This window comes from Globicephala melas, chromosome 13, assembly GCF_963455315.2.
Source record: "Globicephala melas chromosome 13, mGloMel1.2, whole genome shotgun sequence".
NCBI lineage: Eukaryota > Metazoa > Chordata > Mammalia > Artiodactyla > Delphinidae > Globicephala > Globicephala melas.
Genome location: NC_083326.1, coordinates 34,785,442 through 34,929,620, shown reverse-complemented (window position 1 = coordinate 34,929,620; position 144,179 = coordinate 34,785,442).

Genomic DNA, 144,179 nt, shown 5'->3' with positions numbered 1-144,179 from the left:
TTTCAAGAAGATATAATAGAATGAGAAAGAAGCTAAAGTGGAAGTAAGAATGGCTGAAAATATGAAAATATACATGATATTTGTTGAAAGACAGAAATCTTTTGATCAAGGAATCCCAAGCAATATAAATGTTCAGGTGGTGTCTGGGGCTCAGACCAACATCCTCACATTCACACATTTTAAATGGCATTCTCACAAACTCAGAATTCCAAAATATCCAGGTTTTCTCCTAGCTAAAATATATCCTTTGCATTTAATTTGTTCTTGCAGTGGTAATAGAGTGATCCATTAAATTATTGATAAAGGGAGTTTAAACCTTCAGAATCCAGAAGGCCAGAAGTTAGATAACATGTCAGGTCCATGAGAGTTCTAAAATATTTTAAAAGAGGAAAATGGAACTACTTGAACAGATTTCCTCCCCTCCTTGATAAGAGCACATTTTCTGTTGCCAATGGCCTGCTGTTTCTTTCCTTCCTACTTTGCTTCGCTGGCCAAACCGGAAGTGATAAGATGTTGTCCTAAGCGAGTTTACAACATTGATCAGGCAGGATTCATATAAACCTTGATCCCTAATCATTCATCAGTACATAAAATTGAAGGAAGAAAAGAGAAAATTTGATGTACATTTTCTCTGGGTCCCAAGAAAACAAGGACTTGATGATGAAGGCAGAGGTACATTTCATTTTCTTGCTGAGGCTGGATCACTCTTCAAAAGCAAAACCTGATATTGGTGATCTTTTTGTTACTCCAGAAAAATCTTAGTTTTCTTAAGTTGATTAGATATTTGTTACAGAGAAAAAGTTGTGTCATTTTTTTTTTTTTTTAAATTTTGGAGATGAAGAGGAAGGTAGAAATAGAACAATTGATTGGAATTCTTGGTGTATTATTTTTATAAAGCGATTTTTTAAATGTATATATTGGAGGATGCCCAAGACAAATAAGGTAAAATCCACATCCTAATTATTCAACTTCATTCAGCACCTTTGATTATGAAACATGCCTGTATTTTTAGCAGAGTGCAAGTTAAACCAAAAGATGTGTTCATATATATTTATCTTCCTTTACCCTCTATCTTGAGTTTTACACCAGCAGTCCCACCACACTCTTCTTGACTTTTCCAGCCCACATTGTTTTATTGCTCTGAACTTCTGCCATACATATTTTTATACTATTCACTTTTTTTAATAAATATATTTATTTATTTACTTATTTATTTTTGGCTGCATTGGATCTTTGTTGCTGCGTGTGGACTTTCTCTAGTTGCAGTGAGTGGGGGCTACTCTTTGTTGTGGTGTGTGGGCTTCTCATTGTGGTGGCTTCTCTTGGTGCAGAACACAGGCTCTAGGCACACGGGCTTCAGTAGTTGTGGCACACGGACTTAGTTGCTCCGTGGCAGGTGAGATCTTCCCAGACAAGGGATCGAACCCGTGTCCCCTGTACTGGCAGGCAGATTCTTAACTACTATGCCACCAGGGAAGTCCCTATGCTATTCACTTTGTTGTCTACATTATACCTTATTTTTATGCCCCGTTTATTTTGAGTACATTTCACATGTGACATGTTTCAATTCCTGAAGGCCAGAAACCATGAATACTACTTGAGACATCCCAAGTGCCAAGGAAAAAGTTGTACTTCAGGAAGTACTCCACACATCCCTGTCTCAGATTATACCACAATGATTTACTGAATAAGTTTTATTTGTAGAATGAATGCATGTTATAAATAACAGATCCAATTTTAATAAATGCATCATATTCCCTAAGCTGGGAATTACTACTATTTAATAGTCACACACCCAAATGTTTTTCTTAGGAGAATTGTGACTTTCCATGTAAAAAGTTATATATATAAAAAAAAACAGTCTCTGCCTTCAAGAAATAGACAATTTAATTAAGCAATATTATCAGTAACATACCTGTAGACGATAAGGACAGTCTACTGTAGCATCGATAGATAGTTCAAAAGGAGTCTTTAAAAATTAAAATGGGTTTTAAAAGTTTTATTATTTGTTTTTAGTTTCACATTTGACAAATATGAACTAGTGTTACCCAATGTTGCCCATAATTAAAGTAAATGAGAGAGGAAAAGCAATTATTTGGTTCATCAAATGATTGATTGCACCAGTTTGAAGCCACCAAGTACAGGATTAAATATTCTCGGAAATTATCAGAATTGTATAATGAGGGAGTGGGGAAGTTAAGGATGGATGAACCAAATCCTCTTTCAAGTTTAATAAACATGTATTAAAACCCAAGTTTCATCAAATACTATTTACTTGATTTGGGATAAATTTCTTAAATGATATTTGAGTTTCAGTTTCCTTATGTCTAAAATGGGAACAATGACTAATTTGTAGAATTGTTTTGGAGAGCATGTACCCTAGTGAAAACCAAGGTGTCATCATGATCTGAAGCACAGTAGACAATAAAGTCATTGCCACATAAATGAGCAATCTCTTTTGAAATAGATTACAAAATAAACATGGCCCTTGCCTTTTCTATTAGATGTATCAATCACTGTGACTTCCATTACCACAGCCTATTCAAAGAAATCTGCTCTGTCCATAGGTCTATTTGAGGCAGGAGTCCCAGCCAGTCTTGTTTTGTGCCACTCCCTGGATATGCTTTTTTTTAATCTTTAGTTTATTTTGGGCTATAATTGATTTACAATGTTGTGTTAGTTTTAGGTGTACAGCAAAGTGATTCAGTTATATATATACATATATCTATTCCTTTCATATTATTTTCCCGCTTAAGTTATTACAAAATATTGAGCAGAGTTCCCTGTGCTCTGCAGTAGGTCCTTGTTTGTTATCTATTTTAAATAGAATAGTGTGTATATGTCAATTCCAAACTCCCAACTTATCTCTCCCCCCCACCCACATTTCCCCTTTGGTAACCATGTGTTTGTTTTCTAAGTCTGTGAGTCTGTTTCTCTTTTGTAGGTAAGTTCATTTTTATCTTTTTTTTTACGATTCCTCATATAAGCAATATCATGTGATATTTGTCTTTCTCTGTCTGACTTACTTCACTTAGTATGATAATCTCCAGGTCCATCTGTGTTGCTGCAAATAGCATTATTTCATTATTTTTAATGGCTGAGTAATATTCCATTGTATATATGTATCACATCTTCTTTATATATTCAACTGTCAGTGGACTTGTATAGACACAAAAGACCCCGAATAGCCAAAGCAATCTTGAGAAAGAAAAATGGAGCTGGAGGAATCAGGCTTCCTGACTTCAGACTATACTACAATTCTACAGTCATCAAAACAGTATGGTACTGGCACAAAAACAGCAATATAGATCAATGGAACAGGATAGAAAGGCCAGAAATAAACCCATGAACCTATGGTCAATTAATCTACAACAAAGGAGGCAAGTCTATACAATGGAGAAAAGATAGTCTCTTCAATAAATGGTGCTGGGAAAACTGGACAACTACATATAAAAGAATAAAATTAGAACATTCTCTAACACTATACACAAAAATAAACTCAAAATGGATTAAAGACCTAAATGTAAGATTGGATGCTGTAAAACTTTTAGAGGAAAACATAGGCAGAACCCTCTTTAACATAAATCACAGCAATATCTTTTTTGATTCATCTCCTAGAACAATGAAAACAAAAATAAACAAATGGAACTTAATTAAACTCGAAAGCTTCTGCACAGCAAAGGAAACCATAAACTAAATGACAGACAATCCACAGAATGCAAGAAAATATTTGCAAGTGATGTGACTGGCAAGGGATTAACCTCTGAAATTTACAAACAGCTCATGCAGCTCAATATCAACAAAACAAAACAAAACAAAAACAAAGCAAACAAACAAACCCAATCAAAAAATGGGCAGAAGTCCTAAGTAGACATTTCTCCAAAGAAGACATACAGATGGCCAGGAGACACATGAAAAGATGCTCAACATTTCTAATTATTAGAGAAATGCAAATCAACACTACAGTGAGATATCACCTCACAACAGTCAGAATGGCCATCATCAAAAAGTCTACAAACAATAAATGCTGGAGGGGGTGTGCAGAAAAGTGTACCCTCTTACATTGTTGGTGGGAATGTAAATTGGTACAGCCACTTTGGGGAAGAGTATGGAGGTTCCTTAAAAAACTAAAAATAGAGCTACCATATTATCCAGAAATCTCACTCCTGGACATATATCCAGAGAAAACCATGGTTTGAAAGGATACATGCACCCCAAAGTTCATTGAAGCCCTCTTTACAATAGCCAAGACATGGATATACCTTTCTGGATGAGCATTCCTCTAGACACAAAAGCAGTCATTCTTTAGACTAACAAAAATTGCTGAGTAGTTAGATATGAACCATTTGTCCAATGGGAAACAAGTTGGCACAACTGGATTCTTGCTTTCAGGAAACTGAATAGAGAAATAGAGGGTGTTAAAATCAGTCCGTTATGAGAAGATTACCATGAATGCAGTTCATTAGTTAGAGTAGGGAGTGAGGAGTTGTGAACAAGTCTATATGAAGAGAAAGCTGGAGATGGAGTAGAAAACATATGTAAAGAGACACAGAAAAATAGAGAGTGAAAGCTAAGAGGACTAGGTAAATATGCAAGGAATAGAGAGAGAAGTAGGAAGACCAGACATAAAAAAGAAGCAAAGATTGAGGGAGGAGCCAAATTGAAAACTGGGAAGAAAACCTACTGCAGATTTTGGCCACTGCAATTCATAAAAGTGCTATGACTGGAGTTCCTCCACATGAGAAGTTCAGCTACAATTCCTCCTTTCTCTTGGAGTTCCAGGAATGGAGATTATATTAAACTCCTCTCTCCCACCTTCCCCACCCTGAACTAGCGTAAATGAGTTTCTTGTAACAAAGTGATACTTTCTGTCTAACTAAAATGCCTTTGAAATCTTTTAGGACATAGAAGATCTATGTAGCAAATAAATGAATTAAACTGACACAGGAATGTCATCATTGAGTTAATTCCCTACCACTCCCATGTGTCACAGCATCACCACCTCCCTGCATTTGCTCATGTCATCCCTACATATGATAAATGTTTTTTCACTTCTCTCCAGCTATTTAAATCCTACCTATTTATAAAATGCCCAGTTGAAGATTTCCCATCTTCCTGAACGCTCTGCTTATATAAATATCACTTAAATAAATTCCGTAAACAGTTTTTATACTTAATATTACCATATATTATCTCTTACACCTAATATTCCATTTCTAGTTAATGCATTGTTTTTATTTGTTTCTTTATTGAATCTATGTGTATATATCTAATCCATCACCAAAAAGTATGTTTTCTGAGTGTGGGAACTGAGGCAGTTGAATTTTTTTGAAATCCCTTTATCTTTATCACATGATGTCACTGAAGGGCAGTACAGAAAAAAAAAAGCATGAGAGAATAAATAAAAATCAAATGAAAGAAAGAGTGAATAAATTTAGTATGGTCAAAATACCAATATAAGATTGCTTATAGGAACTGTACAGGAAAGTTTCTTTTTTTTTTTAAATGAGAAAAGGAGTAGGTAGCATTTGTGCAATCATTCTTTTGAGACTGGGTTCTTTGATTAATCCTATAGAGGCTGTTATAATTATGATTATTACCATCAAAACAATATTTGATGCAAAAATCTATTTTAGGCACTATATTGTAATAATTTCAACCTATCATACCAATGCAAGATTCTTTAAAAACTTCCAATGTTGGGATTTCCTGGTGGTCCAGTGGTTAAGAATCTGCCTGCCAATGCAGGGGACAAGGGTTCGATCCCTGGTCCGGGAAGATCCCACTTGCCGCGGAGCAATTAAGCTCGCGAGCCACAACTACTGAGCCGGTGCACCACAACTACCGAGCCCATGGGCTTAGAGCCTGTGCTCCATAATGAGAGAAGCCAGCACAATGAGGAGCCTGTGCACAACAACGAAGAGTACCCCCACTCACTGCAACTAGAGAAAGTCCATGCACAGCAACGAAGACCCAACTCAGCCAAATATATATATATATATATAAAATAAATAGTATTAATAATAAAAACTTCCAATGTATCTGATCATGTTAAAGAGGATATCACAAAAGACTGACTTCCTTTAGCAGGTCAGTTGATGAGATGGGGCAGAGGAGGTCTTAGCACAAACTGAGGTATTCAGTTGGAATAGTTTGTTTTCAGTTATTTCTAATTTCAGGGGAAAAATAATTTTTCATCTCTTCTCCACACTTGAACAGTAGGTGGGCAGACACTGAAATTTTTCAGGAGAGTGAGTGTGTGGGTAAGTCACTTGGAAGAAATTCAAACATCATGTATATTACTGATGTTGACAACTCTAACTGCAAGATATGAGGGGAAGCAATCCTAGCTGGCATTTTCAGGGTATTTTGTAAAATATAAATGCTCTGACACTGATCTAAAACCCTAGTTCCTGAGGGCTTTGGTGTGTAACCATGATGTGTGAGACCAGGCATGTACAAAGGCTTGGATGGAAGATTTTGCTTGAATAAAATTGGAAGCAGCTTATGTGTCCTGCCACTTCTCAAATCAACTGCAGCTTCTTGAGTTGGAAAACACAAGATTTGCTGTTCATTGTTTTTTTCTTTTCCTTTTTTTTTGTTTGGATGGCTGCCTTTGATTTTCCAGGGTCTAGACAAAGTAAAATGTGTTTCAGAAGCATAATGAGTAGTTTGCTTTTTTTTGAATTTTTTCCCAATTCTTTTTTTATTGAATTATATTTGATTTACAATGTTGTATTAATTTCTGCTGTACAGAAAAGTTATTCAGTTATACATTCTTTTTTTAAATATTCTTTTTCATTATGGTTTATCATAGGAGGATATTGAATATAATTCCCTGTGCTATACAGTAGGACCTTGTTGTTTATCCATTCTGTATATAATAGTTTACATCTGCTAACCCCAACCTCCCACTCCATCCCTCCCCCAGTCCTCTCCACCTTGGTAAATACTGATTTTAAATTAAAAGAATAGATAATATATCACTTTTTCAAATGTATATTTTTCTTTATAATCATTATTTGAGAGGGGAAAGTAGTATCAATGATAACACACACAGACACATGCAGCTTTGAATGAGAAGGAATTAAAATAAAAGCTAAAGAACAAACTAGTAATGATTTAGATTGAGAACTTTAACATCTCCCAAATGAGGTCAGGAGCTTAGACTCTGGAAACCCAGGCAGAGTCTGAGCAATTGGAGTTTCTTTCTTTAATTTTCTTTCTTTCTTCTTCTTTTTTTTTTTTTAACATCATTATTGGAGTATAATTGATTTATAATGTTGTCTTGGTTTCTGCCGTGCATCAAACTGAGTCAGCTATATGTATACATATATCCCCATAACACCTCCCTCTTAAGCCTCCCTCCCACCCTCCCTATCCCAACCCTCTAGGTTGTAACAAAGCACTGAGCTGATCTCCCCGTTCAATGTGGCTGCTTCACACTAGCTATCTATTTTACATTTGGTAATGTATATATGTCAGTGTTACTCTTTCACTTTGTCCCAGTTTCCTGTGACCTCAAGTCCATTCTCTATGTCTGCATCTTTATTCCTGCCCTGCCACTAGGTTCATCAGTACCATTTTTTAAGATTCCATATATATGCATTAACATACAGTATTTAATTTTCTCTTTCTGACTTACCTCACTCTGTATGACAGACTCCAGGTCCATCCAACTCACTAAAAATAACTCAATTTTGTTCCTTTTTATGGCTGAGTAATATTCCATTGTATATATGTGCTACATCTTCTTTATCCATTCATCTGTCGATGGATATTTATATTGCTTCAAAACTACTAATGAGTAGCTTTGAGAAACATTCATTTGAGTTTAATGTTGCTGTCCTAAGTTTCTTGTAACATGTGTCCATGAGGCTTGTGTGTGAGTGTGTGTAGGTATGTGTGAATCCAACTCATTTGCAGATCACTGCATTCATTTTTTAAATAATTTTTTTAAATATCATCATTATACATTATACATTTTTTCATTATACATCATTATACATTTATATTTATACATTATTATTATACATTATACATTATTCATTATATATTTATACATCAATCATTATACATTTTTAAAATCATCATTTTTTAAATATCATCCTAGTCTAACAGTAATTGTTAAAATCATTCAGTACATACATAAGAGTTAAACTTCTAGAAAAAGGGCACTGAAGGTGTGAAGTTAACTGAATGTGTTGTAAGGGCTTTGGGGTGTATAGAAAAGAGTACCTGACTGCATCTTTGAAAGAACAGTTGTCTTTTTTTCTAACTTGTTCATCCATATTTATTTTAACATCTTAGTTTCCTTACAAATGTCTTTAAATCTTTAGAGAAGACATTTTATATATATATTTTCTAGTACTAATATAAAGAGATTAAAAAAATTATGAAGATGTGGACATATCCAAATTGTCTTTCCAAGCAAAAGGACATAAATTTCTCACTCTGCAAGGTTTTGATGGCCATGATTAAATGTCTCAATAATTCTGACTAAAGATGGAGCCTGACGGCCTCTGCAGTTTAAAAACAAAGATACCAACTAGGGTAAAATTGCAGAATTTCTCAAAGCTGGTTCAAGTCATGGTCATTGTAAATTTTCCTAAATTTTTCTTTCTTTCTTCCACCCACCCCCAAATTATGACAATTTGTCTTACTGTATTCCACTTCAGAGCTCACCTTTCATATTTGTGGTCCTATTTTTATTTACACCTCAGATTAACTTTGTAGGTGTTTTTGTAAAAAAGAAGAACCCCAGCATATTTGAATTCTCTTTCAAAATTATTACCATAAGTCTGTGGACAGTGATGCTTAACTCTTCTCTGCTGTAGAGGTGTAAGTTGTCTGGAAATAAAGAGTTCTGTGTGAAAAAACTGAAGAGGTAATGGTTCACGAGAAAACAAGAAATGTAGGAAATGAAACTATGTAGATTTTAGCCCTGGTTGCAGAGTTAAAGTCACTGTTTGGGGGAAAAAAATGTATTAGATATTCAATGGCTGACTCCTTAGATGATCTTATTTGTTATGGATGGGACAATAAACTGGAATGTGACATGATGACGTAGAGAAAAATTAATTATGGGGAAAGAAAGGTACACTTGTGCTTTTTCTCTCCTGATAAAACTACATCTCTATTTTTGGAACTGACTTTCCTAACAGTCACTTTCCCAGATGCTCTCCTCCATCTTTTCCTTTCCTTGCAGCTAGTTTCCTCAGAACCTGCACCCTTCATTCCAGCCATGCTTTGCATGTAAACAGCTCAACGAAGTGAATTTACTGTTCTGCCACAGGGGTAAACACAACTTCAGCTTCTGTTGTGGCCCTGATAGGCCAGATTTACTCCTGGGAACTCTGGGGTCAGTGCCCAGACACTCACAGGTTGCCGTTGTTCTAGAAAAAGAAGGCTGAAAGAGGCCTGATGCTCTACTCAATCTCAATTCAGTTTCAAGACCGATTAGCATTCAGACTGTGAATCCGCCAGTCTCCCAAAGAGACACAGATATGCATAATTTATTTCATGAACTGGAAATTGTGAGGTTAAGAGAGGAGTTTGGATCCAATTCTTCCCTTTCTTAAGAGTATGACCTCAGGCAAGTGTAGATGTTTCTTTTATTCATTCAACAATCTATATGAATGTCAGGTACTGCTCTTGTTCCTGGGCATGTTAGAGGTGAGCAATGCTGACAACACCCATGTTCTCATGGAGTTTCTATTTAGTGGAGGAGTATAGCTCATACAAATATATACTGATAGACAAGAAAAAATCAGGAAATGTAAGTGTTTTAAAGAAGAGCAAAGGAGAGGAATGCACTAGGTTAGTGCATCTCAGACTTTAATAACGTGCACACAGAAAAGCCTCTTATATAGGCGCATCCACCAAGGGCAGACAGCAGAAACAAGAAGAACTACAATCCTGCAGCCTGTGGAACAAAAACCACATTCACAGAAAGATAGACAAGATGAAAATGCAGAGCACTATGTACCAGATGAAGGAACAAGATAAAATCTCAGAAAAACAACTAAATGAAGTAGAGATTAGGCAACTTTCCAGAAAAATAATTCAGAATAATGATAATGAAGATGATCCAGGACCTCAGAAAAAGAATGGAGGCAAAGATCTAGAAGATGCAAGAAATATTTAACAAAGATCTAGAAAAATTAAACAAACAAACAAACAAACAGAGATGAACAACAAAATAACTGAAATGAAAACTCCACTAGAAGGAATCAATAGCAGAATAACTGAGGCAGAGGAATGGATAAGTGACCTGAAAGACAGATGGTGGCATTCACTGCTGTGGAACAAAATAAAGAAAAAATAATGAAAATAAATGAAGACAGCATAAGAGACATCTGCGACAACATTAAACACAACAACATTCACATTATAGGGGTCCCAGAAGGAGAAGAGAGAGAGAAAAGACCCGAGAAAATATTTAAAGAGATTATAGTCGATAACTTCCCTAACATGGGAAAGGAACTAGCGACGTAAGTCCAGAAAGCACAGAGAGTCCCAGGCAGGGTAAAACCAAGGAGAAAAATGCTGAGACACATAGTAATCAAACTGACAAAATTAAAGACAAAGAAAAATTATTAAAGGCAAGAAGGGAAAAATGACAAATAACATACAAGGGAATTCCCATAAGGTTAACAGTTTATTTCTCAGCAGAAACACCACAAGCCAGAAAGGAGTGGCATGATATATTTAAAGTGATGAAAGGGAAGAACCTACAAGCAAGAATCTCTTTCAGAATCAATGGAGAAATCAAAATATGGATAAGCAAAAGCTAAGAGAATACAGCACCACCAAACCAGCTCTACAACAAATGCTAAAGGAAATTCTCTAACTGGGAAACACAAGGGAAGAAAAGGACTTACAAAAACAAACCCATAACAGTTAAGAAAATGGTAATAGGAACATATTGATAATTACCTTAAACGTGAATGGATTAAATGTTCCAACCAAAAGACACAGGCTTGCTGAATGGATACCAAAGCAAGACACATATATATGCTGTCTACAAGAGACACACTTCAGACCTAGAGACACATACAAACTGAAAGTGAGGGGATGGGAAAAGATATTCTATGCAAATGGAAATCAAAAGAAAGCTGGAGTAGCAATACTCATATCAAATAAAATAGATTTTAAAATAAAGAACATTACAAGAGACAAGGAAGGACACTACATAATGATCAAGGGATCAATCTTAGCAGAAGATATAAAAATTATAAATATATATGCACTCAACATAGGAACACACCAATACATAAGGCAACTGCTAACAGCTATAAAAGAGGAAATTGACAGTAATACAGTAATAATGGGGTACTTTAACACCTCAGTTAAACCAATGGACAGATCACCTAAACAGAAAATTAATAAGGAAACATAAGCTTTAAATGACACAACAGACCAGGTAGATTTAATTGATATTTATAGGACATTCCATCCAAAAACAACAGAATACACTTCCTTCTCAAGTTCACATGGAACGTTCTCCAGGATAGATCACATCTCTGGCCACAAATCAAGGCTTAGTAAATTTAAGAAAATTGAAATCATATCAAGCACCTTTTCTGCCCACAAAGCTTTGAGATTAGAAATCAATTGCAGGGGAAAAAAAGGTAAAAAACACAAACACATGGAAGCTAAACAATACATTACTAAATAACCAAGAGATCACTGAAGAAATCAAAGAGGAAATCAAAAAAACCTAGAGAAAATTACAGTGAAAACACGTTGATCCAAAACCTATGAGATGCAGCAAAATCAGATCTAAGAGGGAAGTTTATAGCAATACAAGCCTACCTCAAGAAACAAAACAAAAAAAATCTCAAAATAAACAATCTAACTTTACACCTAAAGGAACTAGAGAAAGAAGAGCAAACAAAACCCAAAGTTAGTAGAAGGAAAGAAATCATAAAGATCAAAGAAGAAATAATTGCAATAGAAACAAAGAAAACAATAGCAAAGATCAAGAAAACTAAAAGCTGGTTCTTTGAGCAGATAAACAAAATTCATAAACCATTAGCCAGACTCATCAAGAAAAATGGGGAGAGGACTCAAATCAATAAAATTAGAAATGAAAAAGGAGAAGTTACAATAGACACCACAGAAATACAAAGCATGCTAAGAGACTACTACAAGTAACTCTATGTCAATAAAATGGACAACCTGGAATAAATGGACAAATTCTTAGAAAGGTATAACTTTCCAAGACTGAACCAGAAAGAAATAAAAAATATGAACAGACCTATCACAGGTAATGAAATTGAAACTGTAATTAAAAATCTTCCAACAAATAAAAGTTCAGGACCAGATGGCTTTACAAGTGAATTCTATCAAACATTTAGAGAAGAGCTAACACCCATCCTTCTCAAACCCTTCAAAAAAATTTCAGAGGAAGGAACACTCCCAAACTCCTTCTATGAAGCCACCATCACCCTGATACCAAAACCAGACAAAGCTACTAGAAGAAAAGAAAATTACAGACCAATATCACTGATGAACATAGATGCAAAAATCCTCAACAAAATACTAGCAAACAGAATCCAACAACACAGTAAAAGGATCATACACCATGATCAAGTGGGATTTATCAAAGGGATGGATCAAAGGGATGGAAGGATTCTCAATATTCACAAATCAATGTGATACATCATATTAACAAATTGAAGGAAAAAAACCAAAACATATGATCATCTCAATAGATGCAGAAAAAGATTCTGACAAATTTCAACACTGATTTATGATAGAAACTCTCCAGAAAGGGGGCATAGATGGAACCTACCACAACATAATAAAGGCCATATACAACAAACACACAGCAAACATCATTCTTAATGGTGAAAAACTGAAAACATTTCCTGTAAGATCAGGACCAAAACAAGGATGTCCACTCTCACCACTATTATTCAACATAGTTTTGGCAGTCCTAGCCACAGTGATCAGAGAAGAAAAAGAAATAAAAGGCATAGAAATTGGAAAAGAAGAAGTAAAACTGTCACTGTTTGCAGATGACATGATAATAAACATAGAGAATCCTAAAGATGCCACCAGAAAACTACTAGAGCTAATCAATGAAGTTGGTAAAGTTGCAGGATACAAAAGTAACGCACAGAAAACCCTTGCATTCCTAATGATGAAAAATCTGAAAGAGAAATTAAGGAAACACTCCCATATACCACTGTAACAAAAAGAATAATATACCTAGGAGTTAACCTACATAGGGAGACAAAAGACCTGTATGAAGAAAACTATAAGAGACTGATGAAATAAATTAAAGAGGATACAAAGAGATGGAGAAATATACCATGTTCTTGGAATGGAAGAATCAATATTGTGAAAATGACTATACTACCCAAATCAATCTACAGATTCAACAAAATCCCTATCAAATTAGGAATGACAGTTATTACGGAACTAGAAGAAAAAATTCTTAAAATTTGTATGGAGACACAAAAGACCCCAAATAGCCAAAGCAGTCTTGAGAAAGAAAAATGGAGCTGGAGGAATCAGGCTTGCTGACTTCAGACTATACTACAAAGCTACAGTAATCAAGACAGTATGGTACCGCCACAAAACCCACAATATAGATCAATGGAACAGGATAGAAAACCCAGAGATAAACCCACACACCCATGGTCAGCTAATCTATGACAAAGGGGGCAAGAATATACAATGGAGAAAAGGCAGTATATTTAATAAGTGGTGCTGGGAAAACTGGACAGCTACCTGTAAAAGAATGAAATTAGAACACTCCTTAACACCATAAACAAAAATAAACTCAAAATGGATTAGAGACCTAAATGTAAGACTGGACACTGTAAAACTCTTAGAGGAAAACATAGGAAGAACACTCTTTGACATAAACCACAGCAAGATGTTTTTTGATCCACCTCCTAGAGTAATGTAAATAAAAATAAACAAATGGGACCTAATGAAACTTCAAAGCTTTTTCAAAGGAAGCTACAAACAAGATGAAAACACAACCCTCAGAATGGGAGAAAATATTTGCATATGAATCAACGGACAAAGGATTAATCTCCAAAATATATAAACAGCTCATGCAGCTCAATATTAAAAAAAAACAAACAACCCAATCCAAAAATGGGCAGAAGACCTAAATAAACATTTCTCCAGAGAAGACATACAGATGGCCAAGAAACACATGAAAGCTGCTCAATATCTCTAATTGTTAGAGAAATGCAAATCAAAACTACAATAAGGTATCACCTCACACCAGTTAGAATGGGCATTATCAGAAAATCTACAAACAACAAATTCTGGAGAGGGTGTGGAGAAAAGGGAACCCTCTTGCACTGTTGGTGGGAATGTAAATTGATACAGCCACGATGGAGAACAGTGTGGAGATTCCTTAAAAAACTAAAAATAAAATTACCATATGACCCAGCAATCCCACTCCCGGGCATACACCCAGAGAAAACCATAATTCAAAAAGACACATGCACCCCAATGTTCATTGCAGCACTATTAACAATAACCAGGTCATGGAAGCAACCTAAATGCCCATCAACAGACGAATGGATAAAGAAGATGTGATACATATATACAATGGAATATTACTCAGCCATAAAATGGAACAAAATTGAGTCATTTGTAGAGACATGGATGGATCTAGAGACTGTCATACAGAGTGAAGTAAATCAGAAAGAGGAAAACAAATGTCATGTATTAACGCATATATATGGAACCTAGAAAAATGGTACAGATGAACCTGTTTGCAGGGCAGAAATAGGAACACAGATGTAGAGAATAAACGTATGGACACCAAAGGGGGAAAGTGGTGGGGGGCAGGTGGTGGTGTGATGAATTAGGAGATTGGGATTGACATATATACACTAATATGTATAAAATGGATAATTAATAAGAACCTGCTGTATAAAAAATAAATAAAATTAAATTTAAAAAATAATAATGTGCACACAAATTAACTTGGTTTCTTGTTACAAAGCAGATTCTGATTTAGCAGTCCTGGGGAGGGTTTAATACTCTGCATTGCTAACAAGTTACCAGGTGATGCCAGGGCTCCTTGGACTATGCTATATATAGCAAGCCATTAGTTATATATATGCAGCGATTTTAGATGGTACAGTCATATTGGGCCTTTCTGATGAGGCTATGATTAAGTGGAGAAACCAGTCATTGAAGATCCATTAGGAGGACTTCTAGGCAGAAGAAAGGGTTATTTCAAAAGCCTTAAGAGAGAGGAGAGATAGATATGCAGGTGAAAGAAAAGGAAAGAAGACCTATGTGACTTAAGCATAGTGAGCAGAGGGGAATGAGGGAGTCAGGGTCAAGTCATGAAATCCAGGGTAAAGAACTGTATTTTATTCTTAGCATTAAGTGAAAGCACTGCAGAATTTAAGCAACAATCCTTGCATTCTCTGAGATCATTCTGGATATCTGGCGAAATAAATAAAATTTATTTTGCTTTGGTTTCTACTTGTTGGTGGATTGGCCTTAATAGATAAGGAAGTAAATACTTCTCTCAGTTTGTTTGCTGAAGTTGCTGGGTAGATGGTTGTCCCATCGACTGACTCTTTAAGAAAGCAGATTTTAGAGGGTCAGTCAAGAGTTTCACTTAAGCCATGTCCAAGGGGCACCTTAAGCCATGAGTAAAGATGAGAGGTAGAAATGTGTATTTGGAAATTATCAACATATATGAGGAACTGGGTAAAAATACTTAGGGAGAAATTATAGATAACAAAAAAGAGACCCTGGGCCTTAACTTTCATACCCTCTACCATATAATCTTTTAAATTAGAATGGTAAAATACAGCTAAGTAGGTTTAGCTTGTACAGCCATGGAGTTAAGATAAAAGCCAGGAGTTTTCCATGATGAAACGACAAAAAAAAAAAAAATAGGTTTTAAAAAGGAATGTAGTCAATACAGTTGAATAGTTCTGTGTGACCATGGCACTTGGAAATGTGAAGTTGGATTGTTGATCATTGTGCATATATACATACATATACTGTGCAGGGTTGACAATGAGGATTAGAGATAATGGGTATAAAAGATAAGAAATACAAAGGTACAGAACTATTCAGTGTGCTGTACAAAGTCACAACAAAACAGGAATAAAGGCAGGACTTCTGACCAAGTCTTTCTGACTCTAAAATGTCTGCTCTTGACACTGTACCACTCTGCTTCTTGATCACATCAGCAGCCTTTCCCTTTGGATGAGGGATTGAGTTTCAGCCAACATACCCTGCAAGAAAATGGACAGTTTTCTTTTAGCTACATCTTGAAAAGTAAAAGAAGGAGGGAAGGAAAGGAGGGAGGAAGGGAAGGGAGGGAGGGAGAGAAAGAATGATAATGAATTTCTAGACTCCTGGGTCCAGGTTGCACTAATATCTTAATTCTACACATTCAGTGAATTAATACTAAATTCTTTCAAATCCACCCTTTTTCAGATCAAATTCAAGTGCTCATTTCCTCTGTCAAGCAGAGGAGCCTCATTTACCTCTGATGGATCCAGGTTACTTGAAGAATACTGCATCACTCCCTTTCCTTTCTTTAAACCTTCAGTATATATGCTCAAAAACCTTGAACAACTACTCTGTATTTTAGAGAAAATCAAAATAAATTTGTCTGGAACTCAGTTATATTTAGAGATGGTGTCTCATCACCAGCATGCCCCTAACTTTAGATGACACTTTTCACTTTTCACCTCACTTTCTTGTGTATTCTTATGTTCAGAATGTTTTTCCTTGATGGTTTCCTATCCAGAAATCTCATCCTATCCCTAAGTAAATATTCCAATTACACATTTATTAAAGTGTCCACTTGAATGCCCCTTTCACAGAAAGCCTTACTTGATCAAACAAGACCAAAGTATTGTTTTATTTCTTGGAATTCTCATAACACACAATCCCTCTGTCATTTTGCAAGCTAACAACCCCATTTTTTCTGTTGATTCCACCAAAAGAGATATTCAACAAGCATCATGTGGCACCCATTTAAAACCCAGTGCCATGGGGGACCACAGTGGTAATACAGACTCCCTTGTAACCTCTGAAATACTATGGAATTTCTGCCACTGATCCATTGTAGACAGTGATAGTGATAAAGTAGTATGCATTCTAAATGTGTAAGGACTGATGTGTTAAACTAAATATCATCAACTCTGTCAATGTACAGGATAGAGAGGAAATATGTGGGTCAGAAAGGGAGGGTGAAATCAGAAACCTTCTTTTCCAGGGCTTCGCTGGGTGTCTGGCATTGTTTTCCTGCTGATTAGTGAGGAGTCTCTAGGTACATTAATGTGGAAGGTTGGGTATGTTTGACAATAAGTCAATGATACTTTTTGACACAACTTTAATAGTACTGAATAAGTGATTGTAAGATGATGCCTTTTAATGGGATATAGATATAAGTGACCTGCTTTTTATGCAAAAGTCAATGGTGTTGATGGGTAGTGTAGAGAAGATAATTTCCTTAGCGTGGTAGGAGAAAACTTGCATGATTCATGAAGGTATCTGTCTTTCTCTTTCCTTTTTTTTTTTTTTTCTTTTTTTGAATCTCTCCTACAGGGAAGAAAGAAGAATGGCCCTGCCAATTCCCTCCAGCTGCCACTTTATTTGAAATAAGAAAAAGGTGATATCCCACAATGAAATGAGTCACGGCTCAACAATTGATGGTAACCTCTAGCTGGCTGAGGCCTTCAGAATTTGACAATCATATATGGAATGAGTTTTATTTTATTATGAAGGAAGTGGCTATGTGCCATTCCAATGAGATATACAAGCAGTCAAGGAGCAAAGGCTGAGTGGCAGAGACTGGAGGAGGGCAGATGGCACAGATAAACACGAGAGCACATCCGTATGTGTCTTCATGTTACTTGCAGGTTGAGCAATAAAGGACAAGGATCAGCTCTGTGGAATTACACTTTGTTGAAAGGTCATGGGCAAGCAGAATGAAGGGTGTGTTGTGAGCAAAGGGCTGCTTCTGGAAGCAGAGCCAGCTGCCTTTGGGCTGGATTGGAATTGCTGGATAATCATGGGTCAGGCAGAGAAGACTATGGATCCTTCTAGACGGTGCCAGGGCAAAGAAAATCTCAACAGACATTCCTCAGCTACAGCTTTAGATCTTTGCACTTTACTGATTTTTTTTTTTTTTTTTTTTTTTTTTTTACAGTTGGGGGAAAAGATAGTAAATAGAGAGAAAAGAGTATGGAGAAGAGAGAACTAAGAGAGAAAAGGGAGGGCAGGGTGAGAACAAAGAGAGAAGAAGGAGGGGTGGTAGAGGGAAAGGAATGAGATAAAAGGAAGAGAGAACAGAATTTACACATGCTAAATGTACTAGAAACTACATAACCCCACTGCCTGCCTGTCCTATCAGAGTGGGACTTTGTCCCAAGCCACAATAAGGTAGTTTCAACAATGACCTTTTCTAGAGGGGATGTGTGTCCCACTCTGCTCTTGGCTCTCTCTCCATTCACTGTGACATTGCAGGGAGTGTTTATTTTGGAAAGATTTGACCAGTGAATCTTACCAACCATGCTTCCCAGTCCCAAATTTAAGTGTCTCCAGTCATCTGTACTCTCCTGGATTTGTATTTCCAACTGGGCTATATATTCTCAGACGATCTAACATGCCTGCTCTCCAAACGTTTCTCAGTGTGCTGTGGATCCTGTCCCACAGTAATCAGTGCAAGGACATGAACTAACAGTGGTAGCTGACAGTGAAAATAGTGCTGCCATGTAGGATGGTGAGATGTTATGAGCCTTCACACACAAGGGATTTGGCCAGTTGTCTAAGTTCATTGTGAGAACTTGGGGAAGGATAGAGCTTTGCCATTATCTTCCAACTCAGTCATTCTTCAGTTCCTTAATATTTTCATCTCAGTGAATAACTGTGTTCATTTCAGCTGCCCATCCCCAAGGCCAGAATTTAGGCTTTCTATAAAACCAAACCAAACCAATTGACCTGCTTTACTTCTGAAATATGAAACTCTATCATATCCCAATATGTTGTTTTTCAGCTCTCTTACTTGGTTATTATCACAAATACATTTAAACTCCAATCTCTCTGATACTCTAGTGTTAAGCTGTTTAGTTAGTTGTTGTTGTTTTTTTTTTTTTTTTCCATCTATCATCCTTTTCTTTCTCCGTGTTTCTTACCACTCAGTCTGGTCTCTTTTGTCAAATATATCAACAGTGTTGTCCACCCAAGAGTCCTCTTTCTCCTGTAGCTGGAAAAATCACTCAGTAGCATTTTAGTATAAATTCAGCATATCCAGACACAATTAAGCCCATTTCACTGCTATATAATGGTGCTATTTCCAGCATTGTTTCAAAACATCTCTTCTTAAAACATCCTATGACCTGCACCACAGCCATGTGTCCATACACTAGATTTCAGAGAAAATAGAAGACATCAGATAGGGACACCATCAAATTCATTACGTACTGACAAGACAGGCATCTAATACTTCAATTTTTCTATATAAAGAAGTCCCCTTTCCCCATCTAAAGCTAACCCCTCATTGTATACATTATATCCTATAATATCAACCTTCTTTTGGTCCAACATGCCTTCTCTTGAATTGCTATCTACTTAACATTTGATCCCAATTCTTTCCAATTTATATTTAAACATGCTCAGGCACTATATCATTAACACACACACACACACACACACACACACACACACACACTCACACACAACCAAAAAAGAAAACTTGCACAAACCCTTCCCTCATTCCATGTGTTTTCCCTCCAGCCATGTGTTTTCTCTGTATAACTACACTTTAAAAAATATCTGTCACCTTTCCACACCTCAAAGCCACTCTTTAGCCCATTGTCTTTAGGACTCTATTCCTATCATTTAATTAACTAACCCTTGCCAAGGAGACTAATGGTATTTTTGTTAAATCCACCATCTGCTTTCTGATCATTTTCTTCTTTAACCTCTCTGTAGCTTCAACTTTGACAACCATTCTGTTGTAGAAATGCTCTATGCCCTTGGCTTCCATAAAATTGTGCTGCATGCATCTTCCATCACCCCTCTGGATGCTTCTGCTCAGGCTTCTTTGCATTTCCCTTTCCCCACATAGCCTGTAAATGCTGATACTCCTCAGAATCCTAACCTTCTCTTTCCAACTCCACCTTCTTCCATAGATCTAACTTGGAAATCACTCCCTTGGGGACCTTCCAAAACCTACAAATTGGGTTGTATCCCCTCCAAAGCACCTTTGCAAAGTACTTCAAGCTTGTCTCCTATTTGCATGTATTACAAAGCTTGTCATAGCTAATTTAGAGTGGCATCCTCATGGTACAATGAACTCCTCGGGAAGGAGGTTTGGCTTACCTTTGCTCTTGTAACTTCAATATTTAATTCTATACCTGGCCAAACTAAGTCACATTACACATATTTGTTGAATTAATGAGATTGATTATTTTTACCCTAACTGAAGAGGCAAATTTTCTGAAAATTTCTAGGCTATCTGGAATAAAATTTGAATATTTGAAAACAAGTGTACTAGTGGTTTCAATAGGACTGGTAGGTCTAAACGGCAGTGTCATTGTATAGCTCGAAACTACCAAATTTTATTCTCATCACATCACTGGGCTTGCCATGTGATTCTGAACAAATAACTCAGATCCCATGAGTTTCTTCTTTTTTTCATTTAAATGCTCAAGTAATTAAACTACTTGACTCAAATTTTCTTAAGAATTTAGGAAAAGGGCCTTAAGATAAAATTACATATCTAGACATTTTGAATTTTTACAGTAATTACAGGTCTGGTAACACAAACAAAGTGTGTGTCTCGATGTATGTGTCTATATCTATATCTAATTAGGTATTTGTTGATTGACATTTTGATTGTTGGAAAGGTAGAAATGACTGATGGCGATGAGGTATAAACAGGACACATGAAGTTTTATTGTGGAACACAGACACGAGCAAATTGATAAATTATTTTCTTGTTTTCATATAAATACTCCCAAAGTTAAATCTTATTGGCCTAGTTTTTACATGGATTAAAAAAAAAATAATGACTAATATCTACTAGAATTTTCACCATTATATTTTTACTAAAATATCTTGTCTTCATTTCAGGAAACTAGTTTCAACTAACATTTTAATTTGCTAAGAAAATTTAAGCACAAATTGAAAGATCTCACATTTTCTTTAAGAATGGAATTGTAGGGCTTCCCTGGTGGTGCAGTGATTGAGAGTCCGCCTGCCAATGCAGGGGACACGGGTTCATGCCGCGGTCCAGGAAGATCCCACATGCCGCGGAGCAGCTGGCTCCGTGAGCCATGGCTGCTGAGCCTGTGCTTCCGGAGCCTGTGCTCCGCAATGGGAGAGGCCACAACAGTGAGAGGTCCACGTATCGCAAAAAAAAAAAAAAGCTTAAGAATGGAATTGTAAATAACCTTAAATATTTGTAATTATCTATTTTTCTCCTTATACCAACAATAGATACCATTGTCATAGTTAAATAATGTGATTGTGTGTGAAATACATCTAATACCAGACCAATTTTCCAAATATCAATCTTGGATAATGGAATTGTTTTCCTGCAGGAGAGAATGTTGATTCATGTGTTCACGAATACTTTCATGTTTTTTTGCAAGGTACCAAAAATTCAGAGAATCACAGAATCCTAAAGCTGGAAAGGGATTTGGTGATTGTAGAGTCCAACTACCTCATTTAACACGTGAGAAAACTGAAAACTGATTTCCCTGTCTCCACAAAGACAACTAAGAAAGTGTTTTCCAGTCTATTCTGCCACAGATAAATCTGTTCTATCCATCAAGGCCAGCATCTTTCACCTTCTCTAACATTCCATTTTCTGCCTAACCCCCATGCCAATGCTGAGCTCCAGGCAGTCCCAACGAAGTGCAATTCCCTGGTATGGTCTCTCCTTCTTCGCTGTGACTTTCAATACACTCTTTCTTCTGTTTGAACCTTCCCTCTTCATTTGAATAATTCTTACTTTAAGATATGCAGCTTAAAGTTTGCCTTCTCCAGGAAGATATCCCTAATCTGAAAGGCTGAAACAAGTGTTTTTTCATTGTGTTTCTGATATGCTCTATTCTCTTTTTTGCCACAGTATGTATATTATTGCATTGTAAACATGGACTTTCTTCTCTGCCTGCCTGTTCTCCAGGGCCCAGCATAGTGCTGGCTCATAGATGGATCACAAGGAATATTCACTACATAAATGATCACATTTATGAACAGAAGCAAAATACTTTTACATGCTGAAACTAAAGTCCAAACAGAAAGGGCATTATACAGGGCAAGAAATAAGAAATGGATTCAACTGTTCATTTCTCCAGATAGTATTGAAAATGAATTCATTGTTAAACTTTATTTCATTTAACCACACACAGAAACACACATGTGTGTGCGCGCACACACACACACACACACATACACACACACACAAACACACACATGAGAAGGCCTGAAAGAAAAAGAAACACTTTCAACTAAAAACTGTGTAATCATTCCTATTGGGGTCCTCAGGGCAAAGGCAGTAAAAGAGGGACTCGATTCACCACGTACCCTTTAGAGGATGCTGCAGCTGAGCAGACCAAACACCAAATATCTGTCAAGGCAGGTGCAGTGAGAATCACTGCTTCTCTGGATTGCCTTTTCTGAAAGATGTTCAGCTTGGGAGATTCTTAAGCCCTGGCCTTGCCTGGGTCTTTGAAAAGCACTTACTGTTTCTTGCCAGCTATCAAGCCAACACCTCTGTCAATTTCTCTGAGGAAAAAGCTACATGATCCAGCTGACAAAATCATGTAAATTATGAATAATAAATTTCTCAAGGGCTTCAGTCCAAGTTATTTACTAGACAAGTATAATTTGTAATGTTTACTTAAACACTGGCTCTTAACAAAATACTTAGAAGCACTTAGGAACTTGTCCCCGAGCAGTCTGCATCTAAAATTTGGACTGTTTAATTGTATTGGGTGGAAAGAATTTTAGTGTCTGCTACACCATCCACCACCAAGACGACCAACTTCAGCCAGATCTGCAGTCATAACTGGACAGTGAGTTCTGGAGAAACACATTAGTGAAGCAGCAATGCCACTGCTATTGGAGCAAAGAAACATTTGTCAGCAACCACAGCCTGGTGGAAGACGAGTCCTTACCATGACTCCAAGAGAAAACACAACACATTTTATATATAACCAAAGAAGTCCCTGCTGGAATACTTTCCTTAACCTCTAGAGTCTTATTTTTTTCATCATCTGATACACTTTACTGGTCGCTTTAGCATTTAAAATGAATTAAGTGCTATTAAACCCCATTTTTAGGTAGTCTCATCAGTACAGCCTAAGGGGATATAAAGCAAGGAGTTTTCTCTGGCAGAAATCCAGATACTAATGGTGTTAAAATGCTTTCTTCTTGCATTTAAGTCAGTAGTTAGGTCAAGTAGACAAACATTTTAGAATATGTTTAAATAAGCACTTCATTTAGTGTTTCTTTTCAACTTGCACATTTTCTCTTCCTTATTCTCTTTACTGGCTAATACAGAAAGTGACATAGTCACAGGCTTTTGTGCTTGGACAAATTGAATTTCTCAGTTAAACTCAGAAGATCTGAGTCTAATGACAATGATGATGATTATCATGAGGATGTCAGGGGAGCCAGTAGAACACTGCAGAGGACAAAAGGAATGAGAAGGGCAGTAAATCCTCACTGTGTAGACAGGCATCAAGGGGGTGTGTCTCCAGACACTTGACTGCATCTTGTTTGCAGAAGTAAGAAAATCACCACCAATTGTGCACATAAATTTAGGTTTTTGTTTGGTCTGTAAAGAAAATGAGTCTCAAATCTCATTTACAGCTACCATGGTTTTGGCAGAGAATGATATCACTAAAGCAATTTAACAAGGACAATGGCATTTTAAATGTAAGCATCTAACTGTAAAAGAACTGGGAATATATATTTCTCCAGAGAGTGGAAAGAATAAAAAAAAAAAAAAAAGAAACCAAAAAGGCAAAGGCAGGAATTGAAGGCCGTAGGGAGAGATTTTTGTTGTTAAAAGGATGTGTGCAAAGTGGTACTTCTAGACAAAAATGAGAGATTAGGCAATCCTAATTTATGATGTAAGTAAGCAAGGTGACAAGTGGATGGAATGAAAACAAAGAAACTTTTAGAGCAAGCAAATTATACCCAGAAAAATTAATCATCATCATGTGGTTGAAAATATAATGAAAAAAAAAAGAAAATGAGAGTTGATTGTGATTTTTTTATAAAATGATGATTTTTATAAAGTGAAGGGCAATTTTGAATACTTCTTTATATGTTTTTATGAACTTAACATGGTGTTGGGCAAAGAGTAGGTGCTCAATAAAAGATTGTACAGGATAGATAATGGATGGATGAATGGACGGTTGGATGGATGGATGGATGGATGGATAAATAGATGAGAAGAACACAGTCTAAGCAATAGCCAGTGCAAAATCAGGGATGAACCCTAGGATTTGGGAATCAGTAGAGGTTAACATCCTAAGGTAGGAAGTTCTTAATGCCATACTGTGTCTCAGACAAATGCTTGAATTAACATATTCTGCATCAAGGGGAAAATGTTTTATGGATGCTGCCCATTGACAGGTCTTGGGTGGCATTAGCTAGTATGTCTTTTGAACAGTCACTAATAATCCAGCCATTTATGATGGAAATGCTTTGAGGGCCAAATAGAGGATGCAGTTCAGAAATAACTCTCTCTCTTTTTTTTTTTTTTAACATCTTTATTGGAGTATAATTGCTTTACATTGTTATGTTAGTTTCTGCTGTATAACAAAGTGTATAAGCTATACGTATACATATATCCCCATATCCCCTCCCTCTCGCATCTCCCTCCCATCCTCCCTATCCCACCCCTCTAAGTGGTCACAAAGCACTGAGCTGATCTCCCTGTGCTATGCAGCTGCTTCCCACTAGCTATCTATTTTACATTTGGCAGTGTATACATGTCAATGCCACTCTCTCACTTCTTCCGAACTTACCCTTCCCACTGCCTGTGTCCTCAAGTCCATTCTCTACATCTGCATCCCTATTCTTGTCCAGCCCCTAGGTTCATCAGAACCTTTTTTTTTTTTCTAGATTCCATGTATATGTGTTAGCATACGGTATTTGTCTTTCTCTTTCTGACTTACTTCACTCTGTATGACAGTCTCTAGTTCCAACCATCTCACTACAAATAAGTCAATTTTGTTTCTTTTTATGTTTGAGTAATATTCCATTGTATATATGTGCCACATCTTTTTTATCCATTCATCTGTTGATGTACACTTAGGTTGCTTCCATGTCCTGGCTACTGTAAATAGTGCTGCAATGAACACTGTGGTACATGACTCTTTTTGAATTATAGTTTTCTCAGGGTATATGCCCAGTAGTGGGGTTGCTGCATCATATGGTAGTTCTATTTTTAGTTTTTAAGGAACCTCCATACTGTTCTCCATAGTGGCTGTATCAATTTACATTCCCACCAACAGTGCAAGAGGGTTCCCTTTTCTCTACATCGTCTCCATCATTTATTGTTTGTAGATTGTTTTTTAACATGTTTATTGGAGTATAATTGCTTTACAATGTTGCGTTAGTTACTGCTGTATAAAAAAATGAATCAGCTATATGTATATAGCTGATTCACTTTGTTTGTAGATATTTTGATAATGGCCATTCTGACCGGTGTGAGGTGATATCTCATTGTAGTTTTGATTTGCATTTCTCTAATGATTAGAGATGAGGAGTAACCACTTCTTTTAGAAACATGTATGTTTGGGTGAACTTTGTTTGCTGGATTACATAACTATTTAAGATGCCAATTTTGAATGGGTATCTGGAATCTTTTTTCTCTCTCTTTATGAAAATATGCAAAATAACTCTGTGACTCTGAGAAAACTAATGGAATTTGATCTTAGATTAAATATTATTGTCTGTAATTTGTTCTGTTCCCCCTTTATTAGATCTTCCCTTAAAATTTTAAGTTCTGAGGAGACCTTAAAGATGGTGGAGGAATAAGAAGTGGAGATCACCTTCCTCCCCACAAATACATCAGAAATACATCTACATGTGGAACAACTCCTACAGAACACCTACTGAATGCTGGCAGAAGACCTCAGACTTCCCAAAAGGCAAGAAACTCCCCATGTTCCTGGGTAGAGCAAAAGAAAAAAGGAAAAACAGAGGCAAAAGAATAGGGATGGGGCCTGCAACTCTTGGAGGGAGCTGTGAAGGAGGAAAAGATTCCACACAATGGGAAACCCCTTCATTGGTGGAGACAGGGGTGGGTAGGGCTTAGCTTCAGAGCCACGGAGGAGAGCATAGCAACAGGGGTGCATAGGGCAAAGTGGAGAGATTCCTGCACAGAGGATAGGTGCTGACCAGCACTCACCAGCCTGAGAGGCTTTTCTGCTCACCCACTGGGGTGGGTGGTGTCTGAAAGCTGAGGCTCAGGCTTCAGAGGTCAGATTCCAGGGAGAGGACTGTGGTGGGCTGCATGAAGACAGCCTGAAGAGGGCTAGTGTGCCACAGCTAGCTGGAATGGAGTCCAAGAAAAAGTCTGGACCTGCCTAGGAGACAAAAGACCACTGTTTCAGGGTGCACAATGAGAGGAGATTCAGAGCACCACCTAAATGATCTCCAGAGATGGGAGCAAGCCATGGCTATTAGTGCAGACACCAGAGATGGCATGAAACACTAAGGCAGCTGCTGCTGCAGCCACCAAGAAGCCTGTGTGCAAGCGCACCCACCCCCCTCCTGAGAGTCTGTGCAGTTCACCACTGCCAGGGTCCCATGATCCAACTTCCGCAGGAGAACACACGGCATGCCTCAGGCTGTTGGAACATGATGCCAGCCTCTGCCACCACAGGCTCGCCCTGCATTCTGTACCCCTCCCTCCCCCCAACCTGAGTGAGACAGAGACCCCTAATCAGGTGCTACTTTAACCCCATCCTCTCTGAGTGAAGAACAGATGCCCTCAGGTGACCTACATGCATAGGCAGGTCCAAATCCAAAGCTGAACCCCAGGAGCTGTGCGAACAAAGAAGAGAAAGGGAAATTTCTCCCAGCAACCTCAGGAGCAGTGGATTAAATCTCCACAATCAATTTGATGTACCCTGCATCTCTGGAATACCTGAATAGACAATGAATCATCCCAAAATTGAGGTGGTGGACATTGGGAGCAAATGTAGACTTGGGGGTTGCTTTCTGCATCTAATTTGTTTCTGGTTTTAGGTTTATGTTAGTTTAGTATTTAGAGTTTATTATCATTGGTAGATTGGTTTATTGATTTGGTTGCTCTCTTCCTTTGTTTTTATATATAGATATAGATATAGATATTTTTTTCCTTTTTCTCTTTCTATGATTATGTATGTGTATGATTCTTTGGGTGACTTTGTCTATACAGCTTTGCTTTTACCATTTGTCCTAAAGTTCTGTCAGTCCATTTTTGTTTTCTTTTTTCAGTATAGATTTTAGTGCTTTTTTATCATTGGTGGATTTGTTTCTTGGTATGGTTGCTCTCTTCTTTCTTTCTTTATTTTTGATTACTATGTAATTTTTAAAATTTTTAATATTTTTAATATTTTTAATTTAATAACCTTATTTTATTTTATTTATTTTTTTCTTTCTTTCTTTTTTTCTCGCTGTTCTTCTGAGCTGTGTGGCTGACAGGGTCTTCATGATCTAGCCAGGTGTCAAGCCTGTGCCTCTGAGGTGGGAGAGCCCGTTTCAGGACATTGGTCCACCAGAGACCTCCCAGTTCCATGTAATATCAAATGGTGAAATCTCTCCCAGAGATCTCCATCTGAACGATAAGACCCAGCTCCACTCAATGAACAGCAAGCTACAGTGCTGGACACCCTATGTCAAACAACTACCAAGACAGGAATACAAAACCACCATTAACAGAGAGCCTGCCTAAAATCATAATAAAGTCACAGATGTCCCAGAACACACCATCAGAAGTTGTCCTTCCCACCAGAAAGACAATATCCAGGCTCATCCACCAGTACACTGGCACCAGTCCACTACACCAGGAAGTCTACAGAACCCACTGAACCAACCTTAGCCACTGGGGGCAGACACCAAAAACAATGGAAATTATGAACCTGCAGCCTGCAAAAAGGAAACCCCAAACACGGTAAATTAAGCAAAATGAGAAGACAGAGAAACATACAGCAGATGAGGAAGCAAGGTAAAAATCCACCAGACTGAACAAATGAAGAAGAAATAGGCAGTCTACCTGAAAATGTACTCAGAGTAATGAGAGTAAAGATAATCCAAAACCTTGGAAATAGAATGGAGAAAATACAAGAAATGTTGAGCAAGGAACTAGAAGAACTAAAGAAGAAAACAAACAATGAGGAACAAACAATAAATGAAATTAAAAATTCTCTAGAAGGAATCAATAGCAAAATAACTGAGGCAAAAGAATGCATAAGTGACCTGGAAGATAAAGGAGTGGAAATAAATACCACATAGCAGAATAAAGAAAAAAAGAATGAAAAGATGAGGACAGTCTCAGAGACCTCTGGGAAAACACTAAAGTCACCAACACTGGAATTATAGGGGTCCCAGAGGAAGAAGAAAAAGGAAAGGGATTGAGAAATATTTGAAGAGATTAAGGTTGAAACTTCCCTAATATGGTTAAGGAAATAGTCAAGTCCAAGAAGTGCAGACAGTTTCATACAGGATAAATCCAAGGAGAAACACACCAAGACACATATTAATCAAACTATCAAAAATTAAATACAAATTAAAAATATTAAAAGCAGCAAGGGAAAAACAACAAATAACATACAAGGGAATCCCCATAAGGTTAATAGCTGAACTTTCAGCAGAAAATCTGCAATCCAGAAGGGAGTGACAGGACATATTTGAAGTCATGAAAGGGAAAAACCTAAAACCAAGATTATTCTACCCAGCAAGGATCTCATTCAGATCCAATGGAGAAATCAACAACTTTACAGACAAGCAAAATCTAAGAGAATTCAGCACCACCAAAGCAACTTTATAACAAATGCTAAAGGAACTTCTCTAGGCAGGAAACACAAGAGAAAGAAAAGACTTACAATAACAAAATCAAAACAATTAAGAAAATGTTAATAGGAACATACATATCTATAACTACCTTAAATATAAATGGATTAAATGCTGCAACCAAAAGAAATAGACTGGCTGAATGGATATAAGAAGAAAACTGGCATAAATGCTGTCTACAAAGGACCAACTTCAGACCTAGGGACACATACAGACTGAAAGTGAAAGGATGAAAAAGATATTCCATGCAAACGGAAAATAAAAGAAAGCTGAAATAGCAATTCTTATATCAGAAAAAGTAGACTTTAAAATAATGAGTATTATAGAGACAAAGTAGGACACTAAATAATGATTAAGGGATCAATCCAAGAAGAAGATATAACAATTGTAAATATTTATGCACCCAACATAGGAGCACCTCAAAACATAAGGCAAATGCTAGAAGCCATAAAAGGGGAAATCAACAGTAACAGAATCATAGTAGGGGACTTTAACATCCCACTTTCACCAATGGACAGATCATCCAAAATGAAAATAAATACGGAAACACAAGCTTTATATGATACATTAAACAAGAGAGACTTAATTGGTATTTATAGGACATTCCATAAAAAACAACAGAATACACTTTCTTCTCAAGTGTTAATGGAACATTCTCCAGAATAGATCGTATCTTGGGTCACAAGTCAAGCCTTGGTGAGTTTAAGAAATTTGAAATCGTATCAAGTATCTTTTCCAACCACAATGCTATGAGACCAGATATCAATTACAAGAAAATATCTGTAAAAACATAAAACACATGGAGGCTAAACAGTACACTATGAAATAACCAAGAGATCAATGAAGAAATTAAAGAGGAAATTAAAAAATACCTAGAAGAAAATGACAATGAAAACACGATGACCCAAAACTGATGGGATGCAGAAAAAGCAGTTCTAAGAGGGAAGTTAATAGCAATACCATCCTACCTCAAGAAACAAGAAACATCTCAAATAATCAACCAAACCTTACACCTAGGACAATTAGAGAAAGAAGAAGAAGAAGAACAACAAAAAAACAAAGTTAGCAGAAGGAAAATAATGATAAATATCAGATCAGAAAAAATGAAAAGAAAATGAAGGAAACAATAACAAAGAACAATAAAACTAAAAGCTGGTTCTTTGAGAAGATAAGCAAAATTGATAAAACATCAGCCAGACACACCAGGAAAAAAAGGGAGAGGTCTCAAATCAATAGAATTAGAAATGAAAAAGGAGAAGTAAAAACTGACACTGCAGAAATACAAAGGATCATGAGAGATTACTAAAACAGTGATATGCCAATAAAATGGACAACCTGGAAGAAATGGACAAATTCTTAGAAAAGCACAACCTGCCAAGACTGAACCATGAAGAAAGAGAAAATAAAAACAGACTAATCACAAGCACTGAATTTGAGACTGTGATTAAAAATCTTCCAAAAAACAAAAGCCAAGGACCAGATGACTTCACAAGCAAATTCTATCAAACATTTAGAGGAGAGCAAGTACCTATATTCCTCAAACTCTTCCAAAATATAGCAGAGGGAGGAACACTCCCAAAGTCATTCTACAAGGCCAGCATCACCCTGATACCAAAAGCAGACAAACATGTCACAAAGAAAGAAAACTACAGGTCAATATCACTGATGAATATAGATGCAAAAATCCCCACCACAATACTAGCAAACCGAATCCAACAGCACATTATAAGGATCATACACCATGATCAAGTGGGGTTTATCCCAGGAATGCAAGGATTCTTCAATATATACAAATCAATCAATGTGATAAACCATATTAACAAATTGAAGGAGAAAATCCATATGATCATCTCAATAGATGGAGAAAATGCTTTTGACAAAATTCAACACCCATGTATAATAAAAACCCTCCAGAAAGTTGACATAGAGGGAACTTACTTCAACATAATAAAGGCCATATATGACAAACCCATAGCCAAAATCTTTCTCAATGGTGAAAAACAGAAACCATTTCCTCTAAGATCAGTAACAAGACAAGGTTGTCCACTCTCACCACTATAAATAAACATAGTTTTGGAAGTTTTAACCTCAACAACCAGAGAAGAAAAAGAAATGAAAAGAATCCAAATCAGAAAAGAAGAAATAAAGCTGTCACCGTTTGCAGATGACATGACACTATACACAGAGAATCCTAAAGATGCTACCAGAAAACTACTAGAGCTAATCAATGAATTTGGTAAAGTAGCAGGATACAAAATTAATGCACAAAAATCTCTTGTATTCCTATACATTAATGATGAAAAATCTGAAAGAGAAATTAAGGAAACACTTCCATTTATGATTGCAACAAAAAGAATAAAATACCTAGTAATAAACCTACCTAAGGAAATAAAAGACCTGTATGCAGAAAACTATAAGAACTGATGAAATAATTAAAGATGATACAAATAGATGGAGAGATATACCATATTCTTGGATTGGAAGAATCAACATTGTGAAAATGACTATACTACTCAAAGGAATCTACAAATTCAATGCAATCCCTATCAAAATACCAATGAAATTTTTCCCGGTAGTAGACAAAAAGTTTCACAATTTGTACAGAAACACAAAAAAACATGAACAGCCAAAGCAATCTTGAGAAAGAATAATAGAGCTGGTGGAATTAGGCTCCCAGACTTCAGAGTATACTACAAAGCTTCAGTAATCAAGACAGTATGGCACAAAAATGGAAATATAGATTAATGGAACAGTATAGAAAGTCCAGAGATAAACCCATGCACATATGGTCACCTTATTTTTGATAAAGGAGGCAAGAATATGCAATGGAGAAAAGACAGACCCTTCAATAAATGGTGCTGGGAAAACTGGACAGCTACATGTAAAAGAATGAAATTAGAACACTCCTTAACACCATACAAAAATATAAACTCAAAATGGATTAAAGACCTAAATGTAAGGCCAGACACTATCAAACTCTTAGAGGTAAACATAGGCAGATCACTCCATGACATAAATCACAGCAATAACCTTTTTGACCCACCTCCTAGAGAATTGGAAATAAAAACAAAAATAAACAAATGGGACCTAATGAAACTTAAAAGCTTTTGCACAGCAAAGGAAACCATAAACAAGACAAAAAGACAACTCTTAGAATGAGAGACAATATTTTCAAGTGAAGCAAATGACAAAGGATTAATCTCCAAAATATACAAGCAGCTCATGCAGTTCAATATCAAAAAAAAAAAAAAAGAAAAAGAAAAGAAAGAAAAAAAAAACACAATGCAAAAATGGGCAGAAGACCTAAATAGACATTTCTCCAAAGAAGATATATAGATTGCAAACAAACATGTGAAAGACTGTTCAACATCACTAATCATTAGAGAAATGCAAATCAAATCTAGAATGAGGTATCAACTCATGCCAGTCAGAATGGCCATCATGAAAAGATCTACAAACAATAAATTCTGGAGAGAGTGTGGAGAAAAGGGAACCCTCTTGCACTGTTGGTGGGAATGTAAATTGACACAGCCACTATGGAGGACATCATTGAGGTTCCTTAAAACACTCAAAATAGAACTACTATATGACCCAGGAATCCTATTTCTGGGCATATACCTTGAGAAAACCATAATTCAAAAAGAGTCATTTACCACAATGTTCATGGTAGCTCTATTTAGAAAAGGCAGGACATGGAAGCAACCTAAGTGTCCATTGACAGATGAATGGATAAAGAAGATGTGGCACATATATACAATGAAATATTACTCATCTATAAAAAGAAACAAAATTGAGTTATTTGTAGTGAGGTGGATGGACCTAGAGTCTGTCATACAGAGTGAAGTAAGTCAGAAAGAGAAAAACAAATACCATATTGTAACACATTTATATGGAATCTAAAAAAAAAAAAATTGTTCTGAAGAACCTAGGGGCAGGACAGGAGTACAGATGCAGACATAGAGAATGGATTTGAGGATTCGCGGAGCAGGAAGGATAAGATGGGATGAAGTGAGAGAGTGGCATGTACATATATATACTACCAAATGTAAAATAGATAGCTAGTCGGAAGCAGCCGCATAGCACAGGGCGATCAGTTCGGTGCTTTATGACCACCTAGAGGGGTGGGATAAGTAGCATGAGAGGGAGATGCAAGAGGGAGGAGATATGGGGATATATGTATATGTATAGCTTATTCACTTTGTTATAAAGCAGAAACTAACACACCACTGTAAAGCAATTACACTCGAATAAAGATGTTAAGATAATTAATTAATAAAAATGTTCAATTCTGTTATTCTTCTGGTCTTATCTCAAGGCTTACCCGCCCTCCTCCCTGCCTTCCCACACTTGTTTCTCCCTATCACGTGGATATGAAATTTTCCTTGTTTTTTAATCTATTTTCTGTGGCCTGAACTTTCTGGTATTATAGTTGATGGTGACCATGTTTAAGTTTTCTCTTATTTTTTGTGCTACCGCAGGATAGACACATTTCTGTGCTTGCAGCTTCTTGTCTAGTGCCTTGGAGAGTAGGAAATGATGTGTATTTGTTTACTTGACCGTAAGATAAACATTCAATAGATTTTTCCCACATCTTTTCTACATGCATGTTCTGGAACTAAGATATTTCCATAAAATTATAAAGCTCAGCATTCACTGCACAGAAGGAAATTTAACAAATATTTACATAGATTCTCATTGGATTTGGAAGTTAACGTTGCATGGACCTTGGCTGCGTGTTAGTCAAATGGAAAATTCCATAGCATCCTTGGAACCATAAAGCTAAGTGAAGAAAATAATTTTATGTATTGTAATATAGTCCATTTGTAAAATTATGCTAGTTCTTCAAAACTATACAGATAACACAAGCTTTTAAGAAAAGGAGAGAAATGGGTGATCCAGTTTGTAGATCTATTCCGGAAGGACTTGACCTTCAAATTCACACAGAAGGCTAAGGTGTATTTGAGATACTTTCAGTGGGGAACATGGGTATTCAGCAGTTTAATTCTCCTGCAGAAACAGAAATTTCAATGTGAACAGAATTCATTTTTCCTCCATTACCGTAATATTCAATTGGACTAAATTATCCTGTAACAGCATTTGATCGAGCAGCCGCTGGATCTGGCTTTATTTTCTTTAAGGTTAGTAAAGTCACAGCTTAAATTGTTTAAGAGTTAACAGCATCAAAGTTCCCTCTTCTTCCTTTGTTAGCTTCTTTACTTGTAAAGAGTTGAAAACTGGCACAGGAAGTCAAGCGTCAATATGGAAAAAACACCAGAGGCTGCCACTATACTTTGGGAAGTTGAATGAGACAAGGATGTAAAAAGAAAAAAATGAGATGCATAAGATATTTCTTGTTTTAAGCCAGTAAATCCTCAAAGGAAAACTTAAATCATATTTTAAAATATGAAAATGGTAAGAATAGTAAAATGAAAACCATCCATTTAGATAATTATTTTACTAAATGTAATAGAGAATCAGGCATGGCATTAACGTTTGTACTTTAGAGAAATATTATCATGGACCTTCTCATTTTCATTCAAAGTGAATTGAGGTGAATGTTCCAAAGGACATAAAAAATAATTATTCTCCTTTCTGTAGGACTATGACTTTCTGGAGCCAGATGTAAAACTATGTTTACCTTCAAGAGATAGGAGAACCATGAAACTAAGTTAAGTCAGAAAATCCAGGGATAATAAGGAAGCTAAAGATGAAGGGAGCAGATGTCACAGAGGAAAGGCTTTCAGGGAGATTCAAGACCAGGGGAGCCAGGTGATAGCAAAAATGTCCTCAGATAGTAGAAGTCAGACCTCAAAGCAGGTTGGGAATAGAGGCAGAAAAGATAAGGAGGTCATGCAAGTATTAGAAGTCAGAATAGGAAGCCAATCTGGAAGGGAGTTCTGAGGGGGCTGGAAAGTTTCTTCCATTTACCCGGAACCAGATTTATAATCCAGGAAGGAGATTTTAGTAATTCCTGTTAAAGTCAGAATGAGGTCTTGTGTTTTAACAGTAGAAAAGGCAAAAGTAAGACAAGTGTATGGGTTTGTGAAAAGTCACAAAAGGGAATGAGGTGAGGGATGGGAGGATGAGAAGTATGGCGAGGGCCACAAATCTGGCTAGAAATCTATAGAGGTCAGTTTTTCACTCTCTGTCTCCTGTGCAATCATGGAAATGTTATATTTTATGCAGTGCTTTTAGATATTTAAAAATTATCAACCAATCCTTTTACCACCAATCATAAAACACATCTGTGATTCAACCACTTTATATACCACAGCACATAAAACAGACCTGCCCCTTCATGAAAGAAGTAGTCCCTTCTCCCTGAAAAGGTGATAAGTGATCATGAATCCTGACATATACAGACAGGGAGAAACTGAAAAGATGTTGTACAAGAACCTCAGGCCGAAAGCCTGCTCATGAAAAGTTCTCTAGGACTTTTACTTCCCACACAGAACACTGAGGATGGTAATTCTGAAGACCCCTTACTGAGCCATACTGCATTGGTCTATTTTAGGACAATAGGGGGTTGAAATCTCTTTCTGGGGATTTAAAAGTTGAGTTTCATGGAGTGCAGCTGTTTCAGACCTGCAGCAGACAGGCCTTGGAATTGAAACAGTATAATAACACTGTGCTTCAGAACTGGAAGTTACTCAGGATGGAAATGGCACCATCATACTCTTCAATGAGAAGCTTAAAGAAGATTTTAGTAATACTGAGTTGCAATTGCTCAGTGACAAAGGTACTCCCTAACTGTACTTTTGACAGGGTTTAATCTCATGAGGGTACAGTTCATAGAACATAATGTCTCCTTTTGAGTTTGGAACGATATAATAACATGCACAATCACAATCTATTATCAGCAAAGGCTGAATGACAGGTGATGTCCAAAGATAGATAGAAATGATATAGAGTACAAAGCAACAATCAAACAAATTGTGTAACAGTGTGTATTTTTATATTCCTTTATTAAACTTACTTATACCTTATATATATGGCCTTTGGGGGCATGGGGATTAGAGAAGATTTCAAGGAAAAAATTAATGATTGCTTTGCTTTGGTTTAACTACCCTTAAATAGAAAACTTCTGAAATTAAATCTACTAGTTAAATAGAAAAACATTTATTTAAGAAAAAATACTACTCTCAAAATTTTGAAGTGCCCTAGGACTCATTCCTGGGATCTTTATCTCTTCTCCATAGGTAATCTCTTCTACTCCCATGGCCTCAAATTCATCTATATGATAATGACTCCCAAACTGTATTTCTAGCCTTGACCTCTTCCTCAATCACCAGGAGAATCTCTCTAAGGGATTTCAAATATGCATCTCAAATTTACCATATTCAAAGCAGAACTCTTCAGTATCTTCCCCATCACTTGCCTTCCTTCTTCTCTTTCTTCTATTTGTCCCATCTCCACTAGCTAACACTCCAACAACCAGGCAACCCTACTATTGTTAAATCAAAAAAAAAAAAAAGCATCTTTGATTCTTCTTCCCTTTCCTTCTCTTTTGGCATAAAATTCTCAAGCAGGACCTGCTGACTCTGCTAGCAAATCCTACCTGGGATCTGTCCAGTTCTCTTCATCCCTATTTCTGCCTTTCTCACCTACTGATCCTCTGTCATCCATCCTCTGCATGCCAGAGAGCCTCCAGAATAGCATTCCTGCTCACATTTTGTCCATTCTCTTACACAGTAGCCCAAGTAGGCTGTATATATTGTAAACAGGATCATGTCTTCTCCATTTTAAAACCTTTAAAGTGCCTTACTGAATTTAGAATAAAATGTAAATGTATGACTCTGGCCTATGAAGACCTACATAATCTGGCTTTAGTCCACCTCTACTCCTCTAGACCAAAACACTAAAGCCACAGAACATTCTTTCTTTGTTTTTTTTTTTTTTTTTTTGTAATTAGTTAATTTATTTATTTGGCTGCATCAAGTCTTAGTTGTGGCACACAGGATCTTTGTCGTAGCATACAGGATCTTTCATTGCAGCGTGCGGGCTCTTCGTTGCTGCGAGTGAGCTTCTCTCTAGTTGTGTCACGTGGACTTAGTTGTCCTGCAGCATGTGGGATCTTAGTTCCCCAACCAGGGATCGAACCCATGTCCCTTCATTGGAAGGCAGATTCTTAACCACTGGACCACCAGGGAAGTCCCACAGAACATTTCTTCTGTTCCTGGGACATGCCAATATTGTTCCCACCTTAAGGCTCATTATATTGTACTTGAGGTTTTATCTGCCAGGAATGCTTTTTCCCCTAACTCTTATCCGGCATTTCCCTTTTTATACTTTAGGACTCCTCCATGACAATTCCCTGCACTTAGTAAACTATAATTTCTAGTTGAACAGGGTCATTGTCTTTATTATTCACCTAGAAAAGTGTCTGTCACATGGTTGGTTCTCAATAAATATTTGACGAATATATGTTTTTTGGAGTTCTCGTGTTGATTCTATAATGGCAAGTGTCACTGTGTTCAAAGCAATTAGCTTCTTTGAGTGTCACCTTCTTAATTTGTAAATTCATGAGTTTGGACTACAACTTGATTATTTAGATACATTTCAGATTTAATGCTATAAGGTTTGTATGCTATAATAATGCCATAACCTGCCTCTGATACAAATAACCAGATAGGGCGGTGGGGAGTGAAAATAAACCAAAAATATGAATTTGCTCAATTTTTTTTTCTATCTTGTACTTTGATTAACAGTTAGATCATTCTGCTACTAGTCTATAGGCAATGCTTTGGTAGTGGTTTTATAGTCCAAACCACTAATTTTTTTAAATTTCCTGTTTAATTCAGAAACAAAATCTGATTGACTATTTTTGTGAGAATTGAAGTTTATGTTAAAACAACTGTGCATAATTGTTAAAAAGTATTAAAATAATATTATATTTGTATAACATGTGGGAAGAGCGGCATGAGCAGGTCTTTGTTTAAATTCTACCTCTGCTCCTCAGTAGTGGCATGATTGGGACAAATTTTAACATCTCTGAACTTCAGTTTCCTCTTATAAATGATGGGGTGATACTTAAGTCATAGGAATGTTCTGAAGATAAAGTTCCTATGCAGTTTCTCACACAAAATAGAAACTCAACTGTAATCAATGATCTTCCCCCATTTCTTTCTTCTTGCATACAGTTCTATTCAAATATCAAAGCATTTTTTTCCCTGTGATCAATGACTTATTCTAATAGTGGTTCTGTAACCAGCCTGGAGGAGAATCACAGTGAGAAGAGCTGTGAATTAAACATTTTTGGCACTTTGTTAACGCTTCTCAGGAATATTCTTGTACCAGAACCTCCCCTCCGTGCCCCTGCACAACCACCACCTATGTCCCAGCAAGAAAATTTTAAACTAGCTCAAAAACTAAGGGAGGAAAGGACTCCTATGTTCATATTTAGTTTCTGCCAGGACAAGAGAATAGATACAAATTACACATAACCACAGATCTCTTTATCTGTAAGAAATCCTATTGTCTCTTGCCCAATGAGAAAGAGATTTTTCTCAAGATTGATTGCTTCCTTTGTTTTATAATTTCTGTTCTTAAGGCACTAGACTCTCTCCAATCTAATCTATGTATTGCATTTGCATAAATTTGTCCGCATACCAATCCCCCAGCCCTAGGATTCATTTGCTGGCTCCTTAGATTCCCATTTAAAATGACTTTAAAGTTTAAAACATTCAGTTCTATCAGAGAGTCATCTTATATGGAGAAAAACAGAATAGTGAACTTAAAATAGATAATAGAAATAAAATAGACAGAAATAAACTTTTAGTTCCCATCTACACAACAACCCATGAGATTAGGTGTCATAATTAGAATGACAAATTGGTAAATAGAGTCAAGTTCTAAGAACTCCTGTTTAATTTTTTAATCACCACTCCATGGGCCAATGACTATCTGTGAAACTCACAATTCCTACATGTGCAAGTGTGAGTAACCAGGAGGGTTTTATAGGAAATTTCTCAGTGCTTTCTTAGACTCAGCATGCTGCTCAGTGATGGAGGACTGCAGTGCCTGGTCCCTTGACTGAGTGAGCACAATTGGAAAAAGAGAAAGTCAGAATGAATCTTCCGGGATCTATAGGATATGATTGTCATTCAATTAAGAACATCTATTTCCTTTAATAGGAAACATTAATATCAACAACAATATTTAATGCATTCAGTTCAACAGATAACTCTTTATGGAGCAAAATATGATTAGTAAGCACAGTGCTAAGTCCTAATAAGTGCTTAATAAATGTCAGTTACCATTGTTGCTGTTACTTCTCTGTATCCCTTATAATATACAACAGTACTTTATAAGACACTTTTTCTCATTCAATCCTCTCAGCAATTCATAGAATTTTTATTATTATTACTGTAATTGTTATTATTATCATCATGCCTATTTTACAAGTGAGAAAATAGAGAAAGTCAAAAATATAACCTCTGCCATTCTGAACAAATAAGGGTTTGATAAGAGGTTAGTGGCCACCCGTTTGTACCTTTCACACAGTTCAATGTTCCCCTCTATTACTTTTAGGCAGAAGGTCACACAGTCCCCATATGAATCCTTCCAGACTCAGGGATCCCAATATATAACAACAGAACAGCTGTTTTTGTGTTTTACTCACTTTAATCTTCAGAGGAGTCTTCACATATCAAGCCCAATTCTGTCTCCCAATAATTTCTACCCATTGGTCTTATGTTAAACTCTCTCGGGCTTAAGAATAATTTTAACCCCCTCCTATATGGGTAAAATCATGGAAAACTGTCATCATATGTCTCCTCCTCTTCTTCAGGCTAAGCATCTAGTTACTTCAGCAATGTCATGTGTGATATTTCTTACACTTTACTATCTGGTTGCTTTTCTTTCTGTGGACTACTATTTATCAATATCTGTTTTTGAAAGTGGCAGTCAGAACTTTATAAAATGCTTAAATCATCAGTTAGATAGTATGGATCATAGTAGGACTATTAGTTCCCTCAATAGTTAGCTTATAAAAATCCTATGAAACTTTCAAGTTTCAGCGCAATGTCACCACTTTGATACAAACATCATCTACACTCAGATGGGGAGTAGACATTATCATTTTTATAAATTCACTTATATAGCAAATATGTCACCTACCAATGATCTGGCTGCATTATTGGTCATGATGTGAAGAACAAAACAAGTTTATTTTCTGCCTTCTTTGATCATACAGAAGTCATAAATTAAACAAATATATAAAATGCATGGGTAAAAAAATCATGCATAATGACAAATTCTATGAAGACAAAGGTCAGGGTATTAAGATGGTAAATAATAGAGGTACATGGCCTGTGATATTTTATGTAAGCTCTGGAAAATATCTAGAATAGGTCTAAAGCATGTGTGTGGATGTTTGAGTGTGTTTGGGGTGGTGGGGGAGCTGGGGTATGTGACAGGAAGTAGAGGGCTTGGAGGATTGGAATGAGTACTTTGTGGAAAGGAAACATATGGTCCAAAACTCTTGAGACAGGGAAGCGCTTCACATTTTTAAAGAAAGTAGTGGAATCTAACATCCTTGGTGTGGTGAGGAAGAGAAAATGGCAGTTGTGGAGACAAGGAAAAGAACACCTCATGACATAGCACATTTTGCCTTACATATGTTTCTTTTATCCTCTATAGAAATGCATTATCGTCCAAGTTAGTCATTATGCTTCACCTTTGGAGTCTTCACAATATCTTACAAGGGAGCCAACAAAGATGTGTTGAATTGAAATAGATATTTCTTCATAACTATATACTACCTGCAGTTTCTATAAGCAATTCTTGGTTAGTTAGCATAGTGATACAAATATTGAATAGAAGTGACCAAGAGCAAAACTTCATATCCCAACAAAATGACCTCTCTCCAGATTGATAGTGATTAATTGATGAACACATTTTGGATATGGTTGTTCAATCATCTTCACTCAAGCCCCAATTTCTTCATCTTACACATTAAAAAAAATCCCAAAGAATTTTTTTATTTGCATTGTTGAAAAAGCCACTGAGGATTTTCTCAAGTTGATAAAGAATATCTTTAAAAAACCTACAGCTAACATCATATTTAATGGTGAGGAACTCAAAGTTTTCCCACTAAGATCAGATACAGGACAAGGGTGTCCCCTCTTACAACTCCTTTTCAACATCATACTGGAAATTCTGGCTTAGTGAAATAAGACAAGAAAAAGAAATAAAAATATACAGATTGAAAAGGAAAAAAATAAACTTCTTTTTGTACACAGATGACATTCTATAGAAAATCTGAAAGAACTGACAAACAATCTGCAGGAACTATATAATAATAGATTATAGCAAGGTTGTAGAATACAAGGTTAGTATACAAAAATCACTCTCTTTCCTATATGCTAGTTATGAACAAGTAGAATGTGAAGTCAAATACATAATACCAGTTATAATAGCATCTCCCCCAAAATACTTAGTTTTACATCCAATAAAATATGTACAAGATCTATATGAGGAAAACTATAAAACCCTAATAAACAAAATCAAAGAAGAACTAAACAAATGGAGAAATATTCCATGTTTATAGATAGGAAGAGTAGATATTTTCAATATGTCAGTTCTTCCCAACTTGATCTATGGATTCAAAACAATTCCAATCGAAGTTGCAGCAAGTTATCTTGTGGATATTGAAAAAACAATTTTAAAGTTTACGTGGAGAGGCAAAAGACCCAGAAGAGCAAATATAATATTAAAGGAGAAGAATAAAGTTGGAAGAATGATTCTACCAGACTTCAAGACTTACTGTAAAGCTACAGTACTCAAGGTGTGTGCTATTGATGAATGAATAGACAAATAGACCAATGGAACAGAACAGAGAGCCCAGAAATAAACCTACGTAAATACAGTCAAGTGATCTTTGACAAAGGAGCAAAGGCAATACAATGGAGCAAAGACAGTGTTTTCAACAACTGATTGTTGTAACACTGAACATCTGCATGCAAAAAACAAAGGAATCAGGGGCTTCCCTTGTGGTGCAGTGGTTGAGAGTCCGCCTGCCAATGCAGGGGACACGGGTTCGTGCCCTGGTCTGGGAAGATCCCACATGCCGCAGAGCAGCTGGGCCTGTGAGCCATGGCTGCTGAGCCTGCGTGTCTGGAGTCTGTGCTCCGCAACGGGAGAGGCCACAACAGTGAGAGGCCCGTGTACAGCAAAAAAAAAAAAAAAAGAATCAAAACACAGAATTTACATTATTCACAAAAATTAACTAAAAGTGGATCACAGACCTAAATGTAAAACACAAAACCATAAAACTCCTATAAGATAACATGACAGAAAACCTAGATGACTTGGGGTATGGCAATGCCTTTGTAGATATAATACCAAAAGCATGATAATAAGCTGAACTTCATTAAAATTAAAAATTTTTGCTCTCTGAAAATCAATGTCAAGAGAATGAGAGGACAAGTCACAGACTCAGAGAAAACATTTGCAAAATACATACCTGATAAAGAACTATTATCCAAAATATACAAAGAACTCTTAAAACTCAGCAATAAGAAAATAACTCAATTAAAAAGTGGGCCAAAGGCCTTAACAGATACCTCACCAAAAAACATATTCAAATGCCAAGTAGGTATGTGAAAAGTTGCTCTAAGTCATATAATATCAGGAAAATGTAAATTAAACAGCAGCAAGATATCACTACACACTTATTAGAATGGCTAAAATCTGGAAATTGACAGTACCAAATGCTGGAGAGGATGTGGACCAACAGGAATTCTCATTCATTGTTAGTGGGAATGCAAAATGGTGTAGCCACTTTGGAAAACAGTTTGTTAGTTTTGTACAAAACTAAACATACTCTTACCATACAATCTAGCAATCTCGCTCCTTAGTATTGTCCACACAAAAGCCTGCACAGGGACGTTTAGAGTAGCTTTATTCATAATTGCCAAAACGTGGAAGACACCAAGATAGCCTTCATAAATAAATTATGGTACATCCACACAATGGAATAGTATTCAGTGCTAAAAGCAAATAAGCTATTGGAAGCCACGAAGATACATGGATTAGCTTAAATGCACATTACTAAGTAAAAGAATCCAATCTGAAAAGGCTACAAACTGTGTGCCAAATATATGACTTTCTGGAAAAGGCAAAGCTGTGAAGACAGTAAAAAGATCAGTGGTTGTCAGGGGCTTATGGTGATGGTGAGGAAGAATAAATAGGCAAAGAGAGAGGATTTCTAGTTAATAATCCTTAATTTAGTGAAAATACTCTATGTTGCCATAATGATGGATGCATGTCATTATACATTACCCAAATTCATAGAAAGTACAAAACCAAGAGTGAATCTAATGTAAACTACGGACTTTGGTTGATAATGATGTGTCAATGAGGCTCATCAGTTGTAACCAATGTACTACCCTTGTGGGAGATGTTGGTAATGGGGAGGCTGTGCATATGTGGTGACAGAGTATATATGTAAAATCTCTGCACTTTTCCCTCAATTTTGTTATGAATCTAAAACTACACTTAAAGAGAAAAGTCTTAATAAAAAATAATTTTAAGCCAGAAAAATATTTCGACAAGATTTCTTTTCCTTTTTTAGTTAGTGGTTATTAAAAATTTTGTTTCCATCGGAAAAAATGTTAAGATTTTGAATTTATAAGTCCAATGGAGATAATAACCAATTTTCTAATATATATTTTGTCAAAATCTTTAAAAAGGCATACGTCCTTACCTTTTTCCCATAGAACGACCTAAGTTCCCTATAGAATTATACTGATCTTTTAAACAAAATTTGACAAACACTGCACTAGGTAGACTTCCTAAAGAGCTTTACATTGTCTTGAGAATGTAAGATTCTCTAGGTATGCTATCAAACAATGGGGTAAAACAATATATAAAAAAGTAATAAGATGAATGACTATTACAGATAACACATGTTAAAGAATTCAGAGGAAGAAAATGATCCAAGAGTGATAAAATGTTAACTTTGGTGTAAGTTTCATGGAGGAAGAATGTTTTAAGACCATTTTATTATAAAACATGAAGCTTACCTGTGGGTCCAACAGAAGAGTCTGGGTCAGATATAATCAGCACCATTTGTGGGTCAGGAACTGTGGCTGCTGAAACTAAAAACACTTTTCTCAGCCTATGTAAATTTAACTTTTCCAACTAGAAAAACAAATGGTTTTCAAAATGACCATGAAAATAAACACTGAGAAATACTTAAAGCTGTTGATGACAAGTATGTTGTTTAAAGGCACTAATTAACATAGGCTTTGGAAATGAGCAGTGGATTGGACCCCTGTAATGGAATTTGAGATACTCTGTGCACAGGTCCTTTCCCTAACAACTCCTTTTCCTCATCCATTTGGATATAAGGATGTTTGGGTCATCAAGAGATCCCCATAATTTCAATACATGATCAAAATGCCCTATTCTACAAATTCAGAGCAAGTATACTCTTTAATATTTTATTATTTTCACTTACTCAACTACCCTCCCCAATCCCCTTAAAGACAAGTATTTTTTGGCAATCACTTGTTCTCCGGAATTTCTTAAGGATGTGATAATTTATCCAGCGAAGCATTTCAGCTCTCTTCCAAATGCCCAAGGGGGAACAGATGAGGTTTTTTTTTTTTCCTTTTTTGGTCTCAAGACATCAGTCTGTAATAACCAGGTCTCTTGTCCTGGGGTTCAAGCCACCCACCTAGGCTCTCTTTCTTCCCAGTAATTTTATGTTGGAGAACAGCTTGACTTTCTGTGTCACTAGGTGGAGGAAAGGGTGAGCCTGCTCTTCATTTCCAGAAACTGCTAGCTCATTATTCAAATTAATCCACCAATAGAAAGGCAGATTTGCTAAGCTTCTCAGAAAATCAGAGATTGTTGCTTAGTAACATTCTCTTAAACAATCAGTGAGTGCTGCCTTATATTTACTACACTGGGAAAGGACATTCCAGGGATTCTTCTCTGACCACTGTAGGTAGGCTTTGGGATTCCCTGGCATCTTCACTCCTACAAACAGGAAGGAGCAGCATAATTTTAATCTCTTCTCAAGAAGCCCTTTTAAATTTCAGGTGTAAGAGGTAACATGCAAAAATATTACTAAAGGAATAATAGCTTTATTGTCTAGGTAAAAAATTTAGACAGACAACTTTGCGAAGTTTAAGAAGAAAGAATGAGAAGTTATAGCTTAAGGAGTTACAGGAGGATTCTAAAGGCAAAATACCCTCTTTGAAGTGATGCTAAAGACCCACATTACACTGGGAGCTACAGGATTATTCTCTGATTATTTTTTAAATTTATGATTACTCTCCTAAGGAAGACTTAAAGCATTTACATGGGAACAAAAACAATCCTATACAAAGATAATTAACCACTCACACTCAGTAACATCCTACTCATTCCTCAGTGTTCAGCTTGAAAGACAGAGGCATTATACAGTTTGGAGTATAAGAGCAGACATGGATTTGATATCAGCCAGAACAGGGTCTTACTAGTTGCTAGCACAAAACATTAAGCAACTGATCCCTCATGTTCCTCATTTAAAAAATTAGAAATTACTAATAACTTTTTAAAATTGCTGTGGAAATTAAATGAGATAATAATAACACATGTGACTAATGTATCTTCAGTGGGCTTCTTGGCTGTGTGATTTAATCAATTTACTTAACCTCTGTGCCTCCACGACCTCAAGGAACTGTTAGGAAGGTTATAAGTACCTAATACATGTAAAGCCCTTTGAATCATGCCTGGTAAATGTACATGATGATGATGATGATGATGACACTGTGACTGATCATTCATTTACATCCTCAGTGAATGACTCTTTAACTTAAAATCCACTTTTGGTCATTTGCAGTTCACAGACTAGAAAGCACATTGGTCTTAATATAAAGAGAACTGGGTTCTAATCCACACTTTGACACTTTTTATAAGAACTTGGAATAAATTATTATTTTAAATCTGATCAAGTATCTGCTTATCCCTTCTGCTTTCAAAACTCAGCTTATTGAGGGACCATTATAGCTCTTCTTATCTTCTAGCATCTAACTATCTCCTGACCTTAAAGTTTCTGCTTCTGTTACCACTTCTTCCTTCTCTCTACAGCAACTACTTCAAATCTGAAATGGCTCATGGATCACATCATGATTGTTTTGGAAGAACTTTCTCTACCAGATAACCTCACAGACCCCTCACCAGTTAGAGTGGCTGACTTTTGCACTAACTCTCATCACAGTACAAACAGCTGAAATGAGGAGAGGGGACAGAGGATACAAAATAGAATTTAGAGGGTTCTCTGTTCTGTAGCAATAATGTAAGCAAACATTTTTCTTAAAATAAAACAGATACAGAAGACAATATGACTGATGTGTCTAAAGCAAAGTTTAATTCTATGTCCCTAGGCCCATATTTGGCACTAAAAAATTAAAGATGAATAAGGCACATTTTTTTTTGCCCTTGAGGAGTTTACATTCCAGTGTGTTAAACAGAAATTTCATAAACAATAAGAAAAAATCAGTTTGTAACTTCTATGATAAATGTACATGCTTTCTGCTAGGGCAAAATAAAGGAAGAAGACTTAGATTATTCTGATGTTAAGCAAAGTTTACTTCATAAGATAAGATCCCAGAGCCTGAATCTTGAACAATAAGAAAGAGAAAGAGAAAAAAAAGTGTAAGAAAGCTATTCTATAGCACAGAAAGGTGCATGAACAAAGGCAAAGAGGCTTGGCCAAGCACTGGGGAGTATGTGTGTCTGTGTGTGTGTGCCCTTACAAGCAGTTCAGCAATACCAGTCACCTAGAGAGTATGGCAGTATAATGCATGTATGACAAGGGAGTGTGAAGAGAAAAAAAAAAAGAAAATTGTGGGAATTAGTGGGTGTGGTAAGAGACTCAGAAGGGAGACACAGAGAGAGAGAGAGAGAGAGAGAGAGAGAGTGGGGCCTGTGGATCTAGGAAATGAGCACAAATCAGATTAAGAGAATCCCTGTGTGGGGTCCTTACTGCAGATAAAGGGCCTCTCTCTGTTGAGACCAGATGTAAAGAGAGATCACAGGTAGGTAAACATCTAGTTGGGGAGCAGGGTTTTGAGGTCCATCCTGCCTAATGGCTCTACTCCATCTGTGAAGCTTTTGAAGGGCTCACCTGACATAAGGGAGGTTAGGGTACTTAGGGATGAAAACCTTGAGTAGAAGGCCAAAGTTCTGGCATACTCACTAAAGACACCAGGAAAGAATTAAGGACAAATAAACAAAACAACCAGCAATTAAAAATAACCAGGTGTACCTATAAGGGAACATAATCTAAAAACAAACAAACAAACAAACAAACAAACTATATATATATATATATATATATATATTTATGTATGACTGAATCACTTTGTTGTACACCTGAAAGTAATACAACATTGTAAATCAACTATACTTTGATTAAAAAAAAGAAGCAAAAATAAATAAATAAACAAATAAATAACCAGGAGCAAATAAACTATCAGGCAACATAAAGAGTTTATGTGAGATTAGATGCTATGACTTTAGTGACAACAGTAAGAAATGCTGGATCCTTTTCATCAACAATGTCTCATTCTCTGGCTGGGAGGAGAGAATGCCCATTGCAGTATTGATCTGTTTTCCCATCTCTCCAGGAGAAGTCCTCAGTTAGTGTCAGGCTATTTCCAGAAGAGAAGGTGGAGGGTATTAATAAGAATGACTCAGGGATTAATCTTGTCTTTCAAATTTGCAATTTTTATGGGAAAATCTGAGTGGGAGGTATAGCAATGGGAAGCTGATTTCTAAAATAGACTAGGAAATCTTTGAAGTGGAGGATTTTATGAGCTTGGAGAACTGGCCCAACAAGAGTGACTCTTAGGAAGGTATAAGGATGAATTTACGTGGCAAGTGCATATTGTAACATGAGGTTGATGGAATTACTGATCTGACAATCTGACAGGAGTCTAGTAATAACACTAAATAGGCCTAATATTCAAACAGAACAGGACAGAACTCAACATAAATCCTTTGATTCTGCCTCCTCTCCTGTAATCTGGCAGGATCTTAGACTTTTGTTTAATATATTTTTGTTGTCCCCCACCTTCCTGCCACTCCAACATCACTTTGAAACAGCTTTGCTTTGCATCTCATAAAGCCCTCAGTAAGCAAAATTGTAGACTGTGAAGCTACACTCTATTCGGTATAAATAATCAAGATTAGTGAAGATTTTACACATATTACCTAATTCCTGGAGGGAGGTCAGGAGAGACTGTTTCTTGCCATGGTATATTTGCAGAAATTGTGGATTAGGGGGCAGTAAAGGAAACAAGACCCAAGACAAGATAAAGAGCTAAGCATCAGAAGCCACTATCCTACTGCTACTTTTGTTACAAAGGTTGCCATGGTACTAGAAAAGGACAGAACTTGTGGCAAACAGGAGAATGTACTGTATTATGAGAGATTTTTTTTAAAAAATCTTTGCATATATATATATATATATATTTTTCTCTCTGAGTCAGATTTGGTGAGAAAATTTCCTGACTCACATAATGTGTTGTATGCCATGCTAACAGTAACATCTTCCAAAATAACACACAGCAGGGTAGTCTCTGCCTTTCCTATTGAATCTTGGGACCCATCAGGGACACAGCTATTGGGCTTCTGTGTGTAGTTTCTGGTGATAAAGATTTCTGATGTATAGGATTTCCAGGTGATGACAAGGTCAACGATGGGGCCAGGGTATAGATAGTCAAAGTGGTTTAGAGATAAAGGTCCCTGGGTTTTAAGTTGCACAACTACCTCTGCCCTTCGTTTCCAAATAAGTAATTTCTAGCTAATCACAATAAATACTGTAGCACCATTTGGATGTATCCTCTGAAGGAAAATTTCTGTTCTGGGCCAAATGCTGCAGCAATGAGGCTGTTCCTGCCAAAGTGAATTTTTCCTTTCTTTGTTCCTGTTGATAATCCTGACAATCTTTCGTATGTACACAGAGCTGAAAGCTTTAATAACCTCAATTTTATAGATTAGGTAACAGGCTCAGGAACAGAAAGAGCTTCCCCCAAAGTGTACAGTGACCCCAGCCAGGCTGGAGCTGAAGTCTCCATCTTCATATCCTGCTGCCTTCCTGCCTAGCCAGCTTGGTCCCTGGAATGAAGGCAAGTGTTTTCCAATAAGCTTATACGTGTGTGTGTCCTCTGTGTACTCAGGCCTCGAGGACTTTTGTCATGGTCCAGAATCACCGGTCTTTAACAAGACACAGTCTCCAAGAGGCTAAACTCCCCCCCCCCTTTTTTTTTAAACACACTAGCACATCTGTGTGCCGAGAGGATGTGGTGTCCGGAGCTGCAGCATCCGACCCCAGAGGCCCTGCCAGATGCGTCTGTTTGGCTTGCTCTTCTGCTTGACCTGCACTCCCGGGGAGGCGCCGGGCTGTTTAGACGCCTTATCCTCTGGCAATCTGTTCCGGAACACAGACCAGAAGGGCTGCTGAGGGCTGCGCCAGCTTCAGAATCCTGCTGCCATCTAGGGATGAGATGCAAGTCTTGGCGCGTGCGGGCGCCCACCGAGAGCGCGGCCTGGGGCGGGGTGCACCCGGTGCCGCCGGGGACCCTTTGCCACCCGCCCAGTTTGCCGGACAGAAGCCGGGGGTGGGGGTCAGGTGGAAATACAGACAAAAGCAGCTAGAGGGAAGAAGGAGAGCGAGAGAAAACAGCTGGGAGCGAGGGGCAGACACCTGCAAGGACAGCACCCAAGAGGGGAAGGAAAAGAATGGAAGGGTCCGTCAGCGAAAGCACTGCGCCTTAATAAAGATCAGAGCGTGTGTTTAGGCAGCTTGTCCGCTGTCTGCACGCGGCTGTCCAAGGAGGCCACAGCGTCCAGCTACTTTATTCCCATGTGTAATTGTCAAGGTTTGCGCTTGCAAAGGGGAGGGGGGCGGCCTTCTGTGAAGATTTTAAGGAAATCCGGAGAGAGAAGATTTACGGAGTTAACTGTATGCATCATATCATGGTGTAAGCGCCTCTTTCTTCTACAAACAGAACAATGGGTCTTTCAAAGCAGCGAAGGGGACTAGAGGGGAAAGCAGGAGGGGCGCATGGGTTGGGGAAGGGAGGCTGTTGACTGGGAGGCCCTGCTGGGAGACTTCAAATCAAATTCTTTCTGAAAGGAAATGTTATTAAAAGTAACTTTAATCCTTCCAGCCAGACGGTCCATAAAAGCATACAATTAAGTCAAACAAATAACGAGAGCATTTTCTCCACTACCTGTTTCCCCTTCTGAGAGTAATTACTACAGGCTAGCCCTCTTTCATTCTGTGCAAACAGGAGTGCTTCGCTTCGCAGGTGCCAGGTTCTCTTTCACTCCCCTGCCTCTTCCTTCTCCACTGCCCCACCCCAAACCCGTTCAGCTTTTGGTGCCAACCAGCCTGTCTTCAGATCCAGCCAAGAACAAAGGGGTGAATTTCAATATTTCCTCTTTGTGCAAGGTTAATTGAAAATCAAAAAGTCACTTTTCAAATGTCATATTAAATCCGCCACTGCATCAATTTCCTCTTGGTTCCCATCTCCATAGGCAAGAGAAAAGTGTTTGGGGGGATGGCAGGGAGGCGGGGAAAGTAGGGACACAGTGAAGAAAAAGAGGAAGAAAGAAGTGAAAGGATTAAAAAGAAATCACAGATACACACAGACTTTGATTGCAGATACGCTAACGTGCACTGGAAAATTGTTTTCCAGTGTGTCCTCAGTCAAAGGCAGCCTTTCCATTCAATAGTGTTACTTGATATTCTAGAGACAAAATTGCATCCTAAACCTGGGGAGATTAGGCCTCCATGTTTTTATGTTTTAATAGATGGATCACAATATGATTGTCATAAATGCCACATTTTAAAATCTTAAAGGGTAAGGTAATAACCTGACAATCTTCATTCCCCCTTCCCACTTTTATTCCCCTTTCAGACAGGTGCACATACACACACACACACACACACACACACACACACACACTCTCTGTGCAAAAAAACACATCTTCATAGACCGTTCAGTTTTGTGTCACAGGGTATTTTGGAAGTTTGGTCTTTGAGCTGGAATTTAGTGACCCAGCATCATTAGCTTTGCTGCTGATCCAGTAACTGTTGTCCTTATTTCTAACTTTCCAGAGACTCAGTTTCCTCTCTACAAAATGGGGCATCAAATCTGCCTCCTAAAATCACTTGTGCAGACTACATGAGATGCCACATGAACAGAAACAGCTCATATGAATTCTTTAACCAATTCTCAGGTTTCTGAGACCTGATCTTGCTCTTACTTGTTCCTGAGGTCTGCAGAATGGCCTCTGATTTCAGGCTTCATCATACTCAGTCTGTGTCTCCTATATGCCCTGCTACTCTGCTCCATTCACCTACCAGTCCTCCCTGAAGGTATAATTCCTGTCACTGTTTTTTTCTGGAAAATACTCAGTATTTCCCTCTTGTGATGCACAAATAGTCTCCCTAAGGATCATACTAATCACAGAAGGCTTGCCTAGTGAGAATCATTTGATTTGCCCCAGACTGAACTTTCTAATATACCTACAAATAAATTCTTAGCTACACAGGCAGGGTAAAGAGGCAGAATTGTGGACTAAATTCCTTCTAAGATAAGGCAACTGCATAAGGTCCATAAATCTTCTTTCCTTTTCAATAATATTCCATTATTGTGGTGATATCAGATGTGTCCACCAACTCAAAATGAAGGGAAGGTGAGAAGATGGCAACTGTCTAAACTCACTAGAATATATGTACAGAGGGAAGCACTCTACAACATTGACCATCTAGCTTGTGTCAAAATTCTAGTAGCATTTTCTTCATTAGAAAGATTAAATAGACAAATACTTTTTTACCTCTTGGATTTCTACCAACTCATACCTGTATGAATGCACTCTGTGTCCTGTTGGACCCTTTCTTATTTAAAGGTCTTAATTAAAATATTCCATCTACTATGTAACTTTTCTTAGCTTGTTCACATACAATGAACTACTTATTTGGGCAGCACTTGTTCCCATATAAACTTTTATGAGTGTAGGTAACAATTTTTTGCACATATTTGTTAAAATAGGTGTCCTCTCCCCACTCTCTAAACTTCTTGAAACAACAATCATATCCCTCTTCTTTCTAACCCAGGAACTTAGGAGTAGATGTATAATAAATAATTGTTGGAATTTGAAGAATTATGAAAAAGAAAATGAATCTTGGGCTGTATCAGCTTTGTATCTAGACAATTTTCAAAGCAATTTTGTTATAGAAACCAACTTAATGGTTGTGTTGGGTCAGCAGAAAAGCACTCAGATGACTGGATGAATTAATAACTTTGAGAATTTGTAGATAGAGTCTAAGTTGACAAAACATGCATGTGCATCCCAAGATGTTCTTTTATCTGGTGAGGCTGTTTATTTAACACAAGGTTACATTAAAAGTGTGTTGGCATGACCTACTCTTTTCTTAATCCACTTGGGTTTCTTAATCTTATCCAAAGCTCCCCTCCCCTAACACCACTCCCCAAAAGAGAGGGAGCAAGAGTGAGAGTGAGAGAGGGAGGGAGGATGGAAGGAAACAAGGAAAATAAAGAAATCAGCTATATTTAACTGATAAATCTACTCTGGAGTTGGAGTGGAATTCTGGCAAACTAGTTGGACAGCTCTTAAGGGCATCTTTTAAATCCCTACCTTCAGATCATTGCCATGCTTAGGATAATATATTATTGTTTCTTAGTGCTAGTGTGTTATATTTTCAGAAACAAATTCTCTAGAATATTTATAAGGGTCTTAAGAATGAAAATTGAAAAATAAATTCATGGGAAGAATTTATTCCCAGTGGTAGTAGTGGTATTGGAATCTATAATTACGTATAATGAGGGAAAATATGAGAACTTGGTTTTAGTAAAACTGGAATCTTGCCCTGACATTTCCTATTATCTTCTATATAACCATGGGCAGAGAACTAAATCCCTCAGATATTCGTTTTTCTTTTCTTTTTCCCCTCTGGACAATGTCATGATAATCCTGATCTAATATATGGATTATGGTGAGAACCAAATGAGATGATAGCTGTGAAATTGTTGTGAAAAGGTTATATGCACAATAGAACTAGAGGGTAGCATTTATACATACTACATTTTAGTAACTTATGTGAATATACTGAATGTTTACTGTATGATGACTTTTTTTGGTATTCTGTGGCCACGAGCTGACCTGCAATTGGCTTTAACCTCTTAAACAATAAAAAATGCTAGATTAGAGTTTGCCATTATTACAAACAATTTTTATTGTGTTCCAGTGGTGTACCCATAGGCTAAAATCTCAAAGAACCATTCTTGTGGAAAAGATGGATATAAACGCTGCAGCATCTGAAGGAAAGGGAGCCACAGCGTAGATAGGATTTGCAGGACCCATCTCTCTGTTAATTTGCATTACACGTTTTTTATTTCCTTCCCTTGCTCTCTTTTTTAAAAATCTCTGGGTCATCCTTACTGCTAGAATTTTGTGAGATATTCAAAATGTGTGTTTAATCCATCCAAGTTTGTAGTCTCTAGTGTTAAAGCTTCTGCTTAATGCTGAGTTAATGCTCAGTCGTGCCAAAGCTTGAAGCTTTCAACGCAGCTCGAAAACCAGCTGCGACACATCACTGATGCAGAGGCTTTGACTCCAGAGACTGCTGCCTGCATGGAGTAAATGCATCATTTTTTAAAGCTTTGTCAGTGCAATCTAAGAACTGTGTGGAGTTTAATTGAAGATCTTTGAAAAAAATGTATATTTGAAACCATTTTATAAGAATTATCTGGGAGACTTCCTTGAAACTTTGTCTTCTAAACATCTCACTGTCCCAGAACCAGGTCTGTCATTTTGGCCAGGTTCTGCTTTTGATTGGGTTGTGTTTCTTTCCTTCCCTCAGCCATCTTTCCCTCTTCAGTGAGCTGAGGAAAATAAATTTGATGACGCAGACATTTTTCTCTGTCTGTGTCTTAGAATTATTGATCTTAGAAGGAAGAAGACCCTGAGTTATCCATTGCTACTTCAAGTATGGTCCATGGACCAATAACATCTGCATGTACTAGAAGCTTATTAGAAATAGAAATTATACGCTCAATCAGAGTCTCTGGGTGTATGCTCAGGAATCTGTGTTTCAACTAGGCCTCTGGGTACTTTTTCTCAATACAAACATTAGAGAACCATCATTCTAGGCTACCTGGATCTAAAAATTCCTGATGTTGTACCCTTGGGAGATGGTCATACAGTCTCACTCAGAACATTTTAAGGTTGGGATACTCACTACATTGAAAACAATCTGTTCAGCTAATAAAAACAGTTAAAAGTCCTTTTCAGAATGTATTAAGCAGATATCTGCTTCTTTAGCATTTATTTGTTTTATTCTTCAATGCTTGGCATATTGTAGGCAGTCAATATACTTGCATTAAAAGGAAGAAAATATTGGGCTTCCCTGGTGGCGCAGTGGTGGAGAGTCCGCCTGCCGATGCAGGGGACACGGGTTCGTGCCCCGGTCTGGGAAGATCCCACATGCCGCGGAGCGGCTGGGCCCGTGAGCCATGGCCGCTGAGCCTGCGCTTCCGGAGCCTGTGCTCCGCAATGGGAGAGACCACAACAGTGAGAGGCCCGCATACCGCAAAAAAAAAAAAAAAAAAAAAAAAGGAAGAAAATATTGATCTTAGTTTTACCTTCTAGATATACCCATCTAATCCAATTAATCCATATATCCTTGTTCCCATCCTCTGCAGCCCATAACATATGTGAAAACTCTAAGATGTCCTAGTCCTCTCTTCTTTAGGTTAACCATGGCTGGAGTTTTCACTTCCTCCTAAGAAGACACTGCACTAGGCTCATGAATTTCCTGCTGACTCACCTCTGGGTCTGGGCTTTTTCTATGCTCAGAACAATGAAAATCTCAGGACCTTTATATATCATCTGAAAATAAAACAGATTTCCCTGTCTTGTACAAGTGCAAATAATTTTTTAAAAACTTAAATTTTTAATTTAAATCTGTTAAAATTAATATTATTAATTCTGTTATGTTGAACTTTTGTTATTTTATTATTTCTTTGTTGACAGTATTTCCCTTGTATTTTAGAGATATAAAAATAATTGGTGAAAAATAATAAATGCTCCTTAAAGAAAGACTTTAAGAATGCATAAAAGAGAATTCTAAATACCAGTGATTACACAACCCAGAAGAAATAGCAGCTAGTAGTTCCCTCTCTCCACCCCGCCTGCTCTATATATACAGAAAAGAGTTGTTAGGTTTATGTGAGCAGATGAAGCAAGAATTAGGTTAATTTAAAATATATAATATTTTAATATATATTTTTAAATATGTATAATTTATAAATTTAAGATTATATTCTAAATAATTTTATTATCCATTTTTAAAATTAACTCTTTACAATGAACATTTTCTTACACCCATAAATATTCACAAAACATTGTAACTCGTAGTGACTGAAGAATATAAGGTACATGTACCATAATGATTTTAATGCCTTTTCTATTATGTGACTGTTATGGGCTGAATTGTTTCCCCTCTAAATTCATATGTTGAAGTTCTAACCAATAGCTCAGAACATGACTATATTTGGATATAGGATCATTAAAGAGGTAGTTAAGTTATAATTACCTTTTTAAAGGTCATTAGGGTGATTGGGTCATTAAGGTGGGACTTAGTGCAATATGACTGGCATCCTTAAAAGAGATTAGGACACAGAGGCACACAGAAGGAAGGCCATATGAAGACACAGGGAGAAGATGGCCATCTACTAACTTACATACTTATAAGTTAGTACTTAAGAACTTAAGTTAAGTACTTAAGTTACCAGGCTGCTTCCCCCCACCTCCCAGGGGCTTTATGACTCCATAAAGTCAATCTTAGGTCCTTTTTGAGTCTATGTAACCAATATTTTCAACTGTGCTCTGTTACGAGGAGAACAGATTCTTAGTTAACTTCTGTAAATAATTATTGAATATATTGCCATAAAAATAATAATTGACACTAAGAGTTTCTAAATTCTGGAGGGATCAGGTAGGGAGAAAAAGATAAATGTTTTATTTTGCTTTCAAAGGTATAATTTACCAAATTGCCATAAGTCATAATTGGCTTAAGAGAAAAGAGAAAAAAATTCCCCTAAGTCTTGGGAAAACAAAGATTAAAAAGATTAAAAAATATTTCAGACAAGAAGTCATACAAATTATAATCATATTCATCAGTTCATTCAGTACTATGTAATTAATTATTGTTGATCTTTTGTAAGCAATTTTACAAAGTCATCAGTTTTTCCATTAGTGTTCTATAATTTCTTACCCAGTTCAGTAGTCTGGTCTGAAAGTTAACAGCAACCTGTATTTGGCAAAAAGTACTTCTCCGAATCTTCTTGAAGATAAAGCATTTCTGTAAAAGCATGAGAGTAAAACAAAAACTGTCTATAAATGACAAAAGACTGAAAATGGCATGTTTAAAGATCTGATTACAATGCAATTGACAAAGATATTTGGTTATTTCTGTAATACAGCATTTGAGGATAACTAGAATTATGACATAACATTTTATCAGGATATATCAGATTTTTAGGAATTTCATATAATTTTAGAACACATATTAATAACATTCATCCACATAATATAACCTAAGAAAGTTTATTATCAACTATTTGACAATGGTTCCCATGAAATTTAACATACCAAATAAGACTAATTAGTTTAATATCTCTCTTTGAGATTTTTCAGTGGCCTTCTGAAAGTTGCAAAGTGAGCTAGAGATCAAAAGAATTTATTTAGCATTAGATTTGGGAAAGTTTGTCAAAGATATCAAAAGGCTTTAAAATACTTGGTCAGAGGAGGTGCCTTCAAGATGGTGGAGGAGTAAGAGGTAGAGATCACCTTCTTTCCCACAAATACATGAAAATGACATCTACATGTGGAACAACTCCTACAGAACACCTACTGAATGCTGGCAGAAGACCTCACACTTCCCAAAAGGCAAGAAATTCCCCATGTACCTAGACACCCTCAGGTGACCTACAAGCAGAGGTGGGGCCAAATCCAAAGCTGAACACCAGAAGGTGTGCAAAAAAGAAAAGAAAGGGAAATTTCTCTCACCAGCCTCAGGAGCAGTGGATTAAATCTCCACAATCAACTTGATATACCTTGCATTTCTGGAATACCTGAATAGATAATGAATCATCCCAAAATTGAGGTGGTGGATTTTGGGAGTAACTGTAGATTTGGGGTTTGCTTTATGCATCTAATTTGTTTCTGGTTTTATGTTTATCTTAGTTTAGTATTTAGAGCTTATTATCATTGGTAGATTTGTTTACTGATTTGGTTGCTCTCTTCCTTTCATATATATATATATATATCTTTTTTCTCCTTTTTTTCTTTTTGTGAGTGTGTATGTACATGCTTCTTTGTGTGACTTTATCTGTAGAGCTTTGCTTTTCCCATTTGTCCCAGGGTTCTCTCTGTCTGTTTTTTTGTTTGTTTGTTTGTTTTGTAGTTTTAGTGCTTGTTATCACTGGTGGATTTCTTTTTAGTTTGCTTGCTCCATTTCTTTCTTTCTTTCTTACTTTCTTTCTTTCTTTCTTATTACTTTTTTATCTTTAATAATATTATTTTTTAATTTTATTTTTTCTTTCTTTCTTTTATTTTCTCCCTTTTCTACTGAGCTCTATGCCTGACAGGGCCTTGGTGCCCTGGCCAGGTGTCAGCCCTGAGCCTCTGAGGTGGGAGAGCCAAGTTCAGGACACTGGTCCACCAGAGACCTCCCAGCCCCATGTATATCAATTGGTGAGAGTACTCCCAGCGATCTCCATCTCAAAGTTAAGACCCAGTTCCACTCAATGACCAACAAGCTACAATGCTGGACACCCTATGCCAAACAACTAGCAAGACAGGAACATAACCCCACCCATTAGCAGAAAGGCTACCTAAAAGCAAAATAAGTTCACAGAAACTGCAAAACACACCACTGGATTTCGTCCTGCTCACCATAAAGACAAGATCCAATCTCATCCATCAGAACACAGGCAACAGTCCCCTCCACCAAGAAGCCTACAGAACCCACTGAACCAACATTACCCACAGGGAGAAGACACCACCAACAACAGGAAATACGAACCTGCAGCCTTTGAAAAGGAGACTGCAAACACAGTAAGTTAAGAAAAATGAGAAGACAGAGAAACACACAGCAGATGAAAGAACCATGTAAAAACCCACCAGACAAAACAAATGAAGAGGAAATAAGCAGTCTATCTGGAAAAAAAAAAATCAAACTAATGATAGTAAAGATGATCCAAAATCTTGGAAATAGAATGGGGAAAATATAAGAAATGTTTAACAAGGATCTAGAAGAACTAAAGAGCAAATAAACAAAGATGAACACCACAAAAAATGAAATTAAAAATTCTCCAGAAGGAATCAATAGCAGAAAAACTGAGACAGAAGAACGGTTAATTGACCTGGAAGATAAAATAGTGGAAATAACTACCACAGAGCAGAATAAAGGAAAAAAAAATGAAAAGAATTGAGGACAGTCTCAGAGACTTCTGGTACAACATTAAACACACCAACATTTGACTTATAGGGGTCCCAGAAGAAGAGAAAAGTAAAGGGACTGAGAAAATATTTGAAGATATTATAGTTGAAAACTTCCCTAATATGGGAAAGGAAATAGTCAATCAATTCCAGGAAGCACAGAGAGTTCCATACATGATAAATCCAAGGAGAAACACGGCAAGACACATATGAATAAAACTATCAAAAATTAAATACAAAGAAAAAATATTAAAAGCAGGAAAGGAAAAACAGCAAATAACATACAAGGGAATCCCCATAAGGTTAACAGCTGATCTTTCAGCAGAAACTCTGCTGTGCAAAAGGGAGTGGCAGGACATATTTAAAGTGATGAAAGGGAAAAACCTACAACCAAGATTACTCTACCCAGCAAGGATCTCATTCAGATTTGATGGAGAAATTAAAACCTTTACAGACTAGCAAAAGCTAAGAGAATTCAGCACCATCAAACGAACTTTACAACAAATGCTAAAGGAACTTCTCTAGGCAGAAAACACAAGAGAGGAAAAGATTTACAAAAACAAACCCAAAACAAAAAACAAACGGTAATAGGAACATACATATACATATATATCTATAACTGCTTTATATGTAAATGGATTAAGTGCTCCAACCAAAAGATATAGACTGGCTGAATGGATACATAAACAAGACCCATATATATGCAGTCTACAAGAGACCCACTTCAGACCTAGAGACATACAGACTGAAAATAAGGGGATAGAAAAATATATTCCATGCAAATAGAAATCAAAAGAAAGATGGAATAACAATTCTCATATAGGAAAAAAAATAGACTTTAAAATAAATACTATTACAAGAGACAAAGAAGGACACTACATAATCATCAAGGAATAAATCTAAGAGGAAGACATAACAATTGTAAATATTTAGGCACCCAACATAGGAGCACCTCAATACATAAAGCAAATGCTAACAGCCATAAAGGGGAAATTGACAGTAATGCAACCATAGTAGGAGACTTCAAAACTCCACTTTCACCAATGGACAGATCATCCAAAATGAAAATAAATAAGGAAACACAAGCTGTAGATGATATATTAAACAAGATGGACTTAATTGATATTTATAGGACATTCCATCCACAAACAAAAGAATACACTTTCTTCTCAAGTGCTCATGGAACAATCTCCAGGATAGATCATATCTTGGGTCACAAATCAAGTCTTGGTAAATTTAAGAATATTGAAATCGTATGAAGTATCTTTTCTGACAACAATGCTATGAGACTAGATATCAATTACAGAGGAAAATCTGTTAAAATACAAACAATGGAGGCTTGACAATACACTAGTAAATAACCAAGAGATCACTGAAGAAATCAAACGGGGAACCAAAAAGTTCCTAAAAACAAATGACAATGAAAGCACAACAACCCAAAACCTATGGGATGCACCAAAGAAGTTCTAAGAGGGAAGTGTATAGCAATACAATCCTGCCTCAAGAAACAAGAAAAATCTCAAATAAACCACCTCACCTTACACCTAAAGCAATTAGAGGAAAAAGAACAAAGCACCCCCAAAGTTAGCAGAGGGAAAAAAATCATAAAGATCAGATCAGAAATAAAAGAAAAATAAATGAAGGAAACAAGAGCAAAGATGAATAAAACTAAAGGCTGATTCTTTGATAAGATAAAAAAATATTGATAAACCATTAGCCATATTCATCAAGAAAAAAGGGAGAAGACTCAAATCAACAGAATTAGAAATGAAAAAGGAGAAGTAACAACTGGCACTGCAGAAATACAAAGGATCATGAGAGATTACTACAAGCAATTATATGTGAATAAAATGGACAACCTGGAAGAAATGGACAAATTCTGAGAAAAGCACAACCTTCCGACACTGAACCAGGAAGAAATAGAAAATATAAACAGACTAATCGAAGCACTAAATTTGAGACTGTCATTAAAAATCTTCCAACAAACAAAAGCCCAGGACTAGCTGGCTTCATAGGCAAATTCTATCAAACATTTAGAGAAGAGCTAACACTTACCCTGCTCAAACTGTTCCAAATATAGCAGAGTGAAGAACACTCCCAAACTCATTCTACAAGGCCACCATCACCCTGATACGAAGACCAGACAAAGATGTCAGAAAGAAAGAAAACTACAGGCAAATATCACTGATGACCATAGATGAAAATATCTCAACAAAATACTAGCAAACAGAATTCAACAGCACACTAAAAGGATCATACACCATGATCAAGTGGGGTTTATCCAAGGAATGCAAGGATTCTTCACTATATGCAAATAAATCAATGTGATACACCATATTAACAAATTGAAGGAGAAAAAGCTTATGGTCATATCAATAGATGGAGAAAATGCTTTTGACAAAATTCAACACCCGTTTTTTGCTAAAAACCTTCTAGAACATTGACAGAGAGGAAATTTACCTCAACATAATAAAGGCCATATATGACCAACCCATATCCAACATCGTTCTCAATGGTGAAAAATGGAAACCATTTCCTCTACGATCAGGAAGAAGACAAAGTTGTCCACTCTCACCGCTACTATTCAGAATAGTTTTGGAAGTTTTAGTCACAGCAATCAGAGAAGAAAAAGAAATAAAAGTAATCCAAATTGGAAAAGAAGAAATAAAGCTGTCACTGTTTGCAGATGACATGATAGTATATACAGAGAAACCTAAAGATGTTACCAGAAAAGTACTAGAGCTCATTAATGAATTTGGTAAAGTAGCAGGATACAAAATTAATGCACAGAAATCTCTTGCATTCCCATACACTAATTATGAAAAATCTTAAAGAGAAATTAAGGAAACACTCCCATTTACCATTGCAACAAAGAGAATAAAATACCTAGGAATAAACCTAACTAAGGAGATAAAAGACCTTTATGTATAAAACTATGACACTGATGAAAGAAATTAAAGATGATACAAAGAGATAGAGAGGTATACCATGTTCCTGGATTGGAAGAATCAACATTGTGAAAATGACTATACTACCCAAAGCAATCTACAGATTCAATGCAATCTCTATCAAACTGCCAGTGGCATTTTTCACAAAACTAGAACAAATAATTTCACAATTTGTATGGAAACACAAAGACCCCAAATAGCCAAAGCAATCTTGAGAACGAAAAACGGAGCTGGAAGAATCAGGCTCCCTGATTTCATACTATATTACAAAGCTACAGTAATCAAGACAGTATGGTACTGGCACAAAAACTGAAATATAGATCAAGGGAACAGAATAGAAAGCCCAGAGATTAAACCCATGCAAAGATCAGCTTGTCTTTGATAAAGGAGGCACGACTATACAATGGAGAAAGGACAGCCTCTTCAATAAGTGGTGCTGGGAAAACTGGACCGCTACATGTAAAAGAATGAAATTGGAACACTCCCTAATACCATACACAAAAATAAACTCAAAATGGATTAAAGACCTAAATTTAAGGCCAGACACTATCAAACTCTTAGAGGAAAACATAGGCAGAACACTCTATGTCATAAATCACAGCAAGATCCTTTTTGACCCACCTCCTAGAGAAATGGAAATAAAAACAAAAATAAAAAAATGGGACCTAATGAAACTTAAAATCTTTTGCACAACAAAGGAAACCATAAACAAGATGAGTAGACAACCCTCAGAATGGGAGAATATATTTGCAATCTGACAATATATTTGCATCTGACAAAGCATTAATCTCTAAAATATACAAGCAGCTCATGTAGCTCAGTATCAAGAAAACAAATAACCCAATCCAAAAATGGGCATAAGACCTAAATAGACATTTCTCCAAAGAAGATATACAGATTGCCAACAAACACATGAAAGGATGTTCAACAGCACTAATCATTAGAGAAATGCAAATCAAAACTACAATGAGATATCACCTCACACTGGTCAGGATACCCACCATGAAAAAATCTACAAACAATAAATGCTGGAGAGGATGCAGAGAAAAGGGAAGCCTCTTGCACTGTTTGTGGGAATCTAAATTGATACAGCCACTATAGAGAACAGTATGGAGGTTCCTTAAAAAACTAAAAATAGAGTTACCATATGACCCAGCAATCCCACTACTGGGCATATACCCTGAGCAAAACATAATTGAAACAGAGTCATGTACTACAATGTTCATTGTGGCTCTATTTACAATAGCCAGGACATGGAAGCAACCTAAGTGTGCATCGACAGATGAATGGATAAAGATGTGGCACATATTTACAATGGAATATTACTCAGGCACATAAAGAAGCAAAACTGAGTTATTTTTAGTGAGGTGGATGGACCTGGAGACTGTCATACAGTGAGGTAAGTCACAAAGAGAAAAACAGATTCCATATGGTAATATATATATATATATATATATATGTATTTATATGGAATCCAAAAACAAAAATGTTTCTGAAGAACCTAGAGGCAGGACAGGAATAGGGATGTAGAGGTAGAGAATGGACTTGAGGACATGGTGAGGGGGAAGTGTTAACTGGGACGCAGTGAGAGATTGGCATGGACATATATACACTACTAAATGTAAAATAGCTAGTGGGAAGCAGCTGCATAGCACAGGGAGATCTGCTCGGTGCTTCCTGTCCACCTAGAGGCGTGGGATGGCGGGGTGAGAGGGAGATGCAAGAGGGAGGAGATATAGGTTTATATGTATATGTATATCTGATTCACTTTGTTATACAGCCTAAACTAACACACCATTGTAAAGCAATTATACTTCAATAAAGAAGTTAAAAAAAAAAAAAAAAACACTTTTCCCTGAAAGCTATCAGGGAGTTCATGTCTTTTGAACATGAAAAATAAATAAATAAATAAAAATAAAATAAGTAAATAAAATCCTTGCTCAAATAAGATCATAGGTTACTGTGAAACAATACTTATTCACTTAAACAAATTGACAATATAAGATTTCAAAGGCAAATGCAAAAAATTACAACAGAGTACTTAAAAGGTAAAGAAACATTCACAATTTGTAATCAAAAGCAGATCAGTAGTCCATAATAACTTTGTCATCTTAATAGAGAAAGAAAACAAGCTTTTAGTTTTGTGTTAGCTTACTTTTAATACTAATATTCATTCACTCAACTAAATTCATTCTATCTTAGCCACCTGACCATGTGCAAAACTCTTCTATCAGGGTTTCTTTTCCAGGAACGTTATGCAACTTCATTTTTTACACAAAAATTTTGTCCTATGCTTTCCCTCTTTCTATATTTTTCTTTTATTAATTCCTCTTTAGGGCAGAATTACTTACTTTTCATTTAACAAAATGCATTTCCATTCCTTATAGCTTGTAAAATTTTTCCTTGCATACAAATATGTTTTCCTTATTAATTTTAATATTTTAATTATATATAAGTAGAATTCTTAACTCTCAGAAACCTTAATTTCTAGTGAAAGCTAAGAAGTAAGCAATTGTGAACTGCTTGTTACACCAATATTTTTGTTTGTGATTGCAAAGTTATGAATGTATTTCATAATTTTTAGAAACTTACATTTCCTCATTGCATTTTTTTTCAATGTGGTAGAAACCATTTTCATTAATAGACCTAAAAATTAGTTTTTCTGTAATATGAAGACAAAATTAGGCATACTTAGCCTTGTTTAGCAGTTAATGTTTCAGTATTTTATCTTAGCTGAAAATGATCTGGACATTCAAAGATTTCCCATCATTTAACTTAACTTAGCAAAACTCTAAAGTTTTAATTTACCAAAAGATTTTAGAAGCTATTTTTAAGTCTTATCCCCCTTATATCTATCTAAATCACTTGTTCCCAATAATTGTTTAAATTACCTACAAAACCTTCATGAGACATTAGAAAAAGTCAGCCATCATCTCAAGCTATTTTTTTTTTTGCTGACAAATTTTGTAAAAAAGATAACATAAACTTATTTATTTGACTTTTGGTAGAATGAAAATTTTATATTTAATGCTGACAACTCTAAAGATATGCCTATTTTAATTAAACCAATAACTGAAATTTTTAAGTTTACTAAACATTAATCCTAAATCATTTAATCATTTAAAAAAATTAGATTTGTTTCTATTATATATTTGAATTTTTAAAATATAAGCACTTGTCTATTTTAGCCAGTTAGAGCTATTTTTTATAAATTAATTTTGGCAATACCGCCTAAAGATAGAAAAATACCATATCTATACTGTACATATATATACATACATACAGATAGACATCGACAGATATCTTATAGTTTTCATCTTAAAACTTTAGTCATGAATCAAGTACAATGCAAAACTTACTAGTTTATAAATAACAGTTGGAATAAGTTAAGTTTATCTGCTCAGATGTCTAAGGCATTTTACTATTTGTGGAAAAGACTTTTAAGACTTGTATTTGTCCTTGATAAATAATATTTAGGAGGCAGACTTTCCAGCAGTTTGTACTGATAAAAGGCCTCTTTCCCTACCTTTATTTCCTTTGGTTTCAGGTTCTAGTTGATTGAGCTAACTGGGCACAGTCTCAGGTGATCATGGGCTGTATTTACACTTCCAATTTTGTAGAGATTTGAAAGACAAAGACAGTTGTTTCCAAGTCCCCAAAGAACTGGTTTGCTGCCTGAGTGATATCAAAAGGCTGATCTGCCCATCCAACTACATTTTCTTTTATTTCCTTCTTTATATTAGGGAGATGATTTCCAACAAAAATGGAAATCAAAATATTTCTATGTTTTAGAAATTGAGTTCAATGTAGCATGCCTTCAAAAAGTTTGCACAAAGTGTTCAATAAAGGCCATCTTTTCCTACAAGTCAGCCCAAGAGCAATTCTCCTTAGGAGCAAAAAGCCTCCAGTATTGCTCCTATCGACCCGTCAATATCAGCCTCTAGCTTCCACTTCACACTGTTTGGCTCCCTTTAACATGCTGAGTTAACATTTCCCAAAGGACAGATTTACATTCCTTGTTTTACAATACCAGGCAGGGGAAACATTCTCAATGAGACACAATATCTGTCCCCACAATATAATTAGGCAAAAGAGACACAACCATCTTACATAAAGCCTGTTCAAACACACCAATTTTTTTTCAAACTTTCACCTCAATTCCATCAACACTTATATCTCTAACCATGGCCTCCACTAGGACCAAATCAGCAAGTCTGGGTCTTAAAAGACAGGGTAGAAGTGTTCTGCCAGATATAACATCTATTTCAATAAAACACTCAGGCAACATTGATGTAACTTCTTCATATAACACCTGCTCAAACATTCCAACCTTTATAATCCTATCAACCCTTATACTTTTACATTTGCATAAACTAGTTGTAGCCTGAGTCAGGGTTCCACCAGTGGGTTTTGGTACCACAGCTTGTGGGGTTTCCATATCGAGCCCTGGAAAATTCTCTCAATCCCTTAGCCATTTTACCTATTCCTACATAAGAGGGCTTGGTTTCCCAGTGGGGGGTTGAGCCAAAGTACACCAAGTAATTGCTGGTCAGGTTTCTCAGTGTAATTTTTGTCTTCTGCTTTTTTTTGTTTTTTGTTTTTCTTTTAATTTCTCCAGATTGGGGTAAATATAGTGGACTTGTTAGGGGCCTTTAAATGCTGGGGGTGGGTGATGGAGTCCCTTTTGCCCATGAACTTTAGATAGTGCAGTATTAAAACCTTTGTTTTACCCCCACCAATGTCCGTTTTATTCATCTCATTTCTTAAAACCATCTAAAGATATCCATTCTGCTGGGACAAGTCCCATGACTTTTCCCTTTCTGATTCCTCTTTGTTCTGTCTCTTTCAATATTAGCTTTATTTACCTTATTTCTTAATAACGCTTTAAAAATGTCCACCTTCTTGGGAAGAGTCCCTTGACTTTCTCATTGGCTTCTCATTCTCTTGTTAATTAAGCTAATGTTTTTATTAGCATCTGTAAGACCCATGAGGGGAAGTTGAAACTGCAAATTCAATAAGGCTTCCAAAACCATTTTTTTTTTTTAATTAAGGGAGTTCTAGGGTTTGTTGCTATATTTCTTTGTATTCACTTTTAATTTAGTGTTTCCATACATATCAATAAAACAGTTTTTTATGAGAGCTATCTAAAAATTTACCAATTTAGAAGTTTTTCCAATTTAAAGGATTCAACATCTGGCCATTAATTAGGATCTTAATAGCAACTCAAACCAATAAGCCTTTTTATGGCTTAACCATGGATGAGAAAGATTTCCCACAAGAGAGTGCAAAAATGAGTAACTCACCAAAATGGCTGAAAACCTCACCTTAAATACTATCTTTAGTTAAAAACAAAAAAAGAATATTGGGAGCAGTGGGTTGGGACTTCAAAGGGGAGGAAGGCAAGTCACATGGAGGTGGAAAAGCAAATGTTTGTTCAACAAATGTTTTCTGGTCCCTGAAGAGACAGTGAGACACAGAGTGAACTCTGATCTCTAGGCCCTGCAGTTTCTCCCACCACATCTAGCTCATATTCTTTGCAGATGTCTCTGGTGAGAGCTCTATTACAGAAATAGGTCCTCTGTCTGTGTCCTTTAGGCACCTAAGTTGGAGGTCAGTATAAAGATTCCCTGAAGCCTGTTTCTTAAAAATAATCAGCTTAAATTTATCCTTATGACAAAGAGACACATTTTGGGGTGGCACATTTTGCTTCTCTACAAATGTATAGAAGATGCTTCCCAGAATCAGAAGATTCCTCTTGTGGAAATAAAGACTAGGGAACTGTCTCTACAGAACCCGTCTAACATCTACATGTCAGCTGAACAGGGAAATATACTTACAAGAGCCCTTCAGCTTGTTAACACCTTAGTATATTTGTGTTACTGTTTATTGGTTTGATTTTTCAAAACAGTTAAAGTCATCTTTATTCAAGAAAAAACAAGATGTTTCTCTAATTTACCTCAGGGTAGAGGCACCAGTATTTTTTTAAATGGCTCCACCAGTGGACAATTTCAGAAACTGAAGCTCTAGAGCCACAGATGGTGTCTGCACTCCATAGAAGTCCCCTAGAGGTGGCAGTCCTATAGGAAAATGTTATCTGGTGTCTACCAAGACCTTTGGAATTCTACATAACCAGCACACATAATCAACAGAAGGCAGGGGGAAACTTTGGGGATTCCCTCAGAAAACTGACTTAACTCATTTGGGAGCACATGTGAGAAATATTCCAAAGACTCCCAGAAGAAAAATAAAAAGAGAGAGAGAGATTTTCATGGGACTAATGTCCTCTAAGAGCAGGTATTGGTGAGCAAACAACATAAGGATTGTCACCAGTTTAAGTTTGGCTCAGAGCTAGGGACAATGACATCTTCAAACAAAATAGAGGAGCACATGAGCCCACACTATGGAATTATATGTAGGGATTTCCAGGAAACTTTAGAAGCAGGTAAATCTAGCCAGGATCTGTGGCCTTACTCATGAAATGGTGACATGAACACATTGTGAAATTGGGGCACCTGTATGTCACCTCACTAGAGAAGAGACATGATACCTGAGGTGAGGTACAGAGAAAGAGGAAACCACAGTGGTTAACAGCTTCATCTTTGCTGTAAGACTGCCTTGGTCTGAAGCTTCACCCTAAAACTGATTCCCTATATGACTCAGCAAGTGATTTAATCTCTTAAATTTTGATTTCCTCATCTGAAACAAGACCATAGTAATAGGAACTATCTCACTGATGTGTTGCAGAGATTAAATGAAATAATGCATACAAAGTACTTCATATAACACCAACCATATAGTGACACAGAATTGGTATTATTGTTGTTCTTCAGCATTGGAATTGTCCTATCCAATATGTCTTATGACATATGTGTCTTATTCATACTGTGTTACGATAATGTTTAGGTTATGGTAAGTGTCTAATGAATGTTTGTCAAATGGAAATTGTCTGAAATTTAGACAGCTTGGATAGAAAGTCCAGTGGTTCCATGGGGTGGGGGAGACCCTGGATGATGACCCTGGAAACTGCATTTTACAAGCACTGATATTGGCAGAGGGGATTGGGAATCAGATTTCATAAAGCTCACTGGGTAGAGTGGCTCTTTCAAATTTGTAGGTAGTGGTAGTGGTGTGGTCAGTGGGAAATGAGAGAGAATATGTTAAGATGTCAGAAGAGGGAATCACCATGGTTACTCAGCAGAATATCTAGGGCTCAGATGTCTCCAGCCACTGGGTCAGATGTGTGTGTGTGTGTGTGTGTGTGTGTGTGTGTGTGTGTGTGTGTGTGAGAGAGGGAGAGAGAGAGAGAGAGAGAGAGAGAGAGAGAGAGAGAGAGAGAGAGAGAGGGCTTCCTTCTAGATTGGGGCCCATCAAATAATCTTGAGGATTTAGACTTCATTAGGTTTAGTGAACAATGATATTACCATCCTTTGGAAAAGTTCTACCTGAAACCCAATCTCACAAACTTTTTCATCATTTTTTTGTTTCTTGGAAATGGTAGTTAAGATGCCAAAAACCTGTGTCCAGCTACCAGAAAATGAATTTCATATTTACTGCCTCCTAAGATGTTGACAAGTAAGAGCACAGATGACTCTTTTTCAGTAATAATCTTTGCATCCATTTCATTGATGTGAAATTTAAAAAAAAATAATAAGAAACAACAAACCTCTGAGATTAAATAATGATTTTCTCATTTTTATATCCCATACTTCTTATTTTATAGTATCAATATAGGTACTAGATGAAAAAACTCTCAAGCAGATTTCTCTAGGGGAATGAAATTTTCCTTACCATCCAGGAAAATAATTACCAGGAACACAACTACTAATCAACAATTATACAGAATATTGATCATGCTCTTCTCATCTTTCATCTCGGCCAAAATATGTAACCAATGGTGGAGAAATCAAGCTCATCCTGTTCTCTTTATTTGACATAAACCTCCGTGGTCAAGATTCTCACTCTAGTCCTGCTAACAGAGATGCCCTTGCTTTAATCTTAACCAGTTAATTAACAAAACAGGAGACAATTGAAGGCAAGAAGTCTCTGGCTACAGAGTATCCAGATTTAGTTCTTCCCTTGTAAGCCCATTGCCTCCCTTAATTATTCCCTCAAACAGACCTTGGAGAGAAACAGTTTTCATTTGTGAAGGCAACTGTAAAACTGAGCCCCAGTGAGATGTAAAATGTATCTGAGATAGAGTGAGTAAAGTGCAGAGGAAATTTATAAATGAGTTATTCTTTATAGTAGCCTTGTAATGTCAGAAGTATCAGGGAATATGTGTGTCTAATCAGTTACACTTTATATCTACAGAGGTAGATCTATTTTGGAGTGTATTATACTTAGCTGGGGACTTTATAGTAGACTTTATTTTCATCACTACCATCATCAGTGTAGTCACCACTTCTCTCTCACAGAATTTACCAAACTGCAGCTATTCGTCCATTTGTTTCATTTCCACACTGGATTCTATTGCAAAGATGACATTCCTCACATCTATTCCATCAACAAACACAAAGTTATTTCACAATAAGCCATTAGTGAATAAATAACAATGCTATGCTTGGCCCTGAATATTTTATACAAATGTAAAACTTCAGCAGGGATTTATAAATGACATAAACAAACATTTAAATTTGACCTAGCTGTATGAGGCATTCATTTTTACTAAGTGACATTAGAATTTGGGATGAGTGAATAACAAGTGCACAATTTTGAGTAGGAAAGAAGGATACTTTTGAAAATCTGATGCAACATACAAGATCAAGCAGGTTTTGGGGATGCTGGCTCCACCTGGCCACCGGTCTGATGGAAAGTTAAGTACATTGATGGTTAGTGTCATTGTATGAAATTTCCTCAGAGATTATATCTAAACTTTAATTGACCTTGGAAAAATGAACAAGAACTAAGAGGGTAACTGAATGGAAGAAAGCTGTTGGGACATAAGTCAGACTCCAAAGGATCCTTTGGAGGAAAAATGTATACAGAGTCATTTTTGGTACTCAGTGAGAGTGAGAAAAGTTCCATTTGGAACATTTGGGAAATAAGTGGAGTTAACAGAGTTGGGGCTGAAATCCTTTTGCCAGAGAGCTACTTGTATAAGGCCACAAAGGATTCTATGTGACCACCTTGCTTCTTTGTCCTTGCTGTAGATAATGCTTGCCCCAACTGGTGTTGTCTGGAAATTTGAGAGGGGTTTAGTGGCTTCATCCTCTTCATTAATACATCTGATTCGTTCGTCTTCACCTTCTCCTCTCTTCTCTATACGCAGTTCACTATGTTTGGTTTCCTTAGACAAACTTAGACAAACATATCCTTAAATATACTTACCTAATTATACTATTGTACCCTAAAAACAACCACAAGTCTGCTCTCTGTGAAGACATATTTGATTAATTCCTGAGATGTTCTTTCTACCATGAATTCCTCTCTTGATCTGCTTTTCCTAGTCTGTGTTTCATGAACATGAACAACTAGCCCTTTCACAGACTTTGCAATTTTTTTTTAAAAATTTAAACACACACACACACACACACACACTTTACCATGTCTTCCTTCTCTAACTCCTCTTCTCTCTGAGTTTCCCAGTAAATACTTTAGGTTGCCTCAGATCTAGGGAATTCTACCAGCTGGCCTGAGCCGGACCATGTCCCCTCACTATAGCAGTCCAGCTCTTGGAGGGTCCATCTCTGTTTACCCATCCATCACACAGGGGCGTCACTCCAGATAGAGAGGGTTACAAGGCCATACTGCTCCCAAGCACCCACAGTGCTTGACTTCACATATTATTTCTCAGTAGAATTCCAGATGCTGTGCTGACACTTTATGATTTGACATCACTCTTCTCAGAGTCAACACCCACTCTGAGTTCTCATACCATGCCAGTTTTTCCAGCATCATCTTCTTGCTGCTGTCAGACTCCTTGGGACCAAACCCATTTAAGTTGCAACTGTACCTCCACCTTAATCATAGCTTTGAGAATGGTGAATTTACATTTATTTAGTCCTTTAAAAATTAGTCCTATAATATACCCCCCCTTGACAATCAATATGAGATCCATGTCCCCTTTGTTCTCTAAAGTTTATCCTCCTTGTTTTCTTTTCCTCAGTTTTCTTATAATACATGATCTACACTGAAAAATTTAGCAATTTCTCCCCTGGACTAGCCACCAGTGCAATGCTCTAAATGATCCCTGTTTTCTTCCCTCCAGGCCCTGGTAGGATTGCATTTCCATGCCTGCTTTGAGGTTGAACATGTTCATTTGACTTTTTTGGCCAATAAAACTTTAAGAGTCAGTACACTTTCACCTTGCTCCTCACTCCTGGTTTGGTAATTGTGATAACACCAAAATGGAGCCTCCCTCAGACTGATCCTCTGTCTGGCTATGTTAAGAGTAGAGCCACCCAGTTGACCTTTGATGGGCAAATAACATGAATAAGAAATGAATTCTTGTTTCTGAGATTTTTGGGTGATTTGTTACCTTAGCATAACCAAGTCCAACCTGGCTGATACATTCTCTAAATCCTTGGTGTCCTAGTTTACATTGTCAAGAGATTGTAGCAATTCAGAGGAAGGATCTCCCTCTATTTGTTTTATATCTTTTATGTATTTGAAAGAAGTCTGGAGATATGCAGACAATAATTCATATATTCGATATAAATTCATTGAAAACACAACCTTGTTTTATCTCTTGTGACACTGATTTTTTTAAATTTTATTTTACTGAAATATAGTTGATTTACAATGCTGTGTTTAATTTCTGCTGTACAGCAAAGTGACTCAGTTATACATATATACACATGCTTTTTCATATATTTTTTCCATTATGGTTTATCACAGGATGTTGAATGTAGTTCCCTGTGCTATACAGTAGGACCTTGTTGTTTGTCCATCTTATATATAATGATTTGCATCTGCTAATCCCAAACTCCCAATCCTTCCCTCCTTGGCAACCACAAGTCTGTTGGGTGATAGGAGTGTATACTGAATATATTCAAGGTCATTTGGCATAGAAAAATTGGCCAAAACACCATTCTAAAGAGAAAGTGGGGAGTCCCCAGGATGTAGAATCTAACTTCAAAGTGCAACTAGCAAATGGATAGTGGGAATTTCAGGGCATCAATCTGACACAAAATTATCAAGATAACAATTCATCTGTGCGTGTGTGTGTGTATTTGTGTGTTGATTCCTCCTGTATCATATATTATTTGTCATAGAACCACCTAAGAAAGTACTGAGGAAAGCTGAGACAGGAAAAAAAGAAGACACAATAACATTCCAGTGGGAGAAAACATGCATAGCTGTGATGAAATTAAGTAGGGGTGCAAAATATATAAAGCAAACAACTTGAGAAAAGCAAAATCATTCTGGAGGGAAAGACCATGGGAAACTTTATGGAATTGTTGAGACTGAATATGAATTTTAATAATCATCTAGACAGGAGACATGGGAAAGTCTATTTTGCCATGATAAGATCCTGAATAAAATATGTTAGAAGAATCGTGAGGAGATCATAAAAACATCTAGTATGTTAGCTGATCATTCATTCATTCAACAAGTATTGATCAAAACTTTCTACTTATGGACCACAGTGGGAATATAGTGGTAAGATTTCTAGAACCCCTATCCTCATTGAGCTCTATAGTCTAGTTCAGAAAAAAATAGTAAACAAATGATGATTTAACTTAGAATTGTGTTGAGTGCTGTGAAGAAGTACAGTGTGATTAAAGGTATAGACCTAAATTGTTTAGCCTGGTCTAGGATGGGAGGGTGAGGAAGTTTTTTTAAGGAATAGATTGGGAATCATTAGGGAAAGTACAACTAGAACACAGGGCACCAAGCTAAGTTGGTTTGAAATGAGGTTAGTCAGGAAGGTGAACGCTCTAGAAGAAGTTTTGTTCTTCATACCACAAAAAAGAGGTTCTTGAGGAAAGTAAATACAAGGCCAAATTTACATGGTTTTGCTTCTCTTGTCAACTTTCCTCAGAATAAATTTCTCTGACTGATATTGGTTCATTTAGGGGATGATCCCATAGACCATTTAAGGTTATGTCTTCAGAAACAAGAGTTAAAATAGCAGTTTGTAATTTCTTAAATCTTCCCATTAATATGGCCTCAAAATCTATAAACCATGGTAGTGTCTAAATTAAGCCTTTTATATACACTGAACTTTCAACAAAGTGAGGGTGACTTCCTTGAAGATGAATGGGTAAGAGTGTATTTTTCTTCCTAAGATATTTAAATCTCGTGATTTGTATGTGAGAGTGCATGTATGTGTATGTGTCTGTGTGTGTACGTATGTGTGCATATGTGCACGTGTGTGTGCATGTATCATTAAAATTATATATGTGTAGGAGAATGTCAACATTTCCTGCTTTGGAATTTTTATACTAAACAGAAGGGAACTATTGGTATTCATTCATTTGGAAATAAATCTATACAGAATGTGTTTGTGGTTTTTTTTTAATAATTGTTTTCAAAATGTCATTGGAGTTACATTTTTTTCTTTCCATTTAGGCCCCACAATGGCATATGTCAGTTTTCTTTTCTAGCAATCAGCCAATCTTACCTTCTCCTTAGAGGCTGTCACTCAAGGGAAGTGGAGCCTTGTGTGGCTGGGAACTGGAGGATGGTTGTTGAAACCCTGGCATAAGCTTTTCACCATACTGGAACTTCTGAAAATGAGGGATTCAATATTATTCAATTCTTTCTGAAATGAAAAGACAACCTCTGTGGGAAGCAGAGGAGTGGCCCCAAAAGTGTCTCAAAGTCATCCTGAGGCAAGATTGACATGACAGGAGCCATGTGGCTGCACACCAGTTAGTTCTGTGGGACCAGAATTGTGATGCCCGCAAATGACTGCAGAGGTGGGCTATGGCAGCAGCTGTTGAGGGAAATGATGGAAAGTGGGGAGAGAGCACAGTGAGAAGGAAGGAGAAACGCTCTAAGGAGACACTGAAGCAAAGATTCAAACTGTGATTCAGCCAGATGGTTGGCCAAACCTACTGGCAGATGGACCAGTAGAGATGCAAAAATAAGGAATAATGTGGGAACTTGGGATCATGATTTAAAGCCATCTTTTCCTTGGTGAAGTCAGAAAAATAATGTCTTGACTCCTGACTACCTATGGTGATTGAAAAAAAAATTATATATATATATATATATGGAGAGAAATGTCCTAGGCTGGGTGGTCTCTGGTCCACTTTCCCTATGAACACAGGAAAGTGATGTGTCGTTTAGGAAAATTACCAGCATTTACTGAGCACTTATTATATATCAAATATTGGACTAGGCACTGGTTAATGAGTGGTAAACAAGATAGTCTATGTATTCCGACTGATAGAACTTATGCTTTGTTGACCAAAGCACACATGGCAATAGGCAATCATAATTCAATGTCATAAGTGACACAAATGGGAAACTACAGTGTACATTGGAGCACTGAGGAGAGATATTTTGGTGGGTAGGAAGGGCTCAAGGAAGTGTTTCAAAAGAATGTAGGCACTAAGCTGAACCTTGACATCTGAGAAGTCAGCGAGATAAAGAGTGAGAAGTGGGTGGATGAAGGAAAGAGGGCAAGCTTTAGGGAGTGGGTTCCAATCAGAAGACAAAGAAAGAGTATTTGTAAAAGTCTGATTGTAAGAAAGTTTGTTGCAATCATGAAGATAATATCTCCATCATAGCTTTTCCATCGTAGCTCAGCCTAGCCTACCTTAAACATGCTCAGAACAGTAACATTAACCTACAGTTGGGCAAAATCATCCCACACAGAACCTATTTGATAATAAAAAGTTGAATACCTCATGTAATTTTTTGAATACTGTACTGAAAGTGAAAAACAGAATGGTTCTCTGAGAATAGAATGGTTTTATAAGTGTATGAGTTGTGTACTCTTGTGATCACGTGTTTGACTGGAACTGGCTGCCATTGCCCAGCATCAACAGAGAGCATCATACCACTAGCCCAGGAAAAAAGCAAAATTCAAAGTTTGAAGTACAGTTTCTACTGAATGTGTATCGCTTTCACACCACTATAAAATTGAAAGATCATAAGTTGAACCATTGTAGGTTGGGGACCATCTGTATTTTTTTTAATCTCGTTCAAACAATGTTTAGACTATCTAAATATCCATCTTATAGAGTACTTTAATCCATTTTACAATTTTTAAAAATTATAAATTTTAAAAAGGTAAAACATGGGGGCTTCCCTGGCGGCACAGTGGTTGAGAGTCCGCTTGCCGATGCAGGGGACCTGGGTTTGTGCCCCGGTCCAGGAGGATCCCACATGCGCATGGAGCAGCTGGGCCCGTGAGCCATGACCGCTGAGCCTGCGCTCCGCAATGGGAGAGGCCACAACAGTGAGAGGCCCGCGTATTGCAAAAAGAAAGAAAAAAAAAAAAGTAAAATGTGAAATAGACTGAGAAATATAAGTGTCATTTTACAAAAGCATCCAGGGATTTCCCGGTGGTCCAGTGGTTAAGACTTCACACTTACACTGCAGGGGGTACAGGTTTGACCCATGGTGAGGGAACTAAGATCCCACATGACGCAAAGCCAAAAACATTAAAAGCCTGCAAATGTACTCATGGGCTTCTGTAATTAGTCTTGTGTATGAAGACACAATTACCTTAAATAATGTAATAAGGTTCAGGTAACCACACATTATTAAGGATGAATTAATGCTCATATTTATATGTTCAATTTAAATACATTGCCCTAAACTTTCTGTTCATTTTGATAGCATCTCTTTTTTTTTTTTTTTTTTTTCATTTCTGTTCATTCTGAAAGTGTTTTTTCCCCTTCTCATTGGCAGGAGGTAGCAGAAGAGGATCTTGGATGGAAATCACCTAAGAATTCAAAACTGAGCGCCAGGGTGGACTGGTGTCCATATTGGTGGCTTTCCAATTTCTGAATATTGGGATTTGACTACAGATGGAGGGCACTCTGGATGTGAGTTGATAGAACTCGGAGAGGTGGTGGCTGTGAGGTGGTCTACACACAGATCACACACAGATATCTTTGTGGTGTTGGTAAAGTTGGGGTCAGGTCATGGGGGAGTACTGTTGTGGAAGACCCAGGAGTGCAGTAGATTTTACTTTTTAAGCAGTAACCCATTAAAAATGAAAAAAAAAGAGGCCTTTGATCTGTGCTTGGAGCCCTAGAGAACCTAAACAGAAAATGGAATTAGAATTCCATAGTTTGTATGTTGGTAACCAAACTCATAATCCACAGCCACACTTTTCTTTTCCTCATTCAGTCCAGCACTTTTAATATCTGAAATCAGTTTCCTTTACATCATGACAGGTTTTACATTAATCTACTTAAGGCTCCAAAATTACAACATTAAATCATAAACATAAAAACAAATAAATCAATTGACATGGACTCTCTTTATAACTTATGAAAAGAGGAAAGGACCAAAGGTTGAATAACACTCAAATTTACACCCAGGTTAAGAAATGTTAAACATTTTCCTTCACTGTTTTTCTATTTTAATTTAAGAATTCAAATGGACTGTGTCAGGTTTCCAAACATATAAACACCAGGAACTACCCCTAAAAGAAAAAGAGTTTTTTTATCATTCGGGAAGACATTTCTATGATGGGCATTTCCGTGTTCATCAATAAACTATATCTTGCTTCAAAACATGCAGACATGTAGGGCTGCTTCTAGCATCTCAGCAAGCTCTTAAAGTGGATTCCATAGCAGCTGATAAGAAATGGAGGAGAAGGGAGAAAACACACACTGCAGTGTACCTATAGCTGTGTGACCTCGAGTGAGTAACCTATCCTCAGCAATCTTCCTCTCAGTGGACTCAGCTGCAAAATGGGGGTGAAACCAATGTCCATTTCATTAGGTTTTTCTTATCACTGAATGAGACAGTGTTGGCCAAACATTTAAAACCCAGCCAGGCATATAATAAGTGATTGATAAATGTGTTGCCACTGCTGTTGATATTGCTGCTGTTGTTGCTATTATACTGCAACTTCTCCCAGTTAAGTTGATAACTTTCTACTTTTAGAATAATTGGGAGAAGTTAACATCTGAATTAGTCACTAGGTATCTGCTAGTAAGCAAGAGTGGAAGAGAGGAACAAATGTCATGTCAAAAATTGTAAGCTGAATACATGAATAAGAAAATGCCTACCAAGATATGGAAAGGCAGCAAGACAATATTGCTTAGATTTATGAAGATCAGCACAAAAAAGCTGGTACAGCCTCCCCACAACAGAATAGTGTGTCCTTATAGAGAGAGAAAGTTGTATCCTTTAGCCTAGGGTTCAGACCAGTGGTCTCATCTTGAAAAATAAGAACACCATGAACAACAATAAAAAATAAAAATTCACCTCCACAGCCACGGTGATAAAATGATATTTGTAATTCAACAAAAAATGAGTTATTAAACAGCACATTTACTCTCAAGAGACTGTACCATTTCTGTTTCCATTCATCATCTTGGGGATGTCTCAACTCTTAAAGAGGCAGCACCAAAATGAGGCTATGTCTGTTCTTTTGAAGATTCTGGGTTTCATATTCTGATTAAAAATCACAACTGTTTCTTGGCAGTGGAAATTATGTATCTCAAAGTCACCAGTGAGCTGGGTTTAAATTTGTGTTCGTTTTTAAAAATTAAAAAAAAAAGGGCTTCCCTGGTGGCGCAGTGGTTGAGAGTCCGCCTGCCGATGCAGGGTACACGGGTTCGTGCCCCGGTCCGGGAAGATCCCACATGCCGCGGAGCGGCTGGGCCCATGAGCCATGGCCACTGAGCCTGCGTGTCCGGAGCCTGTGCTCCGCAATGGGAGAGGCCACAACAGTGAGAGGCCCGCGTACCGCAAAAAAAAAAAAAAAAAAAAAAACTGAGCAAACCTTTTGCTGTGCATTAAGCCTTCTGACCTTTATTGAAATAACAAAACAGTTATTCAAAGGACACAGGGATGAATTAAAGGTAACTTTCTATTTGCCAACATTCAATGGGGGGATAGCTTGCCTGCCTTTCTCAGAGGGTTGCTCTGAAAGAATGTTTGCAAAGCTCTCAGCCTTCTTAAGAGGGTGTTGAGTTATGATTTTTAAAATTTAAATGTCTGGATATAAAAAAATTTTGATATGTTAACAATGAAAATTTGCATTAGTAGATTTGAGTCTGTCTTGAAGAAAAAATACCAAAATGTGTATGGGGAAAACATTTTGAATTTTGAGTTCTAAGCCTGAGTTCTTCTAAATAGCAGTGTGGACTTGGGCAAGCCAATGAAAGGAATTGTGTTGTTGGTGTTGGTTGTGGTGGTTTGTTTTGTTTTATTTTTTCACTCCAGAATTGTACACAAAATATGCACGGTTCTGGGGGGGAAAGGGAATTGACAAATCCTATGGAGTACTTGAAATAGCTCTCATATTTATCCCTCTATCTTCCACTCTCATTGCTATTACCTAGGTCAGGTGTAACAACTGTAATAATCTCTGAACTGATTTTCCTGCTCTAGCCAGTCTCTCTTCAATCTATCTAATATATTTATTCCATATTTTTTATCATTTCTTCATTTATGAACCATGAATGACTCACCCTTGCTACAAAATCAAGTACAAAATCAAGTACAAAAGCTTGTTCAACATTCAAGGGTCATAAAATATGGTGCCACCCTTACTTACTATTACCTTTTATTTTTCTTCTACATATAACTTGTTTTTCAGAAAATAAGGTTGGCTGATTTCCATCCTTTAAATACTTCTTGCATTTTCTTGCTTTTGTACCTTTGATGACATGGGCCCTTGTTCACTGGAACCTGTGCCATGCCTCACTGCACAAAATGCTGGCCACACACACACACACACACACACAATCCAATTGAGTCAACTTTGGGAAGGTGTCCAAGTTGAGAACTCACTGACTTCTTTGTTTGAGAGTCAGTTTTTCTTCTCAGCACTAAGAGTTGTTTTGGATGCTTTGCCAAAATATGGAGGTTACTCCATTTCTATTCACTTAATACTCTTTTGGGAATCTGTTAAACACATGTTTTGTGACATGAGACATTTGAACTCACATTATCTTATTTTCCATCCTTAGGTTTATAATCAATAAATTGTGCAGTGAATAAACACTCTACGTGTAAGATTATTTGTTGTCACAGACCTGTGGAGGAAAACCTCTTGAGGTTTAGGACTGAGCAGGAGATAAAAACTTCACTATGCTACTTCTAGAGAACTGTTGAAGTTATCCACATAAGTATCCAGTGATCCATACTTTCAGTAAGATAACACAGAGCAAAGGAGAAGCCCTGAACCCTAACTTCTCATTTCTAAAAGAGCAGATCTAAACTATGATCCCAAAGTTACTCCTAACAGGATCATTCTCTGATACTAGAATCAAAGGTCATATATTGGTTGCCAATGATAAGAAATATGATTCATTTCTTAATCTACATATTAGAATATCACATGTTTCTTGTATTGTTATTATTTAATTTTTCTAAGAATTCAAGGAAGAATTAAGTAAGGGTTGGTGAAAATGATAGATTTGTATCAGTAAATCTAAATTCTAGTGATACATTTGCCACTGCTTTGCATATAAGCTTACTGCAGAATTTTGTTCTATGTATACATGTCTTTCCACCTGTAATATGGGATAATGAAATTATCATACAAGTGTATTATAAGGCTAAATCGAGATATTTTAGTAAATATATAGATATAGGTATACACGTGTTATAATTGGTTATACCATTCTTAGACTTTCTTCCTTTTACTAAAAACCATGTATTGTAAAAAGCTATAAACAACTCTTCAGTAATTGTAAAATGTGCTAGAGACCTATAAAAATCAAAATAAATATGTTTCTGTGTGATAGAAATAAATCAATCATTGACACATTTTTCTATGTTCTTTTTGACTTGCTTGAATATAGGATAACTTTCCACTTTTCAGTTATGGAACAAATATAGGAAACTGTCCTTCAGACGTTCACACTGAAATGATGCTGGACTATGCAAATTCAATCTCTTGGCAAATTTACTATGTTCTCACAATTGCTAAAATATGCATGTCTCCATTGTACAAAGCACAATAAAGAGTGGTCTGGGAATGTGTAATTTTAATGATAATACACACGAGTCAACCAGTTTTTATAGATCAAAGTTATACTAATGAAAACAAGGTACCAGGCCTAAATTAATAAACCATTTATTTTTATATTAAGGTCCTTTGTGGAAAAGTAAAGAATCTCCACTCAATCTAAATGAAAAAGAAAGAGGCATATCATAAAGAAATGGAGAGGCACATGAAAACAAGAAGAGGAATTTGACTTAACATTAAGAACAACTAGGAAGATGGACTCAAATTCCTAATAGATTCCTTCTCAATCTTTCCTCTGTATATTATTCTTCTCTGCAGACTGACTACTTATATTTCTCTAATGTAAAGGATGAAAGCAGATTCAACAACAACTCCCCAAGTTTAAAGCAGAGCCTCTTTCTCTGTTCACAGACTTCCCAAAACTTTTTTTAGGCCAAAACTCAAACATTTGTGAAAGAGAATGTCCTGCACGTATAACATCTTCAACCAACAATCAATTCACTGTTTCCAGAAAGCTGAGTTACATAAACACATGACAGCTCCCAGTGAAACTACATGGATGGATTGGACAAAGGGATAATTCCCAGGAAGTAAAGGTAAAGATGTTTACTACAAAACCCCAATGGTGAGCCTTCCCTAATTTCTTTGTCCAAGCATAATCCTCTCTTTTGATACCTCAGAGTTTTTACTTCTGTGATCCAGACATATTAGTGTTTGATTACACATTGTCTTATATTGTTCTTTACTACTCAAATACATATCTTGTTTCCCAAGCAAGATACAAATTTTTTGGTGTATAACCATGTCATATTTGTATTGCATGTTACAGAAAGTCTAGCATGGTGCTGTATACATAGTAGCCACTTTAATAATAATTATTTAAATTAAGTAGATCCTTTTGCATGGGTAACTCCAAGTATGTGTTTAGTTCAATCAAAAAATGGTTTAACTGATTTTGTTTTTCTGCATCTATCTTTTTGAACTTACAGATAGGTCAAGTTTAGTCAGATCACTTGTGAAACAAGTCCCTTCACATTGAGGCAGGGAAGAGATTGACAGCAGGGATGAATTGGTTGAAGTAGTTACCCAAATGATATGACATCCAAACCTTAAAGGAGAAGAATACTAGCACAGGCAGAATAGACTAAAAATGAAATATCACATTCAAAATTTTTACTTATTTAAAACCCAGATAGGTTTTTGAAAAATGTCAACCAAGATATCCATTTAATTAAAAATTGCCCAAACAAAAATTTTCTAACTAAAATATTAGGGTATAAGTATTTTATAAAACTGTATCTCTATCTATACATATATTAATTAATATGATACTAAAATATATGAATATTTTTTAGTTTAAAATTTTAGAAGTGCATGCATAGCAACATTTTATTAAGACTTTTCCCAACAATCAGAATACTTTATTCCCATCAAAATCATTTATAGACATTTCCACTTACTACTTTTATCAACTATGTTTCTTTGGCAGAGAGAAATATAGAAGTTATTAATTTTTTTATTAGTATTAGGATCAGTATTACTGCTGATTACTATCATTTTGATGTCATTATTTCTAGGAAATCTTTGAATACTAACTTGATAATAGCCACTTTATAAAATGTTATCTCCTATAAAATGTTCCATGTCTGTTTTATGAGTTACCACCTATTGCTACGTATTTGGTATTTAAAGAAATATGCGCTTCTGATTTATTTACTTACTTCCAATATACTACTTTTACAATTTAATTTTCTCTCTGCTTCCCAGGAATAGTTTTTGATGTGGCTAATATAGGGATGGTGATGAATGCATACTTTCTAAAGGGTCAGACTGTTTCAGGAACCATTAAAATAATATCTTTATTATAATAATACAAGTTGAGAAGGACTTGAGTCTTTTAAGAAGTTCTAGAAATGTTTCTCCTACCATCACCTTTATTTTTAAAAATAAATTATAGCTAATTTCCACTTATGAGATGGTTTTTGTTGGCAAGCAGATGAGTGGGAGTTGGGAACTCAGGTGTAACCTACTTAAATCAGAGGGAGGATTAGTGCAAATATTCTTAAGTAAGCATTCATTGTCTAATCAAATGAAACTGGATTACTCAATGTTCAGGAGCATGTATTTTCAAACCCTGGCTCAGGCTCTCGACTAATGTGGGCTGCTCACTCTGATTCCATTGGGGCTGCAGAAATCTCCCATTTCCTTTCATTTTGGGGTATGGGGCTGCGTTTCTAAGCCATGACTATATAGCTAAATGAATCATTGATTTGGAAAATCTGAAGTGACCTTCAACTTGTTCTCAAGCTCTTCCTCAAGAGAAGAGAGGCAGAATCAGCAAAGTATCAAAAAAGATAGTTTTTCTTAAAGGTTTTTGGCAAGTGTAAGGTTGGAGACCACTATAACTATAAGTGTGTGTATAAGGGGGAGATTGTATTCTATATTCAGAAATAAGGTTCTTCATAATAATTTTTTTTGGGTATAGGTTCAAAAGACAAAGGCTTTTTCTTATAGTACAGAAGCAAACACTGCTTTTGGCTTCTTAGCTGCCATGTTAAAATATATTGCTCTCAGATAGACTGAAATTCTTCACTGAAGTGGCTGGGACAAGTTCTGGGTACTTAACCAGATAGCACAATGATAGTTTTCCAGACTACCAATACTGTGAAAAGTTATATGATTAGAAATTCTACTTTCTTTACCTACCTTTAATTTCACCTTTCATTTTCAGTTATGTCTATAGAGGATGTTTTGTCAACAATTCTAGATATACACCCACCTCTGGGGAACAGTACAACATGCATTCCAGTAACAGTGTTACTTGTAATTGAGAATGTGCCTTAAACCTGAATGTCGATGGCCAAAAACTGTTTCCAAATTAAAGTCAGCCAGCTCTGGAACGTTTTGGAAGTGTTAAAAACAACAACAACAACTTGCTTCTCTTCATGATAGGTGATCTAATTAGATATATCACTATTTAATGAGATGTATAGATTACCCTGATGGAACTGCTCAATGAAGTTCATGTAAGGTCAATGGAAGATGCAGGTATCATATCCGCTTAGTAACTAATTGGCTTCACACCAGAAGTGCCCCTTATCAATACAATCCACTTAACCTCACTCTCCTATCCCCTGAGTCCCTTTTCCACTTCGGTGCTGAGTGTTGTCAAAGGTTCTCTAGCTAAAGCAGGTATTGGAAAATAAATTGATAGGAACATCAACACTTAGGTATAAATGACAGACAAGTCTCAACTCTTAAAACTGAAAAAATCTGCAGTTTACTATGTCTGAAGGTTCTACTATATAGAACCATAATTTAAGTTTCCTGTGAATTGACCTGAATGAGAGAATAAGCTACCCAGATGACCTTATAAGTTTTTTCTCACTCTGACAATACATGGACTTTTTATGAATTTCCTAAGTGTGGTTTATTTGTTATTAACTCTGTTTTAGAGCTATGGAAACAGGGGCTCAGAAAAGTCTAGTAACAGAGAAGAGAGTAACTTTCTGACTTGTGGGTTTAGTAACATTCCTGGTCCAGAAGCTTCCCAGTTATTCTTATCTGTTGTGAGCTTTGCACCAGGTTACTTTCATAAACTTCCAAAACCAAACCATATTGGCAAATTTCTCCTGCCTCTGATATCGCCTAACCATTTTCTCATGATGAGTCATTTTTGCTCTCATCCCATTCTTAATGTTCAGGTGATGACTCTAAAAGGGAAGCAATCAATATCTCGGGTTAGACAAAGCTCTGTAAGCCAAACTGCAAGCCTGAGCAAAGCTCCTTGTGTCCTTAACTGTAACCTTGGCACATGAAAAGCGACTTCCATTCCATTTTACCAACGTTTCGGTCAAAGATCAATTGCCATTGTAATTATATCATATATCACAGGACAGGGAATCAGTGAGAGGGCAGGCCCTCTAAACTAATACATATCATTAGCATTTAAAGAACACGAAAAACAAATTGAACAGTAGTCCTCATGTAACTCTTTTTTCTAGAGCAAATAATTTTCCAAATTAAAATGAATAAATTAATGAAATTGCCACATGCCTGAGAATACACTGGGTTGGTAATGTCGTCAAGCCCTCAGCAAGATTTAGCTCATTGTACTTCTTTGTCTGATCATTATAACATCTAATCAAGAGGAGCTTAAATACTTCAGTGAGCTCTCAAAATAAATTTGATCTGAGCAGCTCAGGTCTCATGGATTCCTAGAGTTACTGACTAGGTGAAACATGTCTTTGTTTTAATCCCTGTCTCAGCTCAGAGAGGATTAATGCCCATAATTCTCCTATCTCCATTTAATTGAGAAATGAAGTTTGAAGAGGCACCTCTGGAACACTCCACTTTGAAGTATGACCTATCACTGTCTACAAATAAATCTTCCTCTGCTCACACACTCTTACAAATATTTTTCCTGACCCAGAGAAGAAGGGAAGAAAGGCATTGTATGTGTGCACATGTGTGTGTATTTGCATGTCTCTATTCCAAAACACACATCATTGTTGTTTTCCCTTTTCCATCTTGGAATTATCCTAATGAAGGTATTCTCTGGGAAGCTCAAACTGTGTCTCAAGCATCTGTGACCTTACCTTTCTCTAACATTCTAATAACTCCACTGGGACAAATAGCCCTTTTATTAAAAGCAGCACAATTCTTGAATTCATGTTATATGATTGGGACTTTTATTTTTCTTTGTCCACACAGATACTTCCTCAGCTGAACAGGCCCTAGTGGAAAAGGGCCAAAATTCTGAATACAGACTCCTCCCTGTGTCCTAATATTGGCCCAATGTTAAGATCTAATACAGAAAGGGCACACAGATGCACAGGAAGACTTAATGCCAATCTCACTTTTTCCATAAAAGTTGATATGAGGATTTAATAAAGCAATATCTGTGAAGTGCTTAGCATAGGGCTGGGTACACAGTAAGTCTTCAGCCAAGTGGTGGCTGTTGTCATTTATACAAGGAACTTTCACATTTGCATCCAAGACATAAAGCATCAGAAGGACTATATCTGACACTCAAGTATCTTTTCTAACCTAATTGCAAAAGTGACATATCAACACTTCAACATTAACCTATTGGTTATACAGAACAACTCTAGCTCAGTGAGAATGGCACCACATAAGATTATGAATACTTGAAAGCAGGGATCATTGGAGGCTATCTTGTAGTCTGGCTACCACAACCATCTAAGGTATGCTTTATCAAATTGCTCTCTCTTATATGTTAACCTTCAAGGACCAGCTTTGTGTGTTACTGTTGTGAGTGAGATTTCAGCAAATGATGATACACCCAGAAATAACAATATTTAAATATGACTATCTGTTACCATTTACAGATGTTTTTTATGCGATATCTTACTTGAGATTCAAAATAACCTATTATAATAGGTAACAGTAAATACTACTATAATAATTTTATAGGTAAGGAAACTGAAGATCAGACAGACTTAATGATTGACCCAAGATGTTAACTAGATATCTTCCTAGCATTTTTGTGGCATTTTTTTCTGCCAGGCTAAGCTGCCTTGTATATTTGTTAAATGCTTACCTGCTTACATGCTGGGAAGAAGATTTGCAGTAAATCACAAGCATGTGATTCTTGTCCTAAAAATATTTTCTCTACTTTCTAAAAATCACTAGATTCCAGCAACTGATATATCTGCTTCTTTTTCTGTCCAATTACTGGCCACACACACACACGCACACACACATGCATATATACTTATAGGCACATATGCACACATACTCCTCTTTCTGGTCTCCTTTATTAATAGCAAACTAAATTTATTTCAGAAAATACTTGTGGTCATTGTGTCACAGAGAAATCTCCCTTTTATGCAAGTTAATATATATATATAGAAACTTTGTAGCTTTCCTACCTTTATTCTAAAATAAATTATGAAAAGTTCTATGTTCAAGCTTCAGGAAGAATTTTTCCTGTTTGGGGGAACTTTTTCAACTATTTCTATTTGAATTGGGAGACATTTCTATAAGAAGAAAATGAATACTAATGGAAAAGCCCAGAGTGGATTTAGAAAATCATTATAACTGTTCTGCCATAGGTTTGGGCCTTTGACAAAACACCTATTCAAGGATGGAAAATCCACTATTTCTCTTCTGCATTTCTCTTTCTGAATAGAGCTGGATTGAATAACCCAGGCTGATAAAGGATTCAGAGCAATTGCCTTACTAAGTAATAGTGACCCATGTTCTCATCAATGGGACAGAAACTGGCCTTCTGTGTATCTAACTATGCTGCCTTCATTGTATTGAAGGGGTTGGGGGAGCAGATAGGTAAAAAATAGGTGAAAAAAATCCCCCATAATTTTCAGTATACGTAAACATCCTCTATCTAAGTACAAATTAGGATACCCCTCTCCTAAATTCTACATACTTGCAGACTTATTTGCACCTCTAGATTTTTTCTTATGTATGACTCGTGTGCTTCCAACACATGTCTACCTTCTTTATGAATATTCAGACCTCACTGACCCTCTGTGAAGCCTCCTAAATGAGTAATAACCAGTTACATCCTAACTAGTTATATGATTTTCAAAGTGCTTTAACATAAACTAAGTCAGTGATCCTCACATAACCTTCCAGCAAGTATCATCTTACTGTTTTCATGGATAAGAAAAAAGAGATTGGAATGGTTCAATTAGCAAACAAGGTCATAGAGCTAAAAAAGAAGCAGCACTGCCATTGATTCCTCCTTTAGTGAAACTTAAAACTTCTCCTCACCTACAATCTTCATGAGATTTCCCTTTTCTGAGTGCTTGCAACTCCTGGAGTCTGTCACATTCTAACATAGCTTTTAGGTACCAACCGCCTGTTTTTTCCCATGTGTGTATAACTCACTGATGACCTAGAAATAGATCTGTCCTGCACATTCTGCATGAAGCATTCCTGCTGCTGGTCTTCTCCCTTTGTTCACCCAAAGATAGCAGCATGGGAACAATGGGACCAACAAGGAGGAATGATTTAGACATTGTAGGTGCTTTTTTCTGCTCCCAGCAATCCTTGAGGTAGATAACATAGCCAGTTGAGATCAGGAATTACATACTCCCTCATTTATTCATTCATTCACTTAACATAGTCCATGCCAATTATGTGATATTCTTTCTTAGGCCCTGGAAATACAAGTTAAAGGGCAAAACTTGATCTCCAGGAGCTTAAAGTTGAGAGGGGATACTTCTACTTTTTTTTTATGAAATGAAAACAAATGTAAGCACCAATGTGCAAGATAGAAATTGTTCATTTGATCATCTGTATCAGGAGCAAGCACATGACTCTGAGAATAGATCCCTCCTTTCCTACAGGACACTCTGAACTTAAGGATCCAAGTTTAATGACTAAATTATACTTACCTTAAACTGAGCATTATATGTCAGGACTTACATTTGCAGTGTAGGGATGGTAAATCCTAGACTATTTTTTCCTTTTTTTCTTGTACAGTCTAACCTGAATGGAAAAGACAATATGAGGGTGATCAAGTACTCCAGGCAGTCTGTCTTGGGTGAAGATGAGAGAAAAAACATGCATTCTACTTATATCCAAAGTATCTCATAGATGATAATTTCGACTGGCTTAGCTCTTGACTAATGTTTTGATAAATCAGGAATCAGGACTTAGAAATATACAACAGCTTTCTGCCTAGTCAAACATGGCACAGGTGGAAATGCCCGCTCTGTGAATGTATTCAACAGCCACAAAATACATTTTGAATATGACATTGCCTTTTAAAATACGTGATCATTAGATCAAAACTTCTGCTTCCATTCTCAAGGCTTCCTATCCCATCACATACTGGACTTGAACTCTGTACTGTCTGGCTGATTTTTCCATAGATGAAGAGTCATTGAACAATAAATATGTATAAAGTACTTTGGGGAATTTAGTGGTGAGCCTCCAACAGGGGAAGTAACAAGAAAACAACAACAATCATATAAAGCTCAATAGAGACAGTCCTCAAAAGAATAATATGAATGGGGATGGGGCACTAGGCATGAGAGGTCAATTACCAGTTTTGGGAAGCTTCATCTCAGAGGATGCTACAGGTGAACTGAACCTCAAAGAATGGATAGAATTTGTGCTACAGAAATTGGAATGGGCAGATATAACAGGCTTACAGAACAGCCTGAGCAGGTAAAAACCCTGACCATGATTTTCTACAATTATGCATTGTTTGGAACAATATTAATGATGATTCTCTATTCCATATATTTAGTATATTTATTAGATCTTACATTTGGCCCTAAATGTATTTTTTCATACAAGAGCCTTCTACACAATATGTCATTTTAAAGTAGTTGATAACTTTCACAAAAGTATATTCTGTACTCAAATTTCAGAGTTAAAATTGAGGCCCACTTCATTTCCTATGGCGTAATATAATGTTGCTTTATTGGCAAATTCTTATATTCCCTGTAAAACTCATCATTTCATGGTGACATTGAAAAACTGCCTTAATAAAATTAGGATGATTCTAGAAAGCTTGAAAACTAAGAGTGGTTATTCCCATGATATATGATCTTCCTGGACCTCTACCTCATAAAACCCTAACTTCCTTTCAAGTCATATAGAGAAGCCAAATTTTCCCTCTCTGTACACAACATTCATTTTTTTCCTCTCTCTGGGTTATTATTTAACTTGGTTACTATATTTTTTAAAGAAAAAGGTAGTTTGCAACATTGCCTGTATGGAAGATGCTATACAGAGTAAAGTAATATTGATTGCATTGTAGCTATTAACTACTGTTCTAAAAATAAGGAAGGAATGTGAGACAGTGAATCAGGGCAAGAATCATCTTCACACTCCTAAGATAAAAAGGGGAAAAAATTAGCAAACTATGTTCCAAATAATTCAAAATTTTAGAATTTCTTCTTCAAGGTCCACAAAGCCAGCTTGAAAGTTTAAGGTAATAGGTGAACTTATAGGAAACAGCCCTCAATGAACAAAGAATTTACCATATCTTAGAGGGTACACAGAGAATGACCAAGCTTTTATCATTTGGCTTCAGCCCACATTTTCAACATTGACTACTAAGTCCTTCACACAATTATACTGTCAAGTTAGACTGTTTTTCCTAGAATTTTCAATATATATTATTTTGATTCTTGCTGATAATATTCTCCTTCCTAAAAAGTTTAGATTTAATAAAAATATGAATTTACAAATACTTTCATTCCTTGATCTTCCCTCATCAATCTATCTTGATCTCTGTGTTCTGGTTGTCAACAGTAGAAATTGGTAAACTGTTGCCAGTGAGGGTAAACCAAGCAAACGGGGATTCTATAGATTAGGTTTCACAAAGGGAAACATTCCTAAACAAGCCTTTAAGAAGACATGGGAAGCATAGAGAACACAGCAGATAACATGCCATTAGTAAAGAAAGAAATGGAAGAAAACATTTTTTATGAAACTGAGAGAGAAAGGAAGCAGATGTCAAAAACTCAGTATGAAGTCAAGGCATAGGGACAGTAGAATCCAGAGTAGAAAACAGAGGTCAAGAGATTAAGTGGGAGGTAATTTCTGGAAAAATAAAAAATAAAAGTAAAGAAGAGGTGTAATTTATCACTGACGTTTAATTGACCTTCATGGTGAGATGCATGTAAGTACCACCAGTGTTTAAAAAGCCTTAGACAGGGAAGACAGAATTAATCAGATTTCCAACTGGACTCATCTCTCTGTTAGGTATTGTGGCAATAAAAAAGATATGCTTCTTTAAAGAAAGTTAGAAGACCAATGTAGCACATAAATCAATTAGAAAATACTGTTTCACAGCACAGAATATTGGTTTCTATAGTTCCTCTAAAACACTTTGTTCATAGTGATTGAGCAGTAAATACTTGTTAAGTGAACATAAAAGCTGTTTGTGTTTTGCAGATTCTATGTACTATAAAATTGGAGGAGAAATTTAATGAAGGATAGATAATTAGGAAGGTCTAAAATGAGGTGGATCTTAGACTATGCTTTTGATAGTAAAAGACAGAAGCAAACGAGAAAAAGATCATGTTTGGGAAAAATTAAAAGGAATAAGTAATTTCTCCATTAGTTAGATCATTGCTCAAGGGCTGAACAAAAATTCCAGAGTCAAAACCCAAGTTTCCTAACTCATTCATTATTACTTATTCCAGAAAAATCCCTGATTTTTCTCTAAATAATACCACACTAACATATATTTCTAGTTTTCATTAAATATCACAGAAATACTGTTTCTTAGCTGCCCAAGTGCATACATCCATATGTAAGTACAAAGTCTTATTCCTGTGAAGTCATGTCAGAGCTGAAGAATGACCTTGAACAAGCTGTTCTTTGGACTTCAGTGTCATCACTCTGTAAAAGGTGAGGGCTGTAGTCCTAAAGTCTATGGTTTCTAAGTCTGAAGCAGAAATCTAACCATATTGTATCATTGTTTTCATTTAAATGATATCAATCTGAAGATATGCATACATTATGGTCAAAATGAATATATTGATTTCTATACAAATTAAGGTTTTTGCTAATTTGCACTGATGCAATTGAAGCAATAAACTCAATGATAACAAAGTAGCTAATTAAGTTGATGATCATTTAATTTTACTTTTGATAATGCACATGTTTTTATTTAGGCTAATACAATGTAAATTATAAGCAGCTAGTTTTAAATATGCTCTCATTTGAAGCATCTGCTCAATGAAGGAGAACCACTGAAATGTGAACTCCCCATGCTGCTTCTGGTTGTGAGAAGAGGCTGACTGGAAGCCTGCAGTTCTCTGTGGCCTGATCATTGCACAGATGACAAACTTGTGAAATGAGGGAATGGTGTTTATATCTCTCCATACAGAGACACATTAATGGTGCATCCTGTCAATTTAAGAGAGAAAAACAAATACACTAAGCCTACTGCATTCATTCATTCATACACTCATTCATCCACATATTCATCCTTTCATTCGTTCATATGAAAGACTCGTAAACAAATTTTAAAAACCATATAACTTATCAAATACTCTATGTTATCACCTATATGTCGAATCTAAAAAATAAAACATGATTATATCAAAACAGAAATAGATTTACAGATATAGAGAAAAACTAGTGGTTATCAGTGGGGAGAAGGAAAAGGATGGGGCAAGAGAGAAGTATGGGTTTTAGAAAAGACATATTGTACAGCACAGGTATGCATAGCCATTGTTTTGTAATAACTTTAAATGGAATATAATCTATAAAAATATTGAATCCCCATGTTGTACACCTGAAACTAACATAATATTTTAAATCAACTCTACTTCAATAAAAAACAAATATATAGCTTCTGATCACAAGTCTCCCATCCTAGGAGCACAGATAAGCACCTAGGTAAGAAGACAAGAGAACTAAACTTTATCAAATATTAGGCTATTAGGGGTAGACACTATGCTAAGTGTTTTGCTTATAGCATTGTACTTAATCTGAACATGCAAAAAAAAGAAAAAAAAAACAAAAAAACATAGGATACAGGAGCTGGATGTGACTTTTGAAATAAATCTTAATAGTAAAGACTGAGTTGTAGGTCATTAGAACAAGAGCAAAGGTATAGGATCTGAATGTTATTCCTATCATATTAAGGAAACACAAGAAAGTCCTATGTATCTAGGGAATAAAGCACATTTGGCACTATGACGGTAGAAGAGATGAGAAAGTAAGCTGGATCACTTAAAGGTTTTGAAATTCATCTTAAAATAGAAACTTCTATGCTGTAAGCAAAAGAAAAAAAATTAAAACCAAAATGTCAAATAAGTTCCATATTTTAGAAAGAAAAACATGCCGTTACTGAGATTGGAGAGGAAGGAGACCACAGGTGGGAAATGGTTGAAATGCCCATGACATGAAGGTCTGTGGACCAAGGCAGTCAGAATAGAATTGTAGAGGAGGGGCTGAGTTATGAGATATTTCAAAGAAAAAACAAGTAAAACAAATAAATTAAAAAATCTGTACACTGGAACTCTTTGTGCCAGAAGCTACGATTGTTCTCTAACAATCAGACATATGGAATAAAATTATCAACTTCATTTCACGAAACTGATTGGAACACTTGGATTAGTTGTGTGGCCACATTGTTTTTTGTTTTTTGTTTTTTTTAACATCTTTATTGGAGTATAATTGCTTTACAATGATGTGTTAGTTTCTGCTTTATAACAAAGTGAATCAGTTATACATATTCATATGTTCCCATATCTCTTCCCTCTTGCGTCTCCCTGCCTCCCACGCTCCCTATCCCACCCCTCCAGGTGGTCACAAAGCACCGAGCTGATCTCCCTGTGCCATGCGGCTGCTTCGCACTAGCTATCTACCTTACATTTGGTAGTGTATATATGTTCAAGCCTCTCTTTCGCTTTGTCACAACTTACCCTTCCCCCTCCCCATATCCTGAAGTCCATTCTCTAGTAGGTCTGTGTCTTTATTCCTGTCTTACCCCTAGGTTCTTCATGACATTTTTATTTCTTAAATTCCATATATATGTGTTAGCATACAGTATTTGTCTTTCTCTTTCTGACTTACTTCACTCTGTATGACAGACTCTAGGTCTATCCACCTCATTACAAATAGCTCAATTTCGTTTATTTTTATGGCTGAATAATATTCCATTGTATATATGTGCCACATCTTCTTTATCCATTCATCTGATGATGGACACTTAGGTTGTTTCCATCTCCAGGCTATTGTAAATAGAGCTGCAATGAACATTTTGGTACATGACTCTTTTGGAATTATGGTTTTCTCAAGCTATATGCCCAGTAGTGGGATTGCTGGGTCATATGGTAGTTCTATTTGTAGTTTTTTAAGGAACCTCCATAATAAGTTATCTTAATACTATACTTACCCTATCCAGCAAGACAGAACTGATTAATTACAGACCTTAGCAGGAGCCTGCCTCAAGACATTGACATCATGGTGAAGTACAGACCAGAAAGCATCCTTTGCACAGGAAGGAGAACCAAAAGCACAGTGCAGAGTTGAGCCAAGCACTTTCAGATTTTTCTGCTACATTCTCAAATCAGACAATGCTTCCACTTCCCACATAAAAGTCATATAGAGAAGCCAAATTTTCCCTCTCTGTACACAACATTCATTTTTTTCCTCTCTCTGGGTTATTATTTAACTTGGTTACTATATTTTTTAAAGAAAAAGGTAGTTTGCAACATTGCCTGTATGGAAGATGCTATACAGAGTAAAGTAATATTGATTGCATTGTAGCTATTAACTACTGTTCTAAAAATAAGGAAGGAATGTGAGACAGTGAATCAGGGCAAGAATCATCTTCACACTCCTAAGATAAAAAGGGGAAAAAATTAGCAAACTATGTTCCAAATAATTCAAAATTTTAGAATTTCTTCTTCAAGGTCCACAAAGCCAGCTTGAAAGTTTAAGGTAATAGGTGAACTTATAGGAAACAGCCCTCAATGAACAAAGAATTTACCATATCTTAGAGGGTACACAGAGAATGACCAAGCTTTTATCATTTGGCTTCAGCCCACATTTTCAACATTGACTACTAAGTCCTTCACACAATTATACTGTCAAGTTAGACTGTTTTTCCTAGAATTTTCAATATATATTATTTTGATTCTTGCTGATAATATTCTCCTTCCTAAAAAGTTTAGATTTAATAAAAATATGAATTTACAAATACTTTCATTCCTTGATCTTCCCTCATCAATCTATCTTGATCTCTGTGTTCTGGTTGTCAACAGTAGAAATTGGTAAACTGTTGCCAGTGAGGGTAAACCAAGCAAACGGGGATTCTATAGATTAGGTTTCACAAAGGGAAACATTCCTAAACAAGCCTTTAAGAAGACATGGGAAGCATAGAGAACACAGCAGATAACATGCCATTAGTAAAGAAAGAAATGGAAGAAAACATTTTTTATGAAACTGAGAGAGAAAGGAAGCAGATGTCAAAAACTCAGTATGAAGTCAAGGCATAGGGACAGTAGAATCCAGAGTAGAAAACAGAGGTCAAGAGATTAAGTGGGAGGTAATTTCTGGAAAAATAAAAAATAAAAGTAAAGAAGAGGTGTAATTTATCACTGACGTTTAATTGACCTTCATGGTGAGATGCATGTAAGTACCACCAGTGTTTAAAAAGCCTTAGACAGGGAAGACAGAATTAATCAGATTTCCAACTGGACTCATCTCTCTGTTAGGTATTGTGGCAATAAAAAAGATATGCTTCTTTAAAGAAAGTTAGAAGACCAATGTAGCACATAAATCAATTAGAAAATACTGTTTCACAGCACAGAATATTGGTTTCTATAGTTCCTCTAAAACACTTTGTTCATAGTGATTGAGCAGTAAATACTTGTTAAGTGAACATAAAAGCTGTTTGTGTTTTGCAGATTCTATGTACTATAAAATTGGAGGAGAAATTTAATGAAGGATAGATAATTAGGAAGGTCTAAAATGAGGTGGATCTTAGACTATGCTTTTGATAGTAAAAGACAGAAGCAAACGAGAAAAAGATCATGTTTGGGAAAAATTAAAAGGAATAAGTAATTTCTCCATTAGTTAGATCATTGCTCAAGGGCTGAACAAAAATTCCAGAGTCAAAACCCAAGTTTCCTAACTCATTCATTATTACTTATTCCAGAAAAATCCCTGATTTTTCTCTAAATAATACCACACTAACATATATTTCTAGTTTTCATTAAATATCACAGAAATACTGTTTCTTAGCTGCCCAAGTGCATACATCCATATGTAAGTACAAAGTCTTATTCCTGTGAAGTCATGTCAGAGCTGAAGAATGACCTTGAACAAGCTGTTCTTTGGACTTCAGTGTCATCACTCTGTAAAAGGTGAGGGCTGTAGTCCTAAAGTCTATGGTTTCTAAGTCTGAAGCAGAAATCTAACCATATTGTATCATTGTTTTCATTTAAATGATATCAATCTGAAGATATGCATACATTATGGTCAAAATGAATATATTGATTTCTATACAAATTAAGGTTTTTGCTAATTTGCACTGATGCAATTGAAGCAATAAACTCAATGATAACAAAGTAGCTAATTAAGTTGATGATCATTTAATTTTACTTTTGATAATGCACATGTTTTTATTTAGGCTAATACAATGTAAATTATAAGCAGCTAGTTTTAAATATGCTCTCATTTGAAGCATCTGCTCAATGAAGGAGAACCACTGAAATGTGAACTCCCCATGCTGCTTCTGGTTGTGAGAAGAGGCTGACTGGAAGCCTGCAGTTCTCTGTGGCCTGATCATTGCACAGATGACAAACTTGTGAAATGAGGGAATGGTGTTTATATCTCTCCATACAGAGACACATTAATGGTGCATCCTGTCAATTTAAGAGAGAAAAACAAATACACTAAGCCTACTGCATTCATTCATTCATACACTCATTCATCCACATATTCATCCTTTCATTCGTTCATATGAAAGACTCGTAAACAAATTTTAAAAACCATATAACTTATCAAATACTCTATGTTATCACCTATATGTCGAATCTAAAAAATAAAACATGATTATATCAAAACAGAAATAGATTTACAGATATAGAGAAAAACTAGTGGTTATCAGTGGGGAGAAGGAAAAGGATGGGGCAAGAGAGAAGTATGGGTTTTAGAAAAGACATATTGTACAGCACAGGTATGCATAGCCATTGTTTTGTAATAACTTTAAATGGAATATAATCTATAAAAATATTGAATCCCCATGTTGTACACCTGAAACTAACATAATATTTTAAATCAACTCTACTTCAATAAAAAACAAATATATAGCTTCTGATCACAAGTCTCCCATCCTAGGAGCACAGATAAGCACCTAGGTAAGAAGACAAGAGAACTAAACTTTATCAAATATTAGGCTATTAGGGGTAGACACTATGCTAAGTGTTTTGCTTATAGCATTGTACTTAATCTGAACATGCAAAAAAAAGAAAAAAAAAACAAAAAAACATAGGATACAGGAGCTGGATGTGACTTTTGAAATAAATCTTAATAGTAAAGACTGAGTTGTAGGTCATTAGAACAAGAGCAAAGGTATAGGATCTGAATGTTATTCCTATCATATTAAGGAAACACAAGAAAGTCCTATGTATCTAGGGAATAAAGCACATTTGGCACTATGACGGTAGAAGAGATGAGAAAGTAAGCTGGATCACTTAAAGGTTTTGAAATTCATCTTAAAATAGAAACTTCTATGCTGTAAGCAAAAGAAAAAAAATTAAAACCAAAATGTCAAATAAGTTCCATATTTTAGAAAGAAAAACATGCCGTTACTGAGATTGGAGAGGAAGGAGACCACAGGTGGGAAATGGTTGAAATGCCCATGACATGAAGGTCTGTGGACCAAGGCAGTCAGAATAGAATTGTAGAGGAGGGGCTGAGTTATGAGATATTTCAAAGAAAAAACAAGTAAAACAAATAAATTAAAAAATCTGTACACTGGAACTCTTTGTGCCAGAAGCTACGATTGTTCTCTAACAATCAGACATATGGAATAAAATTATCAACTTCATTTCACGAAACTGATTGGAACACTTGGATTAGTTGTGTGGCCACATTGTTTTTTGTTTTTTGTTTTTTTTAACATCTTTATTGGAGTATAATTGCTTTACAATGATGTGTTAGTTTCTGCTTTATAACAAAGTGAATCAGTTATACATATTCATATGTTCCCATATCTCTTCCCTCTTGCGTCTCCCTGCCTCCCACGCTCCCTATCCCACCCCTCCAGGTGGTCACAAAGCACCGAGCTGATCTCCCTGTGCCATGCGGCTGCTTCGCACTAGCTATCTACCTTACATTTGGTAGTGTATATATGTTCAAGCCTCTCTTTCGCTTTGTCACAACTTACCCTTCCCCCTCCCCATATCCTGAAGTCCATTCTCTAGTAGGTCTGTGTCTTTATTCCTGTCTTACCCCTAGGTTCTTCATGACATTTTTATTTCTTAAATTCCATATATATGTGTTAGCATACAGTATTTGTCTTTCTCTTTCTGACTTACTTCACTCTGTATGACAGACTCTAGGTCTATCCACCTCATTACAAATAGCTCAATTTCGTTTATTTTTATGGCTGAATAATATTCCATTGTATATATGTGCCACATCTTCTTTATCCATTCATCTGATGATGGACACTTAGGTTGTTTCCATCTCCAGGCTATTGTAAATAGAGCTGCAATGAACATTTTGGTACATGACTCTTTTGGAATTATGGTTTTCTCAAGCTATATGCCCAGTAGTGGGATTGCTGGGTCATATGGTAGTTCTATTTGTAGTTTTTTAAGGAACCTCCATAATAAGTTATCTTAATACTATACTTACCCTATCCAGCAAGACAGAACTGATTAATTACAGACCTTAGCAGGAGCCTGCCTCAAGACATTGACATCATGGTGAAGTACAGACCAGAAAGCATCCTTTGCACAGGAAGGAGAACCAAAAGCACAGTGCAGAGTTGAGCCAAGCACTTTCAGATTTTTCTGCTACATTCTCAAATCAGACAATGCTTCCACTTCCCACATAAAAAAAGTAAGTTATTGTTGTGGAGTGTAATCACTAGTGTGTAAATTATCTGGAAGTCTTGTTAAAATGTAGATATTGATGAAGTGCGTATTGGCTAGAACCTTGGATTTTGCATTTCTAACAAGCTACTGGGCCATTCTTATGCTGCTTCTCTGTGAATTAATTAGGGGAATAGGGGACCTAGGTTGGCTACTGTGGCAAAGCTTTCCTATGTTAAAGCAGGGACTGTGATTCCAACTACATCTTGGTTGGACAGGGTGCTCCAGTTCTCTGATTTCCTGCAAAGTTCAGGATCAAAGACAGCTATTTTTTGCATATTACAACTGGCTAGGCTCACAATAACCAGCAATTGCTGAAATCATGATAAATGTGTCCCAACATAACCATAAGAGGATAATTCAATTAAACACTCATAAAAAACATCCAGACTTAGAAGTGTTGATTCAAACTCTTTCACGCTTTTCACATATTCTCCCTAGAGTGTTTAAATATTTTAAAATTAGCTCATTCTTCCCCCAGAGGTCTTCATTTCTTCATTTGCTTTATTTGATCATATTAGCTTATAAGCTGCCTCATATATTTTGGGGATGTATACGGTGACAGAAATACAATAATGAAATTAGCATTTCCTCCCCTAAAAGTTGGGCTTCAGTGTGGACTCTGCTTATCTGTCATCCTTACTTTCTTCATCACAGTGCTTTGTACATAATAAACCCTTAATAAATATGTCTTGATTGATGTATATATTTGAAATTTTTCATTTCTTATGTGGATCTGAAATATTAGGTTTCCCAAAGCTATTTCTTTTTCTCCCTTTAGAATTTGACTCAATTCTTTCTTTTTCAAAGTGCTAGTAAGTATCTCAAGTTTATCCTTTCAGCTTGGAGGTGATAATTTCCCATTCTGGGGGAAATGGATGCTATGCCCCAACATCTGTGCACTTACAAGGAATGTTTAATTAGTGTAATAAATGCAATTAAAAATGTCTCTAATGAAGAAACTGCTGCTCAATTTTTAGAGCAACAAAGAGGGGCTGGCCAGATGGGTTAATTAATCACTGTTAACTCTTATTTGATGAACGCTTTGAGGTTCTCTGATACAGTGAGACTATACAAATGCCATACATTGTTGTTATTATATCTAGATAGAATTATCATTTGGACCCTACTTTCTTAGGTCTCTCAGTTTAAAAAGTTTTCACTTTCAAAGTTGACCTTTGTTCTCTTCAGGTATAATTCTCTTGTTTATATCTCCCAATAAAAACTTAAGCTATACTACAATGGAAGAAGGTAAATGTCAATTTTCAAAATTTTAAAAGAGATTTGTTTACATATTGAGCAATGTACTACTTTATTATTTTTTCAAGAGAAACATGTTTTACTGTCACTGTTGTTAAACTCAGTGGGTGCCAACATCCTTCAGAGTGGAAAAGACTACCATTCCCTATATTATGCCACTGAGTCAAATTTCCATTAACCAATGATTTTTTGAGCACCTACCATATACCTTTGGTGAAAGAAGATTTTCAAAGTTATGTTCACTTTTATTAATATACTTTATAAAAATGTTTGGGCCTCTTTCCCATACTTAGTGTACCATATTTCTTGTTGGATCAAATTTCTGGTTGGAAAAAGAATCAACTAGTATCTGAGATTTAAATGATTAGAGGAGTTAACTCTGGCTCCAAGGCACAATCGGTGATCTCCTCTCTTTTGTGTGCACACTGAGAATATCTCAGTGGCACTGAGTGGCAGGAGAAAACAAAGGTTTGTGGCCATTGTTGCTCCTTGTCAAGACTTTACACAAAAGTACTGACTGTGCTATAATAGGGAATCAGCTTGGCAAAACATTACAAGGGGCTGAAGTTTCTAACTCACTGAAACTCTACTTAAGTTATTATATGCTTGGATGGCTGCAAGAACAACAGATAGCTATGTAATTAATGCAAACCACATCAGCCTCCCTCACTTCCTTCTCATCTCCACGCAGACCAGTAATGAGGCACCTACTTATACACAATCACAGCACACTGACAAACCATCTTGCTGTGTGAAAAAGACACAGACATATCCAAGAACTGTGACAATGCTAGCAAGCACAGCTCCTCTTTATCAGAGAGTTCATGTCCTAAATATCCCCAAGGCAGACTCCTGGCTGGAGAAGTCTTCACCTGCCAGGCTCCAGACCAACTTCCAGGTCTAAAGGGCTCTTACGTTATCATATAGAAAATAAAAGTTACTATCTAAAAGAATGATTTTCTCCTTTGTCCTTATGTCCTGAGAAAGTATTGAAAAGAAGGATTCTCTGAAACAATTACACATTTCACTGCTTATTTTCAGCACTACACAAGGAATGTGTACCCACCAAGAAATTAGATAGTTTCTTTGGTGTAGCCTCATTAAATAGATTTAAAAAGATGATGTTAACTTTTATCATTAACAAAAAAGGTGAAATTTCACCTGATGTTCAATGAAATGTAATCCTCACCACTGTGTTTTAGTGGATCTGTTCATCAGCATTGACTGACATCTCAGTGCACTCTTCCCTTACTTAACGGTGCTAGTTGCTACAGGCAATACTGCAAAACATAAAACACAGTCCTTGACCCTGTGCATTACTTACTTTCACGAAATTAGTGAAATGGAACTTGTATGCAAAAAATACAGAACTATTGAATGCAATAAAGTCAAATTCCAAATGGAGAATACAGACAACACATAATGGGAAATCAATGACTGAGATTTCCATTGGAGAAGGCAAAACAGATGTAATCGCTATAGGAAAAGTAGATTTCAAAGTAAGGAGATTCTAGACAAGGGTGTGTGAGAGAAACCAGAAGACTCGATACTTTTGTAAAAAATATCTTCTAAGAATGTCCTCATAGATGGTAATATGATAAGCAATAATGCTCTGCACAGGGAATAAAATTGGTTACTAATAGAGGGAAAACATAACAAATAGAAGTTATAGTTAAAGACCTTAAGACCTATGCCTTAGATTTTTAAAGAAGACCAACAAGCAAAACAATGGTGAATGTTTAAAAATTAAGAATAAGAATTGCTAAATTACATGGTATAGACTCTATCCTTTATAAGCATTCACATTAAAGAAATGTCAATGAAAGATGGAATAATCCAGTAGGGTATCCTGAAGGTGATAGGTCTTCTCTTGCATTTTGACTATTAACTAGTATTTGAATTTATAGAGGAAAGAGAATAAATACCAGATAGAACTAAAGCATAATATAAGCCATGAACTCAGTATTAGATCTCACATATTTATGGGACAGTAAGGATGAAACGAGAGAGTGGCATGGACATATATACACTACCAAACGTAAGGTAGATAGCTAGTGGGAAGCAGCAGCATAGCACAGGGAGATCAGTTCGGTGCTTTGTGACCACCTGGAGGGGTGGGATAGGGAGGGCGGGAGGGAGGGAGATGCAAGAGGGAAGAGATATGGGAACATATGAATATGTATAACTGATTCACTTTGTTATAAAGCAGAAACTAACACACCATTGTAAAGCAATTATACCCCAATAAAGATGTTAAAAAAATAAATAACATCTAAAAAAATTTACTTTAAATGGACTCATGTTTTAGGTGTATTGGAATAACTGCTACATAAAATCATCCCATAGTGAATGAAGGTCAAAGAAGATTATCTTTAAACTCTACATTTTGCAGATGAGAAAACTGAATGCCAGAAGGAAAGCGACTTTACCTGAGGTCACTCAGCTCTTTAGAGCTCAGCTGTAAGGAGAATTCACTTTGTAGGACTCTCCTGTGCTGTATCAGGATCAGATTGTTCTATATTGAATTCTATTTAATAGAACCTAAAACACTCAACTCCAAAAAAAAAAAAAAAAAAAAGAATGTAAGGGCTTTGCAGAACCCCTCATTTGGATTGTTTATCATTGTTTATATATTATTAATTTCTCAGTTAAATTAATTGCTTATTTTAGCATGAAGGCTAGGAATGCCTTTTTCTACCCAAAATTTGCAATGCTTTCATAATACTCAACACTAAGTAGGCACTCAATCAATGCTTTTATATGAATGATCAGCCAAGAAACTGATGGAATTAATCGTGAGCTAGGAACATCTGTTAGTAATGTATCTAATTATGTTTGACAGCCTATCAGCAGTAGTCCAGAAATATTCTAGATTTCTATTACTGGTCTGCCTAAGTACTGATAGAGCCTATTTTGGCCAACTGTATCTTGCACATAATAAGCACCAGATGTTTATGGAATGAATGTGTAAAAGGGAAATCAATTTAGTTCTGTAAGAACATTGGTTGGATTTTCTATGGAGACCTAGGAAGGGCAAAATTATGGAAATTCTGAGTTTGAATCAAATATTTTAGGTTGAAGAATTGTTTCATGTATCTAAAATAATCCCAATGGTTATCTCAATCATTTATTTTACTTTTTGTGTGCTGATATAACACACAATTCAGTGGATATTTTATGTGGTATAACAAAATCTCTGTGCTACAGTGGAAATAGCCCTCAAGTATTTTTTATATTAAGTAAAGGCTCTTTAATGCCATTTTTTTAAAAAAGCTTTCATTTTGCTGTACAAGCTTGTGCAGGTCATAAAATTCAACTTAATATACCAGTAGGGAAAGGATGTAAAGAGGTAAAAGAAGGCATTATCAGGCTAATATAGCTGGTAAAATGGCAGATGATGAAGCTGAGAAGAATAAACTTTTCTAAGTTCAAAAAATTATTTGGATATTTGATTCATTGTCTTAGGTCATATTACTCAGAAACCTGAGATAAGTGCAAAGTGATCTTTTCAGAAATGTCTTCCGAGGAGAAATAGGTGAGAGAGTGAAGGATGCCAAGCAGAAAAGGAAGCCAAGCAAGAGTATGATTTTAGGCAAAGTCCTACAGAATATGATTCAGCCTGATCCACATAGGGGTTGGGGTGTGTAAGGTCCACTTGAGAGTTGTTGCCTGTACAGGTAAGGAAGCTGAGCTTTCATGCCATTGAGTCATTTGCTAAGTTTTGCCCCAAGAATTTAAACTCCCAGGCATTCCTTACTCTTTGTGAGAACAGGAAAACTCCTTTTTCTAGAGGACAGTCTTCTGAGAAGAATCAGAGGTGCAAGCCATTAGAAGCAAAATCAAACAAAAATTCAAAAAGAGATCCAAGGAGATCCAGGTGGAGCACTGAGAATACCAACAATTGATTAATAAAAATATGTTGTTGTACTATTAAATATGATCAATGGGTTATTTTTGCTTCAAAGAATGAGTTTTGAAAAATTGTTGAAAAAACATTTGAAAATTCTTTGCAATAAATATACCAACCTTTAAACAAGTTGTCTCATTAGTTGTTAGGAGGCAGAGATCAGTGTGAGATAGGGAGTAAACCCAGTGGAAAGCAGTAAATGGTACAATGAAAGAGGAGCATCCAGGCAGAACCAAGAGGAAAAGACATTTAAATCAGCTGTCACTTGGAAGGTCTTTTGCCAGGAATATGTCTTCTTACAGGACAAATATACAGGTCTAGAGCTTGACTCTGTGACATGTAAATGCTTAGGTTGAAGATGGGAATTTGAGCCTCCAATACATTTGATCACTGTTGTCCAAATAAATAGAATTTAATTACAAACTTGTATCATATAAGTGTTAAATTTGAGTAGTCCAGCTGGTATATTAAGGAATATTTTGTTTTGTTTTTAGTCTCTGTTTGTTTTGTATGCTTTCCTGCTGGCAGAATTTTCTCTCATATCGAGTTTTATGAGAACTTGAGAGAAATTTTTCTGTGACTATGTCAGGGGGGCCATGGTTATAGAAAATGAGAATTTCTGTGTTCAGTAAATTGCAAGGATGAATTCAAAATTTTCATTTATGTATGAGCAATTTCTCTTTTCCAGAGTTGATGTATATTCCTCCACCCTTTATGTCTGGGATGGCTTTGTGACTTGTTTAGACAAATAAAATCAGTGAAAGTAATGTTGTATGATTCCCAAGCTCAGGCCACCAAAACCTTGTAGCTTCTCTCTCCTCCTCTTGAACCCTGATGCTGTCCTGTGAAGAAGGTTGGGCCAGCTTTCTGGAGGATGAAACCATGTAGAACTGAGTCTTCCTAAGCCTGCCATCCTGTAATTGAGCTGACAGTATACTGCAGCCACATAAGTGATCCCAGGAAATACCAACAAAAGAAAACCCCAGATGAACCCAGACCAAATTGTTGATGCACAGAATTTTGATAAAATAAAATGGCTGTTATTTAAGTCACTTAGTTTTGGGATAATTTTTAAGGCAGCAAATAATAACTGATACAAGGAGGCACACATACATGGCAGCACACACAAGTATGGGGCTTAGAATCTGAGTTTGCACTGAGGCTACTATAGACATCAGGCTTTTACAACAGTCTTTTGAGAAGTTGATTAAAAACCTCTGTTGGGGGCTTCCCTGGTGGCGCAGTGGTTGAGAGTCCGCCTGCCGATGCAGGGGACACGGGTTCGTGCCCCGGTCCGGGAAGATCCCACGTGCTGCGGAGCGGCTAAGCCTGTGAGCCATGGCCGCTGAGCCTGCGCGTCCGGAGCCTGTGTTCCGCAACGGGAGAGGCCACAACAGTAAAAGGCCCGCGTACCGCAAAATAAATAAATAAATAAATAAATAAATAAATAAAAACCTCTGTTGGAAAAGTATGCAATCAAAATTAATGTATATACTCTTCAGCCCCTTATTTACACAGAAAATCACATACATATACCTTAAGCAACCAAACCCAGGAGTTCCTCTGGAATATCTCCTTGGGTAAGTGCTTGGTAAAAGCCTTGTGAGAAAGAATTGAGACAATAAGCCTCTCATTAGACATGTTTATTAATTGTCTTTTGATTTATAATTATCTATCTACCTATCATCTATCTATCTCCAATTGAAAAAAAAAATTAGTCTAGTAATTGGCTGATACCTTTATCACAAATGGAATGTCCATCCATTTAGTATGATAAACACATGTAATGTATCTTGATCAGACATAAGTAGTTTGCTATTATCTATGGAGCTGATGAAAAAAATGAGGCACAGTTACACCTGCATTTTCCCAGAGTACCTATAAATGCCTTGCTCAGCAGCAGAATTCTGAAATCTTTAGAACTGCTTGTTGCTATCGAGATTAAAGCCCTCCTCATCAGTCATGCTATGATGTTATGGTTACAAACACTCTAATTAAGATTATGTACAGACTTCACAATCACTTTCTGATTGCCTTCTCATTAGAAAAACATTTTTTTAAGTTGTCCTCCTGGCTGACATATTTTATATTTGTTCCTCTGTTATGATTTCCACACAACAAGGGGAGAACTAGATAGAAGGAATGACTTAGAGAGAAAAAAATAGATTCAGAGAAGTAATGTCAGTATGTTATGAACTATGCAGTTGTTCTTTATATTCTAGTCTTTGAAGGATGCTGGGATATATGTATACTTGGCCAATAAATCCCAAATACCTCTTGAGACCCACAGTGCTGTGTGTAGAGAAAAACACAAGGAAAAAGTAGTGACCAGTTTAGATGAATAAAATATATCCCCTAAATGGGAGCTACACTATATATATATAAAAAAAAAATAAGTCCTTAAGCAAGTCAATAATCATAAGAAAAACATATCCACTGTCCTGGCCAGGTATTTTATTTATTTGTTGTACTTAATATATGGGTCTTCTTCCAAGGTGGAGAAATAGCCCAAAGACCGACATATATGAATTAATTTTTATTCACTTTTCTTTTCATTCACTTTTGTCTTTCTTTTCATTCACTTTTCACTTCCAAGCTCTTTTATTTTGTTTTCCATCCATGTTGTAACTTATTTGTCCAATTCTTTATTTTGTTAATCTTCTTCCATTCCAATATTTCATGATATTTTCCATTTTCTTAAAGGAACATGTAATTGCCCAGCTTATGGATGTATCATTAATCTCAGTAAACATACTATGTACATTTGAAAAGAATGCATATATTGCAGTTGTTGGGTGTACTGTTCCATAAATATAAATTAGGTCAGGGTGTTTCATATTGTTCAGATTATATTGTATTACTGATTATTTTTGTCTGATTTTTCTATTAATTACTTAAATAAACATGTTAAATATTCTACTATAATTACTGAATTGCCTGTTTTTCTTTTAATTTTGTCCATTTTTGTTTCATGTATTTTGAAGCAATGTTAGTTAGTGCACACACATTTATGATTGTTATGTCTTCCTGATAAATTGACCCTTTATCATTATGAAGTGTCCCTCTTTATCTCATAATATTATTTGCTTTAAAGTCTATATTGTTTTACATTAATATAGACATTTCAACCTTCTCAGGTTTACTGTTGCATGGCATATGCAATGCAATCACTAGTATGTGCTGAATTTTGGTCTACAGTTTTATTATTAATTTTTCTATTGTCCCCTGCTTTTTTTCTTGTTGTTGTTCATACGCAACCCCTTTCTTGCCTTTCCTTGAAATAGATATTTTTCAGAATTATAATTTAATTTAGCTATGGCTTTTAAAGATATAACTCTTTTCAGTACTTTTAATGGTTGCTTTAGATGCTACAGTATGCATCTTTAACTTTTCATATTCTGACTGTTAATATTGTACCACTTTAACTGACTTACTGAAACAACATTGTAACTATTTAGCTCCATCCACCATCATTTTGCTATAGTTGTCATATGTGTTATATCTATATTCACTATAAAATCCACAAGAAAATGTTATATATATATATATATATATATATAGTCTTTTGAATTTTAAATAAAGAGAAAAATTGTTTTTAAAATATATTGACTCAGTTATTTAACTATGTTTTCATTCTTTCTGGATATTTTAGTTTTCCTCACGTATTATTTCTCGTTCAGCCTAAAGATTTTCTGACAGCATTTCTTGTAGGGCTGGTCTACTCGAAATGAATCCTCTGAGTTTCGCTTTATCTGAAATCATTTTATTTCACCTTTGTTCTTGAGTGATATTTTCCATAGACATAAAATTCTGGGTTGGCAACTTTTTTATTTACATTTTTTTTTCTTCTAACACTTTCAATATTCTGTCTCCTTCTCTTCTTGTTCCCATAACCTTCATAGAATCTTTAGTCATTTGAGTTGATGTTTAATTGTATGTAATATGTTGTTTGTCTCTAGTTGCTTTTAAGATTTTCTTTTCTTTTTTGTTTTTAATTTCTATCAGTTTTACTATAAGCCTAAGTATGATCTTCTTCATATTTATTATTCTTGGGTTTATATAACTTTTAAGCATCTGAAAATTTCTATTTTCCCCCCAAGTTTAGAATTTTGGGGGCATTATTTATGTGACTAGTTTTCTTCCTTTTTTATTTCTCTTCTTCTTCCAGAGACATGTACACAGGTTTTAATATTTTTCTACAGTGTCTTGAACTCTAAAATTTTGTTCAATGTTTTTTTATTACATTTTTATATCAGATAATTTCTACTAGTCTATCTTCTAGTTTGCTCTTTTTGCTGTGTCATATTCATTTCACAATTAAGCCCATCCACTCAATTTTGATTTCATATATTATACTTTGAAGTTTTAAATTTTTCCTTTTCTAATGTGTATTTTTTTTTTCTGTCTTGTGGTTTTCTACTTTTTCATTCATTACAAGCATTTTTTTAAATACTTCACTGTGTATAATTATGATAGCTCCTATAAAGTACTGGTTTGATATTTCCAAAATCTATATTATCTAAGGGTTGACTTCTGTTGATTGCCTTTTTACCTGAAATGGGTCACATTTTCCTTTTTCTCTATCTACATATGTTGATTAATTTGGGATTGTATCCTGGGCATTGTAAATATTATGCTTCTGAGAGCACAGATTCTGTTACATTCCTTCAATGGGTGTGGATGTTTTCAGTTTTGTTTTAGAAGGCAATTAACTTGGTTAGTTTCAAACTGCAGTCTCTGTCTTGTTTGCAGTTTGTGACTACACAAATTGCAGTTCAGTTATTTTAGTCTCAGCTGAAAGATGATTTTAGTTTGTCCCTGCATGTGTGGTTCAAGATTCAGCTAGAGATTTGGCTAAAGTTTATACAGAGACTTTTGAGTTACCCTTCTCTAACTCCTTCTTCCTAGTATTTCTTCCCCATATTCTGGAGGTTGCTGTTGCCCTGGATTTCCCCATTTGGTTTTTGGGAACCAAAGCTGTCAAGACTTTAAAAGAAAATTTAGTTATGCTGCCTTTCTGCAAAATCAGTCTTCCTTATTGCTGAAGCTGTATTAACAGAAAATACCTGGTACTCATTCCTTCTTCTGAAGTTTAACTCACTTCCAAAAACTGTTATATCCCAGGGATTGTGTGTATGTGTGTGTGTCCAAACTTTATAGTTCTTACACACATGACCTTCAGTCTATAAAAATTAATTGTACTATCCTGGAAGAGAAACATTTTATCAATTTGGCAGAAAAATTATCAAACTTATGTAGAGTTTCTCAAAAAAAATTGAGTGAACTTTGGATAAGTTATTTAAGTTTATATAGTCATTTACATTTTAAACAACTATTTGTTAAGCATACTTACCAGGTAGTATAATAGTAGAAAGAAAAAAATAATAATATCATCTCTTATCTCAGAAATATGACACTTAAGAAATCACATTCAATGTAGATATTTTATCTTAAAAAAGTATTTTAAATGCAATGCTATATCCAATGCTTTCATTCAGCATAGTAACATTTATATGCATAATATAATAATGTGCTCATTGCCAGAAATAGTCCCTTTTTGCTTATCTTTAAAGTAATTCCAGAGGAAAAAAATAAGGCAGTAAAATCCAGTATACTTCAATATCTGCAATGCTGTGTACCTTACATTAGCCCTCTACTGCAACTAATATCAGCAGATGAATAAACTATATTTTTCCTATTGTTTCTTTTTCCTGCCAGGCCTCCCTTCCTTCCTTTCTCTATTCTTTCCTGCAAGAAATATTGAGTACTTATTATGTGCATGATGTTCTAAAGCAGTAAAGATGAAACAGCAAGTAAATCAGGTAAGGTAACAGCTAACTGAACTTATATTTTATAGAAAGAAAAACAGAATAAAGAAAAAAATCAGGTGTTAATGAGTGCAATGCCTTAAATAAAAAACATAATTTAGTAGAGAGTACTGTGATAGCTTCTCTCTGTTGGGTGGTTAAACAGAAACTGAATTATGTATAAGATAGAGCCAGTAGTGGTCAAAACTGAGAGGTCATCCAAAACGATGACACAGCCAGTGCAGTGGCCCTGCGTGATCTAAGCACTGACTGCAGACCAGTGTGGCTCTGAATGGAGAGAAGTCAATAAGGAAGAATGAGACGTAAAATAATATAGAAAAGATAAGCATAACCTGATAATATAGACCTGTGTGCTACAAGGTATGAGCTTATATTTTATTCTAATTGCAAGAAGATACTATTGGAAGATTTTAAGCAGATAAAAAGTATTACATGCTTTATAATTACAAAATGATTTGTCTCTTCTGTGCATAGTAATTTACAAAGAGAGTAAAAGATGAGGATAAATGTCTGATGAAAAATTCATTGAAATAGTCCAAGAGATGGCGATGGCTGGAACTAAGATGATCATAGAGAAAACAGGTAAAAATGTGTAGATATTAGTTTTGATTTGAAGGAAAAATCAATTGGGCTTGGAAATGAGTTCAATATGGGGAGTGAAAGAAAGATTAGAATAAAGGGTGACATTTAGGTTTTGGCATAATCAACTTAAGACATTTCTTTTAAAAGGAACAATTATATGGCTTAAAACAGTTTTGTTTTAGTCATGTGTCTGAGGTGTTTAATAGACACCTATGTAGAGGTTCCAAGTAGATAACAGTTTTGTAGTTTAGAGGAGTGGTCTGATCTAGACACAGATATGTGAGTGTGAAAAGTATGTAGAGGGTATTTAAAGCCAGATAATTAGATGATATTTCTAAAAAAAATAAATGTGTATATCAAATAGAAGGTTGTTAAGACTAAGCCCTGGGAAATTCCAACATTTAGTGATCCATCTCAAGAAGATTATCCAGGAAAGTAGATTCAAAAAAATTAGTCATTGAGATATAAGGAAAACCAGGATAATATATTGTCACTGATTGGAGAGAAGAAAGAATTTCAAGAAGAAGGGAGTGGTTAACTATTTTAAATAAAAGGCTAATTAAAATAAATAAAGACAAATAGCCATTGATATGAGCACTACGTTAGTTGTTAGACACTTGCTTGGGGGCAGTTTCAATGTCGTGAAGGGGCATCAGTTCTTCAGAGTATGTTGAGTGAAAAAGGAGTAAGATAAGGGAGGAGGAGGAGAATAAGATTTTAGAAACTCAAGAATTTAGCAGAGAAATGTGAAAATGTCTGGAAGAGATGTATGAGAATTTTTGATTTGTAAAATTTTTATTTCTCTCTATTTGTTCTTCTCTCTATCTCCCTCTCTCTCTCTTTTTTTCTTTCTTTCATTATCGCCAGCAGGAAGAAGATACCAGAATATGTTTGCATGTTCATTGGAATAATACAGTCATTAGGGATAAAGATTAGTGATAAAGTGGTGATGTTGGAGTAGGAAGAACCACTAAGGAGCAAAGTTCTCTTGGTAGCAAGAGGATATAGAATCCAGAGCATAAAGTGGACATGTAGAGTTTTTTTAGGAACATGGGAAGTCATCCATTAATTTAATTCTGTAATATTTATTTTTCTTTTAGGTTACAGAATATGATTAAGTAATGCCATTGTGGATATTGTGCTGTGTTGTCCAGATTTTACCCTTTACAAACAAAATATTCACTCCCACCAATGCTGGGGGAGTCCATGATAGGCAGAAGTTTTTAGCTTAGCCTCACTCCATGGCTTGGCTCTTCTGAAGAGACTAACTCACCCAAGGTCTTGCCCCCTTCCAATCATTTGACCAATGACTGGTCAAAAATCTACCTCATTTGCTCCACATCTGAACAACTGTGTAGAAGAATTCCATGTCCCAGAGTCCTCCAAAGACTCAGTCAAGGCATTTTCTAATAATTAATATGCCAACTTTTGTCAAATCCTTCTCCTTCACTCACACATGAGTACTGATCCTGAGAACAGTTTCCAATAATCTTTATAGGCAAATATTTATCTCAGAGTCTGTTTCTTGAAAGCCAGCCTATGACAATTGGTATCACAAATGACCTAAAAAGAAGACCTTTGTAAAATTAAGATTTTGGAGTTCTAGGTAATCTGGCAATAAGAACTCCACCACCTGCAGTAGTTATAGAAGCACTGGTGGCTTCTGGTTTGGTAGTACAGCAATTGTTTAAACTCCTATAGGTATTGAACTGAAATGGTATATTGATAGAAATAATGAATTAGCAGTGCTTGAAAATTATAGGGAAATTATAATTATAAGAGCTATGGGATTTAATGGCTGATGCTGTGGAGAGAAAGACAAAGAAAGGCTAAGGGTGATCCCCATCAACAAAGGCTAAGCATAAATCTTAGACAGCATACTTGTCATAAGTAGTAGAAAGACTGAGAATTGGGCCTAAGGTTTAATTATAAGCATAGAAAAACTGAATTTTCAACCTTAGTGGAAAAGTAAAAATAGTGTGTCCATGAGAAGTGGATTGAGAGGTTTGAATTGATGCACTCAAAATCGAATCCTCTGATTCCTCTAAATTTTCTGGACTTTAAAAGTTGCCCACTCCTCTGTGTTAAAGGCTAGCACTCCTCCCATACCTGAAGATGCTTCAGTCTTCTGCCTTGAAAGACAAGCTCTTCATTTATTTTCCTGACCAATAGACCAAAAAAAATTAAACCACAACATAACCTATTCAGAGAAATGTTGAGACTGCTAGGAGAGAAAAGGGATCTTACCTTGAAGGAGTTGAAAGACATAACTCCATATATAGGCAGGAGTCAAAAAAGTGTGTATGGGACAGATCCTGAGGGTGATGATTCTTGGGGAGAGAGCATAATGTTAGATAAGTGAGAATTTATTGACATAGGAGCACTCTTTCATAATGTAGGATTTCACACCCTGGAAAGGATCATGGAATACAGTACTAACTCACTGCTAGGATGGAAACTTGGAGGAAAATGCTCATAGAAAATGATATAGGAATGACAAATCTACTGTGGCAGGTGAGTGAAGAAGAAATCAGTAGGCTCAGAGATTGAATATTCTACATAAAGCTAAAAAGACTATAAGATGGCCATCTTCTGCAGGAACACCCAGAGATAAATCCTCTTTGTGTCAAAACAATAAGAGTATACTGGTGAAAGGGACCTCAGCATCATGAAGAAGCTCAGTGGTGGCTGTCCTCTTGTAGATCAAGGATGATGACTGGAGATGCTATTACATGACTGGGCTCATTGAACAATGGAGTTGATAGGATCCCCATATAGTAGATGTCAGATGTCAGTCAGTATTCAACAGACAGAAGAAAAGTGGGTGAAACTTTTATAATAAGCAACCAAGTCATAGTGATAACCAGGAAATCCACATCTGTAAAAAACTATGGAGATGGTTCATAGAGCAAGACATACCTATGGGCAAGATAGGCCACCAACAAAAATATTACTTAAGGTACATAAAGAAAGAAAATCAAGTATGGATAATCAGGAAGGTAATGGCTTCTGCCTCAATAGAAAATCATGATTCCCTTACCAAAATTTCAGACTTCATCCCCCCCTCTTTTTTTTTTTTTTTTTACTGTAATCCATGAACTGAAAGAGAAACTGGATCTTTGGGGAAAGCAACCCTACAACACCATGAGAAATATATATGCTAATGATGCTTTCAGTCTTTCCCCAAGGAGATCAGACCAGATGAACAAGAAGTGGCAAGTGCAATGAAGGCCTTTGAGGAGACAATTCTCCATGGGTCTCTAGCATTTCTGCATGTTAACAAGCAGAGGCACTAACTACATATTTTGGACTATCTTTTCAAGAACATTTGGAAAATGTAGTGTCTCTCCAGAGCAAAAGGTATGTCTGTCTTCTGTCCAGGATAATAAAGACAAAGTCCTCTCTGGAGTACAAGTCAGGCAGGGTTACTACTCATTTTAAAAGAATTCAGTTCATTGAGCTCAGTGTCCCTCAGTCATGATGCAAACCTGCTGTGCACACAGCATTCACCTGGGTCCCTTCATATCACCGCAATAGATTTTGGTGGCAAAGAAACTGATGCAAACATGTTGCTCACAGTTGTTGCTAGGTTGTTGGTAACACAATCCTTTATCTCTGATTCAGGGGTTTTGTATCTTCATCTAGTATCTACAAAGCTGTTACAAGCTAACAATTTTAGCTTGCAAGTTGGATAAAATCTCAAATCCTTTACAGTTCTTAACAAGGACTTCATAAGATTCAGAGACTTATCATATCAGTAAAGTCTTTCTGGCTCAATATTCTTTTTTTTTTTAACTTTTTAAAAAAATATTGGAGTGTAGTTGATTAACAATGTTATGTTAGTTTCAGATGTATAGCAAAGTGATTCAGTTATACATATACATGTATCTATTCTTTTTCAAATTATTTTCCTGTTTAGGTTGTTACATAATATTGAGCAGAGTTCCCTGTGCTCTACAGTAGGTCCTTGTTGATTATCCATTTTAAATATAGTAGTGTGCACATGTCAATCCCAATCTCCTTAACAGTCCCTCCCCCCCACACTTCCCTCTGGTAACCATAAGTTTGTTCTCTAATTCTGTGAGTCTGTTTCTGTTTTGTAAATAAGTTCATTTGTATCATTATTTTTAGATTCTGCATATAAGCAATATCATATGATATTTGTCTTTCTCTGTCTGACTTACTTCACTCAGTATGACAATCTCTAATCCATCCATGTTGCTGCAAATGGCATTATTTCATGCTTTTTAATGGCTAAGTAATATTCCATTGTATATGTGTACCACATCTTCTTTATCCATTCCTCTGTCGATGGACATTTAGGTTGCTTCCTTGTCTTGGCTACTGTAAACAGTGCTGCAGTGAACATTGGGGTGCATGTATCCTTTTGGACCATATTTTTCTCTGGATATATTTGGGCTCAATATTCTGGAGCATAAAACATCATTACACTTGTCACCTCCCCATACTAACAAGGAGACATGTGTCTTTGGGTTCTGGAAACTACATTCTCTACACTTTGGAATATTCCTTTGATGTGTATATCAGATGACATTAAAGGATGCTAAATTTGGTGGAAGGAACTCTGCAGCACACCTAAGCTATGATATGAGCAGTACCTCCTTCAGAAACAAATGCTGTATGGAGTACATGGAAAGCCCTGATAGAAGAATCACAACGTAGCCCACTACATTGTGCAAGACCATACTGGCTGTAACAGAGACTTATATGGCTTTTTGAAAACATTTCCTGGCTTGAAATAAGGCAAGAGATAAACGACCATGTGTCATGAACTGGGGTTGAGACCAGAAATACCCATTAAGAGCTAATACCACAAACTAGTAAGATTTGGTGTTATCAATATTGATCAATTTTAAGATAGAAATAGTATGTCTAAAGTGAGTCATAAACAAGTGTGGAGGTCACAAGTAAGATGCATTAGTAGATGTCCCAGACCCATGTGTCACCCACAATGTTTCCGCTAGTGTCTCTTCCTCAGCCCACACTTATGATTGTATGAGGCCAATTCCATATGACCAGCCAATAGGGGAAGAAAAAGGCTGAGTTTATTTCACAGTATAAGAAACAAACTCATGCCATGGCTCAGTATAAGGGCACAGACCAAAAACAGACTGTAACTACAATGCATTCCCTCTCAGAGGTCACAACAGAAACAGTGGTGAATGGAAACCACCCTCCCATCAATAGTCAGAGGTTAGTGTAGTGCACCTGGCTATTCCATGTGTGGAAAGACAGGTGGCCTGAGGTAAGAATTTATACATAAAGACGTGAGCAGTGACACATTACTTGGCTGTTTGGAGCCATGGAACTGGAATGGGAAAGATTAGAAGATCAAGGATAAGTAAGTCTGAGGAAGAGGCATATGTGTGGTCACAGTGTGCGAACATCTTTGTAATACATGCTAACGCCAGTCAAAGAACATCCATTTCAGAAGTCGCTACAAAGCCAAGTAGACAGAGTAACCTAGCTGATGTCAGTCACCTTTGGTCATTGACTACCTAATGCATCTGGAGATTAAGGAAAAGATCAGAACTACACACGAAAAAATAAGATTTATCAGTTTATTCAATCTATCTATTACATTTCAACTCATCATGTCTTAATTTCATTACTTTGATTAGGTTAACATTCACCTGGCTACAAGGAACCTGGCTGTGCAGTGGGATTCCATCTTCTCAGCAGCCCATTTTCCATTTTGATCCTTATGACAATCATTATGGAAAAACAGGCAAAATATGTCTAAGATAGAAAAGACGAAAAAGTTACAAACGTTAAAAAATTTAATGAAAGTCTTATAATTATGTTTACAAACTCTCGTACTGGAATCACTGTATATGTTTTTAAAACCATTTCCACACTTTTGTTTGAGAGAACAGAGTCCACTGAACACTGATTTTTTTTTCCCCAGAAGATAGAATTGAAGACTTAGTTACAGTGTAGGCAGTATATACATAGAACTAAGTTCATAAGATATAGGGTCCAAATAATAATTTTAAAAGTGGTTATGTCCTATATTACATTTGAGCATGGACAAATTATTTTGCCATCTACGTAAGAATCTGTTTATTTTTTTAATGGTTTAAATGATGTAATTTAGAGGAAGCATTAATACATAGTCCTGTATAAAGAAATCATTAAATAATCTAATAATATTATTTATAATTTCTATGCTAAAATAGGAATCATGGTGGTTAAAACAGAATGTTGTGAGGATTAAAAAAAGATAAATATATTATTTCATATTTGATGCACAAAAATGTTGTTATATCTTAACTCTTCTTTGGTGATATTATTAAAAGATGAATCTTATTTACATTATGATCACACTTTGTATTAGCTCAGTATTTACTTAAACACATTTCTTATTCTCTTACCACAAAAATAATAATAATTCAACATTTTAACTGTACATAAAGTATAGTGCTATCTAACATATTAGTTCAATCTTGGACTGACTGGAGTTTTGTGATAATTCAGACTGTGGTATATTGGAATACACTTTGCAATGGAACAAAAGTCTTTACTGAGAAAATGGAGAATATAAGTAGTACCAAAAAGGAAGATTTAAAGTGCTTAAGAGAACAAATCCTAACAATTCTTTAATTATTCCTACCAATGGGAATACTATTGAGAGCTTACAATGTGTAGGCACTATACTAAATTTTTAAATTGAATTTTTATCAATGTTTTACATGCTTCTAGGTTTTTTTTTAAATCATAATAATCATGCACAAAGTTTTATAGAATTCATTATTAAAAAAGCAGTTTTCTGACCCCTTCTCCATGCCCACATTTCTTATTACCCAGAGATAACCACATTTTGGTCTTTTAATAGATTTGTTTGTTATTTTCTTCTACATGTCTAAGTAATATTCTTATATGATTACTTTGTGATTCTTTAGGAAGATGAGATCTTAGCAATCTTTCTCACCTCATTTACCTTCAAATATGTATACTCTTACTGGACACGTAGAAGAATGAAATTAGAACAATTCCTTGCACCATATAAAAAAATAAAATGAATTAAAGACCTAAATATAAGACCTGAAATCATAAAACTCCTAGAAGGGGACATAGGCAGAATTTTCTTTGGCATAAATAGTAGCAATATGTTTTTTTGGATCTGCCTTCTAAGGAAAAAGAAATAAAAGCAAGAATAATCAAATGGGACCCAATTAAAAGCTTTTGCACAGCAAAGGAAACCATTGACAAAACAAAAGACAGCCTATGGAATGGAAGAAAATATTTGAAAATGATATGACCAACAAGAGGTTAGTATTCAAAATACATGAACAGGTCATACAACTCAATATCAAAAAAACAAACAACTTAATCAAGAAATGAGCAGAAGACCTGAGTAGACATTTCTCCAAAGAAGATACATAGATGGTCAATAAGCACATGAAAAAATGCTCAACATCACTAATTATTATAGAAATGTAAATCGAAACCACAATGAGATATCACCTCACAGTGGTCAGAATCAGAAATTCTATCATCAGAGAGTCTTCAAATTATAAATGCTAGAGAGGGTGTGGAGAAAAAGGAACCCTTGTACACTGTTGGTAGGAACGTAAAATGGTGCAATCACTATGGTAAACAGTATGGAGGTTCCTAAAAAAACTAAAAATAGAACTACCATATGATCCAACAATTCCAACCCTGGGTATATACCCAGAAAAAAACAAAACAAAACAAAACAAACAAACAAACAAAAACACTAATTTGAAAAGATACATGCACTTTAAAGGTCATAGGAGCACTAGTTACAACAGCCAAGACATAGAAGCAACCCAAGTGTCCATCAACAGAGGAATAGATAAAGAAGATGTACTATATAGATATATACAATGGAGTATTACTCAGTCATAAAAAATAGTGAATTTTTTCCATTTGCAGCAATGTGGATGGACCTAGAGAATATTATGCTTAGTGGAATAAGTCAGAGAAAAACAAATACCATATGATATTACTTATATGTGAAATCTAATAAATAAAATAAATATATATAGCAAAACAGAAATAGATTCACAAATATAGAAACTAAAACTATAGTGGTTACCAGTGGGGAGAGGGATGGGGTAGGGAATTAAGAGATAAAAACTACTATCTATAAAGTACATAAGCAATGAGAATATATTATACAGCACAGGGGATTATAGTCATTATCCTTTAATAACTTTTAATGGAGTATAATCTGTAAAAATACTGAATCACTATGCTGTACACCTGAAACTAATATAATATTATAAATCAATTATACTTAAATAAATAAATATATATATATATACACACACACACACACTCTTCCTGTATCTCCATCATCTAAAAATAATGTCATAATTTAGATTAAATCTATATTAAATATTAAGTACCTTTTTTTTGCTCTTAAGTTAATAATTTTCTAATTTCTCTTGTGTTTACTATATAGTTTTTTAAAATTAATTTTCACTAATTGATTCCATCCTTTCCTCATTTTGTTGAAATTTTGTTTCAAGACATTAAGATCATTTAGGGATTCTCTCTGTGTCATCTTCTTGAAGCAGCCTTTCCATGCATCTTCTGACTTGCTTCAGTCTGGTTGACTGGCCTCTAGAACTGCTGTCCAGCTGTCTTTTCAAAATCCCTTCACCATCATCCAGGGGATTTCCTTTGCTTCTCTGTTGTGTCAGAATCTATGTACCATTATGCCATATCTCCTTTTTTGGTTTATTTTCTTGTTTTTGGTAAAACATATTATGTTGTCACTTTGTAAGAAAGCATCATGGACTGAAAAGTTTTGCTATCTCACATGTCAAAAATGTCCTTATTCTACCTTCATTTTTGATTGATAGGGATTAGGTATAGTGTCATAAGTCGGAAATAATTTTAGCTCAGACTTTTGAAAACATTTCACCATTGTCTTTTAATTTTCATTTTTGTTTTGTTTTATTTTGTTTTAAGAAATCCAATAACATTTTAATTCTCAATCTTTAGTATACAAACTTATTACTCGCTGGAAACAAAAATAATCTGCTTGCCCACATTTTTCTGAAATTCAGGATTCTGTGTTCTTGTAAATGTGTACCTTCATTTGTTTTCTTGGGCCTTTTGTGGGCCCTTTCAACTCAGCAACTCAGTTTCCTTGGTTCTCAGAACTGTTCTTGATTTATTTTTTATTGTATTCCTTTCTTTGTTTTCTATGTGCATTCTTTTTTGAACACTATTATGAAGATATTGGACCTCCTTTACTGGTCTTGTAATTTTCATGTTGTTTATTATTTTTCATCTCATTCTTTTGCTACCTTCTGTCTGAGGTTTTGTTTTCAAATTTATCTTTCAATCTTTTTATTATATTTTCATTTCTTCTATTATAATTTTTATTCCCTAAAGCTCATATATGTTTCTTTTAATGTTCTTTTAAATTATCTTCTTCTTATTTCATAGATTATCTATCTCTTCAAGTTTACCTGGATACTGATCTTCTTTTTTCTCTCTTAGGATAATAAAACTATATATATATATTTTGAAATTTATTTTTCCTGCATAGTCTCTTTTCCCAAATATTTGTTCTTATTTGTTTATTCGTTCTGGCTTCTCTCCTGGTTATCATTTGCTGTCTACTTACATTTATAAGGGTAAACTAAGATACTTACTGGAACCTCTGAATTCACTGGGTGGGAATCAACTCTAATGTTCACTCAGTGTATTCTAGTTTAGCTGTTTCATTGAGCAATCATCTATGTCAGCACATTTAGAAAATTTCCCATGAGCTAATCATACTTTCCAGAAAAGTCTCCTGTGTTCTTCTACCTGCTGGTCAGCAAACTGGCTGAAAATCCGGTGGTTAAGTTGGAAAAGAAGGCTAGGAGTTCGAACAATCACTAACATCGTGGTCTGCAGTATGGTGTACCTTCCCACAACTGTGCTTGACATTGTCCAGTCTAGATACCACTGCTTACCTTCTTCAGAACATAAAATTTCAGTCTTCTAATAGGGTGAGAGGTTGTCATTACTTTCCTATGCAAATTTGGTGAAGGAATCTGAGAAGAGTTTAAATTAGTGTTTCTCAAAGGCAGATATTTATTGACATTTAGGGCTGGACAATTCTTTGTTGTATGGGATTGTCACATATAGTGCAGAAATATATCATTGCTAATCCCAATCCACTAAATGCAAAAGCACCCCCGTTAGTCATTGCAATATCCAAAAACACACTCCCATATAGGCACTACTCCCTGGAGAGAAAACTGCTTAGGTAGAGATGTGATTTCTGAACACACTTTATCCACTCTTCTTATGTTAAGCCCAATATAAATCCCCTCCCAAAGATACTACTCATTCATGAGGTTTTTAAAATTTCTGCCAGAGCACCACCAATTCTGGAGGTTTTCAAGAGTTCTTCATGTAAATTGAATTGCTTCTTCAATTTATCCACTGCTAATTTTGAATTCAGCTTTTGGGGGGTCTGATAAATTATTTAATATCCATCAACTTTCCAGCGTTATTGCTGTTGTTTCCTTTTCTTTTTTTTCTTTTTGTGGATTGGTATATTCTTAAAAGATTTCCTTATTGTCATTTTAGTGGGGGTTCAGCAGGGAATGGAAGCTAATGAACACATCTAATCTACTCTTTTTAACTGCTGCAATAAATCCCTTTTATGTATTATTTCATTTCTGTCCACAACAACCATCTGAAGAAATAACTCAAGTCATCTCCATTTTTTAGCCAAGGAAACTGAGGCCTACAGAATATACTCCTTGCATATGTGGTCCAGCTATTAAGAAACCGAGCAGCACATTTTAAGCCAATTCTCTGACACTCTGCTTAACGCTCTCAGAGGTTTTTGAGGGATGTTCTTGTTTGCCTGTGGGAGCAGGGTGAGCATAGTGCAGGCAAGAGCCTGGGGGCAAGCTGTAGTTTCAAGAACTGGAGTATGAATTCTCTCCCAAGGCATCACAGGCCATAAAGAGTTAGAGGTCCCATTTTTTTTTTTTTTTTGGCCCTCTAAACCTTGCTGATCTGCAAGAGCAGAGCCCAAGATGGCCTAGAAAGTCAGCCTGTTTTAGAAAATCTCTTCAGATTGTGCCATCTGTGAGTAACCTTCACCATCCTACTTTCCTCTGCTCGGACCCTATGCCTTACCTCTATTACTCATTATTGGATGGAAAATTTTAAATATCATTTTATGAGGGGATCAAACACTCCTTAGAAAATATGACTAAAGTAATAAACTATTTCCTAAAACTAATTCCCTTACACAAAAATTTCTGCTTACATTTTTTGGGAATTTGCACATCCTCCAAATCCCATCTGAGAGCCCTACAAGTCTATAGATTCCTTTATTTTAATATTAGTAGAACTATATTCTGAAAATCACCCACCCCAAATTTTACTTTTTTGTATATGAGAACTAGAAAAGCTAACATTTTTCCCCAGGACTTTTAAAATATGCTTTTGAAAAAGATCCTTTGAAGCTACTATAGGCAAAAGTTATTTTAAGTCACTCTTACCATGTTTTTTTCCTTCTGTTATAATGAACAAGTGAACTTCTAAAAATTTCAGCTTATAATAGTGGTTATGAGAAGGAAAAGGGAAATAAAGCTGTATGGAGGCTTGCTGTATTTCATGAGATTTTCTAGAGGATTCTCTACTGATAGAGTAAAATAACTTCAACATTAACCTATTTTCCTCCTGACATTTTATAGCTCAGGCAATCCACAGTAGGCTTGCTTCATTAAGTATGCTGTGATGATTAATTTTGTGTGTCCATTTGACCAGACCATGAGGTGTCCTGATATTTGGTCAAGGTTATTCTAGGTATTTTTTGAGGGTGTTTTTGGATGAGATTAACATTTAAATTAGTAAACCAAGTAAAGCAGATTGCTCTCACTTATGTGGGTGGGCCTCATCCAATCAGTTGAATATGTGAACAGAGGAAAAACTCTGACTCTACCCTGAGTAAGAGAGAATTCTTCTTGTTTGACTGCTTCATTTGAGACATCAGTTTTTTGTTGTCTTTGAACTTGAACAGAAACATTAGTTCTTCCTGGGTTCCAAGCCTGTTGACTTTCAGACTGGAACTACACCTTTGGCTCTCCTGCTTCTCAGATCTTCAAACTTGAGCTGGTATTACACAATCACTTCTCCTGGGTCTCCAACCTACCAACTCACCCTGGAGATGGTGGGATTCATGTGTCCATAATTGCACAAGTTAGCTAGATAATTCATATATATTGTGTATATTTCATATCATATATATATATATATATATATATATATATATATATATATAATCTCCTACTGGTTTGTCTCTCTGGAGAACACTAACTAATACATATATGTTAAAGAGGAGGAGACTTAATGGATAGGAAAAATCGTTTAAACTCCAAGGATGGTACACACTTTTCCTTTTTGAATAGAAGATGCCCAGTGCCATGATGCAAGCTGCACAGGTAATCCCAGCATACTCTGCAGAGCAGAGCTCTGTGAAGGCTCATGATGCATTTATTGTCCACAGAGTTATCACTTCACTGGACTTTAACAAGCAAAATATTTAATTTATCTGCAGGTCAGATTAGCATCCTGGCTTTCCTTATTACATGAAGGCATTTTTTTTTCTCTTGAATAGAAGAAAGCAATTTTTTTTTCCTCCCATCATATCAGTGATTTTTTGTTTATGGAAACAAAGAAGATGCACTTTAAATATATAATTGCTTAAATGTTCTGTTTTCTGCAACTTGATATATCAGTAAATATAAGGAATCATACATCAAAAAGGGCTAGATTCAAATTCCAGTTCTTTCCTTTATTAGTTACACGTATCCTATATCCTATCCTAAATCACATATCCTATCTGTATTTTAGTTTCTTATTTTGTTAAATATAGAAAATAATACCTTAGACTATTTTTCTTATGGAGCCCTTATGAAAAATAAATGGGATAATGTATATGAAATTATATGCAATATTTTTTTGATAATTAGTATTAATACACTTTAGCACCAAAAAAGAAAAACAACAACAACAACAAAAAGAAACCAAAACAAAGAAATGCAAAATAATTTTCCTGAGGGGGAAAAGATACAGTTTTTTCAGCACAAAAAGAAGATTGAAGACCATTCATATCAAACCTCTAATGTTATGACATATTTTTCCTATATGAGTCTATGCATACTTATAGTTAGACCTAATATTTGTGTCTGCAAGCATATAGGTACCTATGTTATAGATTTACACAAGCATATTGGAACTGCTTGCTTCCTTTCTCTGAGCTTAGCTGGATGATTCCAGAATGAAAGGGATACTGATTAATCCCCAACCCCCTTACAGGCCTAAACATCAATGGGGTTAGCTCAAAAAGCCTGAAAAAGAGACAGAAAGATCACAGAATGTTAGAGCTAGAAGCAGTCATCAAATCCAACTCTCCCCACCCCCATTTTGCAAACTCCCTAAATACAGAGAGAAGTTTTCAATGATCTTTTGAGTCAGGGAGAGAGCAGGAACTTCAAGTTGGCCTCCTAACTTTCCATCCCATGGCCCACTTGTTCCACTCACCCTACACTGCTCTGATGGTGGTGTCCATGTCTGGAGGGGAGCATCACGATCTGCTGCCTGTAGTTTACTTGACTCCTTCTCAGCACAGCTGAATTGTCACATGAAAGACTTTCCTGGCCTGGAGTTTGTTTAACATCTGTATGGAAAAAGGGCACAAAAACTGTGTTTTGGGCCCTGGAGAAAGATGATTAGAAGTAGGGGAGGATATGTAAAGATATGAGATATTTTTATTTTCTGAGAACTCCTTTCTTGGGAAGGTCACTATCCAGGCCCCATGTGTGGTGTGAAGGAAGTACTTTCCACATATGGTAGCTGGCTCTTGCAACCACTGTTTTTTTTTTTTTTTTTACTGTCTCCATAGCTTTGTTTTTTCAGAATGTCATAGAGTTGGACTCATACAGCCTTTTCAGATTGGCTTCTTTCACTTACAAATATGCACTTAAGGTTCCTCCATGTCATTTTATGGCTTGATAGATCATTTGATTTTAGTGCTAAGTAATAGTTAATTGTGTGGCTGTACCACAGTTTGTTTATCATTTACCTATTGAGGAAGGACATTTTGGTTGCTTCCAAGCTTTGGCAATCATGAAAAAAGCTGCTATGAACATCCAAGTGTAGGTTTTTGTGTGAACATAAGTTTTGAAGTCCTCTGGGTAAATATCAAGGAGTATGATTGCTGGATCATGTAACAAGAGTACGTTTACTCTTGAAAGAAATACCAAGCTGTCTGACAAAGTGCCTGAACCATATTGCATTCCCACCAACAATGGATGAGAGTCTTGTTGCTCCACATCTTCACCAGGATTTGGTGTTGTCAGTGTTCTGGATTTTGGCCATGCTAATAGGTGTGCAATGATATCTTGTTGATTTAATCTGCATTTATCTGATGACATATGACTTGGAGTATCTTTTCATATGCCTGTTGACCATGTGTATATGTTCTTTGGTGAGATGTCTGTTAAGATCTTTAGCTTGTTTTTTAATTGGTTGGTTGTTCTCTTAATATCGAGTTTTAAAAATTCTTTGTCACATGTGTCTTTTGCATATATTGTCTCCCAGTCTGTGGCTTGTCTCCTCATTTTCTTGATAGTGTCATCCACAGAACAGAAAATTTTAATTTTAATGAAGTCCAGCTCATTGATTCTTTCTTTCATGGATTGTGACTTTGGCAATGTATGTAAAAATCATTGCCATACCCAAGTTATTTAGATTATCTCCTATGTTATCTTTTAGGAGTTTTATAGTTTTACACTTTACATTTAAGTCTGTGATTCACTTTTGAGTTAATTTTTGTAAGAAATATAAAGTATTTGTCTAGGTTTTTGGTTTTGGTTTTGGTTTTTTTGGCATGTGGATATCCAGTTGTCTCAGCACCATTAGTTGGATGGACCTTCTTTTCAACCAAACATTTTAAAGCAAAGGACTTTGGAATTAGCCCTGTATAAGAGTATAAAGTTCACTTGCCCTGCTTTGTCACTTTCTCTTTCTATGCTGTTTCCTCAATTATACTATTTGTTTAAATTCTCAGATTTGTGTGCTTCCTCAGGCCTACTTTAGAAGGCAGGAAAAGGCTACTTAACTTCCCAAGGTGTTCAGTAATTCACGTTCTTCCTCTTTTAAGATTGTTTTCACTTTAAGAGTGCTTGAGGACAATGGAATTTATTCCTTAAAAAGGAAAACTCTTTACTGGTTACATTTTCAGTTCTGTCACCAGGTTCTGTGGCATGATGGCAAGAGTTTGAATTATGATAAAGAAGCAAGAATTTTGTAACTTTGGTTTCTCTATCATTGTTTTTGCCATAAATTCTCATTAAAGTTTCATAGCCCAGAGGAGAGTTGTACATTCTGTGGATAGTCTGCAATTTTCTGAACCTTTGAATATTTGTTGAGCCTTACTAGAGACTTGTGGATAATGCTGCATTCAAACGTATAATATCCATTACTATCACCATTATTAACACGTACATAAACAAAAATCAGGCAAATATGTTAAAGAAAATGCAAGAAATAGCCTATCTGTTCTTTATCCTAACATTTATTAGATTAGTACCCCAAACTGTGAGTTCAGACACCCATACTTCTTCTTGACTTTCTCCAGGTTATGTTATCATTCTCTTGACTTTGCCCCTGTGACATGTAGTATTTCTTGGCTTATTCCTTCAAGAGAAACATCTAAGCTCTGAGTGTCTATTCCTCATCCTGTGATCCAACACTCTACAGTTATTTTGAAGACATATATCAAACAGCACAACATTTTAGTAGTAGCTGCCAAACAGCTCTTGATTGTCTGCAATAGTTACTCCTAGAAGTTATTCAGCAGTCAAATTGCCTGCTGCCTTGAAATTAACTGTGGCTTGCTCAGTGGAAGCTATTAAATCCTACTTGCATACCATACTTAAAGCAGAATCTTTTCTTATTGTCTCCCCCTGACTCTTTCCCCACTTTCACATTTCTTGCCATCACAATTGTAATGTTTATCCATTATTTATTGTCCTCCTTGGCAACATTTCCTATACATGACTCTTAATAGATATTGATCAGGAATTATGGATGTATTTCCAATTTTGGAGTCATCTTTGAATAGTTCCTCCTAAATTTTCAGACACTTTAGGACTAAGGTAAAGATTCTTATGTAAGATTAGAAGAAAAATTGCAAATAGGAATCACCCCAAGTCCCTTTTCAGAATGCAAACTCTCCCCAAAAAGAGACACCAAGTAAGTTGTATTCTACCGGAGCCAAATTTATTTTCCCCTACATCTTGAAGGGATATTAGATAACTAGATGATTGTGTGTAATATTTATCTCATGTTCTGAAAGTTTCAATGTTTTATCTTCTTTGATACTCTTCCAACAATTTCATTCCATTTCCTTTGAAGCTAACTTCATTTAATACCTCATGCCTCAGACCACGTAAATACCCTCAAGACTTCTTTTTCTGTCTCTAATCCCTCTAGCCTAACTACAGGCTCTCCTTTCACCATGTTTACTGTCCTAAAGCACAGAACGTTTTTAATCTAAGTTCCCAGTTCAGGACCCTGAAATGTCTTCCAATATCTAGGGAAAAATCTTGGCATTCGTGAGTTCAGTGACATTCACAAGTGCTATCATCTCTGCTTTTTCTCATGGTTCTCCTCCATGTGAATCACTTGCACCAGGCAGACAGGTCAGTCCAATGTCCTACCAAAAAATTCCTGTGGGGATTCAGCTTTTGTGTGTAACTCATATCCACATCAATCCTGTCTTCCTGAAAAGGTCTATTATTTCCCCCTACTTAGATCTAATGCATCATCCAAGTCTTAAATCCAATTTTTATTTCTCTGTGAAGCCTTCCTTAGCAATCAAAAAGAATTTCCTACCTCTTATCTTTAGTCACTTTTATTGCTTGCATTAATCATGTTGGCATGACTTAATCATTAGTGATTCTAGTTATTTTTTCATATGTCTCTTTTGTTTATCCCACTATACGGTAAGTCCCACAAAGAAGTCAGAGTAAGCTCCCAGTTAGACATATCTGATTGTATCTTTCCTTTGTCTAAAACTCTCCAGCAGCTCCCCACTGCAGCTAGGATAAAGCCATATATATATATATATACATATATGGACCTTTACTACCTGGCTCATGCCTACCTCTCTAGCTTTGTCTATAACTGTGTTTACCTTTTCCTCTCCTTCAAATTTGAAGCAATGGATCTACTTTACTGATTTTAGATTTTGTCCCCAGTCCTACATACAATCAGTCATCAAATTCTTTTGCTTCTACCTGCTAAATATCTTTGGAATCTGCCCACTTGTCCTCATCCTTATTGCCACTAATCTAGAATATGCCAACATTTATTCTTTTCTGGAATAATAACTTACCCTCTTTCTATCCTGAGTGATTTATAAATTAGACTGCTGAGTTTGAAGTGATTCTGAGTTATCAAAAAAGATACCTAGAGTATGAATTTGAATATTCTGGGGTAAAAAATAAAATTGGAATCATTGTCAAATTGTTAATCATAGTAATAGATGACAGGAACTAGGAAGAGGGTAGAGAGTGAGTCAAGAAGAAGGCATAAGTCAGAATACCAAAGATATCTAACATTTAATAAAAGTAATCTGAGAAAGAGCAGGCAGAGAAGGAGAGGAAAACCAATCTAGGCGGGTATCATGAGAGACAAGAGAGACAAGAGAGAATAAAATAAAATTTATAATGCCGAATCCTGAAAGCAGATCCAATGCAGATGAGGACTGAGATGCAAAGTATCACAACTCTGTGAAAAAAACCAGGTCAAATGTACCGTGCATTTAATATATGCCAAAAATATATTGGTTCATAATTGTTTATTTAAATTTTGTAATCCAGCGAGGTAGCTTGCTGTCTATAAAGGGGTGTGGCAGTAAAGAGTGAAGCTCTTTTGAGATGTAGGATAAGAGACTGTTTTGTTGTTTGTTTTCTTTTCCCAAGTTGGGAGAGATTTGAGCAAACATGAGTGCTGATTGGCATGACCTGTAGAAAACCAGGAGTTACAGGGGAGAGAGGGGAAGATAGAGAGCATGAGTTCAGCCAAGAAGGCAGGAGGCAAGGGATGCAGAACCCAGGTAGAGGGACGAGTATCAGCAGGAGCATCACAGTACCTTCCATTTTTCCCTGAGCAATGGCCAGATGAATGAATGGAGTTTCCTGGAATTTGATGAGTAGAAAAATATGCTGTTTATTTTTAATAGCTTCATTTGGGGGAAAATGTTGGAAGTGAGCTCGTTTGCTGGCATACAGATGTTAAATGTTGTGGGAGAAAAAAAAAAAACAAAAAACAAATGGAGCCAGTATCTCCTGTCTCCACTTTCTTGACCCCTCTTGTTCATTAATCCCTTATTGTCAACAAATTGACACCTTGGTCTAATACAATGTTTTATGTCAATTATACCTCAATAAACTGGAAAAAATAAAGATCAAGAAGTGATCAATACATTTGGAATCTGAAGATCTGGGTTCACATTACCCAGCTTTGATGATTTTCCTACAATAACTGAATAATCCCCTTTATGCTACTAAACTAAGTTCATAGTGTCTGACTTAGAGGTTTGCCATAGTGACACTTACCTGGGGCCTGCCACATAGTAGGCATTCCAAAAAGTTATATTTAAATCTGAATCTGCATTGCCCTCCATCTCACTCCTTTAACTTATTGAATTAGATATCAGTAATGAGCTATTTCAAAGCTTTCTGCCAACAGCCATTATAAGGATAAAAAGGGGAACGAAAGAAAAATCATCACTGAATAGACAGTGCTATTCTCTGTAGAAAAGAAGGCACTCTGACTTAGTGCCCACCAAGCCCGGGGCCATTAATGAAGCCTGGCTTCTTTTTCTCCTCACAGCAGCCATTCAAAAGAAGAAAGTTCTGCTTGGCAAGGAAGTGCTATTTTCAGAGACAAGATTAGGCTCATTTTGGTCAGGAGCTGTGCTTCTTCAGTCCTGGCATCTCTGAAGATTAGGTTAAAAGGTAAGAAGGAATGACTCAGAATAATTGCATTGCTTTACTTGTGAACTTTAAGATCTTTTAGTGGAGGAGTTTTACAATCAGTGATAGGTAGTCATGGAGAGAGAAAAGGTACAATCCCAGGGGACCAAAGCAGCAATGCCTGACAGAATTTCTACACAAAATGAAGCGTGGCCAGCCTTGCTGTTTTTTTCTACCTCCCCCAATTTCACAGGAATACTTTTAATATACCATCATCTTCCCAGTTTCTGAAAACAGATTTTATTTTTCTTATTCACCTTCACTGTGTAAGTGTATGTCTTCTATAAAATGGATTTTAGAAATTCCATTCTGAGATCAGGTATATGAAAGTAAAGCACATGTAAAGTTTAATGGTTATTTTATAATTGGGAAAAATACATCCCATAATGATGTCTCTGAACCAGAACCCAATGTCTTTCCCCTGAGCAATGATCAAGCCAACTATAGAAAATCATTTATTGATCCCTTATTAGATTTTTAGCTTAATGCTGAGCTACTTGGGAGATGCAGAGAAATAAAACAAGGCATTTTCTAGACTTAGGAGTTTACATTCTACTTGGATGGAAAAGGCATGGTTCAACTGCACACTTGACAATAAGGAATAATATATAATCATGGCTATTGAAGTGTAATACATAGCTACTTGTACTTATGGTTTTCATTTCCTTACTTTTTCCCCTCCTGTGTCCATCTACCTAGGTCCCAGAGTCAGACACTTGGGGGGAATCTTTGATTCTTCCCTTTTTCTGATCTCCTATGTCCAATCAATTTGCTCGGTCCTATGGTTTCTACCCTTAAATATCTCTGGAATGTGTCTACTCTTATTTGGTCCATAATGTCATCATCCATTTGAGGCCACCATCTACTCGTACCTGTAATACAATATTTTGATAACTACTTACCTGACTTCCAGCCACATCCTTTGCCAATGCATTCACACTAATGAGCCAAAGTGACCTAAATGTCAAATACTACAATGTCCTAAGTTTCACAGATAACCTCAATCTTTCACACATTTCTTCCTCATGCCTGTTTAATTGATTCTCTTTAAAACCGTATGATAGCTCACCCTGGCTCTTAAGGAGACTGGGCTCCTCATCGCTTAGGTACTTGCTTCTCTGGTCCCAGCTTGACTCACAAGACTTTTTTCCAACCACTCAACAGAAGGGTGTATAATATGGGCCCACAGACTTCCTTTCTGCTTCTCTCCTGCCTTCCAGCCCCATGCCACTCTGGCCATATTTCACTTATCTCCATCTTTGGAAGTTATGGCACCAATATGTTGTATTTCTATTGTGTTCTGCCCTCAGTCTTTACTATCATCACTTATTGTAAATTTGTATTCTAGTCTTTGTCCTCAGCTCTATAGTTCAATAAGAGGAGGGCTCAGTTTGACTTATTCATTTCTTACCATATGAGGCTAGATCAGTACCTGGCATTAAGTAAATAGCTGATAATCAATAGTTGTGTGAAAAAATGTGGGACTGAGTGAAAGCAAAGACAAAGTTCTGTAAGAGAATGGTAACTTTTATCTATAAACCAGCAGCAAAGGATTGAGGTTAGCTGGGGTTCAAGAGAGCCACACAGAGCATTCCATTGTGGGAAACCATATGAAGAAAAGCACTAGGAAAATTCTGTCAGCATGATAACGGAAAACACTGGTCTGATAGAAGCAGTAGGTGAATGCTGGAAATACTGGGAAATTGACCTAGGGGAGAAAATACAGTTAGGACTACAGAAAACCTTGACAACAGGAAATATATTTATATTTAATGAGATAATAAAATGGAATATTTAAAACATTTGACCTATCATCTGGAACTTGTCAGGGAAAGAAGGAGAAAAGCTTGTGTGAAGGGCAGTAAAACTCTACTCTTTCCCCATTCAGATACTAGAGCAGCAAGAGATCCTCTTTCTACAATCCTTGAATTGGACAGGAATTTTTCTCAAATCTGTGATTGGCAGGCAGGATGCCTCAAAATGTAAGTTCACAAGCCCTGTGGTCTGATGGATAAATCTAAAGCAATGTACTTTTATATCCCAGCTGTGCAATATCAGTCAAGTTATTAAACCTCCCTGAACCTCAGTTTTCTCCTTTGAAAATGGGAATACAAATAATTGAACCCACCTCATATGGCTCTCATGAGGAAGAAGGAATATAGCTCAGGTAAAGTGCTTGACTCATAGTAAACATTCAATGAAAGTACTTATTATTTTCATGACATACTGTACTTCTTTTTATTATTTTGTGTTTGCAGTTTCCATTCTAAGATAAAAAGGTTCAGTATGAGTTATACACCCTTGTTAAATTAGTTTTCTATTGTGGTTTTTGATTAAATGTCATGTAAGAATCAAAGTAGAAATAAATAATCATGCAGACAAGAAGTTACACCACAAAAGAGCTGCAGAACACAAATGAGGGGAATTTTACCTTTTGTGTCACTGTCTAATTCACCTGAAGGACTGTGAGACATTCAGAAGAACTTGATATTCTGTGAATTAGTAAGCGAGTTAACTCATTTGATCAAATATTCAAAGATGATAAATCAACAAATGTTCTCTATTCATTTATGACAAATATGATTCACACAGCACACAATAATTCAGATGACAGCAGACACACGTGGAGAGCCTGTTTAGCCCTCAAAGCAGAACTACATATAGGGCTGCATCAAGGTGAATTAACAGAAGCATGCTCTGGGATAGACCACAGCAAAGCTGGAGATTCTGTGGTGAGGACAAGAAAGCCGAGACCCAGAAGAACAAGGGAAACAGAGTTGACAGAGAAATTGGCTCTGAAAAAAGATGTTAGTTTTCTCCAAGTCAGTTTCCAAAGGAATTATCAAGCTCAGCCACAGATCCATATGCACCAGTATAAGAAAAGGCCAATGATTGTGCAGAGCAGAGTCCAGGACAGCAATGTTTATTGGAGTTAGGCAGAATATCATCTTGTTGTGGGAGAACAATTCATTCGTATCAGATTCCCAGCCAATGCCTGGGGCCATGATGAGAGGAATTCAGCCCCTTTGGGAAAGATCTAACAGGAACTAGATAGGGAAATAACATGCAATTCAAGTTGACTGACATGTAAGGAAACAGATTAAGAGCCTATTTGCTTCTTTGTTTGTTTTACTAGGCAGGATAAAAGAGCAAAGAAAGGTATAGGAATTAAATGTGACTTAGTAGCGGGACAGACCATATATTTCAATAGAATACTTTTACAGAATCTAAAGTTCATTCTTATTCCACTAGGTATTGCAAATATTTGGTAGCACAGCTACCAAGTTCCACTGCTATGTTAGGAATTGGTAACTTCCCAATTCCTAACTGATAAACTTTGAATCTCTGTCAACGTTTGCTCTTATAATAGGGCCATGGACTTGTGGTTCTACCCATAAGAAAGTTCAACTTCAGGGACATGAAAAATGGCACAATTAAGAGAATCAAAGCAGTGACTAGAAACCTCCAATGTACAAGTCAGCGTGGTTGGACCTATGTGTCATAAGACAACACCATGTTATTTACTAAGGAGAATGATGGAATCAACCATCTCTACCCTCTATTATTATGAGTACTGGGAACACTTTTATTAAATTGTATGTTGACTTGGAAATGAGATGAGAGCTTCAAATGTTTCTGATTGAACTGTAGTACTTATGCACAGGTAGTTCTTGGAATCGTTATTCTGGTTATTTTACAGTTAAATATAAATTCTTAGAAAAGAAAGAATGGCTAGTGAAAACCAAAGGACTATTTTTTCTTGTTTATTTGTTTCATTTGCAAATGAATGTGTTCTTAGGATGGTAAAACATGTTTTAAAAAACCTAACCATTACTTTTCTCTCACTTATTTAAAAACTCCTTTAGAGGAGCAATATAGCTTTTGGTTTCTTCTCCATTGCTTGTATGTTTCTTAAAAGCATTTTGTATGTGCAGAATATCCAAGTATATCCCTACATAGTTGATAATTGCCATGTATTTTTACCCTTTATGAGGAGATGCATAACTAGGGTACCTCTTGAACTCAATGGCTTAATGTAGCATTGAAAATTAAAATAAAATGCTATTGAACACTTGAGAGAAGCTAATTGGTGAAGTATAATGGTTCAATATGAATAAAAATAAATTTTGATATGATCATTAGAAACCATCTTTAAAAGTCATCTGTCTTCATTAAAGGTCATGGCAATGGACTAAAAGGCAACTTCTAATAATTATTTTTCTTATCTTTAACTTCTTTTAACTTTTCTTAGGTGATAATTTGCAAAAGAAGTTCACACTTCTTTATTTAAATATAAAGCTTTGTGAAACAAACAAACCAAAACCCTCTAATTATTTAGGTGCCACATTCTTTTGACCAAATCTGTCCTTGTACATCTATGTGAAGAACTTTTCCTATACTAGCAAAGGATCTTGTATTCCAGAAAACAAAATGTACAACGAAAAAATATTTGCAGTTGTTTTAAAGAACAAACACACTTTCAAACTCATTTTTTTAAACTGCTTTCAATAATCTCCATTTTCAAAGTGTAGGAGTTGAGACTGGCTGAGAGGGGCGAAAAAGGGATTATAAAAGCTCCACACGACTTGTCTCGTTTGGCACATCTACAGTTGAATGTTTTAGCTTTCCTGCCAGGATGGTTAAGTTAACACTTAATTAGTATGTGTACCAAGCAAAACATGCTTCTGGGCAGCACATTTTTTTTTTTATTTCCCCCCACTGCCCCTCAAATAAATAGCCTGGTTTCTGCCCAAAATATTCAAGGAAAATGTTGTGCTTGCCTGGGGCAGAGGCCAGATGCCTCAACTTCCAGCTTCCTTCCATCAAAGCTGTGCAGTTTGGAAATTAAAATCTACAGCAATAATGAAACGTATTAAAATGCATGCAAAGTCTTGAGGGCTTATAATATGCTAAAAACTGGCAATGCATGTTTACATCCATATATCAACTTGGATGTGCTGAAAAGATTTAAAGTATAAAATATGCAAATATGTGTCATATTGTCACACTTGGTCTCTCTAATGGAACTCCCTTTCATCTCAAGTCGTCTTAATTTCATGAATATTACATGGCCCTCACACCTTTTACTCCTGCTGTTGCTAGGCTGAGAAGATTATGAAAATATGTTAATAGTAACTTTCATCAAATAAAAGTTGCAATATTCCAAATAAAGCATTTCTCCCCTCCTCTCAAAATACACATGGTGAAGCGTTTCACGCTATTTTGTTTCCCTGTGGGAGACTAGATAACTATAGGCCAATTAAATTAATGAGAACAGACCATGTGAATGGCAATATTTGTACATAATCCTGGCTGGCTGCATATATAGATAGATATATAGTGGTTTTTAAATATTCTTGAGAAATGAAAATAGTCCCAGCTCTGGGGTATTGATAGTGTATAGAGATGATTTTTAAATTAGGCTGTCTTACATAAAAGCTCATGATTTTATATTTAATTGTTGAAACACTATGGGAAGTAGAAAGGCGAGGGGAAGTTTGAGGAATCTGTCTTCATTTATGAAGGTGAAGAACAATGATAATATTGGAATTTCAGATAATCCTCCTCTCCCAAAAAACACACATAAAAGAATATACTCTGTCCATCTCAGGCACATTGTCCCGAAAGTTTCAGAATGACAGCCTTGTTCCTTTATACTGACATCTGTTGAAAGGCTCATTTTGATGTGCCTTACTGACATCGTTATACTTGGTGGCTGCAAAACAATGAGAATCATTCTTTTCTAGACCTAATTCTCACCAATGGAGAAGAACTAGTAGCTTTGTATAAATAACAAGAATCTTATACTAAGTGTCAACGTGGATTTCATAACAGGGAAAATATGAAAAAAGAACTTGGAGTTTATTTAGAACTTTATTTTAGAAGAGCACTTGTTTTAATACATTTGGAGAAAAGATCATTTTTAACCCATGAAGAGTTATTCTATACATATTTAAAGGATGGGAAACTAAAAAAGTGATATTCTGACAACAATTGAAATGAGAAAGTTACTAGCTCTCTGGCCCAGGAAACCTTCATATGGGCTCTGATCCTTTAAAGTGATGAAAGGTGATGAAAGGAAGGACACTCAACCAAGAGGGATACAGACAAGAAGCTTGTTCATGGGAGGCTTACAATGAGGAGGCTGAAGTGCAAAGTGTGCAAATATGACACATATTTCCTGAGATGCCAGGGGAAGCAAGAAGGATATTGGAAACTATGTTTTGAAAGAAGACTGCAGGAAGAATAAGCTGCAGCCAAAGACAAGTGGTTTGTGCTGACAGGTGACAAAAAGAAGATAGGCCTCCATCACTGTGTTGTTCTTTTTCTGAATTGTTGCTGTTGTTATTGCTGTTTGTGCTCTTTTATTTTGTATTGTTGCTATCCCCTAAAAGAAGAGTTTATAGATTAGAACTGTTAGACGAAAAAAAGAAAAAAAAAAAAAAAGGAAAATGCAGCCCTTGTTATTTGAAGCCAGAGGAACTAAGCACACAGAACTTTTCATTTGGTTTTACTTTTATCAGATATTCCTCTTTTTCTTTTAAGTAACATATAATCTTAGTAGAAACTTTGGATATTCCCCCAATTTGGGTAGAAAGTGACATCATTCTCCATCATTCAAAGACAACTTCTCCATGTATCATGGAAAATTTAGATTATACTCTTTAAACAATTTTATATGCTACATTTTAAAACTAAAGATTGTCTCCTGAATACATCATTAAGAATGGTTTATGTCTCAATCAATTGCTACATAATGTTTCATATTACATGGTTTTCATCAATATTGGATTCTTTGTTTTAAAAATTTGTCAAATAATATCAATGAAATACAAAATATTGTTTATACATCTTTGTCCATATTTAATTATAGCTTTAAACAAATTCCTTTTAAGGGGATCAGCACACTTTATAAAATAATCATATTTACTAAGTTTAAAAAATGTAACAAAAAGAGATAAGGTAAATTATCCTTTAAAATATATTTCACCCTGTATTACTTATTTTTCCTTATTGGCTGAAATGTATGAATTGGATTTTAAAAAAAGAATATGGATAAGGCTTCCCTGACTGGTAACAGTGAGGTAGTTTTTTCAAAATAAACTCCTTTGAAAAATAATGAAATGTACTTAAAAAAAAATTAATGACATAAAAACTCATTGAAGAATGTGTCTAGCATTCTAGTTAAAAATAACACATCACTCAAAAGAACAAAGCAATATGAGTAAGGAGTAAAAAATACAGAAAGGAGAAATATACCTACTTACACTTCATATACTGAAAATGCTTAAGCCAGATTAAAAAATGGCAATGCTCACTAAGTTTAAAGAAATAAAAAGCAGGCTGACAATACCTGCAGGACAAAAGACAGTTTATGAGAGCAGATATGAAGAAAACAGAATAGGACAATAGATATAAAATACAATAAAGCAAATTAAAAACTCAGTGAAAATGTTTAACAGTAAAACTGACACATCCCAATTGAGAATTAATGAGATAGTGGCAAAGATACTGTTCGTGTGAAAACACAAGGAGAAACTAAACACAAAATTCAAGAGAGAATATGCTTTCAGAGAATAGAATGAGTATAAGAAGAATAGCAGAGAGCAGACTGGGTGGAGGTAACATGCAGAAAAATAAGGGCTGAAAGTTCTTTAGACCTGATAATAAACCAGTTCATAGATTCAGCCCTAAGCAAGATAAATTAAATAGAAATTCATACCAGGAGACATCATAGAGAAATTGTTGAAAATGAAAGTCAAAGGAAAACCAAAGTCGGCCAGCAAATAAAACACAGATTTCCTTTAAAGAGTGCAGATAGACTGACAGCTGTCTTCACAAATGCAACAATTAAAGCCAAAAAAAAAAAACTTGGAATGGTATCTTCAAAATACCAAAAGAAATCAATTGTGCATCGATGCTACATGCAATAAAAATAACTGTAAGGAAGGATAGAAGTGAAAATCAGGGCATTTTAAAACAAAAGCTGAGAGGATTAATCACCAGAGATACTTATTAAAGGACTGTTAAAGTATGGATTTCAGACAGAGAGAATGTGATTCTTGATAAAAATTTCAGTAATATTTTATCTGTGATGTTAAAAAGCAATGAAAGTAGTACACATGTGGACAAATGTTAATAGATATTGATTACATAAAACAATAATAACGTTTGTTGTATATTTTTAAATAGAAATAAAATGCTAGACATAATGCCGTGAGACAAAAATCACATAGGTTTAAAAAGGTGTTCATAGGTAATGATAATCCAAGAAGAAAATACAAGATTTTATTAATTTTATACTTTGGTTAGTTATGTGTGCTGCTAATTTTTTTCAGACATAGTCATAAAAGGGAGTGCATAACTAAACAGAAAAAAAATCACAAAATAGGATCATAGATATAAACCTATATTGTATTAAGTATAAAAGACAATCCAGGGCTTCCCTGGTGGCGCAGTGGTTGAGAGTCTGCCTGCCGATGCAGGGGACACGGGTTCGTGCCCCGGTCCGGGAGGATCCCGCGTGCTGCGGAGCGGCTGGGCCCGTGAGCCATGGCCGCTGAGCCTGCGCGTCCAGAGCCTGTGCTCCGCAACGGGAGAGGCCACAGCAGTGAGAGGCCCGTGTACCGCAAAAAAAAAAAAAAAAAAAAAAGACAATCCAGGTAAAAGACAATCGTATTCATGCCAGAATAAAAAAGCAAATGCTATTTATAAAGGATCCACATAAAGCATAAGATACAAAAAGGTTGAGATTCAAATTCTACATGTCAGACAAAATAGATTGTATAGAATAAAATACACTGACGATTGAGATAATTACTTTAGCATGATAAGTTTCAAATGACCAAGAAGATATAAGCATTTAATATGTATGCCTTTAAAAACACAACCTCAATTTATAGAACAAATTTACTGGCTTATAAACAATAAACAAATTTGAAAAAGTTAAAACTAAAAAAAAATTAAATATTATTCAAGTGTGGCAGAATTTTCCTGTGATTGACTGAATGAGAAATTGAAATGTGTCACCTATATTTCAAATCAAAACATGTGACCCAGAGATTGAACTTATTATCAAAGCCTAATGAATTCCCTCTAAACTCATTTTTGACTAATCAAAAAAAAGAAAATTAAAAGATAGTAATTACATCACAAATTAGCAATATGTTGCCTTTGTCATTAAAAATCATCTGTAAAACAGAAAAAAAAAATGCATAGCCTTCGATGACTTGAAATTTTCTTCATGCATGATTATGAATTGCATGTATATTGATAATCTAAATCTAGGTGTGCTGCTTTACATTAATACATGGACTCAGTTTCAGTTACAATATTGACTGTTGGGGAAAAGCTGAAGGCTCCTGATTCTGGGTATCTCTGCTTCTTCAACATTTAGAGCCAGCATAAAATATAAATACGGACAATCCTACTCTTTATCATGACCAAAGTACCTGCTGAACCAGCTAGCCCACTGGGCCTGATGATTAAGCAGAGATGGTTAGTGATGGCATGGCAGACTTTTCACTTAGAATCATGTATTTTTTCAGTGTTCCTTTTATTATCTGTCCTAAAGCTCATCTATTTTTAACTGCTCAGATTTATTATAAATGGAGTAGCAAAGCTTATAAGGTCATGCAACCCTTGATTACAATTGCAGAAAATCAACCCAGATTCATTTTAATGAGGTACATAATATCTTAGTGGATTTTTTATCTTTCTTTTCTCCCTTCCTTTTCTTTCTTTTTCTTTCCTTCTTTTTCTTTCTTTCTTTCTTTCTCTCTTTCTTTCTTTCTTTCTCTCTTTCTTTCTTTCTTTCTTTCTTTCTTTCTTTCTTTCTTTCTTTCTTTCTTTCTTTCTTCTTTCCTTCCTTCCTTCCTTCTTTCCTTCCTTCCTTCTTTCTTTCTTTCTTTCTTTCTTTCTTTCTTTCTTTCTTTCTTTCTTTCTTTCTCTTTCTTTCTTTCTTCCTTCCTTCCTTCTTTCTTTCTTTCTTTCTTTCTTTCTTTCTTTCTTTCTTTCTTTCTTTCTTTCTTTCTTTCTTTCTTTCTTTCTTTCTTTCTTTCTTTCTTTCTTTCTTCTTTCTTTTCCTTGAGGTGCCGTTTCATCTCATCACAAGCTTTTCAAAATTCAAGGTTTATTAATTGGTTGGAAAATTCTTCAGTTTATGTCTCCTGACCCTGCTCCTTCAAATTTCTGCATGGAGTAAGAAAAGTGAGAGTCATTCTAAGAAACCAGAACAGACAGATTCATAGTGAACACTCAGAATTAAAAATGTACCTATAAAAAGCAGGTCATAGGTTTTCAGGTTTATTTTCCTTCTGCTAAATCCATCACCACAATATGCAAATAAGAGAGATGACTGTAGTCAAGTGACTTACCACTGATAATGGGAAAAGAGAAAACAACTGTCTGATTATGGAAGGAAGATGGACCACTACCAGCAAAAAACCTGAAAATTTTTTCAATTAATTGTGGGTTTTGTTTGAGTTGTATGAAACTACTTGTGGGGAAGTTTTATTATCCACCATATTAATTTAACTGAGCAATTCATTTGGCCATTTGTTGACACAGGAAATGTGAAAGAGGAAGTAAAAAATTATGTTTATGATTGATGATCATTTTTACATACTCAGAATGCCAGGTAGACAACTGGGTGAATGAATATACAATAGTTAAAGTGAATCATATGGGCCAGCTACCAAAACTTTTTACCACAACTGTAGCCTCATATGATCCTAAGGAAAATTTGAATAAATAAGTAAGTGTCAATATATACAAATTATTCCCTTCATGAAGAATTAGATTGTCTCACTCTTTCTGACCACCATATCTTATGAAAAAGGTATCAAGACAGACTAAGCTTTACTTTTTAGTGGGGTTTCCCAAGCATTAGCTTTGCTAATAATCCCTCATTTTAACACCAGGCCATACTTAAATAATTATTTCTATTATTATTATTAAAATCTCATTATTCTTATAACTTAGCCTAGTATTTCTTTTAAATACTGTATGATAGATGGTACTGACCCAAAGTAAGTTTAGAATTGGTGTTTTATAATGTAAGCACATATCACCTTTTACAGAAGGTCTATTATCAACAACAGCAAGAAGATCCTATATTCAATTTTTAATTGGTCACCATATTTGCTATAATTATCTTTACATGTAATTCATATATATTTAGTCAGAATGTTATAGTATTGGGAATACTAGATATTGAGTGCAAACATTTCAATATATAGATGAAGAATCTAAAGCCCCAAGAAGTGACACTGGTGGCAAAATAAAAAAAAAGGTACCCAATTCTCTTGATCTCTAATCTAGTATTTTTTTTTTTTTTTTACCAAATATTAGTTTTGGTTATCAACCTAGAAGAGAGTAGCAAAAACAGAAGAAAGACCCAAAATAGTAAATGTCAATCACCCCAAAAGTCAGGGTATGAGGGTGAGTTTCACCTACTAAAATATAACTTTTTAAAAAAGACCAAAATTATGTGCATGAAGACAAAGATTAACAGAGCCAGATCATAAACTGAAAACATAGAGAGAGCAGAGAAAGGGATTTTTATTTTTCTACCCCATTCTAGAATAATACAAACGAGAGCACTTTTAAAATATTAAATAAGTTAATTGGAGGCAAACATTATAGTACACCTATTATTTTAATGGTAAAGTATGTCCAGTATAATGACCCATCGAAAAGCAATGAGTTGAGGATATTATGAACTTAGCACTACATTTAGTGGTGACATGAGTGTGTGTTCACTGGCTTACAATAGATTGTAAGCCAAACTCAAAAAAATAAAAACTTGTGAAATAGTTTTCTAAATAACTGTCAATTCACATGACATTATTTTATTAGAGCCACTGTGGTTCTAAACATCTTATTCAAACAGCTAAAATCAGCCTTACTGAATGATGCGAACAGAAAGGTTTTCAATAGGGACTGATAAAAAGTTATATGAAGGGAGAGAAGAGGATATTCCAATGAAGGAAAGAGAATGGGCAAGGTTGAGTAGACAGCAAGAGGGCACAAAGAAGACAGCCCAGTCCACAGTAGAAAATATACGCTGAAGGCATTCAGAGTGAGCAATAGAAAGGCAGTTAGCAGGGCAGCCCAGGTAATCTAACTGGAGGTGTCTGTATTTCATATGTGATAAATACCTGAGAGATTAGTAAGGGAGTGAGGATTTTTGTAGGATATTGGTAAGTTTGTGTGCTCAAATCATTCCTTGATAACTCTGTCAGAATTCTGGGCTACATGGATTTTGATATTAAATTTAATGTCAAAGAATATTCTCTTCCATGCTTTCAATTGACATAATTAGCTATCCACTCAAATTTTTCCTTGATTGGACTATTTAAATATCTAAGAAGTACTCACTTTAAGTTGGTGATTATTGTTAGTCTTATATCAATATTTAAATACATGTATTTAATGTATGTCAGAAGAAACAATATCAGTGCAGACATTACACTAAAGTGAGACAAATAATCATGTTGACTGTCCAAAGCTCAGAAAACTCAGGCATATTTTCTCTTTTGCTCTTTTACAGGATACATGATATTTGTTAAATTAATATTCATAATTGATATATTTGCCCAGATATTCCACTCCTAGATGTTTGTCCCATAGACAGTAAAACAAGGATTCATTACGTCTTTGTATAAGAATGTTCATAGCAACTTCATTCATAATAGCCTGAAACAGGAAAGAACACAAATGTTTATAAACAGGAGAATGGATGAAAAAATTTTGGCATATTAATACAACGGAGTACTACTTAAGAGTAAAAAAGAACAGACTACTGATACACTCAATACCATTACACAAAAATATTATCTGAGTCGAAGAAACTGGACATAACCATAAATAATGTATATGACATTCTACAATAAACAAAAGTTACCTATGATGATAGAAATCAGGTCAGTAGCTGCTTCTGTGATGAAAGAGGTTGCCTGAGAAGGAGTACAAGAGGGCCTTCTGTGGGATTAGAACTCTTCTATATCTTGATACACATTTGTCAGCACACTAAAGATCTGGCAGTTTTCTGTAAAGTAAATTTCACCCTAATAAAAGTTAACATACATAGTTGTTTTTCTATGTGTATTTAACTTCCACTGGAACCTATATTGGACTAATTATTAGAGGGTTTGCCATTTTACTTTTCCGTCACTCTCTGGTTGATGAAGGGCTTAAAAGATTTTCTCTGTTATATGTAATGTGTATTTCTTTATTGTTTTGAGGTATTTGGGGAAATTGTTGTGGGCTTCCCTAAGAGAATAGTTGTTTTTATAAGATATATCTTACACATTTCTGAATAAAATTTATAATGGGATTTTACTTTTAAACATAATATTAATACTTCAGTTATGAAGTGAGTTATGAACAACAAAACCTCCTGACCATCCTTAAACTATTTAAATGTATCCACATTTCTCTTAATATAAGGTATAGCTTGGTATGCCTTTTCTTTATTTTTCCTTTTCCTCTTCACCACATGATGCTGTGCAGTTCAAGGCTAATATTACCTGTAATTACAGTTACAGGTAATTACTGTAATTACAGTTCCTTTTCTCAACATCTTGATCAACAACTTCAATGTTTTGGCCTTTTATTTCCTCAAATTCTGTGAGTCCAGCTCAGAAGGCATAGAATTACCATATTGTACTCAAGTAGTTAGATTTGGAGAATGAGTCCTAATAGTACTTTTTAATTTTAAGAAATTCGACATGTTCATATTATATGCTATAGAAGATTCCTCACTCATTTAAATGGTTCTGGTTATTAGTGAGGATTAAATAGAATGGCTTTTAGTGTACTCTCTAGAAGCTCAGTGAGAATAATGCCCTAGAAATTAGGACACCAAGCTTCTCTTCCCAGTTACATCACAAATTCCTGCCCAGCAGTTAATTCCATTCCTAGAACATGGTTTGTTCATATATAGAGAACGCTTGTATGAAAACTAAATTTAGGGTTCCTTCTGGCTCTAATTATAAGAGTGTGCTTATTATAGTTGGAGTTTAAAAGTGAAATAAAGCAATCTAAAGTTAAAGACTCCAAATGTGCACACTGTATATAAATATTTTGTGGTTAAAGGTAAAACATGTATTGAACAATGTTTAATGAATTAGATTTTCTCCAGTACAGTGTCACTGTCCTATATAAACCTTGTTTGCTTGCTTGTTTGTGTTTTTCTTCTTCAGTTTTATTGAGAAGCAATTAACATACAGCACTGTGTAAGTTTAAGGTGCACAACACATTGACATACGTCATGAAATGATAATCCCAATAAATTTAGTGAATATCCATCATCTCACATTGTTACAAAATTAAATAAATAGAAAAATAAATTTTTTCCTTGTGATGAGAACTCGGGATTTACTCTCTTAACAACTTTCATATATAACATACAGCAGTGCTAATTATATTTATCATACTGTATATTACATCCCTAGTTCTTTTTTATCTTGTACCTGGAAGTTTGTACGTTTTGACTGCCTTTGTCCAACTTCCCCACCTCACACCCTGCACCTCCAGTAACCACAAATCTGATCTCTCTTTCTATGTTTGTTTGTTTTTAAAGTATAATTGACCTACAACTCTCTGTTAGTTCTTGTTACACAGCATAATGATATGATATTTCTATAAATTTCAAAATGATCACAAAATGATAAATCTAACTACGATCTGTCACCATACAAATATGTCACATAATTATTCTCTACATTCCCCAGACTGTACATTTCATACAGGTCCTCATTTATTTTGTAACTGGAAGTCTGTACCTCTTAATCTCTCACCTATTTATTTTCCTCCCCTCATTCTCTCCTCTCTGGCAACCACTGGTTTGTTTTCTGTATCTATGAGTCTGTTTCTATTTTGTTATATTTGACTTTTTAATTTGTTTTTTAGATTCTACATATAGGTGAAATCACAGAGTATTTGCCTTTCTCTACCTGATTTATTGCACTTAGCCTAATGCACTCTAGGTCGATTCATGTTGTCATGAATGATAAGATTTCATTATTTTTCATACCTGAGAAATAGTCCACTCTGTGTGTGTGTGTGTGTGTGTATATATATATATATATATATATATATAATGCCTTTATCTATTCATCTATTTATGGGCAACAAGACTGCTTCCATATCTTGGCAATTGTAAATAATAATGCAATGGACATAGGGGTGCATATATCTTTTGAAAAAGCATTTTTTTTTCTTTGACTAAATACCCAGGAGTTAAATTGCTGGATTATATGGTAGTTCTATTTTTAACTTTTAGAGGAATCTCCATACTCTTTTCCATTGTGGCTGCACCATTTTACATCCCCACCAACAGTGCATGAGGGTTCCTGTTTCTCCACATCCTCACCAA